The 134,290-nt window shown below is 42.5% G+C and overlaps 3 protein-coding genes across 5 annotated transcripts; 1 reads left to right on the top strand and 2 right to left on the bottom strand.

Moving 5' to 3' along the window:
* Positions 1–33,017: 33,017 nt before the first annotated feature.
* LNP1 (leukemia NUP98 fusion partner 1) lies at positions 33,018–68,442 on the bottom strand. 2 transcript variants are annotated; one of them, XM_050962000.1, is made up of 4 exons: positions 53,453–53,602; positions 42,548–42,793; positions 35,767–35,859; positions 33,018–33,340 (listed from the first exon to the last, which is right to left on the bottom strand). In XM_050962000.1, the coding sequence occupies exons 1-4, from the start codon at positions 53,600–53,602 to the stop codon at positions 33,242–33,244; spliced, it is 588 nt and encodes a 195-aa protein (XP_050817957.1). In that variant the 3' UTR covers positions 33,018–33,241. The 2 variants fall into 2 exon arrangements, with proteins under 2 accessions (XP_050817957.1, XP_050817948.1); XM_050961991.1 differs by lacking the exons at positions 33,018–33,340; positions 35,767–35,859; positions 53,453–53,602 and adding exons at positions 39,657–39,986; positions 68,123–68,442.
* On the top strand, positions 56,046–100,548 carry TOMM70 (translocase of outer mitochondrial membrane 70). 2 transcript variants are annotated; one of them, XM_050958563.1, is made up of 13 exons: positions 56,046–56,355; positions 65,110–65,484; positions 79,530–79,703; positions 81,076–81,202; positions 84,019–84,128; positions 86,065–86,213; positions 87,605–87,812; positions 91,119–91,253; positions 93,931–94,038; positions 94,774–94,890; positions 95,512–95,609; positions 96,256–96,378; positions 98,418–100,548. In XM_050958563.1, the coding sequence occupies exons 1-13, from the start codon at positions 56,275–56,277 to the stop codon at positions 98,569–98,571; spliced, it is 1,959 nt and encodes a 652-aa protein (XP_050814520.1). In that variant the 5' UTR covers positions 56,046–56,274; the 3' UTR covers positions 98,572–100,548. The 2 variants fall into 2 exon arrangements, with proteins under 2 accessions (XP_050814520.1, XP_050814530.1); XM_050958573.1 differs by lacking the exons at positions 56,046–56,355; positions 65,110–65,484 and adding an exon at positions 68,342–68,639.
* A 3,694-nt stretch (positions 100,549–104,242) lies between these two features.
* NIT2 (nitrilase family member 2) lies at positions 104,243–131,241 on the bottom strand. The gene is made up of 10 exons (XM_050961445.1): positions 131,175–131,241; positions 126,997–127,115; positions 116,233–116,353; positions 116,001–116,089; positions 113,016–113,109; positions 111,438–111,512; positions 110,564–110,642; positions 109,607–109,705; positions 107,139–107,194; positions 104,243–105,227 (listed from the first exon to the last, which is right to left on the bottom strand). The coding sequence occupies exons 1-10, from the start codon at positions 131,200–131,202 to the stop codon at positions 105,136–105,138; spliced, it is 852 nt and encodes a 283-aa protein (XP_050817402.1). The 5' UTR covers positions 131,203–131,241; the 3' UTR covers positions 104,243–105,135.
* Between the last annotated feature and the right edge of the window lie 3,049 nt (positions 131,242–134,290).

Genomic DNA, 134,290 nt, shown 5'->3' with positions numbered 1-134,290 from the left:
AGTCGGACACTAGTCCTGTATCTCTTTAATTTGTATTTTACTCATGTCCGCAGGGGGCTCAAAAAGGGGGCATAGCCAGGGCCACCCTCCAAGACATACCAGCGTTTTGGTGTCCCCCTTCAAACCACTCGCAGTGGTTTCCCCAGGAATTGAAATTGGGGGGGTGTTCGAATTTCTACAGGGGAGGGGGGTCAGGGCTGATGAGTGGTGAGACCGTGAAGATGAAGGTGGGCTGTATGGCACCATAGTAAAAACTGAAAAAATGTTTCATGATCATTTTAGTAGATTTAACTCATGTTTTAAAATCCTCACACAAATTAAAGTTGGCTACTCAAGCCTCCCCCTCTATGGAGCACTATATCTACATCCTTCTTGGTATCTTGTTATAATTTTGCAGGACTCTGTTAATGAACTTCCTGAATGCAATGCATTCATCTTTGGTGGCTTCTTGTGTGTCTGGTACTTCCATTCCTTCAACTGATACGCTCATTTAGTTCATTCATATGATCAGGCAGAAGGTGACTTCTTTCAGAACACACAATTCTATTCAATGAAAAAAAATAATACTCAGCTGTAGCTGTTGTGACTGGGAGCAGCAAGAAATGAATTCCTACGTCTTTCATCCCAGGAAAAAGCACAAAGATTGGGTCGAGCCACTAGTGATGATAAAAAAAAAAAAGTTGAAGTCAAATCTTCATTCATTCATTGTATGATATTCCACTCTGTATTCAAATTCTCTATTCTGTCCTGAGTGCATAGCAGCCTCATAGCTGGTAGTGCCTCACTCCATTCAACTGTCAGTGTTTTATAGGAAAGGGATCTGTAAAAGCTACGTAGAGGTTGAGCAGAATCTAGAAGTCGCTGCTGTAGATTTTTAAGAATCAAGTCTCTGTACTTTTTCAGTTGTCTTAACAAACACTTGTCCTCTTCACTTAAGGATTCAATATAAATGCCTTCATTAGTCAACTTCCGGACTGAAGTCTTTGCTTCTTCCAGTAAACTTGATTGATCCAAATGTGGCTTCCATTGCTGGACAAAGATCTACTAGTGTTGTAGCAGATGCCTGGATGGTATTGTTTAATGACCCAAGTGATTTCAACAGTAGACTTACAGGAGATAGAAAGGCAATAGTCTTCTCTGAACGTAGTAGCAAAATTAATCCACCAGCCTCACTACTTAGATCCATCCCATCATGGTAGATACTTTCCAAAGCCAGTAATAACATCTCGAGTAATTTTAAGACAACAGCCAAGGATCACTCATGAGAAAGTCAGAGGGTTTTCCCAGGTTGGACTAATTTGAACTTCAGTCCCAGTGTATCTTCTATATTTTCCAAGATATTCAGTCTTTTTGGACTCTTGCTGAAAAAAGAATATAATGAAGACATTAAATTTATATAAATTAATATTTTTTATATTTGCATAGCTGAAGTCGAAGTATTTTAGTTCGACTTACCTGGCCATCCTCACGGCAGTAAGTTGACTGCTGCAACTCCCCCGTCAACTCCGCTTACTCCTCCTGCCAAGGTGGAGTACGGGCATCGATTAGCAGATCGATTTATCGCATCCAGACAAGACGCAATAAATTGATCCCCGATACATCGAACACTACCTGCCCATTCGGCGGGTAGTATAGCCATACCCTTAGATAAGTTCATGAAGGCTAGATCATCAATGGCTATTAGCCAAGATGGTCAGGGATGCAACCCTATGCTGTGGATGTGCCTAAACAGCTAGTGGACAACGGGATGGATCACCTGATGATTATCTGTTCTGTTCATTCCCTCTGAAGCACTTGGCATTGGTCACTGTTGCCAGATACTGGGCTAGATGACCATTGGTCTGACCTAGTATCACCATTCTTTTGTTCCTATCCCCCCATTCACTCTGGTTAATTAGCTAGAAAAGTGACTTTGTTTATAATAGAAGTGCCTTTTCTAGATCATAAAGATCTTTACAAAAGTAGGCAAGGGTTATTGTGCCCATTTTACAGAGGTAGAAACTGAGACACAGAAAGATTAGGTGACTGAGACACAGAAAGATTAGGTGATTATCCAGAGTCACACAGAAAATCTATGGCAGAGCCAGGAATAGAACCCAGGAATTATTATAAACTGAAAAGACTGTTAACAGCATAATAATACATTACAATATAAAGGATACCTTACACTATTTGCACAATATCAGATGGCAGAGACTATCAACACAGTTCAAAAGCCTTAAACAGAGGGAGTTTCTCCTTGCAAGTGTTTACCAGGAAGTTCTGGTAAACAAGTGTTTTAAAAAGTTCATAGAATCATAAAATATCAGGGCTGGAAGGGATCTCAGGAGGTCATCTAGTCCAACCCTCTGCTTAGAGCAGGACCAATTCCCAACTAAATCATCCCAGCCAGGGCTTTGTCAGGCCTGACCTTAAAAACCTCTAAGGAAGGAGATTCCACTACCTCCCTAAGTAACCGATTCCAATGCTTCACCACTCTCCGAGTGAAAAAGTTTTTCCTAATATCCAACCTAAACCTCCCTCACTGCAACTTGAGACCATTACTCCTTGTTCTCTCATCTGCTGCTACTGAGAACAGTCTAGATCCATCCTTTTTGGAACCCCCTTTCAGGTAGTTGAAAGCAGCTATCAAATCCCCCCTCAGTCTTCTCTTCTTCAGACTAAACAATCCCAGTTCCCTCAGCCGCTCCTCATAAGTCATGTGCTCCAGCCCCCTAATCATTTTTGTTGCCCTCCGCTGGACTCTTTCCAATTTTTCCACATCCTTCTTGTAGTGTGGGGCCCAAAACTGGACACAGTATTCCAGATGAGGCCTCACCAATGTCGAATAGAAGGGAATGATCACATCCCTCGATCTGCTGGCAATGCCCCTACTTATACAGCCCAAAATGCCATTAGCCTTCTTGGCAACAAGGGCACACTGTTGACTCATATCCAGCTTCTCGTCCACTGTAACCCCTAGGTCCTTTTCTGCAGAACTGCTTCCTAGCCATTCAGTCTCTGGTCTGTAACAGTGAACGGGATTCTTCTGTCCTAAGTGCAGGACTCTGCATTTGTCTTTGTTGAACCTCATCAGGTTTCTTTTGGCCCAGTCCTCTAATTTGTCTAGGTTCCTCTGTATCCTATCCCTACCCTTCAGCGTATCTACCACTCCTCCCAGTTTAGTGTCATCTGCAAACTTGCTAAGAGTGCAGTCCACGCCATCCTCCAGATCATTAATGAAGATATTGAACAAAACCGGCCCCAGAACCGACCCTTGGGGCACTCCACTTGAAACCGGCTGCCAACTAGACATGGAGCCGTTGATCAACACCCGTTGAGCCCGACGATCTAGCCAGCTTTCTATCCACCTTATAGTCCAATCATCCAGCCCATACTTCTTTAACTTGCCGGCAAGAATACTGTGGAAGAACTTATCAAAAGGTTTGCTAAAGTGAAGGAATAACACATCCACTGCTTTCCACTCATCCACAGACCCAGTTATCTCCTCATAGAAGGCAATTAGGTTAGTCAGGCATGACTTGCCCTTGGTGAATCTATGCTGACTGTTCCTGATCACTTTCTTCTCCTCTAAGTGCTTCAGAATTGATTCCTCGAGGACCTGCTCCATGATTTTTCCAGGGACTGAGGTGAGGCTGACTGGCCTGTAGTTCCCCGGATCCTCCTTCTTCCCTTTTTTAAAGATGGGCACTACATTAGCCTTTTTCCAGTCATCTGGGACCTCCCCTGTTTGCCATGAGTTTTCAGAGATAATGGCCAATGGCTCTGCAGTCACATCTGCCAACCCCTTTAGCACCCTCAGATGCGGCAAACAGGGGCTGCTAACAGGGAGTTTTGCAAGTGAGTTCTCCAGGTGAAGGGGGAGCAAATACAGCATCTGTGGGGTAAGTGACTGTCTGTAGTGTGTGTGTGTGTGTGTGTGTGTGTGTGTTTGGGGGTTACTTGCTGTAGGCTGTGTGCTGTGTGCTGAGCTTGTGTTTGGCAGTCTGTTTGGTTGGTTGGTTTTTTGAAGGACCGTGTGCTGTGGCTGGCAGTTGGAGGCCGTGAGCTTCAAAGGAAGGTTTGAAAGCTTGAAGCCTCTGGTCATTGGCTGAGCCTTAATCAGTGGGCGGGGCATTAACTCAGGCCAGGACTTTATAAAGCTGCGCACAAGCGGCCAGGGAGCTTGCAAACAGGGGCTGCTAACAGGGAGTTTTGCAAGGGAGTTTGGAAGGGGAGTGGGAAGGGAGGGGGGGTCTCTTGTCAGTCCTACCTGTTCCCCTGTAGTCCCCTTAAAACCTATAATCCAAACCATATTCCAAAACCCTTTCTTTAAACCACCCTTCCATTAATTAGGAGACAATGCAGGCAGAAGCCCAGCAGCAGAGTGGGGGCTATCCAGTTTATTACACTGAATGTAGCATGTATGATTACCTGCCTTGTGGGCCGGTGGGGTATGTATGCAGTCAGTGCAAGGAGTTCCTGGCCCTCAGAGACCACGTACAGACTTTGGAGGCCAGGGTGGTGGAACTGGAGGAGCTAAGAGAGGCAGAGAGGTATGATGATGAGGCTTTCCGGGACACTGTAGATTTGTCCCACCTCCGCTCAGACAGCCTCTGTGCCGTTGAGGAGGAAGAAAGGCCCATGGAAGCAGAGTAGTCAATGGGAGCAGAGGGAAACCTTCCCATACTTGGGACCCTCCTTCCAGATGGTGCTGGGCTGCCTCTCGCACTGAGGTTACCTCTCCGGGGGAGGGAACTCCAGTTGCTAGGAAATGGCAGGTGTTAGTAATGGGAGATTCGATCATTAGAAATGTAGATAGCTGGGTTTGTGATGACCGGGAGAACTGTATGGTGACTTGCCTGCCTGGTGCAAAGGTTGCGGACCTCTCGAGGCATCTAGACAGACTTATGTGTAGTGCTGGGGACGAGCCGGTGGTCGTGGTACATGTAGGTACCAATGACATAGGGAAGGGTAGGAGAGATGTCCTGGAAGCCAAATTTAGGCTGCTAGGGAAGAGACTGAAATCCAAGACCTCTATGGTGGCATTCTCAGAAATGCTCCCAGTTCCACGCTCAGGGCCAGGTAGGCAGGCAGAGCTTCAGAGTCTCAATGCGTGGATGAGACGATGGTGTAGAGAGGAGGGGTTTATGTTCATTAGGAACTGGGGAAACTTTTGGATAGGGGAAGCCTATACAGGAGAGATGGGCTCCACCTAAACCAAAGTGGAACCAGACTGCTGGCACTAAACATTAAAAAGGTAGTAGAGCAGTTTTTAAACTAGGAGATGGGGGAAAGCCGACTGCTGCAGAGGAGCATGTGGATCGGACACAGACTTCTCTTAGGGGAGAGTCTGATCTGATGATAGGGAATCTCCAGGTTATAGTCAGGAACAGAGGACGGAAGAGGATAATGTAAGGGCCGGATCAGATGATAAACAGTCACATAAAAAAGAATCTAGCACATCAGAAAAGGGCAGACAAATAAACAGGGACAAGTTTTTAAAGTGCTTATACACAAATGCTAGAAGTCTAAATAATAAGATGGGTGAACTAGAGTGCCTTGTGATAAAGGAGGATATTGATATAATAGGCATCACAGAAACCTGGTGGACTGAGAGCAATCAATGGGGTACAAAATATATCGGAAGGACAGAACAGGTCGTGCAGGGGGAGGAGTGGCACTATATGTGAAAGAAAATGTAGATTCAAATGAAGTAAAAATTTTAAGCAAATCCAAATGTTCCATAGAATCGCTATGGATAGAAATTTCATGATCTAATAAAAATATAACATTAGGGATCTATTATTGACCACCTGACCAGGACAGTAATAGTGATGATGAAATTCTAAGGGAAATTAGAGAGGCTATCAAAATTAAGAACCCAATAATAGTGGGGAATTTCAATTATCCCCATATTGACAGGGAACATTTCACTTTAGGATGAAATGCAGAGATAAAATTTCTCGATACTTTAAATTACTGCTTCATGGAGCAGCTGGTACGGGAACCCACAAGCGGAGAAGCAACTCCAGATTTAATCCTGAGTGGAGCACAGGATCTTGTCCAAGAGGTAACTATAGCAGGACCGCTTGGAAATAGTGACCATAATACAATAGCATTCAACATCCCTGTGAGGGGAAGAACAGCTCAACAGCCCAACACTGTGACATTTAATTTCAAAAGACGGAACTATTCAAAAATAAGCGGGTTAGTTAAACAAAATTTAAAAGGTACAGTGACTAAAGTGAAATCTCTGCAAGTTGCATGGGCCCTTTTTAAAGACACCATAATAGAGGCTCAACTTCAATGTATACCCCAAATTAAGAAACACAGTAAAAGAACTAAAAAAGAGCCACCGTGGCTTAACAACCATGTAAAAAAACCAGTGAGAGATAAAAAGACTTCCTTTAAAAAGTGGAAGTCAAATCCTAGTGAGGCAAATAGAAAGGAGCACAAACACTGCCAGCTTAAGTGCAAGAGTGTAATAAGAAAAGCCAAAGAGGAGTTTGAAGAACGGCTAGCCAAAAACTCCAAAGGTAATAATAAAATGTTTTTTAAGTACATCAGAAACAGGAAGCCTGCTAAACAACCAGTGGGGCCCCTTGATGATCGAAATACAAAAGGAGCGCTTAAAGACGATAAAGTCATTGTGGAGAAACTAAATGGATTCTTTGCATCAGTCTTCATGGCTGAGGATGTTAGGGAGATTCCCAAACCTGAGCTGGCTTTTGTAGGTGACAAATCTGAGGAACTGTCACAGATTGAAGTGTCACTAGAGGAGATTTTGGAATTAATTGATAAACTCAACATTAACAAGTCACTGGGACCAGATGGCATTCACCTAAGACTTCTGAAAGAACTCAAATGTGAAGTTGCAGAACTATTAACTAAGGTTTGTAACCTGTCCTTTAAATCGGATTTGGTACCCAATGACTGGAAGTTAGCTAATGTAACGCCAATATTTAAAAAGGGCTCTAGAGGTGATCCCAGCAATTACAGACCGGTAAGTCTAATGTCGGTACTGGGCAAATTAGTCGAAACAATAGTTAAGAATAAAATCATCAGACACATAGAAAAACAGAAACTGTTGAACAATCGTCAACATGGTTTCTGTAAAGGGAAATCATGTCTTACTAATCTATTAGACTTCTTTGAAGGAGTCAACAAACATGTGGACAAGGGGGATCCAGTGGACATAGTATACTTAGATTTCCAGAAAGCCTTTGACAAGGTCCCTCACCAAAGGCTCTTATGTAAATTAAGCTGTCATGGGATAAAAGGGATTGAGAACTGGTTAAAAGACAGGGAATAAAGGGTAGGAATTAATGGTAAATTCTCAGAATGGAGAGGGGTAACTAGTGGTATTCCCCAAGGGTCAGTCCTAGGACCAAGCCTATTCAATTTATTCATAAATGATCTGGAGAAAGGGGTAAATAGTGAGGTGGCAAAGTTTGCAGATGATACTAAACTGCTCAAGATAGTTAAGACCAAAGCAGATTGTGAAGAACTTCAAAAAGATCTCACAAAACTAAGTGATTGGGCAACAAAATGGCAAATGAAATTGAATGTGAATAAATGTAAAGTAATGCACATTGGAAAAAATAACCCCAACTATACATACAATATGATGGGGGCTAATTTAGCTACAACGAGTCAGGAAAAAGATCTTGACGTCATCGTGGATAGTTCTCTGAAGATGTCCACGCAGTGCACAGAGGCAGTCAAAAAAGCAAACAGGATGTTAGGAATCATTAAAAAGGGGATAGAGAATAAGACTGAGAATATATTATTGCCCTTATATAAATCCATGGTACGCCCATATCTCGAATACTGTGTACAGATGTGGTCTCCTCACCTCAAAAAAGATATTCTAGCACTAGAAAAGGTTCAGAAACGGGCAACTAAAATGATTAGGGTTTTGGAGAGGATCCCATATGAGGAAAGATTAAAGAGGCTAGGCCTCTTCAGCTTGGAAAAGAGGAGACTAAGGGGGGATATGATAGAGGTATATAAAATCATGAGTGATGTGGAGAAAGTGGATAAGGAAAAGTTATTTACTTATTCCCATAATACAAGAACTAGGGGTCACCAAATGAAATTAATAGGTAGCAGGTTGAAAACAAATAAAAGGAAGTTCTTCTTCACACAGCGCACAGTCAACTTGTGGAACTCCTTACCTGAGGAGGTTGTGAAGGCTGGGACTATAACAATGTTTAAAAGGGAACTGGATAAATTCATGGTGGCTAAGTCCATAAACGGCTATTAGCCAGGAAGGGTAAAGAATGGTGTCCCTAGCCTTTGTTCATAAGAGGATGGAGATGGATGGCAGGAGAGAGATCACTTGATCATTTCCTGTTAGGTTCACTCCCTCTGGGGCACCTGGCATTGGCCACTGTCGGTAGACAGATACTGGGCTAGATGGACCTTTGGTCTGACCCGGTATGGCCGTTCTTATGTTCTTATGACTTGTGCTCGTCCAGTTTTTCTAAGTAGTCCTGAACCACTTCTTTCTCCACAGAGGGCTGGTCACCTTCTCCCCATACTGTGCTGCCCAGTGCAGCAGTCTGGGATCTGACCTTGTTTGTAAACACAGAGACAAAAAAATCATTGAGTACATTAGCTTTTTCCACATCCTCTGTCACTAGGTTGCCTCCCTCATTCAGTAAGGGGCCCACACTTTCCTTGACTTTCTTCTTGTTGCTAACATACCTGAAGAAACTCTTCTTGTTACTCTAAACATCTCTTGCTAGCTGCAACTCCAAGTGTGATTTGACCTTCCTGATTTCACTCCTGCATGCCTGAGCAATATTTTTATACTCTTCCCTGGTCATTTGTCCAATATTCCACTTCTTGTAAGCTTCTTTTTGGCATTTAAGATCAACAAGGACTTCACTGTTAAGCCAAGCTGGTTGCCTGCCATATTGACTATTCTTTCTACACATCAGGATGGTTTTTTTCCTGCAACCTCAATAAGGATTCTTTAAAATACAGTCAGCTCTCCTGGACTCCTTTCCCCCTCATGTTATTTTCCCAGGGGATCCTGCCCATCAGCTCCCTGAGGGAGTCAAAGTCTGCTTTTCTGAAGTCCAGGGTTTGTATTCTGCTGTTCTCCTTTCTTCCTTGTGTCAGGATCCTGAAACTCGACCATCTCATGGTCACTGCCTCCCAGGTTCCCATCTACTTTTGCTTCCCCTACTTACTCTTCTCCGTTTGTGAGCAGCAGGTCAAGAAGAGCTCTGTCCCTAGTTGGTTCCTCCAGCACTTGCGCCAAGAAATTGTCCCCTACACTTTCCAAAAACTTCCTGGATTGTCTGTGCACCGCTGTATTGCTCTCCCAGCAGATCCTCCTTACAGCCAGCGACACACAAGCTGGAGTGGCAGTCCCTCTCCTCCAAAGCTCCCAGAATAGCCTATGATGCTAATCTCACCACTTTTACTAAATAATCTGTTTTATGGGACTGTCTAGAATAAGTCCTTACACCCCTAAAACCGTGGTTGTCCCTGGATCCTTTTGAGAGGGCTAAATCCACACCCACATCTCTAGTATACTATTATGAATATGCTTGCTTACATATTGTATACGTAGTTGCTGAAGGTGCCTTTTATACAAATTTATATGGCAAGTGGAGTTGCCCTTCCAAACCGCATAGTGATATAAGCACTTACCAGAACTCCCACCTCACTCTAAGCAGAGTTCCAGGTTGTCCCCAGTTTCAGATGAGGGGCAAGTCTGCCATGCACAGTCAGAATTTAATAAAAGGTATTACCCTATAAGTGAGAATACAATGTTAATTTTCTTCCCCCAGGCCATCTAATCAAACCACAATATAAGTTGGCAAGTCTGTTGAGGGTACATGATAGCAGGATACAACATGGCATCCAGACCTGTTTTCTGGTCAGAAGGTACTTCTTTAGTGTTTATTTTAAAACTGACAGTAGAGTGCTTCTCATGTAATGATACCGTCTCTGCCTAATGGATATACTTCTGCTGCTGGGGAATTTTCAGGCAGACTAAACTACTTCAATCTGAGTGCACTTATGTCATCTGTTTACCAGTTGTCTGATGTGTTTGTGTTGGCAGCAGTGATCTCTGCCCTTCTGGGATTCAACATCTTCATCTTATATACACTCACCTCTTTTCCTTTTAAGCAAAGTGTTCCATCTGTGAGAATACTCTGACCAGCCAGGCAGCAAAGGAGTCTGCTCCCCTAAGACTCTTGTGGTATGCATTACTTTAAAAACCAAAAAGTAAACAAGAATATCCTGTAGTGTCTTTAGGGCAAGGGTAGACAATTATTTTTTGTCAAGGTTCAGATTTCTTGGTCAAGGCATAGTCAAGGTCCAAATACCAGGGAAAATGTAAAAAAAATAACAATAATGATAATATTAGGTAAATAATGGGTCCGTTCAAAAGCATCTGGCAATCTGGGTTTGGCCCATGGTCTACCTATTGACTACCCCTGCTTGAAGGTCTAAGGACTAGGAGACAACAGGGCTTCCCTTAGCCAAAGCAGGAACATGATTGTTTTAGCCACGTCCAAAGAAAGGTCTAAAGCACAACTAATTTCAACCAGGTTCAGGAGGCCCAACCCTTCTTAGCTCTCCTCTCGGTTACACCTAACCCCAGAACACAGGGTGCCCACATTCCTCTTATATCGCGTGATGGCAGGGAATTAATTCCCCACAGTGGCTAGTCCAACCTTTCTGCACCTCCCCCAACCCCAAAATCTTGTACTCACAGAAGACAACCATGTTTCCTTCTCTAGCAGAGGGGTAGGTAAGCTCATTTCTGCCAACCTCTGAATGGGTTATACACTCATCATGATCATATTTCGTTAAATGAAGCAACAAAAATTGTTTAACATTTTTCTCACTTAAAAGTAGACTCCAGGGTAACGTAAGTCATATTCTGTTAAATAATTACAAAGGACAAATTCCTTCAAGACAGTTTAAACATGTAAAAGCTACTATATAGGTGGAAAATACTTGTTAAGTTGTCTAGTCCAACTCCTACTTGTTCAAGATTATCGTCTACAATACAATAAAAAGTGTAAAAATATGTAACTGGTTATTAAGGCCATGTGACTAATTTGTAGGGAATAATTTAGTGGATGAATTTCACCTTTTTTTCTGCTTGCAGAATGTTCACAACATGATAATGAATCCCTCCAGTGAACTGGTTATTTAAACTTGTCTGACTTTTGTTTTGGTTTGGCTTTTTTGTGATTTTTAACTTCATGGTATGAAGAGTTCTGTGCAAGTATTCAGAATTTGAACTGCACAGATTAGGTCTGATTACAATAGCATATTATACTGTTTCTGTTCCCTCACTGGATGACTATGCAATCAGACTATGTGCCTTCTCCAGTATGGTAAATCCTAGTAATTCCATGTGATTCCAACTATCAGATTTCCATTTCTCAAGTGCCCTTAAAATAAAAAAGTATGGATTGTAAAATGGAAGAGCAAGTTATGCAGTCACTTCCCACTATAAAAATGTCCAGTTTGGTACTGATGAGACTTCAACTTAAAGGAGTGTTACCTGAACAGTGTACAAAAACATAAAAAGGAGGCAGAGTGCCTGTTCATGAGATTTTTCTCAGTGAAATGCCAATATAAATGCTGAAATTTAATGAAGGCAAATTGAACTTTATTTCTGTTTGCTGTAGCTTCTATTACACATGGGTCAGAAGCATACAAATTATTAGAAGTAGAAAAATTGTACAACATTGTGAAAATGGTGTGTTCGCTCGCTCTCTCTCTCATGCTTGTGGTTTGATTTAGATCCAAATTAAAAAGTTTAGTGATCTCCACACAACCTAGCCTCCCATGACAGTTTGCCAGCATCACAGCCTAGTCATACAGCCTTTATTTCACTGGATTTTTTGCTATAGTAACACAACCTAAACTGATATAATCCAGAATTAGGACGTTCTCTTCCCAACTGCTGCTCTGATGCTGGGCACCAGAACTGGGAGCAGGGAGATTCTCTCTCTTTAGTACCATCAAACCCCCTCCTGTTGGCACTCAGGCAGCATGGAGGAGACCAATGAAGCACATTGGTTCAAAAACATAAGGGTGAGGAGCAAGAGCTGGAGGGAGAAGGGGAATAGGGGACAGGAGAAGAGAGAAAAGAACAAGGGTAAATAACCACTGGAATACAGAACCTGGAATTTAACCCAGGAGTCGTGAATCTCAAAATCCCTCTGATATCAGCCAACAGCTGTGGCCACTTGCATAGTGGTTGGTCCACATTGACAATAATAGTCTATTACTGTTACTATTTATATTATATTAACTCAGATGGCAGTGGTTGTGCTGTGGATCTAAAGGTTCCAATCCTCCTGAAGTTTCCACACGTTAGAATTTTTTTTCTTCCTAGTTTGCTTTTTTAAAGACTTAGGAATCACATCCCAAAATAGCTACATGAAGAGAGAGTTAAGGTTGCAAAGTCCAGCACTTAAAAGTTAGGAAATGCCAGATTTACAGTTGCCTGTGCAACCTTAACTCAGCCCCCTTGTGTGTATGTGTTCTAATACAGTCTTTAGTTTCATAAATAATATACTTCCCCCTCTCCCCATGGAACCTCTGCCTCATTCAGTGCACAGGATTAACCTGCTCTGAAGAAGAATCAGGGTTGTGTAGTGAAAGGAGCTGTTGTATGTTGCCTCCCTCGCTTATTTATTGCAAAAATTGGAAGGTGTGTGGTGAGTGAAGCAGAGGATTCTAGCAAGAGACAGGATGGCCTCTTGGCTAAGGAAGTAGAATGCAACACAAAAGAATTAGATTCTATCCCTGTCTTAGACACAAGGTTCCTATGTAGTGGTAGGCAAGTCCCTTAAATCAAAACATTCACAGGTGGTCACTAATTGTGTGTTCTTGTTTTGAGTGCCCAATAAAAGACACCTGGGGGGTCAGATTTGCAGAAGTGATATGTACGCATGACTCCAATTGAAATCATTTGGAGCTATGCTTTCAGCCTTATAAAGTGATATAAAATGCAAAATACTCTTAAAAAAGTCTGGCCCTAGGTATATTCCAAAATATATGGGTAATTTTGATCTGAATTTCCGTGACTCAGTTCCTCCTCAGAAAAATGGAGATACCACCTTACTCCAAAGGTTTTGTGAAGATTAATTAATGTTTATGAAGCCCTCAGATACTACAGCTGAGAATACCATACCATGAAAAAAATAATATTTCTGTATTCAGAGTGGGATTTGGATGGAGTATGGCAAATAAGGCCTGAAGCCACACACTGAATCAAGAGACCCAATTTGTTCTCTAAGCACTGGAGACAGGGTGCTATGGGGGAAAAATAGGATGTGATCATGTAATTAAAGATGGTATTATAATACATATGAAGAGACCATGTTAAGGTTTGCAAGGAGATTTCAGTTTAGGCATTTCCTGACTTGGCAACCTTAATGTTATTTTAACCTTATTTTTGTGATGCAATTTCCTTTTCATCAATGTTTCTTCTAGCCAGCTTTACCTCTGACTCACTAGCTGGCACATACTTTTGGTGAGTCAGGAAAGCAGGCTGGCCAGCAGGGATATTGGGGTGGGTTCTAGAGACAATATGAGATGTATGTAAGCAGGGACTGTCATGGTATAATTCCCCAATCTGAACCTTAGAGTCCAAAAGATGGGGTACCAGCATGAATTCCTCTAAGCTTAATTACCAGCTTAGATCTGATAGGCTGCCACCACCCAAAAATATAGTGTTTTGGGGCACTCTGGTCCCCCCAAAAACCCTCTCTGGGGACCCCAAGACCCAAATTCCTTGAGTCTCACAACAAAGGGGAATAAACCATTTCCCCTCCCCCTCCTTTCTTCCTCCCAGATCTTTCCCGCACTGGGTACACTAGGAGATCACCGTGATTCAAACTCTTTGAATCACAACACAGAGAAATCAGGTTTTTTCTCCCCCTTCTCTCTCCCTCCCAGGCTTTCCCTCCCTGGGCTATCCTGGAGAGATAGACAGATTCAAGCTCCGTGAATCTAAAACACAGAGGAAATTCACCTTTCCTCCCCCATTCCTCCTTCCCTTCTCCCACCAATTCCCTAGTGAGTACAGACTCAGTTCCTCTGAGCCTTAACAAGAAAAAAAATATCAGGTCTTTTAAAAAGAAAAGATTTTAATAAAAGAAAGAAAAAAGTAAGAAATCTCTGTAAAATCAAGATGGAATATTACAGGGTCTTTCAGCTTATAAACACTAGAAAGAAGTCTCCCCCAAGCACAAATACCAATTAAAATCCGTCCAGCAAAATCACATTTGCAAATACAGAAAACAATCAAAAGACTATAATCGCCTTTTCTACTTAATACTCACTATTCTGAATATATAAGAGACTGTAGCAGGGAGATTGGCAAAAAACCTGGTTGCACGTCTGGTCCCTTTCAGGACCCAGAGAGAACAAAGCAAAACCCAAAAAACACAAACAAAGGCTTCCCTCCACCGAGATTTGAAAGTATCTTGTCTCCTGATTGGTCCTCTGGTCAGGTGTTTCAGGTTCACTGTTTGTTAACCCTTTACAGGTAAAAGAGACATTAACCCTTAACTATCTGTTTATGACAGGGACCCAGACAGAGAAAGCAGGATTTGGAGAACATCAGGGAGGTTCCATGTGTGTGTGTGTGTGTGTGTGTGTGTGTGTGTGTGTGTGTGTGAGAGAGAGAGAGAGAGAGTAAAAATACTTTTTGAGGAGGGCCAGAGTAGGATTGTAACTGTGCAGGCAGCCAAGGATGGATAGAGCGCTATGTCTATACATAGGTACAGCAAAGGCTTCTCATGGCACTGCCACTAGAGCTGAGCGAATAATGGATGGTTCAGTTCACTGGCGATTTAAATAAAATCTTGTGAGGTACACCTGAAAACAATGTATACAATTTTTTGATGAATCAAAAAGGGGAAAAAAATGTTTGGAGTCATTTTTTGGTTTTGACAAAATCAAAAATTTCAATTTCACCCGTTTTTAACTGTTTCTGATTGTTTAATATTATTAAACAAAGTTTTTAAATTAAAAATTATTTTGAGCTGCAAAATCAAAACATTTCTGAAGCATCAAAATGTTAGTTAATGTTGTGTTTGTTTGATGATGACAATTTGGCAAAGCCAAGATGAATTCACAGGTGGTGTCCTCTTTGTGGCCCAGGCAGAGACAGATACATCCTGGAGGTGAATGCCTGGCTGTGAGGATGGTGTCACCAGGAGGCCTTCAGCTTCCTTGACTATAGTTTCAGGAAGAAGGACTGCTAAGCAGAGATGGGGTCCACCTATCGAGGAAGGAAAAAGCATATTTGGATACAGACTGGCTAACCTAGTGAGAAGGGCTTTAAACTAGGTTTGAAGGGGACAGGTGACAAAAGCCCACAGGTAAGTCAAGAACATGGAGACGGTTTGGAATGTGGGCTGTTATAGCAGGGATAAAGGAGAGACAAGACAGAACTGGGGCGGGGGGAATCAAATCAGTATCTTAGATGGCTCTGTACTAATGCAAGAAGTACGGGGAATAATCGGAAAGAACCCGAAATGCTAATAAATAAACACAACTATGACATAGTTGGCATCACAGAGACTGGGTGTGATAATACGCATGACTGGAATATTGGTATAGAAGGGTACAGCTTGCTCAGGAAGGACAGACAGGGAAAAAAAGGAGGAGGTGTTGTCTTATATGTTAAAAATGTACACACTTGGGCTGAGGTTGAGATGAAAATAGGAGATAGACTTGTTGAAAGTCTTTGGGTAAACATAAAAGGGGTAAAAACCAAGGGGTAAAAGGGGTCTACTACAGACCACCTAACCTGGAAGAAGAGGTGGATGAGGCTTTTTTTAAACAGCAAAAAAAATCATCCAAAGCACAGCAGGACTCGGTGGTGATGGGGGACTTCAACTACTCAGACATCTGTTGGGAAAATAACACTGCAGGGCACAGATTATCTAACAAGTTCTTGGAATGTATTGGAGAAATTTTTTTACTTCAGAAGCTGGAGACAGTGACTAGAGGAGAGGCTGTTCTAGACGTGATTTTGACAAATAGAGAGGAACTGGTTCAGAATTTGAAAATGGAAGGCAACTTGGGTGAAAGTGATCACGAAATGATAGAGTCATGATCTACTGAATATATTCATGTGTCACTATTGTATTTGAAGTTATGAATATTGGCTGTATACATGTTTGATTTTAAATAGCCTTAGTAAGGCATTTGGTCAGCTTCTTTAGAAAGGAATTGGCAAGTTAAGTGCCCAATCAAGAAGCACTTACCAGACAATGGATCTTGGAAGGCTCCAATCCACATAAGAAGTCTACATGAGGATGTTCAAGGTAGCATGTGAACCATGGCTTCAGCTTGTAAGTTCTGAGTCATGCATGGATATGTGACTTGCCCATGTGACTCCAAAACTTCATCTTATAGCTGGAATTCTACACAGAGGGAGGGAGGGGTGTCCAGCCACAAGAGAAAGTCTATTTAAACCCCTGGGAGACCCCTCCATTTTGTCTTCAGCTGGCTCAAGAGATAGCCTCTCCACCCCCAAAGGATACCTGAAAGAAACTGGAACAAAGGACAGTAACCATGGGGGTGTGAGTGATTGCTGGACCCAGACTCTAAGGAGGCTAGTCTGTAAAAGAGGCTTATTGGAACATCTCTGAGGGTGAGATTTTATCTGTATTCAGTTTCTTACTGTATTAGGCATAGGCTTGCCTGTTTTACTGTATTTTGCTTGGTAATTCACTTTGTTCTGTCTGTTATTACTTGGAACCACTTAAATCCTACTTCTTGTATTTAATGAAATTAATTTTTATTTATTAATTAACACAGAGTATGTCTTACTACCTGGGGGTGGGGAGGGAACAGCTGTGCATATCTCTCTAGGTTTCAGGTTTCTCTCTAGGATTCATCATATTGTGGACATAGTCGCTCCCATTTCTGGCAATTTATGAGTTTACCCTGTGTAAGTTTTATACAGGGTAAAACAGATTTACTGGGGTTTGGACCCCACTGGGAGTTGGGCATCTGAGTGTTGGAGACAGGAACACTTCTTAGGCTGTTTTCAGTTAAGCCTTTAGTTTGGGGGGACGTTGTTCAGATCTGGGCCTGGGTTTTCAGCAGGCTAGAGTGCCTGGCTCAAACCAGGCAGTGTTCTGAAGTCCCAAGCTAGCAGGGGAAATGGCTCAGAAGTAGTCTCAACACATCAGTTGACAGTTCCCAAGGGATTTTCTGTGATCCAACCTGTCACAGTGGCGTAGTCGGCAGGATCTGCACAGCTCATTGCTTTCAGATATTGGTAGTGATTTTAAGTGAGTTTTGGGTGTGGTGTCTGAACAGAGAGCAGACAAAGTGGTTACTGGTTTGTTATTTTCTGTTTGCTTATTTCAGGGAAGGGAATAGAGGCAAGAAAATCAGAAACATGAGTGAGAGTGAGGCTTGGAAAAAACTGAACTGCACAGGTTGTAAATGGCTGAGAAAGAAAATGAACATAAAAGACTGATGGAATTGAAACAAATGGAAATTAATGCAGAGGCAGCCAGGGAGGAAGCTGCCCATAAAAGAGCCCTGGAGTTAAGAGACAAAGAAATACAGGCCCAGATTGAAGTCCAGAAGCATGAACTGGCTGTTATGGAGTGGAAGAGACAAAACTCTCCAGCTGCTGGCTCCACTTCCCCAAAAATCCAGAAATGGGAGCGACTATGTCCACAATATGATGAATCCAGCAATATTGCCAAATATTTCATCACCTTTGAGAGACTATGCACCCTCTATGCTATCCCTGAAGATCAAAATATGATCACATTGATAACGAAATTGACTGGAAGAGCTCTAGACATATTCAATAAGATGCCTATTGATGATGCTTCAAACAATGGTAAATTTAAGGAACTGGTTTTGAAACAGTTTCAGATTATACCTGAAACCTACAGGGTTAAATTCAGGAGTCTTAAGAGGGGATCTGGATTGAGTAATGTGGCTTTTGTAAATGAAATAAGAGATTTGGTAGATAAGTGGGTGAGGGGGAAAGGCATTACAAGCTTTGAAGGAATGTGTGATTTGGTTTCTCAGCCCACGTCCACACTACAACTTAAAATCGATATTATTAAAATCGATTTTATAATACAGGGTTTATAAAATCGATTTTACGCATCCACACTAGGGCACCTTACATCGGTGGTGTGCGTCCATGTTCCCTGGCGTCCATCGATTTCAGGAGCGTTGCACTCTGGGTACCTATCCCACAGTTCCTGCAGTGTTCCCTGACCCTTGGAATTATGGGTTACTACCCCAGTGCCTGATGGGGCAAAAATCACTGTCATGAGTGGTTCTGGGTACAGCCTCACCCCCTCCCTTCCGGAAAGCAGCGGACAGCCATTTTGCGCGTTTTTTACTGGGTGAAGTGAGCAAACGCCATTTTGCAGCAAGCATGGATCCTGATCAGATCATTACCTTGATCACGGATGTTGTAAACAGTTCACGCATTCTCCTGCTGTCTATGCTGAACCATGAGCCAGAAATGCAGGAGAGGATGCTGCAGCGCGACGACGAGAGTGATGAGGACTTGGAGAACGAGTTCTCCGAAACCGCGGGCCCCCGCGCTTTGGAGCTCCTGATGGTAATGGGGGAGGTTCTACCCGTTCCTCGCCAATTTTGGACCCGGGAAACAATCACAGACTGGTGGGACCGCATAGTCTTGCAGGTGTGGGAAGATTCGCAGTGGCTGCGGAACTTTCCCATGCGTAAGAGCACTTTCTTTGAACTTTGTGACTTGCCTTCCCCTGTCCTGAAACGCCATAATACCAGGATGAGAGCAGCCCTCACAGTGGAGAAGCGAGTGGCAATGGCCCTCTGGAAGCTTGCAACGCCAGACAGCTACCGGTCAGTCGGGAATCAATTTGGAGTGGGCAAATCTACTGTGACGGCTGCTGTGCTGGAAGTAGCCAAAGCAATCATTAAGCTGCTGCTACGAAAGTTGTGACTCTGGGAAACGTGCAGGTCATAGTGGATGGCTTTGCTGCAATGGGATTCCCTAACTGTGGGGGTGCCATTGATGGAACCCATATCCCTATCTTGGCACCGGAGCACCAGGGCACCCAGTATATAAACCGCAAGGGGTACTTTTCAATGGTGCTGCAAGCACTGGTGGATCACAAGGGACGTTTCACCAACATCCACGTGGGATGGCCAGGAAGGGTTCATGACGCTCGTGTCTTCAGAAGCACTACTCTGTTTAAACGGCTGCAGCAAGGGACTTACTTCCCAGACCAGAGAATTACAGTTGGAGATGTTGAAATGCCTACAGTTATCCTGGGGGACCCAGCCTACCCCTTGATGCCCTGGCTAATGAAGCCATACACAGGCAGCCTGGACAGTGGTCAGGAGTTGTTTAACTACAGGCTGAGCAAGTGCAGAATGGTGGTAGAATGTGCATTTGGCCGTTTGAAAGGGCGCTGGCGAACCTTACTTACTCGCTCAGACCTCAGCCAAACCAATATCCCCTTTGTTATTGCTGCTTGCTGTGTGCTCCACAATCTCTGTAAGAGTAAGGGAGAGACCTTTATAGCGGGGTGGGAGGCTGAGGCAAATCACCTGGCCGCTGATTATGCGCAGCCAGACACCAGGGCAATTAGAAGATCACACCAGGAAGCGGTACGCATCAGAGAAGCCCTGAAAACGAGTTTCATCATGGGCCAGGGTACGGTGTGACTGCTGTGTTTCTTTCCCCTTGATTAACCCCCCCCCATGTATTGACTCCTGCTGCTGCAAGCGAGCTTCCCTCCACCCTTCCAAAACAGCTTGTTTATGGAAAAAAAAGTTACTATCCGTAGAAAACATTGTATTCTTTATTAAAAGTCAGTCCCTGTAAGCAACCCACCCTCCCTCTTGCTTTTACAAGCATGTGATTAAAAATACATAAGTAGGGGTTTTGGGGGGAGGATAGTAGAGGGAGGGAGGGAGGAAGGGAAGACAAAGGCAATTAAGGAAGCCCTGAAAATGAGTTTCATCATGGGCCAGGGTACGGTGTGACTGCTGTGTTTCTTTCCCCTTGATTAACCCCCCCTCCCTTGTATTGACTCCACCCTTCCAGAACATCTTGCTTACAACCCACCCTCCCACTGCCTTTGAATAGCATGTCCTAAGAGTAAAAGAAATGAGAAGGTACCCCGGGAGTGGTTTGGGAGGAGTATAGGAGGGAAGAAAAATGCCATTAAGGGCATTTCAATGTAATGACAGCCTTTTGGTTGGACTGTCCACAGGGGTGGAGTGGGCAGGTGCAGAAAGCCATCCCCCACGCGTTCTTACACGCCTGTGTGTGGAAGATATGGGACATGGTGAGTACTGAGGGAGGTTAAACATGGGCTGGAGTGGCACTCTGTGACCCCGCAGCTCTTCCAGCAGACTTCGGAGGAGGTCAGTCTGATAGCGAAGAAGCTCCAGCGTTGCTGCCCGCCACCGCTGATCTTCCTGCCGCCACATGTCATTTCGAGCGTCCCTCCTGTCCTCACGTTCACTGGCAGCGTCCCTGTACTTTGCGACCACGTGTTTCCACTCCCCCAGATGAGCTCTTTCACTGCGGGTTACTGCCATTATTTCTGTGAACATCTCCTCCCGTGTCCTCTTCTTCCTCAGCCTCCTTATCTGACCTATCCTTCGGACAGGAGAAGGGAGGCTGGAGAAATGTGCAGCTGCATGTGTGGGGGAAAAGAGTGATAGAAGGATCATAAGAGATACATTTCACAGAACAATGGTTATACTCTTTCACAGTGAACTAGACTATTCACCGTACGTAGCACATGTCACTTCACTACAAGGTCGCCTTAGGATTCTTTTAGTATTTAGTGCTTGCGGCTGTGGAGTCAGAGATCAACACAGACGCAGGTCAGGGGATTACAAAAAAGCTTGCTGGAGGACATGGTAAGTCTAATGGCAGTGAACCGTGCAACCTCTTTTATTACCCTGTACCACCGGCTATTAACAGGTAGAATTCACACTTGGCAGCCAAACTGCTAAAAAGCAAAACTCTTGCTTCTTTTCTTATGCCATCAGAAAGGTTCAGCACTAGAGGAAAATTGTGAATGGCTTCCCCCCTCCTAATCTGCATCTCTGCTGTAATGGCAGGTCACTTTACCGCCTCCCCCCTCCACCCTCTGCCTTGGCAATTAGCAGCGATAATTCCTGCTGCCCAAATGCTAAAAAGCTCAGCGCCATTAGAGACACCTCCCCGTAGGAATTTGCAGGTTTTTACCATCCCCCACATGGCTAACTGCTAGGAAAGGTTTTTTATTAAAGGAGCAAGAAAGCAGAAACGAAGGAATGGTCATCTCTGTCCCCTTAATAAAGTACATTACTTTTTAACAGGTGACCATGAACGATATCACTCTCCTGAGGATAACAGAAAGAGAAAAAGAAATTATGCTTCTTGAATGCCAGCAATCCCCGGGGCCATTCGCAGCTAGGCTTTGTCATGCAATGATACCCGATTACGTGCTCCAGGCATGGCGTGGTAAAGTTTCGTACCATGGTGGACGGAATAAGGCTGCCCTGCCCAGAAACCTTCTGCAAAGGCTATTGGGGTACCTCCAGGAGTGCTTCATAGAGATGTCCATGGAGGATTTCCACTCCATCCCCAGACATGTTAACAGACTTTTCCAGTAACTTTAATGCCAGCTACTGCATGCAAGCCCTCATGGCAAATCAATCATTAAAAAACGGTTGCTTTTAAACTATGGTTTTTATTTAAAAAAGTACACTCACCAGAGGACGCTTCCACGGCTTCATTGTCTGTGCTACTGGCTTGAGAGGGCTGGGAGGGTACTTCTGTCAGGGTGAGGAAAAGATCCTGGCTGTTGGGGAGAATGGAGTGCTGTGTGGTCTCTGCCATCTCGTCCTCCTCCTGTTCCTCCTCCACATCTTCGCCATCCGCAGAATCATCAGCAGTGGCTGAGATTACTACCCCCACCTTTGAATCCACAGACAAGGGGGGGCTTGTCGTGGCGCAGTTACCTAAAATTGCGTGAAGCTCCGCGTAGAAGCGGCATGTTTTTGGGCCAGATCCGGATCTGCCATTTGCTGCTTTGGTCTTCTGGTACGCTTGTCTGAGCTCCTTCACTTTAACTCTGCACTGCACCGAGTCTCTGCTATGTCCTCTCTGCCTCATGGCATTAGAAATCTTTTCAAAAGTTTTCTCATTTCGTCTACTGGAACGCAGTTCTGATAGCACAGACTCTTCTCCCCATACAGCTATCAGATCCAATAACTCCTGTGTGTTCCACGCTGGAGCTCTTTTCCTATTCTCAGGAGACTGCATTGTTACCTGTGTGCTGAGAGCTCCACACTGGCCAAACAGGAAATGCAATTCAAAAGTTCCCGGGGCTTTTCCTGTGTACCTGGCCAGCAGTAGAGTTCCTTTACCTGTCTAGAGCGGCCACTGGTGCACTGTGGGATACCTCCCGAAGGCCATTAACTTCGATTTCCGTCCACACTAGCCCAAAATCGATTTTGTAAAATCGAGTTTAGGGTTACTCCTTTCGTTTAGATGGAGTACAGAAATCGATTTTAAGACCCCTTAAAATTGATTTTAAGTGCCTTGTAGTGTGGACGGTTACAGCGTTAAATCGATTTAACGCTGTTTAAATCGATTTAACGCTCTAGTGTGGACCTGGCCTCAGGAACAATTCCTGAATATGTGCAATGATGAGGTAAAACAGTATTTGTGGGACAAAAAGGTAAAGGCAGTGGGGGAATTAGCTGAGTTTGCAGATTCTTACAAGCAGTCACAAGGTGCAATTAAACATAAACCACTGGCAGAGGGGTACAGGGTTGGTGGAAAGCAGAATCATCATTTTACCCCTGGGAAAAAGGAGGCTGGGTGTGCACCTCTCCATTCCCTTGTTACTCACTTCAGGTCTCCTGGACAACCAGGGGATCCCAGAAGGTGCTTTCACTGCAATTCCCCAGGGCACCTGAAAAGCAGCTGTCCCAAATTAAAGGAGAGTAAACCTTCCTTGTCCTGTGATAGCTCAGTTGCACTTAGCCCTGAGGTCCCAGAGGGCACTCTACCTCTTACCAAACCAGATGGGTGGACATGGGGCCTAGTGAAGCCGACAGAGAACACATCAAGGTTATCAAGATTGATGGCATGGAGTGTCTGGGGTGGAGGGATACAGCAGCTCAGTTCTCTCTGATTCAACCAAGTGTGGTTCCAGACGCTAGCATTTTGATGGGGCAGACGACCCACATTAAGGGGGTGGGGCTGCAAAGGTTCCCTGTACCCCTTGCAAAGGTTCATATAGAGTAGAAAGGTATGGAAGGTGATTTACTGATGGGGATGCTCAAGGACATCCCCACAGACATGTTGCTGGAAAATAATTTTTTCAGCAAAACTAGCACTGTTAGTGTGGTAATTTGCAGCATGAAGAAAGGCTATGAGGGGCTCCCAGAGGGGGAGAAGAGAGAACTGCCTGTCTGTGGGGAGGCTGTTCCAGCTGATGAGCGTAGGTCTGATGCAGCTGAACAGCTAACACATCCTGCCCCAGGGAACACAGGGGTTTGGTGACTTGGAAGGAGTCTCCAGAAAAGGGGTGGGGACCTTGGAACCCACAAAGGAGGTGGGGGAGGGTCCCATTGACATGACAGTGCAGGAAGGTGGAGTGCTTCCAAGTATGGGAGAGGCAGAGCCAGGCCTCTGCCCAGCTGAAGACAACAGGCTCCCAGGGTTGGGGGCTAGAGAGATGCAGTCAGTGCCTAGAGACAGAGACACTATCTCAAGGATTGTTTGTCAGGAATTTGCAGCTATACAAAGGGCTGACCCCTCCCTTGTGAGTATAAGAAAGTGTATCTCAGAGGGAACTCCAGAAAGGGGAGGGGATTTTTTTTAAGAGGATGGGAAGCTGTATAGGGAGGTCCCTATAGGGAAAAACCAAGGCCCCAACCAACCCTATAAGCCAGTGGTACCCAACCTTTTTGGCTGGCGGGCGCCAGCCGAAGGACCACCGTGGGGGTGGAGCACCTGCCAAAATGCCGCTGAATTTTGGCGGCATTTCGGCAGCAACACCTCTCGATGACCTCACTTGCCGTTGACAAGCGATGTCATCGAAAGGCGTAGCTGCTGAAATTCGGGGGCGACACCTCTCAAGGACATCACTTGTCGGTGACAAGCGGCATCATCGAGAGGCATCCCTGCCAAAATGCCACTGAAATTCGGCAGCATTCCAGCGGGTGCTCTCCTGGGGCCCAGGACACAGGCACATTAAGAGGCCCCCACGGGCATCATGCCGCCCACGGGCACCACGTTGGAGACCACTGCTATAAGCAGTTGTTTGTGCCCAGCCAACACCAGGGGGAATTAGTGCTGGTAGAGCACGACAGTCCCTTTGCTGGTCACTTGGGGTACGGAGGACGTATGACAGGCTGAGGAGAAATTTCTATTAGCCAGGGATACAGAATGATGTGAGGGCTTATTGTAGGACTTGTGTGGTATGTCAGGAGAGAAAGAAACCGGGGGGACCCCAGAAGGCTCTGCTGCGTTCCTTGCCCATCATCCAGGAGGCATTCCTCAGGGTGTCTGTAGGCAAAAAGTAACTGCTGCACACTAGGTCCCAGTCATTGGACTGTTCATTGATGAATTTACATATCATGGCCCCCAAAGTTCCATTAAACCTTTCCACCAGGCCATTGGTTTGATGGTGGTACGGGGTGGCAACCAAGTGGTTCACCCCATGGGTTTACCACAGTTTTTTCATGGTCCCTGCCAGGAAATTAGATCCTGAATCTATAAGGATGTCGGAGGGCCAACCTATCCTGGCAAAAATGTCTGTTAGGGCCAGGCACACAGCTTTAGCTCTGGTGTTGCCTAGAGCTACTGCTTCCGGCCATCGGGTAGCAAAGTCCACAAAAGTCAGTATGTATTGCTTTCCTCTGGGTCTCTTTTTTGGGAAAGGACCAGAATATCCACAGCTACTCGCTGAAATGGGACCTCAATTATGGGGAGTGGCTGGAGAGGGGCCTTGACCTGGTCTTGGGGTTTTCCCACTCTTTGGCACACCTCACAAGACCGGACATACTTGGCAACGTCCTTGCCCATCCCCTCCCAGTGGAAGAACTTCCCCAACTGGTCCTTGGTTTTGTTCACCCCAGCATGGCCACTGGGATGAGCATGGGCTAAGCTTAAGAGCTTTTCCTGGTACTTAGTTGGAACCACCAACTGTTTTTGTGGATGCCAGTCTTCCTGGTGTCCACCAGAAAGAGTGTCCTTGTATAAAAGTCCTTGTTCTACAACAAACCGGGATCGATTAGAAGAGCTGAGAGGCAGTGGGGTGCTCCATGCCGCCTCCCAAGCTTTCTGAAGGCTGTCATCTGCTTCCTGCTCAGTCTGGAACTGTTCCCTTGAAGCTAGAGACACCAGTTCTTCCTTAGACTGTGGACTTGGGCTTGGTCCCTCTGGAAGTGATGTAGGTGATAGAGTTGTTTCCGTTGCTGGTGAACCACTCTCCGCTGGTGCACCAGGGGGTATTTCAGGCTCTGGCTGAGCCTCTTGGGTGTAGTTGTCTGCTGCTTCTGCCAGTTCAGGCTCACTGGCGCCCTCTGGCATTGCGGTTGAAGATGGATTTGCAAGCACTGTCGTCAGTGCTGGCACCGGTTCTGATGCTGGCTGCTTTTCCAGTTCCTGGTCTGGGACTGCAAGCACTGTGACTGTTTCCATTGTTGGCATGGGATCCGGGTCCACTACCTCTGTCTGGGTCTCTTGTAACACAGACGGGGCCTCTGTGGACGGCTCAGGAACAGGAATGGGTCTGGAAGCTTGCCTGGTTTGGCTACTTGTAACCATTCCCACTCTCTTGGCCCGCTTCACCTGGTTGGCCAAATCTTCCCCCAGTAGCATGGGGATGGAATAATTGTCATAGACTGCAAAAGTCCACATTCCTGACCAGCCTTTGTACTGGACAGGCAGTTCAGCTGCAGGCAAGTCTACAGCTTGTGACATGAAGGGGTAAATTGTCACTTGGGCCTTTGGGTTGACGAATTTGGGGTCGACGAAGGATTGGTGGATAGCTGATACTTGTGCCCCCGTGTCTCTCCACGCATTAACCTTCTTTCCGCCCACTCTCAAAGTTTCCCTTCGCTCCAAGGGTATTTGAGAGGCATCTGGGCCTGGGGATCTTTGGTGTGATGGTTGTGTAATGAACTGCACTCGGTTGGGGTTCTTTGGGCAGTTGGCCTTTATATGTCCCGGTTCATTACACTTAAAGCATCTTCCAGCTGACTGGTCACTGGGTCGAGGTGGGTTACTGGAGACTGGTGAGGTGGAAGAATAGGGCATCTGTGGCTTTCCTTGGGTTGTCAGTGGGGTTTTGTGCTTTCTTGGGTTGGGGTGCCCTCTGCTGGTTTACTGTCTGAATTACTGTTCCTCTGCTGCCTGCTCTGTTGCTAAGCAACAGAGTGTTTCTAACAAGCCTTCCCAAATAAAACTAGAACAAAAGGAAAACCTTCATTTGCATGTGTGTTCTGCTGGTGTAGTTGACTCACAGCTGGAGTTCTATTGTCTAACAAAAGACCCCTGTTAAACTTAATAGCCCTTGCCTGAGGCCATATCTATGCACAGCCAGACCGAAGCAAGGAAAAAAAAATTCCCTGGTTGCTGTTTAAAAAAATAAACCCCTTCCCTCTGCTTATAACCAGCTAGCAGAGAAGCAAATTAATAATCTTACTGGCTTTTGGATTCTTATCTTTCCCACACGCTGCCACCATGTCATAGTATAATTCCCAAATCTGGATCTTAGCGTCCAGAATATGGGTACTAGCATAAAGTCCTCTAAGCTTAATTACCAGCTTAGATTCTGTAGTGCTGCCACCAATTAGGAATTTTTAGGGCCTGATACCCTCTGGTCCCCCCAAAACCTTCCCAGGGGACCCCAAGACCCAGATTCCTTGAGTCTCACAACAAAGGGAAATAAACCATTCCCTCCCACCTCTTTACCTCCTCCCAGATCTTTTCTGCCTGGGTACACTAGGAGATACCGTGAATCAATTCCTTGAAACACAACACAGAGAGATCAAGCTTCTCTCTCCCCCTCACCCAGAGGCAATACAGATTCAAGCTGCCTGAAACTAACACAAAGAGGAAATTTACCTTTCCCTCCTTGCTTCCCACCAATTCCCTGGTATACACAGACTCAATTTTTTTGAGCCTTAATTAGGAGAGAAAAATCAACAGGTCTTACAAGCAAAACTTTTAATAAAAAAGAAAGAAAAAAAGTAAAAGGTTTATCTCTGCACTTTAGATGGTAAACAGTTACAGGGTCTTTCAACTTATAAACAATAAAAAGAAACTTTCTCCAGCAGAAACACAATTTAAGCTACTTCCAGCAAGTACACATATGCAAATGCAGAAAAATAAATTAAAAGACTATGACCGCCTTTTCTTACTTACAATTCTGAATAGATAAAAGACTGTAGCAGGGAGATTGGCAGAAACCTGGTTACACCTCTAGCCCCGTCCAGGACCCAGAGAGAACAAAGCCAAACCCAAAACCCACAAACAAAGGCTTCCCTCCATGAGATTTAAAAGTATCTTGTCTCCCGATTGGTCCTCTGGTCAGGTGTTTGCAGGTCACTGTTTGTTAACCCTTTATAGGTAAAAGAGACATTAACCCTTAGCTATCTGTTTATAACACCTCTTTAATAGGAGGTTCAGAATTCTAACTGACCATTCACCTTTGGTATGGCTTCACCAGACTAAGGGCACAAACTCCAGCTGCTACGCTGGAGCCTGGTCCTGCAGGAATTTGAAATGAAGATTACGCGTATTAAAGGAAAGGAGAACTGGGTAGCAGATGCTCTATCCAGAAAAGAGGAATTTTAGGTATACTGCCTCCACCGTGGACAGTGTCCAAACCTCTGGCAGTAAGTTCAGAAGGAGGGTGTGACATTGCACCCTATAATACTTTATGGAAATATGCTTATGCATATATATATGACATAACTGGGGTATGTTGTATGCTACATATGCCATGTAACATATCTCTGTAAAGGTTATAATCTACTAAATATACTCATACTATTTGTATGCATGTATCATTTTTGTATTCAAAGTTATGAATATTGGCTGTGTACTTGTTTGATTTTAAGTTACCTTAGTAAGGCATTTGGACAGCTTCTTTGACTCCAAAACTGCATCTTGTAGCTGCGATTCTACACAGGGGGAGGGAGGGGTGTCCACCCACCAGAGAAAGTCTATTTAAACCCCTGGGAGACCCCTCCATTTTGTCTTCAGCTGGCTCAAGAGATAGCCTCTCCACCCCCAAAGGATACCTGAAAGAAACGGGAACAAAGGACAGTAACCATGCGGGTGTGAGTGATTGCTGGACCCAGACTAGAAGGAGGCTAATCTGTAGAAGAGGTTTATTGGAACATCTCTGAGGGTGAGATTTTATCTGTATTCAGTTTCTTACTGTATTAAGCATAGGCTTGCCTGTTTTATTGTATTTTGCTTGGTAATTCACTTTGTTCTGTCTGTTATTACTTGGAACCACTTAAATCCTACTTCTTGTATTTAATGAAATTAATTTTTATTTATTAATTAACCCAGAGTATGTTTTACTACGGGGGAGGGGCGAGAGGGAGGAGGGAACAGCTGTGCATATCTCTCTATCAGTATTATAGAGGGTGGACAATTTATAAGTTTACCCTGTATAAGCTTTATACAGGGTAAAACAGATTTATTTGGGGTTTGGACCCCATTGGGAGTTGGGCATCTGAGTGTTGGAGACAGGAACACTTCTTAAGCTGTTTTCAGTTAAGCCTGTAATTTGGGGGGACGTTGTTCAGACCTGGGCCTGGGTTTGCAGCAGGCTACTGTGCCTGGCTCAAACCAGGCAATGTTCTGAAATCCCAAGCTGGCAGGGGAAACGGCTCAGAAGTAGTCTCAGCACATCAGTTGGCAGTTCCCAAGGGGTTTTCTGTGATCCAATCCATCACACCCACCACACTTCAAACAAGACTCCAGGGTCTTCAAGCCCTACCCAAAGTCATTCCTCAAAGATTCTTCTCTGTTCACACTAGACGCTACAGCCTCTCACATATTTACCTCTCCTTGATTCTGACCTCACTGCAATAATTTCCCACAGACAAGCCACCCTAAGATCTTGCGTTCCTCACAGGATCTCTCCGGCCAAGCCTGCTCCCCAGGCTGTCTCACTTCAACTTCCTCCCAACCAAAACAGAGGTGGTGTTTGCAACAGATTATCTCCTGAAAGCAGGCCAGTCTAGCCAAGTCTCAGTTTATTCTGCAACAGTAAGTCAGTGCTAACTCACTTAACTCTTTCTTTTCCAGAATTAAAGTCACTGCTGACACGGTGGGTATGTTAGGCACACTGCCAGCATATTACTGTCCATCCTCCACACAGTTCCTTCTCTCTACTATATACCCCCCTTTGCACATTTAATTGTTTCAGCATTTCCCTCTGTCTCTGTGTTAGCATGTATCAACACCAATTCATGTACACAGGGTTACATAGGAAAATATTGTATTCGGTAACCCAAATTCAGGGGTTTAAGCAGCAGTTTAATAATACAGTGTGGTAGGGAAATAGGGGGAATGGTAGGACCTATGGCGGGAGCATGTTTTGAAGTGAAATAATTAGGAAGATAAGGGAAGCAGGATTGTGCAGGGAAACATGGAGGCAATTGGAGTAGTAGTGCAAGTGTGGAGGGTCCCAGCAGGCAAAACAGAGAGGGGGCTTGAGAGATGTATGGGGTATCTAATCTAAACGTATTTATCTATCTATTTCAATATTGACAGCTGTTCCATATGAATAATTGTCAATGTAGATACTTATTAAGAAAATTGAGAAATCCCTGTCCCCCCCTAAAAAAACAAAACAAAACAAAAAACATTCATTAACTATAAGTTAATGTAACTAGGCTGCATATCCCACCAATGCTCACCATAAAAAGCAAGGACATAAGCAGTGTAGTTATTCACTTTGTCTACAGTCCACTCATACTTTGACTCTCTACTATAGATGGATGTACCTGCTCAGTGACACAACTTGGGTAAAAAATGACCATCTTTCTTTAAGGAAAGGGGATAGACCAACTTTTTGGGAACTACTGCTTCTGAAGTTGCATTTCTGCATCTAAGGACAAAATCAGGTTTTCTACATCTAACGATATAAAAGAAAGATATTTCTTTACTGGGAGAAAAATTTATATAGCCATACTACAGAGAAGAATGAACTTCATTGTCTTATGACATCACTAAAGATGAAACAATCCAGCCAATGCAACACCCTATGACCTTTATCACTGGTGCCATAACAGCTTAGTTGTGTCAGCATGTCTTCTGGTTAACAAAGTTTGGTGATGGAATTTTAAGCCTTGCAATGCCCTGGAATAACAGGTAATGACTAGTGGTCATTTCATAGATTGTCTAAACAGGCCCAGAGAGATTACATGACCAAACCAAAGTCATTCAGCTGGTCAGTGGCAGAGCTGGGAATAAAAGCCATGACTCCTGATGCTCAGTCCCTGCTCCAGGTAACACTCCTTCTGTAAACTATCTGAAATAAGTAAAGATTCACTATCAAATTTATTCCATCATTTTTGTTTTATTTTGATTTCCACTTTGCTAATTTCTTTTTAAAATTATGTCTTTTAAGAAAGTTCACTGTATTACATGCCCATTTGCTCCTATTCATTGCTGAAGAGATTTGTTACTTTATTTGACAGAAAAAAATATTAGCGTAGGCCCCAATCCCGCAAACAATTACTCACAGGAACTACTCAAGGTAGTAAAGTTAAGCATGTGTCCAAGAGTTTGCAGAATCAATGTTCTAATGAACAGTGTAACTTAATTTCCTGAGATTTTTGCTGAAATATATTAATGGTAACAGACTAAGCCAGGGAGTGGAAGTTCACTCTCATATTCCATAAATGGAGATGTTTTGAAATTTATGAAGAGCTTTTCTGATTTTCAACTATTGTATTTTTAGAGAACAACAACATCAACAACAAAAAATAGCCTGTTGTGTTTAGTTCTTAAGAGAGGATATTTTGACCAGAGAACATGAGCAATGAAGTTTTTCTGTGAATGATGGTGGAGTGAAATCAGAGATCCAAATGTCCATCTACCTGACTGATAAGACAAGAAGTACTGTGAGCCTCTCACACAAAACATGGATAGATCTACTAAGCAACAGATAGTCAACTTAGATCATCAGGTAGGAAAATGTTCTTCTGTCTTAAAGGTGTTGCTAAGGCAAATGGCTTTAAGAAACAACTGCTTCTGAAGATGTACAATAGATCCCCTATTTTACAAACAAATTGGGGACTGAAGAGTTCATAAAATCAAAAGGTTTATAAAACTGAACATCTCAAGATTACAAAAAGTATGGTGCATAAGCTGCAGTGTGGTGCATGCCTTGCTTTCTTCTTGTCCTTCAAACCATGGCAAAAGGATTTTTAATGCATTGAGGGCATGGGAACGTGAAGGGATGTTGACTTATTCTTCATCAACATAATTTTTGTTTTGCGAATTTTTTTTCCTGTCTGGAAAAATTGTTCATATAACTGTCCGTTCAAATGATTGGTATTCATAAAATTGAGGTTCTTCTGTATTTGTTGAAGAAAACCTATTATCTCAAAAAAGAAATATTCCCTATTCTCAATAAGATACCTCTAGGATCAGACACCATTTCTGCACCCTTTCAAAGATTCTTTCAGAGTAGGGACCAAATGTGCAATGACCCTGGGACAAGATGTAAACTATCAGTCTTGTTCTGCCCTGTGTCTAGAAACAATCTTCCCAAAAGGCCTCCTATAGAGAGTACATTAAACAACGTGAAAAATAGGGCTGATTCTTGGGGAATGCCATATTTCTAATCTATCAGTGGTGATATGGAAGAATTTGGTCTATGGGATTTGATGTACAGCTTGGGAATTGTGTCACATAATGATTTAGTGACTAGAGAATATAGATGGAGGGCAGTTCTAGACATACCAACAATATCCCCTACTGACCAACTCAATATATGCTGCAATCCCTAAGCAACAGGCCAAATTCTGCCCTGCAACACATGTGCCGCTCCCATCTACATCAGTGAGACTCCTGCATGCACAGTCAAGGGCATAATTTGACTTTATGGGATACATGAGATGAGAGTCAGCCTTAGATTTGAATTTCGTATGATTATAGTTGCAATCATTTTCTGCCCTTTCTCATTTTGTATCACTACATCTGCCATAATTTAACCACTGCTAGTGGAATTATGTTCTGTTGATATGTCTTCTTGAAGTGTCTTTTGCATAAGCAATTTTTTTTTTAAATTAGTCCTTCAACCGGCCCAGGGTGCTATGATCTGATCAACCAACTAGTCAACTGACTTTCGTAACAGGCATTGGAACCCCAAAAATGAATAGGATTAATCAGGAGCGGCGCCAGGCTTTTTGGTGCCCTAGGCGGGGCTCCTTCCGCTCTCCCGGTCATTGGCCGCAATTCTGCGGTGGAGGGGTCCTTCCGTGGCTCCCAGTCTTTGGGGCACTTTGGCGGCGGGTCCCGGAGCGAGTGAAGGACCCGCTGCAGAATTGCCGCCAAAGACCCGGAGCGCGGAAGGACCACCTGCCGCCGAATTGCCGCTGAGGATGGCAAAATGCCGCCCTCCCAAATCCTGGCACCCGGTCGCCTAAATGGAAGCGCCAGCCCTGGGATTAATACAATGAGATTAAAAAGAATAGCGTAGGGGACGTTTAGAGGAAAGGGGAAGATTACAGCATCACTACTCCAGCTTTCATTGTAATATCTGTCAATCCAGAGTCTCTCAGTGGCACTGTAATTGATTTTTAACTTCACGCCAGTGTGTCACTTAATTCTCTCGCTATGGATTAAAGAGTTTCCTCTATTGCAGAACCATATAATCCAGCCATTTAACAAAAACGAGTGAAATTCACCACTAAATTATTTTTTGCAGCAAATGTGATTTTTATTTACAGTTGTTTGTACAATTGTAAAAACAAATATTTTTTCACTCTGTTCCCACAAACATTGGCATGTTGCAGTGACATGCGCAGGCAGAATGTTAGTTGATTTTCATTTAAGTCATTTTTGATCTTTAAAGTTGATTTCTAACATTAAAAAAAGCTATACTTGTTATAACTACCTTGTACCCTGTGATCTAAGGAATGACAATCCTTTTTTGTTTTCTCTTCTCTAAGTGAAATGGAGCTTTGTAATGAGTCCTCTATGGAGTCCTTCTGAGCTCTCTTTTCATCCTGGTTGATGAATGTCTAAAATAGATTTTGACATGAGCACATGGTTGCGACAAGTTGGGCAGGTTGGTTTCTTTAGCAGCCACTTTTCAATACACTGTTGGAGGAAAAGAATATGGGAAAAAGAAAGTTAGCAATCCATACTTGTTGCACTGACAGTCAACTACCAGGATTTTTGAGAGGGATGATTGGTAAATTCCCATATATGACCAAAGCTTTGATCTAACCTTTTTAAAAATGCATCATAAAACCCCCATGTATTCAGTGAATCATAGAATGTAGGGCTGGATGGGACCTCAAGAGTTTATCAAGTCCAGCCTCTGCAATAAGGCAGGACCAACTAAACCTAGACCATCCCTGACAGGTGTTTGTCCAACCTGTTCTTAAAAACCTCCAGTGATGGGGATTCCACAGTCTCTTTCGGAAACCTATTCCAGAGCTTAACTATCCGTATAGTTAGAAAGATTTCCTAATATCTATCTCTTTTGCTGCAGATTAAGTCCTACCTTTAGTGGACCTGGAGAACAATTTAGCACTGTCCTCTTTACAACAGCATTTACATATTTGAAGACTGCTATCAGGATCCCCTCTTAGTTTTCTTTTCTCAAAACTAAACATGCCCAGTTTTTTTAACCTTCCCTCAGAAGTGAGGTTTTTTAAATCTTTTAACATTTTTCTTGCTCTCCACTGGATTCTCTTCAATTTATGCACATCTTTTCTGAAGTGTGACAGACAGACTTGGACACAATACTCCAGCTGAGGGCCCACCAGTGCCTAGTAGAATGAGACAATGATTTTCTATATCTTACATATGACACTCCTGTCAGTACACCCCAGAATGATATTAGCCTTTTTTGCAACTGCATCACATTGTTGACCCATGTTCAGTTTGACATCTGCTATAACCCCCAACAGCACTATCATCTATCCAGTTATTCCACATTTTGTAGTTGTGCATTTGATTTTTCCTTCCTAAGTGCAGTACTTTACACTTAACTTTGTTGAATTTTGTCTATGTGATTTGAGACCAATTCTCCAATTTCTCAAGATCATTTTGAATTCTAATCTTGCCCTCCAAAGTGCATGCAACTCCTCCCAACTTGATGTCATCTCTCACATTTTATAAGCATATTATCCACTCCATTATCCAAGTCATTCACAAAAATACTGAATAGCATTGGACCCAGGACTCACCCCTGCAGGACCCTACTAGATACATCCTCCCTGCTTGACCGTGAACCATCAATAACTACTTTTTGAGTATGGTCTTTCAACCAGTTGTTCACCCACCTTATAGTAATTTGATCTAGAGCACATATCCTAGTTTACTTACGAGAATGTCAGGTGGGATTATATCAAAAGCATTACGAAAATCAAGATATATTCTGGCTACCGCTTCCCCCCATCCACTAGGCCAGTAACCCTATCAAAGAAGGAAATTAGGTTTGTTTGGCATGATTTATTCTTGACAAATCCATGCTGGCTATCCCTTGCAACCATATTATCCTCTAGGTGTTTACAAATGGTTTGTTTAATAATTTTTTCCAGTATCTTTCCACGTATCGAAGTTATACTGACTGGTCTATAATTCCCCGGCTCCCCTTCTCTGGTCCTCCACGATCTCACCCATTCTCCGTGAGTTCCTCCATGAATGCTGTCATTGGACTCAATTCTGCTTTCATTGAAATGACTTCAATAGGATCAGGATCAGACCCAATTTTAATTTTTCAGGAGTCTAAGATCTCTCTCTCTCTCTCTCTTTAGTTAGTTAGTTAGTTAATTTAGTGCTAGATGGACAGTTCTTGAGACTAAGGTCCTGTGTTTATCCACAGAAGAGGTATAATATAAGCAGCAGTATCAAGCATCCCAACCATTATGCCTAAAGCATCACCTTGGGAGATCATTTCTAGGGACATGATACATTTTCTATGGCTAATTTGATCCTTGGTCACTTTACTGAGTGTACCAATAAGGGTGCCATTTATGCTACTGGTTGTTGCCATGTGATCAGCTGTCCACTGAAGATTGTACCAAACCCACCAACCTCATTCACACCAAGCATCCAACATTTATAACAATGCTTGGCCACTTCTGTCCTGGGTCAGATTTGAACTAGAGTGAGAAGTTAAACCGTCTTATCCCTATCCCGGTATCAATTCTGCAGAGACATCCAGATTCCATTCTTTTGCTATAACTATTTTTCAACCAATTGATATCAGGAACAAATACGCACTGGATACAGAGGTTCTGATCCGGCCCCGCATTAGAGCAGTTTTTGTTATTCTCCTGTAGTACAAAGCTGTCATGGAGGCAGCTTAGCTGGGCACTGAGGAATTCATCCCATGTAAGAGGAGCATCAAGAAGTGCAGCAGCTTCTATACCCCCACCCCCCATCTCAACCACCAGCATAATGAGCTCAGTCAAAGTCTAGCTGGAGTCATGGAAGGTCATATATGGAATCCTTCCTCTTCCAAGTAAACTGTAAGTGATGTGAAATAGGACCCCTCGAGTTTCTTGCAGTACCTCTTTGTGAAAGCTGTGCATGCAGTGAAGTTCTATTATACTGCCAGTCTCAAGATCATCATGACAAATAACACATGGATCCGAATCTTCATCCTTCAAAGGAACATAAATCACTGTCAGTCATAGGATGACTCCAACCCAGAACTACTTGTGGTTGAGTAACCAGATTGTATTGGATAAGTTAGCAGACCAAAGAGTGGCTTTACATCTGATGGTTACTTGACAACATAGCTTAGTGTGGACCCTGCGGTAAGTAAATCTAAGTACGTTGACTTCAGCTACTTTATGCATGTAGCTGAAGCTGTGTAACTTAGATCGATCTCCCCCCGTAGTGTAGACAAGACCACAGTGTTACAGAAAGGGAACTGATTCTCTGTGAAGGTTCCTTGACTCTGGAATTCATTTCTCAGCTTAGTCCACCCAACTCTGGATGTATATTCTTCTGGACATGCTACAAGGCCTTCCAGGGCTTTGGTGGATGATGAGATCATTGCATATCCTGTGATTATGACTGGTTTTCTTAGTGGATAATTTTAGGCAGTCTATATGAATATATCTAGAGACTGTATGCAATATGTGTGCATTGAGAGCACCCAAAGCCTGACATGGGCGTCCATCAGTATTATTTCATACATCTGAGAACAAATGCAAAATGTATTCATTTGTATGTTTGCATATTTACTATTAGCTTTTTCTTTTGCTGTGTTTATTTCATATTCTATTTTTATGTATATAGTGGCTCGGAGTTGTTTGGTTTTGAATTTCTGTTACAGATTTCCCCCTTTTTCTTAGAATGTTTTACTAGTATATAAATAAATGTATCAATGGTTTCATGCTGTCCTTGTCAACTGTTACATATACATATGTAGCTGAACTTTGATCCATCCTCAAAATCATGCTTTGATTAAACAATACGTCAGAAGCGTCACAGTATTTTTACTCTGCTGTGACGCTGAACATTCACAAACCTAAAAGCGTGGGTAGTGACACTGTAAGCTGTTTTGATAGTCCTCTTAGAAATCATCTTATTATGGATGGACCCTGCTATTGAGATGTCTATTCCAGAAGAATTTCTCTGTGTATCCCTGGATTCACTTCCCAGAGGAGAGTATACCAGTCAGTCTCAGGTGTCAGGAAACACAGCAGAGGAGATTATTTTAACAGAGCATTACCAATCCCCAGTCAGTCGGGGAGGTGTCAGGCTTTAAAATGTGCACAGACACGTGTGATGTCACCCTTCAGTGACTGCCCCAAAGAGAAGCTAAAATACCTACTCCTGCAGCTAGCTAGTTCTCCTTTAACTGAAGTGATAGAGACCTTTGCTTTAAAACTAGCTCAGTTCATCACTATCAGTTGTTTATGGGCATTATGAGGGAACACATGACCTGTTTTTTTCCAGATCAGCTTCCCACATCTACTTCAATTTGCAATTCATAATTAAGCTTTGGGACCTGACATATAGGCCTTTAACCTTTTTTCTGATTGCCATTTGCCTTTGGCCAAATAAACAATACATTGGTTTGGAAGAAGAAGCTGTTTTGAATAATTTCAATCAGTCACTGGTCTCATGCTCCTGGAGGGAATTTTCTTGCAAGCCCAACTAGAGCTGGCCTTGTCACATTAACATGGTTGGGAAACATGGGGGACTGCAACCCAGAGAACCAGTCTAAGAATGGCTGAACTGCAGATTTCCACCCTTGAGAGAGGTGAAACCTGCCACCTGAGGGGTACACTCAAGAGCAGGGGTTCTCAAACTGGGGGTCAGGACCCCTCAGGGGGTTGCAAGGTTATTACAGGGGAAGTCATGACATGTCAGCCTCCACCCCAAACCCCACTTTGCCTCCAGCATTTATAATGGTGTTAAGTATATAAAAAGTGTTTTAAATGTATAAGGGGGGGGTCGCACTCAGAGGCTTGCTATGTGAAAAGCATCACCGGTACAAAAGTTTGAGAACGACTTCTCAAGAGGGACTGCAAAGGGGTCCAAAGTGTAGCTCATCCAGTAGCTGTTACAGCTTCTAGCCTAAATTGTTGTGTAATGTAATTTTTAAATTTAGTTAAAGAAAATTGCATCAGCATGGCAGTTTTTAATGAAAGAAGGACTGTGTGAAATTCCAGTTTGAACCTGAAATGAACCAACTAATGACAACTGTAAATGAGCACATCTTTAGTTTTTTCATTTGTGTTTATTAATTTTATAACATTTGATACAAAGGAAAAACATTTAACAGACACTAACCACAGGTCAATCACCTTTTTTATACTCAGAAACAAACACGAAATTAAGATGGAGCTAAGTTTTTGAAAAGTTTTACAGACAACCTAAACTTTTAAAAGGTTGGAAATTCAAAATTAAGGCTCTACTTTGGTTTAAAGTGACAAAATTTTTGCTAATCATGGAAAATCACAGGACAACCAAAAAAAATTTGAGTCTTGCCGGTAGTGTTATTAGCCTTCCATCTTCCCTAATAGTGTTATACTGTCCCTATTTTCTATAGGCAAAGCCTAGGAAAGCCCTTCCCACAAAAGGGAGGGTTACATAAGAACAGCCATACTGGATCAGACCAAAGGTCCATCTAACCTTGTATCCTGTCTTCCGACAGTGGCCAATGCCAGGTGCCCCAGAAGAAATGAACAGAACACGTAACCATCAAGTGATTCATCCCTTGTTGCCCATTCCCAGCTTCTGGCAAACAGAGGCTAAGGACTCCAATCCCTGGCCATCCTGGCTAATAGCCATTGGTTGACCTATCCTTCAAGAACTTATCTAGTTCTTTTTTTCCTCTGCTGAGGTAAGTCCCATCACCTGGGCAGATTTTTCCTGTGCCCAGAAGAAAATCTGGCCCATATTTCTTGGGACTTTCCCCTGAGTACAGGGAAACTTCATTCTTTGGGAGATGGGGCTTCTCTAAGACCTACTTACAAAAGGCAGACCAGGAGCCCAGCTCCCTTCATTTGGCAAAGACCCTAATCATGGAAGTGGAACAAGTGGAAAAGGTAAAGGGCTGGCACACTTCCACTGAACATTCCTGCTTTGTTGGATTGTGGGAGCAATGTTCTCTCTTGGCAATCTCCCTGAAGAACACAGATTGATGAGGGTTAGTCTGGTTTCATTGGGGAAGTCTTTGGATTACAGAGGCATAAGAGAGATAAGGTCAGAAATGAGACAATGAGGGTTCACAGGAACTGTGGAGTGGATAAGTGAGACAATAAATGGAGTGGGGAGGACCAGCACAATAGAGATTGAAGTAGATGGTGAGTGAGGCATGGGGGTAGAAGTGTGAGGGTGCATTAGTTCACGGGTGGGGAAATTGACATTGGGGGCATGGTGGGGAGAGATGAGGTGAAGGGTAACATGGAGGGATAGTAAAGGGCAAGGAAACGTGGTGGGATGAAGCAATGAGGTATAGCAGGGACGGGTGGGGCAGCAGCAAGATCTTGGATTTAAACAGAGCCAATGATATATTCAGTGAAAGCTGTGTATTCCCTTTTGTTTTATTGCTTCAATAAATGTTTGGAGGGTGGTTAAAATAAGAAAATTTTAATTTACAGACAAACCAAACCAACTGCCAGAGCTGTGCAGCACTTGGCAGTTTGTGTGACGTTTTTCTTTCTCAAACCTCTTGATAGGTCTGGGCTGTATTTCCAGTTTTTAACAATAATTTAAATGAAGTGGGTTACATGTGATTTTGCAAGGGTCTGCAACCTGTGTGCATTCTTCTCTTAAATGAGCATGTCCACCGCTGTGCGAAATCTAAATCTGACTGAAATCCAGATTAAAATGATGCAGGGCTCACTTAAACCTTGATCCAATTAGGCACACACTCTCCTTAGAGCAAGTGTCATGCTTCTAATGGAGAAAGTAAAAAGAGAACAATAGAAACACAGCCTCAAAGGTATCACTGCAATAATTTTATTTTAAATATTAGGGTTTACTTTACTTTAGCTAACTGGCCTCTTCCATCTAATCAAAACAAAACTCACTTTACTCTTTCAGTAAATGGCTCCAATACACTGTAACCTTTAATATATAAATCTCTCTTTTTAATGCCTACTTAGGATGGAAGCTATTAGCTTTGTTTTCCAGCAGAAATCTCTGGTCTTTCTTCTTCCTTCTGCTCTGTCTTTGGCTCCCTCTTCCCTCCCTCTTTCTTGTGAGATCTGCTCTTGGACATGCACATTCTTGCTCGCTCTCTCCTCTCCTTCATGCCCTCAGGTTGCTGAAAAGAAAACAGAATGGAGAAAATTAGAAATAAATCCCCAAAAGAGTGACAAAAAGTCATAATTTATTTCATCAAACAGATATTATAAAAATGATGGTCACCTACCTGTGCCAAATCAGCATTAACACGACTGTCTCAAACTCATGGCCCCAGAGTAGACACCCTAAAACCCAGCAGGATGCAACATGTGTTCCCCTATAACCTTGATATGCTGCACACCTACAGGTGGGATCACCCACCTGAAAAGCCATGAGGGAGGAGGAACCCTGGGATTTCAGACCAGCCTCTGTCTTGCTACTCTCTCACTTGATCCAGATTGTAATGAAGCCGCCACGTGCCTTGATAATGTTCTCTGTTGGTTCTGAAGACCTCCCCAAACACAGGTGCTGAAGGTTGTTAGCTGTCATCAATGCAACTTTCAAGAGGAAAGCGATACACTAAGAATGAGGTTGAATAGGATTGCCTCTTCCCCATGTATCTTTCCTGTGTTGCAGTGTAAGGGATGCATTGAATGCCACCTCAAGGACTTTTATAGTGTTCAAAGAAATAGGAATTCTCATGGCTAAATTTGAAATCCAAGTTCAAGTGCACTCTCAAATTCTCTCTCATATTTTTGACAGCTAACGTCCAATACTGGAAGGTGCTGAACTCCTTCAACTTGCACTGGCTTCAAGGGGCTTTGAACGTACACAGCACCTTGAAGGATCAGGCTGCTTGAAAGCTGAACCAAAGTATACTCCAGTTATACCCCATGGAAACACTACTGTTATGTACACACATTCTGGTTTCCTTCCAAAGTACAGTCAGAAGTGAGAACTTTTTGTATTATATAAAGTACATTTATCCAAACCGTATCGTGCACTTACAGACTATCTAGCCATAGACAACTCTTACAAACAATAAATAAACCAGAATAGTTATGTGGAGAAAAGCAAAAGGGACAGTGCAAGGTCCTAAATGAAATAAATTCTGAGCTCAGCAGTCCCTAAAGGGGAAAAAGAGGTTAGAAAGGTGCGCATAAAGTTATAACAATAGTCTTATACACTGTAATTATCATCCTCATGATAATTGTCATCTTTGTGAGCCTAGAGCAGTCCTTGTGTTCAGGGAGCTGAAGGACTGTGATTTTGTGGCTGGTTCCTGCCCGGGAGCACAAGCAAAGTGAAGGACATTTATGACATATCTCTCCTCTCTGTCCCACCACTCAAAGCCAGTCAGAATCTGTTCCCAACTGCCAGCCCTTTCTTCTCCATGTACCATACTCCACTTTATATTAAATCATCAAATTAAAGGATATTTTACAAATTTTTAAAACTACAGAGCAGCTGATGTAAACCAGCGTGGTCAAATTTACTTTAAATTTATGCCAGATGAGGATCTGACCCTAAGAGTTCACAACTTGAAAATGTAATCAGTGCTTTTAAAATAGCTTTTGTCTACTAAAGAGATGGGGTAGCCAGTCTCGTCTCTTTGGGGCTGAATTCAGCAACTTATATAAGGTGCCTAACCCTGAAGTATGTGAGTGGGCCCACTGAATGTAATGGATGAGAGTAGTCCTATTGAAGTCTCATGCTTGAGACACTTGCTTAAAGGCTGGACCAGAATCAACTTGAAATCTAGCAAAACAAAAAATAACGAGAGTTAAAAGTCATTTCAGGTTTTGGATCTGCTCCAGAGTCCATCTACTGATTTTTTTGTGGTTTTACAATCACATCTCCTTTTTGTAAAGAAGATTTTCTCTCCCATGCTGCTGTATGAAAGACTCGCACAGATAGCTGAAAATGACTACACACAAAGTATTGTTAAATGCAAAGAAAACAAATTGGAAAATGAGGGAGAAATATTTCCCCCTCTGTTTATTCAGTTCTAGTAATCTTAAGTTTCACTTGCAACAATAAGTAAAACCTTTTCAGGCAGCATGATTCGAGTTGACTGTGTTCCTGTTATGAAAGGCCTTGAAATAAAAATATGCTAAAATGTATTATTCTCTCTCCATTTTTATGAATAGTTAAGGCGGGAGAATGTGTGTTAAATCCTAGGAAACTGAACTACAAAAGACGGAAACTATTGTAACTGGCTGTGTCATCAAGGCAAATAGAAAATATAGTAAAATGCCTATGCTTCAGGGGTCATCTTACGAGCAACACTTTATATGATTAAACAGGTCAGCAGCAATGGGAAAGAGGGCAGAGTTTCATAGCTAAGGTGAGCAGCTACCTGTCCAGCTATAAAAAGCAGCAGGATTTAAATATTGTAACACTTCATTGGCACAGCTGGAGAATCCATTTAAAACATCTTACCACCATGGTCAGTCCAGGCCAGCTAGTTGCCATATTTTGGAATCCCACCAGCAACTGGTATAGAGAATTGCACTACATTAAGGGTGTTCAGGCTAATAATATATTACCAAACTAAATCTGTTTGTGCTACTGTACAAACTGCCTCATTTAAGAGACTAATCCAAATGCATCCTTGGTATATCCCCATTGAAGTCAATGGGATGAATTTGGCTCATTGTTTCTTATGTGGAATAAGCATCCATAATGGTGGTTACCTACCAAAGAAACTGAGCGCTTGATTTTGAAATGCAGTTGCTTCTCAAAGGATTCTGAAAATTCCTGGATCGCGTTTGATCTACTTGTTGATCCCAAGCCATCTGGTGAGGATATTTTGCATGCCTTTGTGTGACAATGGCATTTAACATCTTGGCCCTCTTGAAATTCCTTGCAGCCCCTCAAGTGGCCTGAAGATGGGGTTTTGGTAGATGCATGAAGTCTTGTCATATGGATGGACGAAAGCTTGGCCTGCAATAGAAAAGGTCAATGTTCAATACTACATATAAAAGCAGAGCAGCCTTTATGTACATTAAGCAGTGCTACAGAATGAATGAAAGACGCTGTATTGCCTCTTGTAGCCTGCCCATCCTGTGCCATGAACCACCCTGCCAAGAGACCCTCCACAGAGACCAAAGCAGAATTTGCCCCTTAGTCCAATTTTTCAATTGTGGATACCTAACCTTAAGCATTCAAATTAGTAGCCTAATTATTAGAGGTGCTGAGCACTCTCCGCTTCCATGGATTCCAGCTGCAATTGTGGCTGCTCAGCACCTCTAAAAATTAGGGCACTGTGGCTACATTTATCCGTGAGCTAGGGAAGTGATTCCCAGCTCGTGCAGGCAACTCATGCGAGCTCTCATTGTGCTAGCACGCTAAAAACAATAGTATAGCCATGGTAGCACGGGCAGTGAGGGTGGCATAGGCTGGCTGCCATGTGCACAAACCTGCCTGAACCTGTGCTACCGCGGCTACACTAGTATTTTTAGTTCGCCAACTTGATGGGAGCTTGCGCGAGTATGTCTGTGTGAACTGGGAATCAAACTACTAGCTTGTAGTCTTAGTTCAGATGCCTTACCTTTAGGCACCCAAGTTTGAAAAATTTGGACTCTCTGTAGCTCAGTTTCCTCAGCTGTCCAAAGAAGATAACATTTACTGATCTGCCTCACAAGGATGTTGTGAGGATTAATTCAGTGTTTGTAAAGGAGATTGAAGTGATACATAAGTACTAAGTATTATATAGCCTTCGAAATAGTCAACAGTGTCTTTCTGAAGTTGGAGCCAGATCCTCAGCTGCTGTAAATCAGAGTAGCTCCATTGATTTCAAGGAAGCTACACCTGAGAGCAACAAAAACAATTAAAGGTCTTGCAAACATGACCTACAAGGAAAAAATTGAGTTTGTTTACTCTGGAAAAGACTGAAGGGAGACATAAGAGTCTTCAAATATGTAAAATGTTACAAATTGGAAGAAGATAAATTGTTTTCCTTACTCACTAAGAACAGGACAAGAAGTAATAGGCTTAAATTGGAGCAAGGGAAATTTAGGTTAAAACTTCGTAAGTGTAAGGGTAGTTGAGCACTGGAACAAATTACCTAGGGAGGGTGTGGAATCTCTGTCATGGGAGGTTTTTAAGAAAGTCCTGCCTCACTGCAGGGAACTGGACTAGATGACTAGACTAGATGATCTATCAAGGTCCCTTCCAGTCCTACATTTCTATAATTCTATACCAGCTGAGGATCTGTCCCACAGTCTAGAAATATATTCTAAGAAAAGATGGGAAAGAGCATTAAATATGAGGTATATTTTCTGAATGGGGCTTATGCATTAGCCACAGGCTTAATGCACAGTCTTCCTTTCCCACACAGTGATCCCACGCAGCACCTAGCAAGGAGGGGACACCAGTGAGGCTGGAAGCACTGTCTGCCCCAGAGGAGGCATGACTGAGGCTTTGGCCATAGCCTGATTTTCCCACTCCTCTGTGTGCTTGTAAGCAGCTGCAGAGCTATGGTCTAGCAAGGGCCACTGTGGAGCTCACTCTCCCCTATTCCCCATATACACAAAGGCATTCGGAGCCTGATTTTCTTATACGCTGAGCACCTGCAGCTCCCATTGACTACATCTGGTGTTCTGAGTATTCTGCACCTTTTAAAATTAGGCCCTACATCTGATGTCTGCTGCCTCTGGCTAATACTACTCCAGTGATTTATCTCCTTCTACTGTCTGTAACATGACTCTAGCTCTTGGAGTCATGATGGAACCTATGAGCCTCACTTCTCTGATTTCTTACACCCACTCAATTTTTGAATTGTGCATTCTGGGTCTGATGCACTAATAATGGTACTGTTATTTGCAAAGGTCTTCAGGTCTCTCTTATTAGCAGTAGTAGCACGAAGCTAAACCTACTGGGAGCAGCCACACTGACATCCAATACAAAAATGGTCCCAAACATGAGACCCAGAAAATATCCATAAAACCCACAAATATTGGTGTAGTCTATCAGAACACAGGAAGAGTCTGTGAAAAGCCAAACTATAATGCCCTGTATCCTAGACAAATAGCACACCTTACTACAGAAATCCCATTGCACATTATGGCTGTTCTTGGGAGCAGTAACTGTCTGCCTGCAGAAATCAGTGTATCAGCATGACATGGAACAGTTTCAGTGGATTTTTAACAATACAGGGAGTGGGTGGACTTGGCTCAGACTCCAAGGGACTAAAAATAAATAAATAAATAAATAATCTCACTGACATTCACATTTGTGCAGGCCCAGATACTGCCATATTTGCAGCAAGACAGAGCTATGCATTTTTCATCAAGATATGACAGTCCCATATACGTGGATTTTGACTTTTTAATTGGTTGTTTTGATTTACATGCACTGGCAGTAATTATAATCCCATGCTGCAGCCCAGGCGTAATTAGTATAGTCAGTGTATCAAACTCAAAAGGGCTGAGACCTTAAAAATTGGAGAGTAACAGACCGTGAATCCCAGTGATGATAGAACCTGGTGATATTCTCAACCATGTGTAGTTCTTTCCATAGTTTCACACTGACTCAAAACACATTTTAGGCTTCAGTGTGATGTTTGGGGTTATTGTGTGTGCTGATCGTGTTGCTGTGCAGGGAAAGTTGTGTAGATTTGTGCAGGTGGCAAATGAGGTGTATATGCTGCAGTGAGGGGCTGTGTGTGTTTGGGGTTATTGTGTATGCTGGTTGTGTCGTGTGAGTGATTGCATTGATTTGTGTCTGGCAGAAGGTTGTGTGGGGAGATTTGTGTTGGACTGTGCGCATGGCAGTTGGACACAGAGGTGTGGCTTTCAGACCATGTAATCCACCATCTGTGCAGTCTCCCTCATACAACCAATGAAACTGTTGCATGCAAATTAACTGTAGAGGAAGGATGGTGATTGGTTGAGTTACCTCTGATATCACAATGGTCTAAGACTCTTGGCATGTCATAGATTCATGCCTACCTGGAGCTGTACACCACAAGGGTGTAATTTGTTAAGTCAAAATGGCTGAGAACTTGAAAATTTGATGCTAACAGACCATGAATCCTGGTGATGATTGAACCTGGTGATATTGTGAACAAAAATGCTGGTAGCTGCTTCCATCATTTCACACTGACTTGATAGACATAACAGGTTTCAGAGCGACACACAGAGTGACATTCTTGGAATCTTGTTATGTAGATTTTTCTTGTGACTTTATGTCCTGATAATTGTTAATTTGTACATCCCACTTTTGCAGTAGAATTCTGCAAATCTTTACCTTTTCCACACATTTTTACTACAGATGGAACCACCTTGCTCCCAGGGCTGTTCATCTTGTACTGTATTCTCTCAGTTCTCATTTCCAAACACAACTTCCTTCAGTAAGCGCCAGTACAATCACTTTTGAGAAAAGCTGTAATGATTCTGGTCAAACTATTTTTACTTTGAAGCATAACTGTTTCAAACTGGTCAATACGGCTGTATTTACTGTTAAGTCATATTGTATTATGGTTTAAAAGTACATCAAAGCAATCAATTACATTTTGGGGGAAAGTAACCATACTATGTTAAACTGAACAAAACTATAGCTTTCAAGTCTATTTCCCGGGGTCAATATGTGCATCAATTACTGGAAAAATCTCTTAGAGTCTATTCTTCGGAGATTTGGGCAAAAACAGGAGAACTTTTGAGATCCAGGATTATATTCTATCATTCTTTCTGTGTAGTATTTGAAAATATTCTATTCTAACACATTTTTTAAATTTGCATTCACAGTGTGGAATTATAGAACAAGGTCTGAAGTAAAAGCCAGACTGAAAAGCACATTCTAGACATGACAATTGCTCCAGCTAAGGAATAGGTCTTCCTCAAAAATCCTAAGAGCAAATCACTGAATAAGCCACATTAAAGATCACTGAGTAGGCCTAGGTGCAGATCACTGAGACAAGGCCATATTAAATACCAATCTGTATAATCATATTGCTGTGACTCCAGGGTCAATTGCATCCCAAACAAAGAGAAGACAGATTGACACCAGGCATGGAGGTGGTATGGGGGAAAGAGTACAGATGTAGCAACTAAAGGTCTGACCGCCTATCCATTAGGTGATGCCTCCAGTGAGCTCCAGCCATCACAAGCAGGATTTATGCTGACTGCATAGCTCAGAATATAAAATGTTTTCCCTTTTATAAGCCACAGATTTTTGTTGAAGAAAACTATTCATGCTCTGAAGCATTAAGCTCCCTCAGCTCCCATAGACAGAGTTGCTCTTCACTGTACCAATGTTACTGTTGATTGTTTGTTGGAGCCTACTCAAGAATCACAGTAGATTTGGAGCATGTAGGCCCCAGCACATTAGACATTCAGAATCCAAAACTATCTGTCCATTCCTTTCTTTCCCTTGAAGAACCTCATAACCAAGGATTCTGTGCCTGAAAATGGTTTGAACCTAGAATCAGGTTTGTCTTCTTTAATAGAGTAGTGATAGGCAAACCTTCATTCTAACTTGGTTTTGCTTCTCCATAGATCAGTGGTTCTCAGCCTATTTTCCATTATGGGCTGCATATGTAGCTCTCCATGTGTTATGTGGGCCGCATCCACACACTATTTATACTACCTGTGTGGCCCTGAGGATGTCATATGGGCCACAACTATGTGGTGACTGGAGTGCAAGTGGCCCACAGCCTGCAGGCTGAGAACCACTGCCATAGATAGTGTCAGTAATATCAATAGCAGCAACCCAGAAAACCTGACCTGTAAGAAAATGTTAAATAAACTGGACATGTTTAATCTTGAGAAAACAAGACCCACTTGATAACATCTTCAAATATATGTTAAGGGCTGTTATAAAAAAAGATGATGATCCATTGTTCTCTGTGTCCACTGAAGATAGGACAAGAAATAATTGGCTTAATCTGCAGCAAGGCAATTTTTGTTAAATACTAGAAAAAAATGTCTAGCTACAATAATAGTTAAGTACTGGAATAACCTTCTAAGGTAGGTTGTGAGTGTCCACCATTGGAGGATTTTAAGAATAGGGTATGATCAGGGATGGTCTAGAATTACTTGGTCCTGCCTTGGTGCAGGGATGTGGAGTTGTCATAAATATAACGGGAAGGGTAACGACCTTTCTGTATACAGTACTATAAAATCCCTCCTGGCCAGAGGCACAAAATCCTTTTACTTGTAAAGGGGTAAGATGCTCAGGTGACCTAGTTGGCACCTGACCAAAAGGACCAATAAGGGAACAAGATACTTTCAAATCTGGGGAGGGGGAAAAGGCTTTGTTTTGTCTGTTCTTGGTCTGTCTGTTCTGTGTGCTTGCCGGAGACAGCTCAAGAAGGCAAGCAATCCAACTCAATTAGAATTAGTAAGTAATAATAAGTGAATGCGTTAGCTTACTTTTATTTTGGCTTGTGACTTTCCTTGTCTAGAGGGAAGTTTATCCCTGGATTTGTAACTTTAAGGTTTTGCCTAGAGGGGAGATCCTCTGTGTTCTTGAGTCTTTTGTTATTCTGTAAAGTACTTACCATCTCGATTTTACAGAGGTGATTCTTTTACCCTTTCTTTAATTAAAATTCTTCTTTTAAGAACCTGATTGTTTTTTCATCATTTTAAGATCCAAGGGTTTGGGTCTGTGTTCACCTGTACCAATTTGTGAGGATATTATTCTCAAGCCTCCCCAGGAAAGGGGATGTAGGAGCTTGGGGGGATATTTGGGGAAGGAAGGGCTCCAAATGGCCCTCCCTAAATGTTTGTTTAAATCATTTGGTGGTGGCAGTGTTACCTAATCCAAGGTACAAGGAAGGATTTGTGCCTTGGGGAGTTTTTAACCTAAGCTGGCAGAAATAAGCTTAAGGGGTCTTTCATGCAGGTCCCCACATCTGTATCCTAGAGTTCAGAGTGGGGAGGGAACCCTGACAGGAGTGGATGACCTCTTGAAGGCCTTTTCAGCCCTACATTTCTGTGATTTCTACCGTTACATTTATGTTGCTTGCTTATCAAATTCATCACTGAGAGTAACAATGTCTATTGGAAAGTGGAGATGTTTAGATAGAAATAAACTCTCTTTCCTATTCTGCCTTCCACCTAACTCAATTTTCCACTCAGAGAACCTGAGGAGATAAAGTTTTATAATTTTCAAATGCCCAGAACAGGGAACATGTCTCATTTGTGTTTGGCACTGAGGGGACTAATTCTCTTTGCATATGTGACACACATGCATAAAATGCTTTGGCAAAAAGAATTTGGCCTGAGCTGGATTATATTTAATGATGGATGATAAATGATGGCAAAATGTATAAAAAAAGATCGCAGCTGCAGATTTCAGGAACTTCAGCAAGGCATTATAAGTCACAGTATGTAAAGTTTGCAGTGGTCACTGAGTTAAGCAAAGGATTTGAAACAGATCTCTAGAATTTCCAATGTCAGTTCTCATGTATACCACTGTCTCATGTGTACAGGCAAGAGTGTGCCATGGTATCCAACTACGATTTTTTGAGAAGGAGTAGCAGCATAGATTTTAGTCAGATAGTAATGCCTAATAGTTAGAGCAGGGCGTGGGAGCCAGGATTCCTGAGTTCTGTTCCCAGATCTGCTAATAACCCACTGAGTGACACCGAATACTTAAGCCCTATGTGCTCATAAGAACATAAGAATGGCCATACTGGGTCAGACCAAAGGTCCATCTAGCCTTGTATCCTGTCTTCCAACAGTGGCCAATGCCAGGTGCCCCAGAGGGAATGAACAGAACAGGTAATCATCAAGTGATCCATCCCCTGTTGCCCATTCCCAGCTTCTAGCATACAGAGGCTAGGGACACCATCCTGACCATCCTGGCTAATAGCCATTGATGGAGCTATCCTTCATGAATTTATCTAGATCTTTTTTGAACCCTATTATAGTCTTGGCCTTCACAGCATCCTCTGGCAAGGAGTTCTGCAGTTTAACTGTGCGTTGTGTGAAAAAATACTTCTTTTTGCTTGTTTTAAATCTGCTGACTATTAATTTCATTTGGTGACCCCTAGTTCTTGTGCCATGAGGTGTAAATAACACTTCCTATTACTTTCTCCACACCAGTCATTTTATAGATCTCTATCATATCCCTGCTTAGTCGTCTCTTATCCAAGCTGAAAAGTCCCAGTCTTATTAATCTCTCCTCATACAGAAACTGTTCCATACTCCTAATAATTTTTGTTGCCTTTTTCTGGAACTTTTCCAATTCCAATATATCTTTTTTGAGATGTGGCAGTCACATCTGCAGTGCAATATTCAAGACCCCATCATTTTATAAGTATAGTTGGGATTATGTTTTCCAATGTGCATTACTTTGCATTTATCAACATTGAATTTCATCTGCCATTTTGTTGCCCAGTAACCCAGTTCTGAGAGATCTTTTTGTAGCTCTTCGCAGTCTGCCTGGGACTTAACTATCTTGAGTAGTTTTGTATCATCTGCAAATTTTGCCACCTCACTGTTTAGCCCTTTTTCCAGATCATTTATGAATATATTGAATAGACTGGTCCCAGTACAGACCCCTGGGGGACACCACTATTTATCTCTCTCCATTCTGAAAACTGACCATTTATTCCTACCCTTTGTTTCCTATCTTTTAACCAGTTACCAGTCCATGAGAGGACCTTCCCTCTTATCCCATGCCTCAACTTCCTCGCTGCAAAATGGGAATGATAATACATCAGAGACATGTTGTGAGGTTCATCTCATTAATGTCTATAAATTATACTAGGATCCTGAAATTAAAAGTGAAAATTATTATTAATTTTCTTATAGCAGTTAGCAGGGGGAGTTGTTTTACAAATCTCTGTCCATACATGGCTAGACCTAGATATATTGTATTGCCCATTGCATAAGTGACCATGCGCATGTAACAGCAGGTCTGCCATGGGAGATTATGGCACATGGTGAATGCATGAAATGGCTAACGGAGAGGATTCTAAGAAACCACAAGTGCCACTGTTTGGATCATTTTTAGAAACAGCTCAGAGGCTTCATTTTTCAACCCAGTTCATTGCAAATTGGTCAGGTTTCTAGGTCAGAAATTTCTGGTCTCAAATTATGTGTGTGTATATATATATACATTGTCCTGAGACTGAGAAACAAAACAGGTGAAATGTATCCCTGGTGTAACTCCACAGAAGTAAAATGAATTTGTCCAAGGACACTAATAAAAGTGGCTACTCCTAGTCCCATTGAAGTTAACAGCAAAACTCTCATTGATTAGTTACAGTGGCCTCTGGGGAAAACCCCAGTCTTCCCTCTCTTTACTGCAAAAGCACAGAGATCTAGAAAAAACTCCAGGCACCTCTGATTCAGGAAACCATCTCTATTCAGCAAAGTACTTAAGGACATGTTTAACTCTAAGTATGATGTGTGACTCCTATGCCCAAATAAATTTGTTAGTCTCTAAGGTGCCATAAGGACTCCTCATTGTTTTTGCTGATACAGACCAACATAGCTACCACTCTGAAACCTGTTCTGAGAAAGACATTACCCACAGTCAGCAAAACTGATGAACTTTTTTATGTACTAGGAAAGGGTGTGTTAAACCTATGGCTCTATAAATACATCCTGGGTCACACCCTAAGGTGAAGAAGTCACTCAGCATAGATCCATCCCAGGATCTGGCCCAAGAATGAACTTAACTGGACAGTTCAAAACCAGTGAATCTGGGAGCCTGATGCGGAATTGCAACCTGTCTCCTGAACTTGACTAAAGTACCAAGGTAGAATGTTTTTAAAAAAGAAACCTATTCTAACAATGAAAAAACCCACAGCATAATATATGTCAGAGAAAAGGAACCAAGGGTTCAGTATGGGTAGATTAAATATGGTCTCCACAAGGAGTAAATGCAGAAAATTTCTTGCAAAAATAGCTGGATCTCCACAATACAATAGCAAGCTTAGTTATATATAGCATCTTTCATTACAATGATTCATAGATTTTAAGACCAGAAGGTACTATTATGATCATCTAGTCTGACCTCAAGGAGAAGTTATGCATGTGGTGCCAAGGACAGCCTGCTCAGATTTGTCTGATTCAGAATAGTTACAGAATTAGACCCTGATCCTGCAAAGACATAGGCACCTATATCACTTTACATATGAGAGTAGTCTCTTTGAATTCAATGGGACGGTTAATGTGTGCAAAGTTACTCCGGTGCTTAAGGCTTTGCAGGATCAGGGCCTTAAATTGAGAACACATTTTACATAATTATACTACAGATTTGTGTACCACGTAATTATGCTGGCTCACCCTTATAAAAAGGTGTGTCAGCCTCCACTAGTGATACTACAGTGGTTTAGGAGATTACTGTCTTCTTTTTTTTTTTTTTTTTTTGTAAACACAATTCTGCAAGACTCCCATTGAAGTCAGTAGGAGTTTTGCCCAAGCAAGGAGCGCAGGTTTGGTCCCTACAAGAAGAAGAACGTGAGATGGCTAAGCAAAAGCAGTGAAGTAGGGAGTCCTGGACAGAAATGTTTCTGGAATACTCCTTCCACGTGGGCTTAATCCTTGGCTGCGTTCCTGTCATGCATTTTCTAACAATTAGTCATTTTATTTCTACATAAAAAGTTACATTAAAAATAACTCTTCAACAACAAAGGATCTATACAATAGCTCACTCACCGAAGCTGGAGCAGAATCTGAGATAACCTAAAAACAACGAGGAATCCTTGTGGCACCTTAGAGACTTCAACAAAAACTGCAGAACTGGAATTAATTTGAAAACTTGACACTATCAAATTAGGCCTGAATAAAGACTGGGAGTGGCTGGGTCATTACAAAAAGTAATTTTCCCTCTGCTGATACTCACCCCTTCTTGTCAACTGTTGGGAATGGGCGACATCCAACCTGATTGAATTGGGTGCGTTAGCACTACACAAAGTAATTTTTCCTCTGCTGATATTCACCCCTTTTTGTCAACTGTTGGGAACAGGCCACTTCCACCTTGATTGAATTGGCCTCGTTAGCACTGAGCCCCCACTTGGTAAGGCAACTCCCATCTTTTCATGTGCTGTAATATATATACCTCCATGCATCTGATGAAGTGGGTTCTAGCCCATGAAAATTTAAGTCCAAATAAATTTGTTAGTCTCTGAAGTGTCACAAGGACTCCTCGTTGTTTTTGCTGATACAGACTAACACCGCTACTCCTCTGAAACCTGAGATAACCAAATCCTTCCTTCCAGATCCAAACCTGTCAGGGAATAACCCTAAACCCCTCTCACTCTCCCTTCATCGTCTTTTACAGAACTCATCCTCATTCAATAAATAATTAAAGCACATCCATTCCCTTACGCTGTGAGCACAGCCCATATACACCTCCTAACTTCCCGTATGGCTTAAACTCTTAAGGAGTGAAAACATTTTGCTCATCCAGTTGAGATACCTCAATTATTTTTCTGGCATGGAACTGACTTTCTTTTTTTCATTATAAAAGTACCAGGAACCTGATGCTGAGAGATATTGACCACTCACACCTCCCAATGTAGCCAACAGGAATTGCATTTACTCAGTAATGTGTATCACACTCATCACCACAGTATCTCAAGATCAGACCCTTGATGAAGCAATTATCCCCACCCTCCCCCCAACACACACACACACTTCTTACTGGAAGGGAGGCTCTCCTTTCACTAAAGGCTCGTGTCTGGCGTTTCCTGTAGCCTCTACCCTCTTTCTCATTCTCGTCAATCAAGCTGTGACCCCAGAAACTGCTCATCCATTTTGCAAAGGAAATGTCATCATCCTCTTCATATTCCATGTACAGACACTCCAAACTGGGGGGGAGCGCCCAACAAGACAGGACAGATGTACGTTAAAGCAGACTGTCAAGCAGATAGTCCTACAGTGATCTGTCAACAAGAGGCAAAAGGGGCTGTAGTTTCAAACATTCCCTGCCAAATTAACAAAAAAAAAACAAAAAACAATACAACCCAATGCAGCCCTAGGCACTGCTTATATATAAGCCAATCCTTAGTAATCTATTTTAAATGAGGTTTCTTTTAATCTTTCCATTACAGAGATGCCCAATGTCACACAGCCTGGAGGGAGGCAAGGAAAATGTGTGTCCTAATTCATATTCATTGCTGCGGAGTGCATCAACTGTCAATAACAATGGAGAGTTGCCCACAAAAACATGCCTGGAAGGTGCACGCTCTGATATGAAACAGGCTTGTAATTTAGAGAAGGAGAATGGATATATTGACAGTGGTCAGAAACTGGCACAGCTGTTTACTGAGGCTTAACTGACTTTATGAAATAACTTTTGGCTCTGTTCTTCCAGCTGGTATTAAAAAATATGCCCTGCCTGGCAGGAAGCAGGGTCCTCCTGAGAAATCTTTTTATCATTTGTTGTGGGTGAGCAACGTCAGACAACATGGAGTGATATTGGTTCACAGAATCTTAGCATCTAAGGCCAGATCACTTGTCTTTCACCAAGGTCACTTCATCTCCCACAATCAGGGCTAGACTGGGCCTAGCATAGCTCCAGTGCACAAAGAAATGAAGGGCAAGGGCACAAAGAGCATAAAGCTGGGGGGAAGGATAGCTCAGTGGTTTGAGCATTAGCCTGCTAAACCAAGGGTTGTGAGTTCCCTCCTCGAGGGGGTCGCTTAGGGATCTGGGGCAAAATCAGCACTCAGTCCTGTTAGTGAAGGCAGGGAGCTGGACTTGATGACCTTTCAGGGTCCCTTCCAGTTTTATGGTACATCTCCATATATATTATATTATAACCTGCCCACTTGAGCCCTGGGCCAAGCACAGTCCTGATGTTCATTGCACACCTGGCAAGCAGGGACTGAGCCTACTGAGCACAAACAGTAGCCCTGCATCCTCCATTCTAAATGGCTCCTGCTCAAGTGGTGCAAGGACCATGTGTGGTCCTTCTGCTCTGGGGTGAGTTTCTCCTTCTATGAAGAGATCAGCCCAAAACCAGAGTCTCACTCTACCTTGGAGTGTAGCAAGCTGTCTTCAACTACTGAGTACCAGTCACTGGCGGACATGTTTGCTGTAGGCAAATCTGCCATGGGATGCCGTTGTCCTAGAGGAATAAAGGAATTGCAAGGAGCTCTGAGGCAACAGAACTGTCTGAAGGCCAAAACTGCCTCCCCACATAGGGCAGAACAATTGCTGGGCCCTGTGGGCATGATTCTGTGTTGGCCTGGGCCTTGTGTAGTCATTTACAGAAGTTCAAACTGAGCACAAGGTGGGTTTAAAACACAAGCTACCATTCTGATTTGGTAGCATTTTATACTCCCTTTGCACTGTGTAAAAGGCTGCACAAGATGCAGGACAATGGAGAATCAGGCCCTAGAGACTCCCTGTGGAATTGTCCAATGGGAATTAGGGGCAGAGACTGCTGTGGGACTCTGAGTCAGAGTGGCTAGATGGTCCACTGCTTAGGGCATTAGCCTAGGACTTGGGAGACCTAGATTTGATTCACTGTTCCATCACAGACATCCTGTGTGACCTTGCACAAGTTACTCATCCTGTCTGTGTCTCATTTCCCTGTATGTACAAGGGGGATAATTGCACTTCCCTACCTCATGGGAGTGTTGTGAGGATGAATACATTAAAGAGGTGCTCAGATACTTTGGTGATGGGGGCCTTAGATAGAAAGACAAGGCACTGTATTTTGAGATACAATTTGAAGGAACAGAGGAGTTAATGTATATGCAACATCTGTGCCTTTCCACCTACATGTGGGTTATAGATTACACTGGTTCATTGCGTGGATGCAAAGCCTTCCAAAGGCATCACAAGTGTGAGTGATGGCAACCAAGAGCTGGCTGTGGTGCCTTTTGGCCTATTATTGATGGGGCCTATGGGTTACTGGAAAATAAATATCAAGCTACCTCAAACCTCCTGAATTGGACTTTTAGTGTGAGTCGTTCAAACTCAAGAGCTATATACCATCAGCGTATTTATTCGCCTACTTGGATCTCCCAGCAGACATGTCAAGTCTCATTCATTAGCATGCTATCTCAATCTCACATCCATCCCTAAGCTTATCTCACTCATTTTGAGTAAATATATAAAGATTTAAAATATTTTTACTCAGGCACTGAAAGAGATAACAATACATCCGGGGCCTCAGGCACAGAGTTTAGTGCTTGGAAAGCCGCTTTCCAAGCTTGTGTACTGTGGTAACCATGGAGACTACTGGCCTTTGTTCTACCGGAGAGGAGGCTATACAGAGAGGTGGCAGGGTTGTGTGTGTGAATACTTGACAGTCAAAAAAATATGAGTTCACTCAAAAAACAAGCAGAACTTAATCGAAAGTTTTCAGGTTCTCAAAATACAGTTCAAAATTTAAACCACAATGACGAATTCATGGCCCTTCATTGTCCCAGTTCTTTTTAAATGTGCGCTGTGTCACCCCAGAGCTGTCCTGTGGCCATCAAGGAGAAAAAGATGTAACTCATCATCTGGAAAATGAAATACGCAAATAGCAGAGCAATGTCTCCACAACCACAAATTCCTTTTGTACCTGTGGCGAATCCCCTCATTGTAAAAGTAAGTCAAATATGTTTAATAATTATGATTTGCTGTTATTAATTATTTCAATTTATTATTAATTATTGTTCTTGTTATTATTAATCATAATAATCCTCTTCAGGGCACTTGGGTTCCCCAGAAGTAATTTGCTTGCTGATGGGGCGGGGGCTGGTGGTAGTACAGTAGTTTATTCCTAGTACTTTGTCAGAAACTCTGTTTGCAATGTTCTTTCAGAAAGATTTGATTGTTTTTATGAATTAATTTTTATTGAGTCCAAGATTTTTGGTTTTCTGTACAGTTTTCAATGTGTTCTGATGAGGGTTAAATATTCATTAATTCATTGAGCCGCTGCCTTTATCCAAGGCAACAGGATTATTAAAATACTGTATGTTACACAGACACAAACTTGCAATCTTTATATCACATAAAAAGTCCACTCACTATGTGTATCATATTATTAACATATGTGCTTGTGAAAATCTGGTTATACTGTTTAGATGTATTTAGTCTATTAATTTCCCATTTTTTTATTTAACTTTGGTAAAATATTCAATTATTTTTTTATTACACCTTGTTTATGTACGAAATAGAAATGTTTTTTCCCTAGGTGATGTGCAAAAATGAAAGTTACAACTCTGTTTGTGTAGCACAATATTCCTTTCGCAACTGCAGCCAACCTGAGCCCACTGTTTAAAGATATCTTCTCTGACAGTCAGATTGCCCAATATTATGCATCTGTAAGACCAGAGTCAACATGTATGTTGAATGGTGCCATTACTCCCTATTTCCAAGTGTCTTGTGAGGCAAATAAAGACTGAAGCCTTTTCTCTTTCTGTTGATGGCTCTAATATGACACAAGCTTAGAAAAAATGAATCCACTGACAGAGATCCAGAAACACCTTGTGACAACACAGTTACTTGACTTACACGTCACTACTGGCATTCATACAGTCACTGCAAAAGAAATCTTTTCCAAAATTGATGGGAGAATGACATTGCACAAGATACTATGGGATAACTGTGTTGGGTTTTCTGTAGGCAATGCCAGTGTAAACCTGGGTATGAATAATTCAGTTAAGACACTGCTTCAAAGTAAGAATGCATGTGTGTATTTCATGGGATGTCCATGCCACATCATCCACAATAACGCTGTGCTGATGCTACACAGTTTTCTAAAGTGTTAGAATTTGATGTTAAAGATGTATGTATTGATTGCTACTATTCCTTTGACAAAAGAACAAAATGAAAGTCATTCTTGGAGGAGTTCTGTCACTTCTGTGATGTTGAAAACAGTGTCTGAAGCATGTTCAGAGTCAATGGCTTAACCTGGAATTAGCTAGTAACGGATGGTTACAGCAGTGTGCAGCTCTCAAAAGCTACTTTTTGTCTGTTGATGATAGCTGTGCAAGGTTCAAGAGATTTAAGTTTTGCTTTCAGGCAGGGGCAGCGAGCTATATGGGCTCGTAGTGCCTGGGCTCCAGCAAATTCAGGGCCCGGGGGGCCTGGCTCCACCAATGTTCAGGGCCAGGTCTCTCCCGTGAGCCGCCCCCGGAGCGCCCCCATCCCCACGTGTCACCCCCGCACACCTCCCCTGAGTGTCCATGCCTGCCCTGGGCAGCAAGCAGCTGCACCCTGCAGCTCTGCGCTGTGCTCCCTCACCAGCTGCTGCTGGCTACAAGGGAGCGGTGCTAGGGACAGACTGAGATGGCTGCTGCGTCTGTGGAGGGAGGAAGGGAGTAGGCGCATGGCAGCCACCCTCCTGGCAGGCAACTCCGAGTCAACTCTGAGGTATGGGGGAGGGGGCTTTTCCTGGCTAGACCTCCTGAGCAACAGCCTGGGGATGGGGGGGCGGGCAGGGAGCTTAGGTGAGTGTCGTGCCAGGAGGGCCGGGGAAGCTCACTGCTGACAGTGGGGAGAGGGCTGGGGAGAGTCTTCCTCTCTGGCCCCAGCCCCGGGCAGCCTGTCTGCTGCATCCGAAACTCCTCATCCCCAGCCCAGCCCCATGCCCCACACTCCCTCCCACACTGCAACCCCATGTCCCAACCCAGAGCCCACACCCAGCACCCAATCCCCTTCCCAGAGCCCGCACCTATCCCGCATCCAAACTCCCTCCCAGAACCCACACCCCCTATTCCCTCCCGCACCCAAACTCCCTGACCCAGCCCAGAGCCTGCATCTAGCACCCAAACTCTCTCCCAGAGCCCGCATCCAGCACCCCAAACCGCCTCTTGAACCCCAACCCCCTGCTCCAGCCCAGAGCCTGCACCCAGCACCCAAACTCTGTCCCAGAGCCCGCATCCCTCCTGCACCCAAACTTCCTCCCAGAGCCTGCACCCCCTCCCACACCAAAACTTGCTCCCAGAGCCTTAGGCAGGTGTGTGTGTGGGAGCAGGACTTGGACCCATTCTGGGCACTGTGACGGGTTCGGTCACAGAGACCCCCTTGGGACTGTCACCTGACATGGAATTACCTCTGAGCCCGTTTTCCCTGCTAGCTTGGGACTCCAGAACCCTGCCTTGTTGAGCCAGACACGCTAGCCTGCTGCAACACAGACCTAGGTTTGGTCCACGCCCCCAAAGCTGCAGACTTTAACCAAAAAGCTGCTCAACCTGTCACCTCTCTGCAGCACTCAGACCCACCCAGCTCCAAATGGGATCCAAACCCCAAATAAATCAGTTTTACTCTGTATAAAGCTTATACAGAGTAAACTCATAAATTGTCCACCCTCTATAACACTGATAGAAAGATATGCACAGCTATTTGCTCCCCAGGTATTAATCACTTACTCTGGGTTTAATAATAAACAAAAGTGATTTTATTAAGTATAAAAAGTAGGATTTAAGTGATTTCAAGTAAGACAGAAAAAAGTAATTCACCAAGCAAAATAAGGCAAAAACACGCAAGTCTAAGCCCAATACATTAAGAAACTGTTTACACGTAAAATCTCCCCCTCAGAGATATTCCAATAAGCTTCTTTCACAGACTAGACTCCTTCCTAGTCTGAAACCAATTCTTTCCCCTGGTACAGTCATTGTTAGTTCCAGCTCAGGTGATAACTAGGGGATTTCTCATGACTGGCAGCCCCCTTTGTTCTTTTCCACACCTTTTTATATCTTTGGCACAAGGCAGGAATCTTTTGTCTCTCTCTGGGTCCCCACTCTTCTTTCTAAATGGAAAAGCACCTGTTTTAAGATGGATTCCAGTATAATGTGGCATGGTTATGTGTCCTATGAGACCCCAGCCTCCATTCTTCCAGGGCTGGCCTACACGTCCCCAGGAAGGTTTGTAAGTAAACAGAGCCATTCACAACCAATTGTCCTAGTCAATAGGAGCCATCAAGATTCCAAGCCACCATTAAAGGTCCACACTTCGCATAATTACAATAGGACTTCAGAGTAATACTTCATATTTCTAGCTTCAAATACAAGAATGATACATTCATACAAATAGGTTGAACACACTCAGTAGATTATAAACTTTGTAATGATACCTTACAAAGACCTTTTGCATAAAGCATATTCCAATTACATTATATTCACAGTCATAAGAATATTTCCATAAACATATGGAGTGCAACATCACAGGCACCACCAAAAATTATACAAACCTGCCATCCCTGCTTTCAGGTATCCTATGACAGAGGTTTATTTGTTGTTTTCCCAGGGTTCTACCGTCCTCCAAGTGTTTAGCACCACTAACAAGTTTCTGCAGAGGGAAAATCCTTGTATATACATGGTAGATGGGGTGCTTTCTACTTCTGTGAGAAAACTTCTAAGAAAGCTTATTCAGGCACAAGTAGTCAAAAATTCTGCCTCATTTATAGATGCAGGCTTTGCTAATTCTGACAATCAGCTTCCAGACACATGTCTGTTTGTAGGTTTGGTCACAAAACAGAAGTTGGAAGATAGTAGTCCTCTTGCAAACAGGGGTGCCATTTGCGGGGCAGGAGAGGCTCTAGCCCCCCACCCGAGTTTTGTACTTGAGTTCTGCTCACAGCGCACACCCTAGCCCCAGACGGCACTCGTAACTGCAACACAGCTTGAGTGTGATAAGTGATGAGTTCTGTGCTGCTCCCAGCTTCCATCTTTGGGGCAGGGAATTTGTTTATAAACAGAGGCCAGGTGATTAAGATAACAAAAGGCTTGTCATTAAATTAAATTAAGGATCCTTAGATGATCCTGAAAGCATTGCCAGGCACTCCAGTTAAAAGATAGGAAATGAAGGGTAGGAATAAATTATGAGAGTGGAGAGATGTAAATAGTGGTGTCCATCTGGGGTCTGTACTGGGAACAGTGCTGTCCAACATATTCATAAATGATCTGAGAAAAGCGGTAAAAAGTAAGGTGGCAAAATTTGAAGATGATACAAAATTACTCAAGACAGTTAAGTCCAAAGCAGACTGTGAAAAGTTACAAAGGTATCTCACGAAAGTGCGAGACTAGCCAAAAAATGGCAGATGAAATTCAATGCTGATAAATACAAAATAATGCACATGGCAAAACATAATTCCAACTACACAAACAAAATGATGGGGTCTAAATTAGCTGTTACACGTCAAGAAAGAGATCTTGGAATCACTGTGGATAGTTCTCTGAAAACATCTGCTCAATGTGCAGCGGCAGTCAAAAAGCTAACAGACTGTTGGGAATCATTAAGAAAGGTTAGATAATAAGACAGAAAATATCATATTGCCTCTATATAAATCCATGGTACACCCACATCCTGAATACTGCATGCAGATCTGGTAGCCCCTGCTCAAAAAAGATATATTGGACTTGGAAAAGGTACAGAGAAGGCCACAGAAATGATTAAGGGTATGGAACACCTTCTGTATGAGGAGAGATTAGAAAGACTGGGACTTTGGAAAAAAGACAACTAAGGGGTGATATGGTTGAGGTCTATAAAATCATGATTGGTGTGGAGAAAGTAAATAAAAAAACATAACACAAGAGTTAGGGGCAACCCAATGAAATTAATAGGCAGCAGATTTAAAACAAATAAAAGAAAGTATTTCTTCACAGTCAACCTGTGAGAGTCTTTGCCAGGGGATGTTGTGAAAGCCAAAAATATAACAAGGTTCCAATAAGAACTATATAAGTTCATTGAGGATAGGTCTATCAATTACTATTAACTAGGGTGAGCAGGGATCCAACAACATGTCCCTAGCCTCTGTTTGCCAGAAGCTGGGAATGGGCAACAAGGGATGAATCACTTGATGATTACCTGTTCTGTTCATTCCCTGTGAAGCACCTGGTATTGGCCACTGTTGGAAGAAAGGATACTGGGCCAGTATGGACATTCTGATGTTCTTATATAGAACCTAGCTGTATCTTCCCTCCTACTGTACCCCACTAGACCCCACTCCCCTCCCAGAGCTGGGATAGAACCCAGGAGTCCTGACGGGGTCTCTCTCTCTGCAGAATTAGTAACAAAGTAAGAAAATACATTAAAATTTTAAACCAAACCAGTGTCCCTTAAGTGACTTACCACAAGATGTCAGAACATGTTAGTATTAGAGCTGAGTGGGTCTAATATTTATTTAATTTTCTTTCTTGTATATAGGAATTAGATACAATGTTCCTGTCAGCTAATTGCTAAGTTATATGCCAAAAATATAGAGTTTTCAAGTGTCTAAGTAGCCTCACGAATCACAAAGTTGTGCCCCCCTCAATCTGAAATGGCACCCCTGATTGCAAAACAGAAGTTCTTTTGTGCAGCCAGAGCATTCTGAGCCTGTGCCAAGTATGCACGGGAGAAGCTATTTTGAATGATGAAATGTTAAACATGGTAGCATTTCTGAACTTTGGTATGAAGGAAAACTGCACTTCTAAATACGTTGAGCACTTTGTTGGCAGATATCAGCACATGTTCAATCTCTCTCTGCCTGAGATAGAGAAGTTATAACAGGAGTTTCTTGATTACCAGTTACTGCAGAAATCAGATATCCCTTAGCTTGTATGGCAGTGACCATCAGCTGGTAGATTGCGATCAACTGGTTCATCCTGGAGCCTCTTCCAGTTGATCCTAATCTCTGGCTGCTAAAAGTCCAGCGGTGCAGTGGGGCTATGGCAGGCTCCCTGCCTGCCCTGGCCCCATGCTGCTCCCAGAAGTGGCTGGCATGTCTTTGTGGCCTGGGGGGGGAGGGGGAGGTGGCTGCACACGCTGCTGCTGCCCCTCTTCCCCCCGACTTCGAAACTCCCTTTGTTCCAGGAACTGTGGCCAATGCGGGGGCAGCACTTGTGGTCCCCAGGGGGAGGTCTCCATGTTTGCAGCCCTGGGGAAAGGTCTCCGCGCGCTGCCCATGCCCACAAGTGCTGCCCCCTCACCTCCCATTGGCCACAGTTCCCAGCCAATGGGAGCTGCAGAGTAGGTGCTGGTGGGAGAGGCAAGGGGCCAGGGCAGGCAGGGCGCCTGCCATAGCCCCGCTGCACCACCACCCAGGAGTTGCCTGTGGTAAGTGCCTCCCAGCCGGAGCCTACACCTCACATCCTCTCCTGCACCCCAGTCCAGAGCCCCTCCTGCACCCAAACTCCCTCCCAGAGCCCACACCCCAATCCCCTGCCCCAGCCTGGAGCCCCCTCCTGCACCCAAACTCCCTCCCAGAGCCCACACCCTCACCTCCTCCCACACCCCAATCCCTTGTCCCAGCTCGGAGCCCCCTCCTGCACCCAAACTCCTTCCCAGAGCCTGCACCCTTCCTGCACCCCTGCCCCAGGCTCAGCCCGGACCCCCTTTCCATACTCTGAACCCTTTGGCCTCAGCCCAGAGCCTGCACTCCTCCCACACCCCAACTCCCTGCCCTAGCCCGGTGAAAGTGTGTGAGGGTGGGGGAAAGTGAGCAACAGAGGGAGCAGGGAATGGAGTTAGCGGGGCAGGTCCTTGGGGAAGGGACAGGGTAGATCCTGGGTTGATCTTAAATTCAAAAAGTGATCTTATGCATAAGATCATAAGATGGGATGAGGCAGAACTCCAGACTGACCCAGATAACACTACTGTGCAATACAGGATGGACACTGTATGGGCATATCTTAGAAATGTCAAAAACACTACTGATCTTCTCAATTTCCCAATATTGTCCAGGGTTGCTAGACATCTTAATTTTACCCCACTCAAATGCGGGAGTGGGGAATGTGTTCAGTGTTGTTCAAAAGAATAAGTTTCAGAGTAGCGGCCGTGTTATCTGCAAAAAGAACAGGAGTACTTGCGGCACCACGAAAGCTTATGCTCAAATAAATGTGTTAGTTTCTAAGGTGCAAATCCTGAGCCATGTTTCAAGTTTGAGCTACCAAAAGAAGTTATGCAAATAGCAAAGGAGGCCACATGCAATATAACAAAGCACATGAATAAAACGCAAAACCAAATTAGATATTAAAAGAAATGTGGAATTTTTTGATGGTTTGTTAGCTTCAAATTAATTAAATTCAATTTAATTGTTTTATTTATTTTTACATTAATTTAATGTATTGTTTGGTCATGTTTTATTTTAATTAATTTATTTTGGAATCTAATTATTTGAGTTTCCTATGGTTATAATATGAGCAATAGTATATAAACCAAATAATATTTATACTGTAAAGTGTTTTCCAAATGGATGATCACTAAGACAAGGTGATATGCAAAATAATGTTTGCTTTTTTGTTAGGTTTATATAAAAACAGTTAATTTTTTAATATCTCTCTTGTTCTGTCCACTGACTTTGTGCCTAAACCAGAGCTTATTAATTCTGGTCCGCAGGGATCTCCAACCATCCAGGTTTTTGCTCCAACCAGCAAATAATTGTTTTTACTAAAATCCACTGGTTTGCATTGAATTCTCACGTGCTCTAGACTAATATGAACTAGGATATTTAAGTGTTTTATATGCAATATTAAGCAGTGTACATTTTAAAACAAACTATTAAGTGCTGGTTGGATTAAAAACCTGGACTATTGGATGTCACCAAGGACCAAAGATGAGAGTCCCTGTCTTAAGCAATGACCTAACACACCACCTGGAAAGTCCCAGTCTTTGGCCTTGAATCTCACTCTTTGGGGCTGTAAATCTCTCTCATAAGGACAGCCAACCCTTGGCATCTCTGTCTCAGGCATATGCTTTTCTCATTATGAGGAGGGAGAAATCAGTCTAAATTCTTCTCTGCCTACCACAGGGATGTCTCTGCATGTACTGGGAAGTGGGGAGGTAAGGGGCGAATTCTGTGCTGCTCAAGCACGCCATGAGTTGGCAACTAGTATTGTTTTTATGTCTATATGCCAGTGCATACTTGGTTCCAGGTGTTTAGTGCCAGCTTCTAATGAGGAACCTACTCCTTTTCAGTGAGAGTCCAGCCAGTTTTCTTGTCTATAGAATCACTAAGGGAAAGACAACGCATGAGTATGTTGGCCAATGTTTTGGTAGGAAAGAAAAGAATGGAGAAGAAAAGAAACAGTGGTTAATGCCTGGTCAGGGAAAAATGGAGAGGGGTAATACCCTATCATGGTGATCATAAAGCAATAAGTGTCATAAAGCATCAGCACATGGGGGAAGAATAACGGTTGTATGTGCAACCTTCATTTTGGTATCACCAGACTTTCAAGTGTTTCACTTTGCAACCTTAACATTCTTTGATCTTTGTAATCGTTGGCACTTTTATTTGGAATAATGATCAAAGTTCTTTAAATATCTCATTTCTTTCCCACCTATAAAGAAAGCCAACAAGTTACCTGCGGGGTGCAAAATGCTTAGTACAGCTGAGCAAAAAATAATAACAGACCAAACTTTCCTATTTGCCCTTAGGTGAGTGTTCCAGGTGAGCAAACAGAGGCAGCAATGGCAAACTCTCCACTCCCACCAGTCAGACCTCCAAGCAGGCAAGTACCATCATCATCCATGACTAATGGTCACATCCCACCCCTGAGAGAGTCAAGCAAGCAATCACCAGTTTCATTATCATCTATGGCATCTGCTCCCCTCCCACCATTAAGAACTCCAGACAAGGAAACTTCTTTCTCCTTTTCCTCGTCCTCCTCAACCACAAAGGTTTTTCTTCCTCCACTGAATGTTTTAGACAAGAAAGAAGCAGTAACAATCAAACCCCCTTTTCTCCCTCGACTGAGTTCTTTCATCGAACATGCAGAATCAACAGCATCAGCAGCAAACTTTTCTTTTCAGGTGAGTGCTCCTTTCAAGTCAGTGACCGCACCAATGGCACCTTTCTCAGGGGAAGGTGTGACATGCCCCGGAGTACAATTCAGACTGTAGAACCCGTGTCCCCTTTAACTCTCCTGCCCAGACTGTCTCTTACACTGCTATGCGAGTGAACTGCAAACCCCTCCAGGCTCTGTTCACTCAGCCATCAGCGTGCAGAGGCACACCCAGCTAAACTGCATGAAGGCTCTCCCAAGCCACATAAACTGTATACAGGGAGACACCAGCAAATTCCCCAACCCCACCCAGCCTTACACCCCAGAAATGTGCATCTTGATCAATGTAAGCCCATTTATTAGTTTGCCACTCCTTCAAGGGTACTGGACATGCCCTAGCCTCTGTAATCTGGGCAGAGCCTCCAAATACTTTAAACCACTGATTCTCAAACTTCTGTACTGGTGACCCCTTTCACATAGCAAGCCTTTTAGTGTGACCCCCCCCTTATAAATTAAAACACCTTTTTATATATTTAACACCATTATAAATACTGGAGGCAAAGTAGGCTTTGGGGTGGAGGCTGACAGCTCGCAAACCCCCACATGATAACCTCATGACCCCCTCAGGAGTCCCGACCCCCAGTTTGAGAACCCCTGCTTTAAACCAACTCGCTAGTTTAGATTAAACCTCAAAATAAGTTTATTAACTAAATAAAGATAGATGTTAAGCGATTATAAGTGGTAGGCATAAAGGTCAGACTTGGTTACATAAGAAATAAAAAATAAACATGCATTCTAAATCCTAAACTTTATCAGGCTAAGCAAGATTTCAATCAAACAATTTTTCTCTGGATGTTGCAGGCAGTTTTCAGTTCACCGTTCATATTAACTAGAGACAGCTTTCTAGTTAGGTTTATCCCTTCCCCCCAGTTCAAGGAGACTTCTCTTTGTCTTCCAAACAATCTTACTTCCAGGTGTAGAGATGAGGGACGAGAAAGCAGCTCTGTGGTGATATCACTGTGCCTCATTTATACTTTTCTCCAGGTGCTAGAAAAATCTATTCTGTGTCATGGGATTAGGCCACCCTGATAGTGTACATGCTCGAGCAACTGTCTTGTTTAAACTCCCCTGCTCAAAAATAGCTGGTGATGGTCGCTTAACACCTAGTTGCGTGCTGGTCACTCTTTTGTTATCTCTGAGTTGCTAATCTGTGGGCATTTCCCAGACTCTCAACCTATTTCAGTAACCAAAATATACAGCAAAATCTCATAACTTCATATATGAAGAGGATACATGCATTTCAACAGGATAGTAATGCTCAACAGATTATAACTTTCCAAATGATACCTCACAAGGCATATTTTGTACAAAATGTATCATAATCATATAACAGTGTTGAATAGGTGGGTACAGAGGGTAACATGGCGTACAGTATGTCACAGAAGGTGCCATGCAAAAAAATAGCTGCAGCGATTAATTTTCCTTCTCTTTCTGTTGTTTGAAGATAGGAAATAGTTGAGGGAGGGGCTGCTGAAAAGCTAGGAACAATTTTTGTAAGTGATTTCTCTGAGCACTGGCCATCTTCTCCAGTTTGCTTAAATGTCTTAGTGCTAGGTAAGCAGTGCAAAGTTGCCATAAAATGGCTGGCAAAGCCAGTGGAGAATTCCCTTATGAACCAGGGAACTCTCTGCTATTGTAAAGCTGGTGGAGATGCCAAAACTGTCTCCTATGTCAGCCATGGCCTAGCCATAAGAAGGAGGGATGTGGCAGGGCTGGTTGTAATTGGGGCTGGGGAGAGGGCATGGCAGAGTAGAGCTCTCAGACATTTGATCCTTCAGTGGTGTCTGGCCCCTGATGGACCTCACACCAGTGACGTAAATTAGGGATGAACCTCAGAGTTATATAATATTATATAAATACAGGAGAATCACAGCTTTTATTTAAGGAAAAGCTCAGTTTCCATGCTCCACAGTTGTAGAGAATAGTTTGAAAATGCGATCAGAGTGTACTTCAAGGCTCAAAAGCCAGAAGGCAAATAACATCCTCCCCCCGCACACCCCAATTTATTGTTGTTTAAGACAATTCTATAATTTTGATGACTGAAGCATTATTTTTTAAATATTTGGGGTTACCTCATATGCTTAACTTTTATCATTTAAACAGCCCCTTTGATCTCATATGAATTAAAATTAAAGATGTGAAAAATGCCCCCTTTGACTTCAATAGGAGTGGGAATCGCTCAGCACCTTTCAGGATCTATCTCAATACAACTGAAGTCTCATTGCACAAGGTTGCCAATTTTTGTGATTTTATCACACATCTTGTGCTATTTGGGATTTGCCTGAAAGCCCCAGCTCCTGGTGTCATGTGATTTAAAGAGACCCTCTGCTTTCATTTATAAACAACAATGCAGTACATTTCTAGTGTTCAGGGTTGCGCAGAGTAGCTTGAAAAGGCTCACAAGACAGAAGGCAAATAAACAGGACCCAGCACCCTTTGTTTTTAAGGAAACCTCCTGAGCTTGGAAGCCAGACTCCGATTGTTGAACGCTTGGGGCTGGCACACTGCGTTAGCATCCACGCCCTGCAGGACGCACTCATGCTAGTAGCAGGCGGGTGCCCCCTGCTCTCCCCGCTTAGCTCCTAGGAAGGAACCACTGCACTTACCTCTCTCCGCCGGCAGGTGGCGCCGCCGCTTCTGTGGCTGAGCCCCAGGGGAGGGGCTGGCACTGCACTTACGCAGCTCCGCCGGCAGGTGGCGCCGCCGCCCCTTGTCTGCGACGAGCCCGGCCGCGCGGCGCATGGAAGTGCTTCCCCTTGACCCCTTCCCGGCATGCGGCGGGTTTCCGGTGACCCCTCTCTCGCTCCCTCCGCCCTGCCCCCGGCTGGCGCTGCGAGCGGAGCGGGGATCATGGCCGCCTCGAAGCCCGTGGAGGCCGCTGCTGCGGCGGGGGGAGGCGGCGGCGGCTCCGGCTCCGGCTCGGGGCTGCCGCGCTGGCAGGTGGCCCTGTTGCTGGGGGCGCCGCTGCTGCTCGGGGCCGGCGCGCTCTACCTGTGGGCCCGGCGGCGGCGCCCGGCGCGCGGGAAGGGGCCGAGCGAGAGGAAGACGCCGGAGGGAAGGGCCAGCCCGGGCCCCGCCGCCCCCGGGGGCAGCCAGCCCGACGGGCCCGGGCACGAGGAGATGGTGAGGGGGCGGGGCGTGCCTCGGGTCATCGGGGCCGGGACGGGGTCGCAGCCCCGGTTCCCCCTCCCCCAGCCCCGTGCTGAGTCCCGCTCTCCGCCGGGCAGCCCGGCCGGGGCGAGGAGCCGCCCTGGGAGTTGGCCACACTCCCGGGACCGGTTTTTGCGCTCGTGGTTTTTGGCAGGGCAAAGCGCGTGGCCCGAGGGGGCGAATGGACGAGTCCTCGTGTCTGTCAGTAGCTGCCCAGCCTGACACCTGCCCCGGGGTGGGGGAGCGACTTTGCTCTGCAGCAGCGCTTAAGGTGAAGGCCTCTGAGCTCAGGAGCCTTGCCATCGGTTTAGACCTTGTCTTCAGCAAGGGTTACTTCGGTATAATTTACGTGGCTCAGGGGTGTGAATAATCCACACCCCTGAGTGATGTAAGGCCTTGTTCTCTCTTACCGATGCATTGGCGGTCAATTTAGCGGGTCTAAGGAAGACCCACTAAATCAACCGCTGATTGTTCTCCCCTCGACTCCTGTTTTCCGCCTGAAGTGCAAGGGGAGTCGAGGGGAGAGCGTCCCTAGTCAACATCACATAATGTGGACCTCATGGTAAGTAGATATAAGTATGTCGACTTCAGCTACATTATTCATATAGCTGAAATTGTGTAACTTAGATCAATCTCCCCTTCCCCCCTGTAGCATAGACATGGCCTAAGTTACATGACCTAAGTGATGGTGTAGATAGACAGCACTATAGCTATCGCAGAGGCAGGTGTTATTAAGCCCTCTGCCATCCGCTCTTAGAGCATCTCCACAAGTGTTACAGTGTCACAGCTGAATCAGGCAGCTGTGCTGCTATAAGTGCTGCAGTGTACATGTAGCCACAGTAATTCCCGCCCCTGTGAGAGGCGGTAGTTTTGTCGGTGGGAGAAGCTCTCTCACTGACAAAGCACTGTCCACACTGGCTCTTAGGGCAGTATAATTCACATTGCTCGGGGCTGTGGATTATTCACAATCTTTAGTGACGTAATTAATACTGAAGTAATTTGTAGTGTGGACTTAGTCTCGCTCCTGCTGATGTCAGTGTGGAGTAGCACGCTGAAAGCGGTGGGTTTACACTGGTATGAGAAGAGAATCAGCACCTTATTATGGGGATTTGGCAGTCTTTATGTTCTTGGTGGTGGGGGGGGAGAGTGTGAGTGTCTGCATCATCCTGCCTTAACTTGGCAGTGTTACCTAGTATTAGTGTACAGCTAGCTTTCATGTTTAGATTATTAACTTAAACGGTCAACTTTTAGTTTTCAGGACTCCTTTGCTTGTTTAGTTCATGTTTCCTTTATTTATTTTGTCTTTTGAGTGGCTTGTTATGAAACACTAATTTGGCTGCCTCCCAGTGCTAATAAATCAGTTTTGAGAAGGAATATGAGTGTGATTGAGAGAATCCCATCATGCAGTATGAATTATCTACAAGTATTTGGATCTGGAAATACATTATTGCTCCGTAAACGTATCTTGTTTCTAAAACAATAGATATGTACATGCAAATTGCTTCTGAGACTAAAATGCAAAGGGAAATTGTAGCTGTTGGCTCTGGTTTGGGGACACATCTTATTCTGAAGTACTGGGTAGAATAGAATAGAAATGAGCATAGGATCAGGAGCAAAATCTTAGTTTCTTTAAATATGAAGCCAGCATATCTGATCCATAGTCAGTTATTGAGATTTGCATTCAAAGCAAAGATTAAATCTATATGTATGAGTAGGTAGGATCTCCAAACTTACACTGACTGTATGCAGAATAAACACTGGGAATTTTCAAGTAAATCAGTCGGTTGGTTGGTTGTGAAATTTTTTTCCCTAGCAAATTCCTGAATTTTGACATTTGAAAATTGACTTCTAAATTATAGCAAAATGTAAGATGTGGACTACTTTGTAAGTTTCTTAGTGTTAAATTTTGATTTATTTACATTAACTGTAACTGTTTTTGTTTACTTTGTGATAGTTGTAGAATATTTTCATCATCAAAAGGACTCTCCAGCATCCGAAAATAGATCTGCACTAGAAAGCTTTGCCATGATAGCTATGTTGGGTGATAATGTGGGATTTTCTCCAACATAGTTATGCTGGTAAAAGCACTAGTATAGATGCAGTTATATCGGTATAAAAGTTCCCCTAGTGTAGATCTTAAGCATGCATTTAAAAATAAACTCTTTCTAGCTTGTTGTTATGAAAAAAAATATATAGATGTTCAAACCGACACTATTGCTCTCCCAAGTGTGCAGACAGTGGAAAAACACTTTTGAGTTGTCCCATTATCTCAATGGGTGGTTTAGATTTTAGTTAAATGGCAACTATTTCACTGATGACCACTTTAGGAGAAATGTCAATCTAATTGACAAATGCATTTGGTGCAGTGTTTGTCATAGATCCTTTTGATTACTGATCTAATGATATAATTGACAAATATATTTAGTCATTTAAAGTCTTAGATGTCAAAACTTTAAGTGGCAAACCCACTTGTTGATGAACGCAGATAACATGAATCCAAGGATTAAACAAAGACTGTGAATGGCTAGCCAACTACAAAAGCAGTTTCTCCTCCCTTGGTGTTCACACCTCTACTGCTAGAAAAGTGCCTCACCCTTCCTGATTGAACTAACCTAGTTATCTCTAGCCTGATTCTTGCCTGCATATTTATAGCTGCCTCTGGAAATTTCCACTACATGCATCCGACGAAGTGGGTATTCACCCATGAAAGCTCATGCTCCAATACGTCTGTTAGTCTGTAACATGCCACAGGACTCTTTGGTGCTTTTACAGATCCAGACTAACACGGCTACCCCTCTGATACATGAATCTAAGTGTTGATGTCTAAAACTGTTTTCAAATCCACTTGTTATCTTAATATAGAGGGCCTACAATGGCTCTGCAGCTATTGTTGTGTTGACTCTTTTACTTGAAGTAGGAGTTAAATCTTTTATATATGGAAAACGTGGGGATTATGGGTGTTAGACTAGATGACCCTTGTGGTGTCTTCTAACCCTATGATGATTCTATGAAAATACTGAGCATCTCCCAATTTGCAACTGTTAGATTCTCTTTAGAATCTCAGACTTTTTTTCAGATACCTCTGCTAAAGAAATTTCTTACTGTTAGAGCTGTACACGCTTTATTATGTAAGTTTTGATCAGCTACATGATCCAGAGTTCCTTGAAGGGTGTCCTTGCAAAGTAATGGGAAAAGATTCTGAAACTGAAACCATTTGGTAAATTTGCAGAAGAGGTAGAGCAAAAGTAATCAGATTTGCCCTACCCAGGTACGTGCATAGTCCATCAACACATAACATGGTGCCAGCAGTAGACTGGCCGTACTGCTGCTTTTCTGGAATTTCTTCTGAGATCCTGGTGGAAAAATAGCTTATGACGCATAAGATTTTGCTACACTTAACCTGACAGCTATACATATTTTTGTCATAAAATTAACAATATCACTTTTACCTGCAATCACCACAGTATTTTACTAACTAGCTTCTTGCAGCATTGAATTGTACAGGTTGACTATCACCCATGTGAAGTAGCATAACCTTTTACAAAGCTTTAAATGTACAAGCCTTTAATTTCACTGAAAAATTAGTGATTATTGGAATTACTGTAATGCAGGGGTTCTCAAACGGGGAGTTGGGACCCCTCAGAGGGTCACGAGGTTATTACGTGAGGGGTCACGAGCTGTCAGCTGCCGCCCCAAATCCCGCTTTGCCTCCAGCATTTATGATGGAGTTAAATATATTAAAAAGTGTTTTTAATTTATTAGGGAGGGTCACACTCAGAGGCTTGCTATGTGAAAGGGATCATGAGTACAAAAGTTTGAGAACCACTGCTGTAATGCCTTGTTCTTGTATCATAGATTTGTCTTTGAAATCAGTCCAGATTTAATCCCAAATGTACAAATTAGAATCTGTAGTATATTTATACAGTCGAAATGGGCAATGTATGTTTATGGGTGGCAGAAGCTTGTTATGTGACTTTGTGTAATCTAGATCAGTGGTTCTCAACCAGTCCAGACTACTGTACCCCATTCAAGAGTCTGATTCATCTTGCGTACCCTAAATTTCACCTTTCTTAAAAACTACTTGCTTACAAAATCAGACATAAAAATAGAAGTGTGTCACAGCACACTATTACTGAGAAATTGCTTATTTTATAATTATATGGTAAAAATATAATCATAAAATAAATCAATTGGAATAAAAAATTGTACTCTCATTTCAGTGTATAGTATATAGAGCAGTATAAACAAGTCATTGTATGAAATTTTAGTTGGTACTGACTTCGCTAGTGCTTTTTCTGTAGCCTGTTGTAAAACTAGGCAAATCATAGAATATCAGGGTTGGAAGGGACCTCAGGAGGTCATCTAGTCCAACCCCCTGCTCAGAGCAGGACCAATTCCCAACCAGGGCTTTGTCAAGCCTGACCATAAACCTCTAAGGAAGGGGATTCCACCACCTCCCTAGGTAACGCATTCCAGTGTTTCACCACTCTCTGAGTGAAAAAGCTTTTCCTAATATCCAACCTAAGCCTCCCCCACTGCAACTTGAGACCATTACTCCTTGCCCTGTCATCTGGTACCACTGAGAACAGTCTAGATCCATTCTCTTTGGAACCCCCTTTCAGGTAGTTGAAAGCAGCTATCAAATCCCCCCATCCCCTTTCTTCTCTTCTTCAGACTAAATAATCCCAGTTCCCTCAGCCTCTCCTCATAAATCATGTGCTCCAGCCCCCTAATCATTTTTGTTGCCCTCCTAGATGAGTTCATGTACCACCTCTGCATCTTGAGAACCACTGATCTAGATCTCATACATTCTTGCGTGTTGCATTCTTCTATATTGCTTTTTTGTTCATTTGAAAACCCAGTTATTTTCTGAAGTGCCATCTCATTTTCTTGTAAACCCCTTTACAAGGGCCTGGTGTCTGCCCTGTTTTAGGGTAGGTGTACCCTGGGACTTAAATTGGCGTAGGTACAGTTCTCAGGGGTGTGAAAAATCCACCCCCGAGAGACATAGCTATGGTGACCTCTGGCATACACAGTGCTAGGTCGATGGAAGAATTCTTCAGTCAACCTAGCTACCGCCTCCCAGCGAGGTGGAATACCTACGCCGAGAGAATCCCTCTTGTCAGAATAGGTAGAGTCTACACTAAAGTGCTACAGCAGTGCAGCTGCAGTGGTTGATGTATCCTTATTTAAGCTTAATACTCTTTTGACTTCAGTACAAGCCTTTTTAGGGCTTGTCCACACTTAAAACTGCAGCTGCACCATAGTAGTGCTTCAGTGAGGACGCTACCTACACAGACAGGAGGGTTCTCCTGCTGGTGTATGTAAATCCACCTTCCTGAGAGGCAGTAGCTAGGTTGGCAGGAGGATTTTTCACACCCCTGAGCGACATAGTTATACCAGCTTAATTTCCTAGCATAGACCAGGTTTAGTCTGCCCTGCTGCTTGGCAGTTCCCATTTCTCCTCGGACACGTTACTTTGAAGATCAGCTAGTTAAGGCTCATACATGAGGAGTTCCGTGTACTATTGCAGTTGTCATTATTTCTCTTTTAGAATCTGTGGTAAATTGGGATGCAGATTAATCAGTAACATAATTGGTCACAGAGTTCAAGATTGCTTTGATTTGGTGCATATTTGGACCATAACGTTGAAATACTTAAATTATTTTGTTGCATCAGAACAGCTTAATTCTAGATTCAGTTCTTCTGTTGAACCAGTAGTAACTCCAGTCCGTTTGGCCCACCACAGCTGGGGTCCCTCTGACTGGCCAACCCAACATGGCCGGGGCTGTTCCAGCCGGCTAGCTGCTGGGGTTAACAGTTAAGGTCCAGTTAACAGTAAGCCTAATGCTAACCGGTTAACCGTTTACATCCCTAGTCTGCACTCTGTCAGTGTGTTGAAAATAATCCTATAGTTCAAACAACCCTCCTGAATATTTTTGTTGTGAAGGTGGTGCTATGCTGTGATGCCAGTGCTTGGCTCAAGAATCTTCCTTTTTTATTACTGTTAATACCCAATAAGTATTTTACATATGTACTGCCTTTTCATATTCAGGCAGTGTAACTATTTTTTGCTTTAGGTTTGTAGAGACCTCTAGACAAGCTGATCATAATGCTAATTGGGTTGGGGGAAGGGAGAGGAAGGCTTAGTAGTAAGAAGCAACTGTAAAACTAATCTTTCTAGTGGGACAGCAGGTAAAACTAATTTCTGTTTAAACGTAGCGTAAATTATTGTGTTCCACAAAGTTATTCATCAGTGGGAGTGTAATAGCACAGATCACTCATGGTTCTCTTGCAGCGTTTATGTGCTCTGCTAAACCTATCCATGGACAAGTAAACCAAATGAAAACTAAAAATAAAAAGAATTAGGTAAACTATTTAAACAATAACAACAAAACCCTAAATTACACTCTGCAAAAATCAGATCTTTGAAATATCTAGTTCTTCATGCAAGGAAAGCGGTTATTTGCCAAAATGAAAGAACACCCTTTAAAGATGTTTAAAGAAGCTGTGATGCACTTTAAGTTTTGAATTTTGGGATTTTACATCTGTTTCCCTTCCTTCACCTGCAAATTACTGCATAAAAGTTTATGGCATAGTACAGACACTGGATCTTTCTATAACATATGTTGGTAGTACATGGATTATGAACTTCATTTAGTCTTGTTATAACGGCAGCCTAGCTGCTCCATAGTTAAGGTTGTGTTAAGATATGCACATAAAGCAGAGAATAAAAATCTTTGCCATATGTAAATAACAATGTATCCTTCAACTTACTGCACTTAGTTTATGAGTAAAGAATTAATTTTCAAGTAAATCTGTGTCACAAATTGAGTTGCTAAAATTTTAAAACAAGTCCTCAGAGCAATTTTTCATTTAATAGACCCTGTCTTGGCTTCCTATATGGAATACATGCATCATAGATTTTATCCCGGCTTTAAGTGCATATGTTCTTGTTTGTTGTCATGTCTGTTTATTACATTTGCTGGATGTACTTATATCTCAGTATGAACTATTTCACCAGTCATTTCAATTGACTTCTTTAAGTTTCAGAGTTAACACCCATGTGGGCCAGTTCACATTTCTGAGAAGAAAAATTGTCTCTTCTGGCACTATTGATTTTACTTCTGAATTCCTAGTTATATTCTTCTTGCCTACCCAGTCCCAGCCTCCTCTCAGGTTTCCCATCTCAGTCTCCTTGTACAGCCAGTCCAAGTCTCTCTCCTTCCCACAGTTCCACATTCTAGTCTCCTTGTTCAACCAGTTTCAGCCTCCCCGTCTCCCTTTAGTTCCCAATCTCTCTCCCCTCTGAAGTCCCAGGCTCACCATATGCCACGTCCCAATCTATTCCTTTCTCTTCCCCATGGTCTGCCTCGAGTCCCCTCTACATTCAAATCAGGTGGCTGAACTGTTTTGGCTGAAATTTCAAAATTTAATCCTGAAGCAGACACCTGAAATGTAAAATAGATAGTTATAAGCAACTGAAAACAGGGTTTTTATAATAGGAGATGGGCAACCTGAATAGGAAGGCAGTGTATCGTAGTAGCTAGAGCACCGGCCTGGGACTTGGGAGACCTGGTTTCTGTTTCCAGCTCAGCCACTGGCCTGTTGGATAACCTTGAGCAAGTCATTTCACCTCCCAGTACCTCAGTTTCTCTATCTGTAAAATGGGAGTAATAATACTGACTTCATTTGTTAAAGCACTTTAAGATTTACTGATCAAAAGCACTGTATGAGTTAGGTAGGATTATTATAGGCAATACTACCAGCCATGCACATAGCATAGGAAGGATTTGGAGATGAAATACTATTAATGTGTAAGCTATCCTTCCGGTAGTATATGCACATAATTCATTAAAATATGCACTTCTTGGCAAATGTTTCAAATGTTAAGTTGTAACAATCTAGCTTATGTTTACTTTGTTATAAATTTGTAAATTCAGTAGACAAATGTAAAGGTGCTCTTAAAGTAGGTTTTTGTCCTAGTAGTTCTGTTGACCCATTTTTATCGACTTTATCTCTATAACCTTTTGAGTTTTGCAGCATGTGTGTGTGTCAAGGAGGACTGCATGCAGAATAAAGTGCAATTTTTAATATTTCTCTTTAGTTTCCCAAAAGCACTTTCCAAAAGTATACAATAGATTTTATGGTTAAAATTTACAAAACAATTCCTATCACAATTTGTAATAGTAGTACAAAGAGGTATTTTGGACCCTTTACTATTTGTATTGTAGGAGAAATTGTCCACATGCCAGAGTTTGGCTCAGAGTCAATTTTTATGGGAGTTATAAACGATATGGAAATAAAAGTTTGTAACAGGTGCTGTCACAAGTCCATGTTACCTCAAATGTTACTTCTATAATTATGAAGAAAATGGAGTTCTGCTTTTTCAAACAGTTATTTAGGAATCCCTGCGAACGTAAAACATCAGACAAGTCATTATTTGGGATCCAGAGATATAACACTGGCATTTTACAGAGTGCAGGCCAAATGACTGTTTAGTCCAATGTATTGTATGTCTACTATCACCAAAGAGTTTGAACAGTGTCTGCTCTTTTTATTTTCAAGTTTAAAATAGATTGGTATCTTCTTTTGAATTTAATTTTAATAAAATATAAGCTGTGCAGAATGGGAAGGCTGTCAAGGTGATTGAATAACGCTGCCTGTTTTACTGGAAATAACTCATTGGGGAGAAAAAAAAATCTTCTGTAGAACTGCAGACTTTTTCTTTATATAATATCAAATATATCATGGCAATTGGAGAGACTTAATCAGAAATCAATACAGAAATGTCCTACACATTGTTAATGGATTTAAGAGAGAAATGATGATCTCTGCAGAGACTAAGTGAATTACATTGTTCTGTTTTTGTTACTTTCTTAAGTTTTCTGTGTACTTACAGTAATATTTTTCTATGCCTGTCAGTATGAACCATGGTAAAACCTAAGAACAGTTAGTGGGAGTTGCATCTGAAAGGAAGTTCACACTTATATATCAGTAAAAGATTAGTCTGAGGTTCAGTTTAACTTTCAAACTAATCAAACGTGATCATTTTGATATGATGAGATAGAACTAGTTTTTTTACTCTAGCAGAAACATGCTTACATGTATGCATGTGCCTATAATTAAATATTTACAAAGGTACATCAAAACAGGATTATGCTGAGACATAAATCTTACTTTCAAAAACAAAATCAGGAAATTCAAAGTGCTCTTCCTTGCGGTATGAAGGTAAATTAAGGTGACTTGTCAAAGGATCTCAAACCTCGTATATCTACCCGAAAGGATAGGTTTTAAATAAATCGTGATAGTCTTTGTGTCTTAACTTGTGTTTTTGATTTCACTTATTAATCATTGTGCTCTATCAGTTTGAGATCTAGTCAATTTAAAAAAAAGTTTAGAGTAGCATCAGGTGCTACAGTTACCCCAAGGCCTCCGTGCCAATTTTTGCAGTTTTACAAATATTTTTTTCCATTACTAAAAATATTTTCATATTGTTGTGAAAGATGCACACAAACAACAAGGGGAACTGACTAGCTTAGAGTGTTGCCATGCATTAAAATGGAAGACGTTTTTCATTTTAGCCTATTAAAGTTGTCTAAGGCCATGTCTACACTGTGGGTGCTATAGCAGCATAGCGAAGCTGCTGTAACCCTGTATGGTTGACACAGACTATAGCAACGGAAGAGGTTTTTCTGCTGTTGTAGGAACTCCACCGCCACATGCAACAGTAGTTAGGTTGAGAGAAGCATTCTTCCATCAACCTAGCTGTGTCTACTCCAGGGGTTAGGTTGGCCTAGCTAGGTGCTCAGGGTTGTCAGTTTTTCACACCCTTTAATGCTGTAACTGTCAACTTAAATTTAAGTGTAGACCAGATCTAAGTATTAATTGTAACAACAGTAGTAGGACGGGAAAGTCAGCAGTATGAGTTGTTGATTCTGTCCTTCTAACTGTTTCTGTCTGGCATATGGGATCTGAGACTGAAAACAAAGACTGGCCTCCAGCTCAGGCTCCTTATGAACATAGAATGGCAGGGACACCTTATTCTGTATTTTGGAGAGATCACATACCTAACTGGCCATGTGGAGTTCTCTCAAAATATGTGTGATGCAACTGGCAGAGCAGAGCCAAAGGGGGAATATAGTGAGGAAGCAGGCCATCTTGGGAAGGCCATGTCTCTTTCTTCTGCCATAAACAACAGAGGGTGGTAGGCCAGTTCTCATTTTCAGCCTGAGGTTAGATGAACAGGTCACTTAAAGCTCTCAAGAGTTAACAGCTTGTCCGGTGTATAAAGCGATTAAACTTTGCTTTCCTAAACAGGTTTTGCTTCTCCTGATTAATAGGACTTTTCACAGCATATTCTTTGTCAACGTGTGTTTCACATAGCACTGATTCAGCACAGGTGAATGAAATGTATGCACTTTAGTAAGGGACAGATTTCCTTCTTCAGCTATTCTGTTTTTTACACATTGATGCTATCATTTAAACTATAGAAATAGCTTTTACAAACCAGTCTCCTTGTTTTTCTGTAGCTCATAAGTCATGTGACCTAAACCCCTTCTCCCTCCCCCCCCCACCCAAAAAACAAACTCACTCACCAACCTGTCTAGCTTTATAAAGAAGAAACATGCTGTTTGTTGATACTATGTCAGGAAGTCCATTTAGAAGCTCTTCTGCCATGTTATGTAACTTGCAAAAGGTGGCTGCATTATGTCTTGCCTGAAAACCACAAAGAAGGATGTTCAGAGAGACAATTGGGAGTCAGCTCCCTACATTTATTTATTACTCACTCTGTAGCTCTTCTTCTTTGTACTTTGCAGGCTAAGTATGGCTGACCAGTCACTTGTTTTTTTTCTTTTTCAGAGCCCTCTTGATAGAGCCCAAGCAGCAAAGAACAAAGGCAACAAGTATTTTAAAGCAGGAAAATATGAGCAAGCCATTCAGTGCTACACAGAGGCCATCAGTTTATGCCCCCCCGAGAAAAACATTGACCTTTCTACTTTCTACCAGAACAGAGCTGCTGCACATGAACAACTGGTATGACGCTTGAACTTTAAAATGTGTTTGTACTCCGAAAAGTTCTGTGTCTTCTTCCTCTAGCCTCACCAACTCCAGCACATGCCAGAATAGTGCTGCCTTCCTTCTTGCATGTAGAAAGCAGAATCCCATCACCTGTACCTTCAATATTCACTAGCCCCTGACTCATAGACTCTAAGGTCAGAAGGGACCACTGTGATCATCTAGTCTGACCTCCTGCACATTGCAGGCCACAGAACCTCACCCACCCCCTCCTGTAAGAGAGTCATAACCTCTAGCTGAGATAGTGAAGTTCTCAAATCATGATTTAAAGACTTCAAGTTAAAGAGAATCCACCATTTACTTTAAACCAGCAAGTGACCCGTGCCGCATGCTGCAGAGGAAGACACACAAAAAACTCAACCTAAAAACAACAAATCTAGGGTCTTAGGCAATCTGACCTGAGGGGAAATTCCTTCCCGACTCCAAATATTCAAGATCTGATTAAAAGTTAATTTCTATTGACTTGTTTTAGTCTGTCTTGTGGGCCTTGGGAGAGGAAGACAAACACAAGTCCTGCTGCTTAAACACTGGCTTTCTGTATGTGGATGTCAGCTTTGTGTTTTAAAGTACCAGGTAGAGACTTGGGCTCTGGCAGTTATAAAAGTCTCGTGTTGAAAACTGAGTGAGTTTGGTGTGAAAGCTAGCAAAGGAATAAATATGGGTTTTTTTCTTAACACCACTTGTTTGACTCTGTAATTATAAAGCAGTTTCATTTGAGAAACATTTTTATTAACCGTTCTACCCCAGTGACTGGTTATGGTTGAGTTTCCTCTTTTCTGATTATTTTAAAGCACCAGTCTTGGTTTAATACTGATTTTACAGGTGGTAAAGAATGAGATCTCATTTGGGGATTCTCATTTTTTATAGTGTAGACCATACCTTAATAGAGATTCTTGAGGACCACCTCTACTCCTGTGTGCTATTGCATAACATCCCTGTGAAGTAACTCCTTCAAAAAGTTAATCTCATGGTTTGCTTTTGCTCGTGATTTCATCTTTCCGTCTCATCTGTTGTGTCCCTGTGTTCTAGTCCTCTGCTCCTTTGCACATGCTTTCCTGCCATTTCACTGTCTTCTCCTACATGTGCTGCCTAACTGCCTGGTTCCCTGGAAATTCCTTTCCCATCTCCTTTGTCCTCTTCTATTAGTGGCTCCCACAGCTTCTGATCCTACGTGACTAACTGAAAAACATGCAGGAGGAGAAACCAGTGTCATAAGAATTACAGCTATAATCACTTTGCTGGGGCTCTGAAATTGAGATAAATTAGCTATTATTATAATGTCCTTTGAATGAGTAGTACCTTTTTAACTAGGCTGTTCTTATACCTGCAGCAAAAATGGAAAGAAGTGGCACAAGATTGCACAAAGGCAGTTGAGCTTAATCCTAAATATGTGAAAGCTCTCTTCAGACGTGCAAAGGCGTATGAGAAACTAGATAATAAGAAGGAATGTTTAGAAGGTGGGTACTTTTCTGTGTATGTACTTGAAATTAAGTTAAGTTAATATTTAAGGGAGTGAAACTTTGGAGCACATGATAGAACTCTTTGTTCTATTTCTGCAAATGTGGTAGAATACACAGTAATGCCTTAAACTATTAAATCAAAGCTACTATATGTAATTTTTTTCTTCAGTTAAATTTCTCTAACCTTAGGTGCATCTTTCAATCTGTGAGCAATTAATTTAGATCTGAGAAATTAGTTGCTCTTACTGTAGCTGTTTGTTATGCTCATGTTTCAGTAAACACCCTATGCTTTAAAGAAAGATCCAGCTAAATAAGGGAATATTTATGCTCTGTTAATTAAGATGTTAGTCATTCTAATTTCATGCCCTAACAAAGAAATGTTCCTTCCTGTCCATTCTGGAGGAGCAGAATTAGTCTAGAAACCTATATTCTTTTTGCGGGGTGGGAGACAAGTGCATTATAATGGTAGGGAAAACATCCCCAAAATAGCTATTAAATTCCCTTAAATCTTATGGTCTATTGTTCAAAGGGACACCAACTTAAGAAACCAGAACTCTTACAAAACTTTGTCTACCATTACCTATAACAACTAAGATGACAAGAAAAGGAAGATAGGAAAGTTTGTTTTTCATTCAAGGTCTCTGCCTCAAAACCCTATTGAGAACCCCAACCCTTCCTATTGGGGGTATGTTTAAGACATTGGAAGAGGAAAAGGTTAACTATACACATTCACCCTGAATCTAGCAGACATTGTATTACATACTTGCGTTGATTTTGTATCTTTGCTTATCCCTGCATCCCTCTGAAAGGACTATATTTGCACCCGCCTCTTTGGTACACTCCTGAAAATATGCTTGCATATATAAAGTTGTATAAGTAATTGCAGCAAGTGCCCTTTGTACAAGTTTATTTGGCAAGTGGAGTCACCCTTCCAAACTGGATGGTGTTATGAGCATTTTCCAGAACTCTCACCTTACTCTAAGCAGAGATTCAAATTGTCTTAAGTTTCAAATGAGGGGCAAGTCCGCTATCATCTTTTAATGAGAATACAGTGTTAATTGTCTTCCTCCATGCCATTTAATCAAACCACAATATAAGTTGGCAAGTCTGTTGAAATGTATTTCCTGAAACTATCTTTTCACTAACTGACAATATTTCAAGTTGTCCCTTTAACACCATTGCTTAGGTCATATCTGCACTTCATTCCTACTGATGTGTGTTCATGAAAAATGAAATTGTTCTCAATCTTACTGATGTTCATCCCCAAAGAGGGGATGAAAAACAATGCTATAAATTACTTGGTGGGTGTAGTAAGGAAATCATCAGTTGGTTTCATTAGAGGGTCTAATGAGGGTCAACTGAGGAAAAAAGGACCGTTAGTTGTTTGTTGCTTTCTTTACTGAGTGAGATGCCTTTCTATTACTTAGGAATAACTATACAAATAATGGGTTAGTGGAGGACACTTTCCTTGTAACCATGCAGGATTACAGAAACTGCAGTAGACTGGTGCTGTGACAATTGATGCAGCAGGTGTCGATTAAGTGGGTCTTCTCTGCTAAATCGATCGCAGAGCACTCTCTGGTCGACTCCATTAACGGGTACCACTACGAGAAGAGTAATGGAAGTCGACAGGAGAGCGCAGCGTGGTGTAGACATGTAACTGGAGTAGCGTAACTTAGGTTGACTTACACAATAGTATAGACAAGCCCTGAGAAAGGCAAGGATGGAAAGCTTGGTTTTTACTGGGAGTCAAATTGACCCCTACTTTTGAAATAGAAGTCCCATTCATTTCAAATTTAATAACTTTGCATGCTGAGTCAGTGGGAATTATATTCCAGACTTGTGCTGGTTTGTGGTAGGCATCTTTCCAATATTTCACCGTCTCCCTTCCTCCTCATCTCCCCCCACCCCCAATATATCTATTTGCATGAGGAAGCACTTGAGTAGAAGTATATGGGAAAACCTGTGTCATTATTGCATGCGTATATTGAGGTGTGTGTTTGTTTGTTTTTAATTAGCCCCTCAATTTGTCTCCCATTTCTTGAGGAACTGTGGGAAAAGATTCTTTTACATCCAGTTAGTCCTTGTGACTGTATGGGTCCATGCAGGTGTATTAACCTGTCTGCAGGGCAGCATTAGAACAACTGTTCTCTTGTCACACAGCTCGTAGTGTTGTGGAAGCATCATGCATGGGTGGAAATGGATATAACCTCGACTTAACGCTGGCAAGGAGGTAGCACAGTGTTGGGATTTCCTTTTAAACTTGTCCTCTTCCCCAGGCATAGATGAAGGCTGTGCAGTTTGAGTTGGAGCTTGTAAAGAACACTGATCAGATGAGAAGATGCAGGATACAGGGCAAGAAAGGATAGGAACATGAATAGGTAGAAAATTAGAGATCTTAGAGAGCAATAAGAGACCTAGTCACTAAACAGGAGTTCCACATTAGCACACTTGTTTCCATGATCATAGCGGATTACTCTTCCAGGTATGTTTCAAAGTGTTCATACAAACAATGAAAGTTCAGACCTCTAGATACATTGGTTTGAGCCTGTTTGACTGTAGATACCACAAAATTATTTACATCCATCTTCTTCATTAAAGTTCTTTGCAACAAGAAGACATAGCCTCATGTCTTTTAAAAACAACTTGATATTCTGGAGAACGTAGCAAACTTCATGTGAAGACTTTCAGCCTGTGAATGGGTGATTTTGTTTCCTTGGTAATGATTCATTACGTTAGCTGTTTGTGTAGTACTTTAAAGACCACTGCTTTGGTAATTACTAACAATCCTGCCTTTGTGTTGTTCTTCCCAGATGTCACTGCGGTCTGTATTTTAGAAGGTTTCCAAAACCAGCAAAGCATGTTGTTAGCTGATAAAGTTCTTAAACTTCTTGGAAAAGAAAAGGCCAAAGAGAAATATAAGGTATGACTGTAATACAAATTTAAAGATTCTGCTTCCATCTGATACGTTGCTTGGATTACAAAAGCACTGATGATAGTTCAGATTCTTTGTCAATGATTATTAATTAGCTACTGTTTTAACCAGCTAAAATTGATATAAGCACTCTGTCATCCTGAGCTGCGGTTTTACTGATGCTGTTCTCCCCTGAGCTCTGTTACAGCCTTTTATTAAAAAAACAAAACAACAACCTGGAAGAAATGGGGAATGGATGCTTTTTAACTTTTTGGATTTGAGGAAAACAGTTTGGTGGTTTCATCTCAGACAGTAACCCATACAATTCAGCCTAATTTATTATTATGCACAGGCGACACCTCTGACTAAGCTGGTGTGCAGTCTTAATCAGGGCTTTACTAGAATTAAGGTATAATGGGAACTACTTTAGGGGCTGTCAGTAAGTGTCACCAAAGGCTATTTCTCTGCTGCTGTTCTATCAACCAAATGTGCAGTTAAATGGCAGGCTATCGGTTTAATTATGGTGCTTGTCAAGTTAGGCAAGGCAGTCAACGGTAATTGGAAAGATGAAGAGTGGTTGTGATCAATTGTTCTGTTCTTGATGTAATAATGGACTTAAAATGTAAAAGGACATTGGCAAGGTGTTTTGTATGTTCTTGGGGTTTTTTTTTGTTTTTTAAACAAACATGAAAAGATAGAAACTGAAATCTTTCCATATTGCTAGGGCAAAATAAGCAGAAGGAGATGGATTAGGGAAGAGTTTTTGGTTTTAAAGTATAAAGAAATGATAGTTTGTTTAAAAACTGAGGAGCAGCAGCATGAGGAAAAGGGATGCAGCAGGAAGTATGGCTTTATTTTTAAGGTTCTGGACTCTGTGTCAGGAGATCTGGGATTGGTTCTCAGCTCTATCGCAGATTACTTGCATCACCTTGGGCTAGTCTGTCACTTATCCTTGGCTTCTCTTCCCCATCTGTAAATGGGGGGTGGTAATATCTCAGAAGGGGATTGTGAGTATCATTGTATTCATTATTATAGTAATGATTGTGAGATGTTTAGATACAAACTGTGATTGTGGAACCATGCCTGTAGCCCGGAGCAAGGGAGTCTGGGAGATGGGGTAGAGGCCCTAGGTAGAGGAGCGAAGAGACACATCTAAGTCAGATTGCATATTTTGTGGTGTGTTTCAGTGTTGAACACTGGATGAAAGACATATATGTCTACAATTTATTTTGGTTAAAGGTTCAGATTTTCCATGAGTTTCTGTAACTGGGAAGCCAGTAAGTGAATAATCTTGAGCAGGGTTATCAGTCTTAGTTCAGAGCTGTTTGAAATGGACAAAACTATCTTGGAAGCTAATTAGGACTTGGGAAATTAAGACGAGTGCATTGGAATTGTTATATCAGAAAGGAGTAAATTGTAACCCTTATGTATTACCCTCACTTTGAACAAGATACTATATATTGACATACAAAGGAGCTCATCCCTGGTAATTGTCAGATCAAAGGTGAAATGAGCCATGTCTGAGCAGAGCGCTAGGCAGAGTGAATATGTTCTCTAGCAAGAGAGAGCCTCCATAGGGATCAACAAACTTCTCTTGTGGGAGGGACAAGGAGGAGATGTATGTCTACCCAAATGTGTTAAGAGCAAGCAGGATTAAAGGGATTCCCCATTTCCTACCTTATGTTTCTTCCTTCATTTAATTTTGCTTTCATTTTCCCTTTTGATGGGCAAATGCCTCTGCCTTTTTAAGGCAGAGTGTTCTAGTATGTGAGTACTGATCCAGGCTTACAGGAAATACTGAGTGCAAAATATATATTCTTTCACCCTTAAAAGGAATGGAATAGTCAAGAATGGATTTTTTTCACTAGTAACTGATCCACGTCTTCATTTACCACCTGCTCTCAGTATTTAATACATGAACGTTACATTTTCTGTCCCATTTCAGAACCGTGAACCTTTGATGCCCTCTCCACAGTTCATCAAATCTTACTTCAGCTCTTTCACAGATGACATCATCTCCCAACCTCTGCTTAAGGGTGAGAAATCTGATGAAGATAAGGACAAGGAGGGGGAAGCTTCAGAAGTTAAAGAAAAGTGAGTATGGGGATTGTTGGTAAAACTTGTTGCAGCCTCAGATACCCTACACTGTTTTATTTTATATGTATATTATATACATTATATAATACAGTGTCAGAGTAGGGAATTTTAGAATAATAAATGTACCTACTAAATAAGAACTTTTTAAAAGAAAAATAAAATTTTAATTAGATCTGACATATTAGTTCCAGACTTAGAGTAGCTTTGACTCTGTCCTAAATACTAGCGCTCTTAGCATTGTATTTCCATAGGGAACAGCAGTAATGTGTGGGTAGCTGGTACATCAGCAGTGCTGCAGTAAGTTTGGTGGATGGGAGGAAGTGGATAGCTGCAACAATGCTGTTGGAGAAAGGGAGACTGGATTGGAGGAGTGTTTTCCTTCCTTCCTTTGGTGCTGTCTGTAATAATGGTGGGGGGAGGAGATGGGGAAGAGTGTGCTGTACAAACTAGCACCTTTCATAGCAGCAGCTTTGAACTAAAGGAGTGGAGGCCGAAAACCCTAAAGTTTTTAACAAGATAATAAACACCATCTGATATTGTACAGAATGGTAATATCTAAAATGTACCTAAATGAAATGCTTGTTTACCAAGAAAGACAAATGCTGGACACTCATATTTTTGCATATTGAATGTAATGAGGGGTGCTTGCTTACTTTACTGTTTTGCATTAGAGTTATTGTTGGATCACATCTTCACCCTCAGTTAGGAAACTATTGCAAGTAGCATTATTAGCTTTCTAGAGCAAGTTGGGGGAAACTGGTTAATGGTTTTTTTTTAGTTCTCTGAAAATGTTTTGATTCAGAGGCACACAGTTGAGCAGACACCACTGCTTAAAGTATGATTTTTTTTCCCACCAAATCCTCTTCAAAATATAAAAATTGATATGTTAATTTAACTGAGGTTATAAAAATGTTAAAGTTAAAAAGCACTACTGTTAATATTTTATTTTCTGATCTATATCCCCTGCCTACTCGCTCAGGTTTCAAGCAGAGGTTATGATTGCCTGATGATGCAAGCAGAAGACTTCATAATAGCAGTAGGGCCAAACAGTGTCCTGGTGTAAGGACAGTTGTTCCTTGACCAAAGATCATTCCCTGACAAACTTACATTTCTAAAGAAGTGGATTTTGAGGGCTGGAGTGAATTCTCTTTCCCCCACAGATGTAACTTGTGCATTTTCCTCCAAACTAATTTGTTTACAATGGCCCTCCTCCAGGAAACCTTTTAAGCATGTTTGTAACTTTACGCATGGTGCCAATATCTCTAATTGTTAGAAGTGATAGTGTAGCAAACTTGCTATCTGTTGTGATCAAGAAATCTGAATTCCTAGTGAAACATTCACATTGATTTTTTTTTATGTATTTTAACTGTTCTACACTTCATTTGCAGATCTGGCTATTTAAAGGCAAAGCAGTATATGGAAGAAGAAAACTATGATAAAATCATCAGCGAGAGCACAAAAGAAATTGACGTTAAAGGCAAATATATGGCAGAAGCTTTGCTGCTGCGAGCCACTTTCTATCTGCTTATTGGCAATGCAAATGCTGCCAAACCTGATCTAGATCAGGTCATTAGTATGGAAGATGCTAATGTAAAGGTAACAAATGTTAACAGTCAGATTTTACTTTCCATAGATTCTACTGAAAAAGTGTGAATGCTTGCAAAACAGTTCAGTATTTTCAAATTCTTGGCAATGTGTAATGGAAGATGTTTTAGCTTTTTTCTAGGGCTGTCAATTAATCGCAGTTAAATCATGCAGTTAACTCAAAAAATTAATCACGATTTTAAAAAAAATCGTGATTAATCGCAGTTTTAATTGCATTGTTAAACAATAGAATACCAATTGAAATGTATTAAATATTTTTGGCTGTTTTCCTACATTTTAAAATATATTGATTTCAATTACAACAGAATATAAAGTGTACAATGTTCACTGTATATTATTTTTATTACAAATATTTGCACTGTAAAAATAATAAACAAAAGAAATAGTATTTTTCAATTTACCTCATAGAAAGAAAGACTATAGTGCAAACTCTTTTTTGTGAAAGTGCAATTTATAAATGTAGATTTTTTTTTGATTTTTTTTTTTTTTTTGGGCTATATAACTGCACTCAGAAACAAAATGGTTTAAAACTTGCAAGCCTGCAAGTTGACTCAGTTCTACTTCTTTTTCAGCCAATTGCTAAGACAGACAAGTTTGTTTACATTTATGGGAGATAATGGTACACGCTTCTTATTTACAGTGTCACCTGAAAGTGAGAACAGGCATTTGCATGGCACTTTTGTAGCTGGCATTGCAAGGTAATTACATGCCAGATATGCTAAGCATTCGTATGCCCCTTTATACTTCAGCTGCTGTTCTAGAGGACATGCTTTCGTGCTATTAACACTCATTAAAAAATGTGTTAATTACATTTGTGACTGGACTCGTTGGGAGAGAGTTGTATGTCTCCTGCTCTGTGTTTTACCCACATTCTGCCATATATTTCATGTTATAGCAGTCTCAGATGATGACCCATCAAATGTTGTTCGTTTTAAGAACACTTTCACTGCAGATTTGACAAAACACAAAGAAAGTACCAGTGTGAGATTTCTAAAGATAGCTGCAGTACTCGACCCAAGGTTTAAGAATCTGAAGTTCCTTCCAAAATCTGAGAGGGACGAGGTGTGGAGCATGCTTTCAGAATTCTTAAAAGAGCAACACTCCCATGCGGAAACAGTAGAATCCAAACCACTAAAAAAGAAAATCAGCCTTCTGCATTTTTGTCATCTGAGTCAGATGCCACAGCAGAAGGCTGATTTTCTTTTTTAGTGGTTTGGATTCTGTTGTTTCTGCATGGGAGTGTTGTTGGTCTGTACTGCTTTGGATAGTTATTGAGTAGAACCCATCATCGGTATGGATGTATGTCTCCTGGAATGGTGGTTGAAGCATGAAGGGACATACGAATCTTTAGCTCATGTGACACATAAATACCTTGCAGCACCGGCTGCAACAGTGTCATGCAAACACTTGTTCTCACTTTCATTGTAAACAAGAAGCGGGCAGATTATCTCCTCCACATGTAAACAAACTTATTTGTCTGAGCAATTGGCTGAACAAGTAGTAGGACTGATTGGACTTGTAGGCTCTAAAATTTTACATTGTTTTGGTTTTGAATACAGTTATTTTTTGTGAATAATTATACACTTGTTAAGTTCAACTTTCATGATAAAGAGATTGTACTACAGTATTTTTATGAGGTGAATTTGAAAAATTGTTTTTTGTTTTTTACTGTGCAAATATTCGTAAAAAAAAAATACAAAATGAGCACTGTGCACTTTGTATTCTGTGTTGTAATTGAAATCAATACATTTGAAAATGTGGAAAACATCCAAAAATATTTAAATATATTATTGTTTAACAGCACGATTCATTGCTATTAATATTTTAAATGGTGCAATGAATTGCTTTTTTCTTTTTAAATCACTTGACAGCCCTACTTTTTTCACCACTTTGCCTAATTATTTGTAGTGTGCTTATTATCAATGGTTGGATATTTTCCTTGCAATGTGATTGGTATGCTTAAGGGTATGTCCACACTGCACACTTTTTTCAGCAGTTTGTAGATTAATATTCGGGTAGCCTCCCAAGCACAGGTATAAACAGCAGTGTTCAAAGTGAGGCCTGGCTTAGGCAAGTAGAGTAAAGACATGGCTGAAGGGTGTGGGGCTATACCAGACTACATACTCTTACACAGCTCTCTACTCGCCCAAGCCGGGCCTCCCTGTCTGCCCTGTATCGTCCCGCTGCTGAATCCCTTCCCCACTGCAGGTAAAGACTCTGGCAGCGGAGAAAGGCGCTGCATGCTCCCCGTTGCTGGAGCCCTTCTCTATCGCTGTGAAAGGCTCTAGCAGTGGAGAGCTGCTGAAGCCTTTTGCCATTGCCTCCCCTCTGCCAGAACCTTTCAGTGACATGTAGCTACACATCACCGTATGGATGCAGCTTGCTTTTCACTGCAGCATGTAGCTCCAGGTACACTACTTGCCACTGCCAGTGGTGTGGAGTGAAGACGTTACCCGAGAAAGCTAAGTATCAGCTAGCTTTACAGCAGTTTGGAAAGGTCTTTTTCGTCACATGTGTACCATGTATTAATACCACAGGTGGAATAACTTATGAAATAGTCATGCTGGGCTCTCTAACTAAAAGCAGATCATGGGATCATGTTCACTGCCACATCTTATTTGTATTTGTGGTTATCTTAGTTTCTTTGTAAACTGTAGGAAACATTAAAATATAAATACAGAAAAATAATTGACACGATTATTAAATCACCTCCTAATTGTCGACCTGTTTACATATGAGAAGAAAAAAAAGTGACCTTAGAATAGGAAGCTGAGATTGGTAAATTCCTAATACCCTATGCAGAACGACTAAGGGACAGAATCTCCATTTAGAAAATAAAGAGGAAACAAGAAGGGTTTGCCTGGGCTGAATGATGAAAATTAGAGAACAGATAGGATTTGAAGTAAGTGAGGTAAGGTACTTGTTAGGTGTGAACAACTTAATTCATAAGTAAGACAGTAGCTCAGCTGGTTTTTGCACACTAAACTGCTGTGAAAATGGCTGCTGATTTTGGTGGATATGTCCCTTACACTTTCAAGACATATATCAAGTAAATTAAGTCAAGGAGGAAGCATGGGTTGACTTGGTATGAAATGACCCTTGCACGTAATTGTATTAATGCTTTTAAACTTTATGTACCACAATTTACTACTGCTTAGAATGAATGAGAAACCAATTTCTGTTATGTCATGGGAGTGACCGATTAAATGAAAAGTTGTCCATTAACATCATTGTAACTAAAAATCTTAAGACCAGCATCTGATATTTAAAAATAAAAATGTTTGACCTTTTTTATAGCTCCGTGCTAATGCCTTGATCAAACGAGGTAGTATGTATATGCAGCAGCAACAGCCTATGCTGTCCACTCAAGATTTTAATATGGCTGCTGATATTGATCCTCAGAATGCAGATGTTTACCACCACAGAGGACAGGTAAGAGCTGTATTGCAGAGTTTTACTTAATTTTTTAAGTTTAAATATCTGATTAGATTGAACTAAAGGAAAAATACAGAACAAAGATTAATAAATTGTTATACACACCTGATATAGTGCATGGCAAAAACTGTGAATTCTGACAATAATAAGGTTATATCATAACATTAAATCCACTAGAATAGAAGGGAGTAAGTGCATACGTATATGGTAATAGTTAAATACATAAGCAAAACTCCTCCCAGCTATCTTCGAGACACCACTAACTTCCTGAGGAAACTACAATCCATCAGTGATTTTCCAGAAAACACCATCCTGGCCACTATGGATGTAGAAGCCCTCTGCACCTACATTCCACACAAAGATGGACTACAAGTCGTCAGGAACAGTATTCCCGATAATATCACAGCTAACCTGGTGGCTGATCTTTGTGACTTTGTCCTCACCCACAACTATTTCACATTTGTGGACGATATATACCTTCAAGTCAGCGGCACTGCTATGGGTACCCACATGGCCCCACAGTATGCCAACATCTTTATGGGCTGACTTAGAACAGCGCTTCCTTAGCTCTTGTCCCCCAACACCCCTACTCTACTTGTGCTACATTGATGACATCTTCATCATCTGGACCCATGGAAAAGAAGCCCTCGAGGAATTCCACTATGATTTTAACAGTTCCCATCCCTCAACCTCAGCCTAGACCAATCCACACAAGCAGTCCATTTCCTAGACACTACTGTGCTAATAAGCGATGGTCACATAAACACCACCCTGTACCGGAAACCCACTGACCGCTATACTTACCTACATGCCTCTAGCTTCCATCCAGGACACACCACACGATCCATTGTCTACAGCCAAGCTCTAAGATACAACCACATTTGCTCCAATCCCTCAGACAGAGATAAACACCTACAAGATCTTTATCAAGCATTCTTAAAACTACAGTACCCACCGGCTGAAGTGAAAAAACTGATTGACAGAGCCAGAAGAGTACCCAGAAGCCACCTACTACAGGACAGGCCCAACAAAGAAAATAACAGAACGCCACTAGCTGTCACCTTCAGCCCCCAACTAAAACCTCTCCAGCGCATCATCTAAGATCTGCAACCTATCCTGAAAGATGATCCCTCACTCTCACAGATCTTGAGAGACAGGCCAGTCCTTGCTTACAGATAGCCTCCCAACCTGAAGCAAATACTGCCCAGAAACCGCACACCATACAACATAAACGCTAACCCAGGAACCTATCCTTGCAACAAAGCCCGATGCCCGCTCTGTCCACATATCTATTCAAGTGACACCATCATAGGACCTAATCACATCAGCCACGCCATCAGGGGCTTGTTCACCTGCACATCTACCAACGTGATATATGCCATCATGTGCCAGCAATGCCCCTCTGACACGTACATTGGCCTAACCGGACAGTTTCTATGCAAAAGAATAAATGGACACACATCTGACATCATGAATCATAACATTCACAAACCAGTGGGAGAACACTTCAACCTCTCTAACCACTCAGTGACAGACTTGAAGGTGGCAATTTTGCAACAAAAAAACTTCAGAAACAGACTCCAAAGAGAAACTGCTGAACTCGAATTAATATGCAAATTAGATACAATTAACTTAGGTTTAAACAGAGACTGGGAATGATTGGGTCATTACACTGATTGAATCTGTTTCCCCATGTTAAGTTCTCACACCTTCTATGGGTCATCTCGATTATCACTTCAAAGGTTTTTTTTTCCTGCTGATGATAGCTCATATCAATTGATTGGCCTCTGACAGTTGGTATGGGTACTTCCACCTTTTCATGTTTTCTGTATAAATATCTTCTGTCTGTGTGTTCCATTCTATGCATCTGAAGAAGTGAGCTGTAGCTCACGAAAGCTCATGCTGAAATAAATTTGTTAATCTCTAAGGTGCCACAAGTACTCCTGTTCTTTTTGTGGATACAGACTAACACAGCTGTTACTCTGAAACCTGAAATAAGACTAAATGATTCTGTTCACGAGTTAGATCTTATTTTGTTTGTTTAATACAGAATGTGGATCTGCACTGTTGAAATAATTTAGCACTGCTTACCTTGATCATGCTAAACAAGAAACCCAGCTCTTTATTATTTATGAGAGGAGTGAAACTTCTGCGCAACTTAACTTAGGAAATATAAAATAAATGCCTGGAGTGAATGAAAAGGAAGAATTTGAACTTGGTTAATTTTGTGTTAGAAGATATTTTAAAACACAAGTTTTAGAGAACTAAGATTATATTGTTAACCTCCAGATAATCCATTAGTATCAAATGAAGTGAAGTCAAGTGATTTTGGAAGACAAAGCAGAGAGCATGTGCAACATGAAAACCCACAAAATCTGTGCTAAAGGATTAATGCAGATAACCAGCATCAGAAATAAGAAAAAGGAGGTGCAGACCTATAGGTTGTATGCTTATATTTGAACAGTTGTGAATGAAGCCAAAGTTCAATTCTTTGACAGCTGTTTGTTACATTCAGTGCCAGGGACTTTCCTGAAGATCATGTCGGGTTTACGCTACAATTGTAAGACTGAACAAACAACCTCCTCATATCACTAACTAGTACAACATAGAAATCCTGTTTAAGCATATAAAACACAGATTAAACACAGAATTAGGATTTATTCTCTCTCTTTAGCTGAAAATCCTTCTCGACCAAGTTGAAGAGGCTGTGGAAGACTTTGATGAATGTATTCGATTACGACCAGATTCTGCCTTGGCACAAGCACAGAAATGTTTTGCACTGGTAAGTGCAGTCCTATAATTTTTGTCTGTGTTTTTGCTGTTTTCACTGAACTTATACAGGTTTATTTTGATGTTTCAGTTTCCTGTTTTCATTGTACATTAATTGAAAAAACATGCATCAATATATCTTGCAATCCTTTGACATCAAATTCAAGAACTAATACAGAAAACATTTTAGTCAGCCTGGGAGTATTTGTTCGGCCAGTTTTTATCAATTTTTCTGTATTTGGGCAAGTACTTCATATCATATCACTATTTTTAAAAGTATCCATTTATTAACATTCTGTAATAAAGCAATACAATTGTTTTTTCATTAATCACATCAAATACAGCTGTTCTTTACTAATGCAACTGGAAAAAACAAGACAGTCTGCTAGAAGGGGAAAGTATCTATTTCAAGCAAGTGGATATTCCACCCATATTTGAGATTTTGCCGGGGAGAGCTGGCATAATGGGAATAGGAAGGGATCCAAACCTTCTGGAGAGAGGGAGGCTGCTGGTGACTACCATGCCTCCCCATCTTACGCAAGGTCCTTGCCACTGGATGGTTGGAAGTGTGGCCAACTCCTACAGACACTGAGTTAGCCAAATGCAGGCATGCATACCACTTTGTGTAATTTGTTTGTAATGGTATTAGATTTAATTTAACACACACTCTCTGTCTCTCTCAGGAGGCTGTTTTCCTGTCCTGGCTATTTATTTTGTTTTCTTATGTTTTTACTCTGTTCTTTAATAGTATCGCCAAGCCTATACCGGAAATAATCCTTTACAAGTTCAGGCAGCCATGAAAGGCTTTGAGGATGTCATTAAAATATTTCCAAGGTGTGCTGAAGGTTATGCACTCTATGCTCAGGTCTGTTATAAACTAATTCTGTTTTACTCATATAAAAATAACGTGCACTAAGCAAATAGAATTTGGCACAGTTGCGTTAAGTACACTTGTTTATGTGGTTTCCACTGTAAGAAAGTATGACTGGAATGAATAGTCAGTTGGCTTTGAGTTATCTGAATGCATTCACTGGTACTCTGACTCCAGATGGGTAATGCAGGTAGGGACCAGAATAGAGTTCCTATTATGTTTGTGTGTTTTCAGCAGCAGAAGTTACTGAGGACAAGAATTCTTAAGGATGGGGTACAGCTCACCACCTGAGACTTGTGCTCCCTGGTTTATTGTTCCTCACTCGCAGTATAATTAGAACAGGTCATTGTGGACCTGCCATTATGCACATTCTGATCACTAATCTGTGCAGTTAAAGCTCTATGGCATGTTTCTGAAAGAGCTGATGAACACTAAGACCAAAAATAATGATTTTTTGGAAATTAACAATGGTGATTAACTTGTGCATGTGCCTGCCCATACCCGTAATGAGACATCCAAGTTGGGAGGGAATGGCACAGACACAGTTTTAAGTAGTTCTAGATTCGCTCAGTGTGTTGGTTGTTCATTTTTTTAAAAGTATCTCTTCTCATGCAGGCATTAACAGATCAGCAGCAATTTGGTAAGGCTGATGAAATGTACGATAAATGTATTGACCTTGAGCCAGACAATGCTACTACCTATGTTCATAAAGGGTATGTATTATTGAGTCACTGTTCTCTGTTACAGTTAAGGGACTGTCTGCATTTCTGAATAAGTCACTGTTTTCAGGCCTCATCACCTGATTACGTATATTTGCCTTAAAAGTTCAACCCAAGACTAGTAGCTCTTCCCCTGAAAATACTTGAGTAATTTCAAAGTTGGAAAAATAGTGTTATAATTTGCTTTTTTTCAACTAAAATGTAAATTGAACAGAAATTTTAGTATGTTTTCCATTAACATGCATTCCGAAAGGCACATCTACTTGATATCAGTGTAAGAATGTTAGTTTACAAATCTTAAAACTTCTTTACGCAGTCAATAACCATTCTAAATTGGAGCTTTATGCTCCAAATTTTCATATCGACAAAAACAATTTGTGGTTGATCCTCCTAATGGAAAGAGTTATGTACACATGAAGAGATAATTTCTCTTTGTTGTCCTTAAACTGCTGATAGTCTGTTATTTAAATGACTTTTGAAAGTGTCTTCATTTCATATATGAAGTGAAAATTATTGCCCACTCTGCATAAGGAATTTAACTATGTTTTTTATATGGGATATTCACTTTCCCTAAGATAGGCAAGACTATGTATGGAATATATAGAAATAAGTCTGGTCTGTAATTGTTGTCTTTTTGCAGTTTACTTCAACTTCAGTGGAAGCAGGATCTAGACAAAGGCTTGGAGCTCATAAGCAAGGCCATCGAAATTGATAACAAATGTGATTTTGCATATGAAACTATGGGAACGATTGAAGTGCAACGGTAACTTTTTAAAATATAACACTTTCATTTGAAGACACTAAAGCTGTCAAGTTACCTTTGGAATTATAGAAAACCAGTAGGTTTCTCTACCACTCTTGAAAATTTCTTTGTATTGGAGAGTAGCTCTGAACAATGGGAAGCCATGGGGCAGGACCCAGGAGTCCTGACTTGCCTAGTGTAACGTTTAGGGAAAATCTGCCTTTCTCCCTGGCATTTCACCATCCAGTGGCCCCATAAACTCCCCCAGTTCACAAGGAGTTTGTGCTAATGAGATAAGAATAGTGTCTGGAGTAACCCCTTTTCTGTAATTGGCATAGTGCAGGTTTCACACACTGCATTCAAGGAATTGCTTTCCAGTCACAATTGAGCCATTAACACTTACATACCGAGTGTGGGAGGAGTTAAATACAAGGGCCATCTTTTATATAATTTTTGGTGGGCAGCTAGATCAGCCGAAGTTCAAGTGATAGGATTGTGTCAATTAGGGTGTAGTAATGTGGTGATGAAAGTTGTTTCTTAAAAATAACCTCTCCACACCCAAGCCTATGAAAAGTAAAAAAGACTGCTCTGGTTAGTGAACTAAATACCCATCTACATGTCCCTTCTTGCTTTTTAAAACTCATTTCACATCTATGACTAATAGGCATTCCCTGTATTTCTGTTAAACCATAGTTCTGCAAGTAGTATCTCTTGATGGGAGAGGACTCCTTAATCCATGCCCTTTTCCGTGAGACGTTTGAGCACACTAGGCTCCAGACACCCTGGCCCCAACTAACTCTTCTTAGAGGTTGAGGTTTGTTTCACCTCTGTGGGACTATTTGCATGAAATTCCAAAATAGTCTGTCTAAAAACTGAGCACACAAATTGAAACCACTTGCAGAATATCTAGTCATAAACTTGGCAGCTAAGCTAGATACTCATGGCTTTGGCTGAGTTTCAGTAAAGAGTCCTTGTCTCCCCTCTGACCAAGCCTATCAGTCTCATCCTCTGCCGTTTTTTTTCTGTCTTCCCTTTTAAGCCTTGTCTAAGAATCAGTGTGTCTTAGTGGTAAGGGCATTTTACTGAGAGTCAGGAGATCCATGTTCTAGTCTCAGCTGATCTATTGGCCTGCTGGGTGACACTGGCAAGTCACACTGGGTGACCGTGCTTCCGTTTCCCCCATCTGTAAAATGGGGATAATGATACTGACCTCCTCTGTAGTACTTTGAGATGTACTGATAGAAAGTGCTCTATAACAACTAGTATTACAACTGTGAAAATTCATTATGCTGGAAAAATGTGAAACAGTTTTGCTCATAGTATGGACAAGGACAGTTAGCTGGCAACTGGCTAGGATCTCTTACTGTATTTTACCTGTTATCCCTTCCTCCAGCTATTTGAGTCTGTATCCCCTTTGCAGTTCTTCCAAGTTCACAAACTGACTTGGTAAAGACAAAAGAATAGCATGTTGGAGTAAGTGTTTTAAGCAGTGTATGTTCTGACAAAGTCCCTGATATACCTGGCATCAAAAAAGCAGACAGTTGTATTTTTTTGCAGGGAATAATTCGCGAGCAATTTTGTTCAGAACAATTAATCTGCATTACTTGAGCTGCCATCTTGACTAGAAGGCCACTACTAGGCTACTTCAAGATCAGTACATTTGCTTTTATGGGCAACAGAGCCCATTTCCTCAAGAACATGTATTGAAAATTTCTCCCTGGCATCCCCCTGTTGCCTGTGTAATCTCTGAACTTCCCCCTTTTTGGCATGTCATAGAGTCCACTGAAAGCTGTTCCTCCAGATGATGTAGTTGAGTGATAACAAAGCTAGTTAAATCAGTGCTCTCTTGCATCAGTCATGGAAAGTTCTTATCTGAAAACTTCAAACTGTGACCTGTAAGACAAGTGTTTCCCTCCCCTGTGTTGCCTTTGGTTACCAAACTTGCTGCTGCGTTTCACTGGTGCAATACCTATGGGTTGGTAAACTCTCTGGGAATAAAGGTTCTATAGAAATGTAAAATGTTACTTAGTGTCTTAATTTGATGATCTGGTTTATTTCAGAGGCAATCTGGATAAAGCCATTGAAATGTTCAACAAAGCTATTAACCTGGCCAAATCTGAAATGGAGATGGCCCACCTCTACTCACTCTGTGATGCTGCTTATGCCCAGACAGAAGTTGCAAAGAAATATGGACTGAAACCGCCAACATTGTAAAGAAACAATGAGGGGGAGGGAGAGAATGACCTTTTAAAAGTAAAGTTGCCCACCTCAACCTAGCCTTGAAGACACTGTTGCAAAAGATGTTGAATGGTGGAACTTAGTTTTTTCCCGTTCATGGTGTTGTCATTTGTTACATCTGTTAAATGTTTAGGTGTTGTGGGAGTGGCTGTTGAAGGAAGTATGCTGTGCTGCGACTTGTTCCCTATGCAGGAAACCTTACCAGCTGTTAAGGGAAATAAAACAAAGTTGCAAGGGAACAAAGGATATTTTGGCCATGCAAATAAAAACTTTAATTTTTGGGTGATGATGATGTGGATGATTTTTGCTTTATCAAAATAGAATTTTACAGCATGTTTTCCTGTTGATTTTGTAGTTAATAGTGCTGTAAAATAGGTTTCTTTCATATGCAGTTAATTTCTATGGGTTGACTTTAGTTTTGCAAAAACAAAACTTAATTTACTAAACTATTTAATTGTAGGGATTTTTTAAAAGCCAATAGATGTGAAGACAAACCCTGTAAATACATCCAAGCATGCACAATCTTCCCTTACCTCTTCCACCCTCTGCATAACTACTTAAAAATGGTCCTGTGGCAGCTGTTAAGAGGTTCCTTTGGTAGTCATTTTTCCTCTCCCCAAAAAGCACTTGTGTACTATATTTGAGAGCTATTTAAAAAAGCTTTCGTTATGCTAAAAAGGAAAATGCCCTTTCCTTCTACAGTTGTCCTCACTCTAACGCCAGCAGAAATTCTTAAAGCTTCCCAGTGCTTCTGAGAATTTTTTAAGAAACTGAATGTTGTGCTGAGACGAATTGCCAAGGTATGGTTGTGCCTGAGTTCAAACTTGGGACAGTTGAGAGTTTTGGCCTAGATGTAACAGATAATATGGTGTTTACATTTAAACTCAAGAAATGCATAGATCCTTGTTCTAGCCAAGTGTTTGTAAATTCCCATGAGAGGATTGGATGAGAAAATGAACAAAGCTGTCTGAACTGCCCAGTAATGGATTTAGAATCTTAATTTTCTTGTTACTTAGAGCCCATATTTGCTAAAATTACAAATGTTCAGTAGAAATAACACAGTTGTTCAGTGAACAGCACGTTCCTTCTGATTGACTTTTTCTTAGAACACTAGTATAAACGAAATCTTCCTAGGGCTAGGAACTGTAAAGGGCACTGTAGATGCTGCTCATTACTCTTTGGAACCAAAGTCAGTCCATGCTTGCCTCCCACTAGCTTCATGGGAGGTAGGGAGCTCTTCTTACCTTGCATCTCATCAAATTGCATACCCTTAATTTTGGGTCTTATCTCCACCCCCAAACTATATGCAAATCTATGGTGACTTTCTAATCTATGTCACTTAAAGGAATGAGCTAAGCAAGTGCAAAACGAACTGCTAGCTCTGGCATCTAATGGGGCAAGCTGTTTTTTTTTTTTTTGTTTTTTTTTTACCTCAGCCTCCCTGTCTTTCCCCTTCCCTCCCAGCAATTGCTCTGAATAATGGGGTGGAGGAGGACCTGGAGACATATTGGCTTAATCCTTCCATTTACACGATTCAGGAACCAGTGGTATTGGTGTGGAATGAAAAATGATTGAAGACACAAGCAGGCTCAAAGGACACTTCATTAAAGAAGAGCATGGGGCTGCTTATGAAATTTTCAACCTGTTTCTATTAATTGAAAACAGAAACATGCCAAATCCTCAGAAACTACTTATAAGCTTCACTGTATCCTATTCTTCAGCAGGGTTTTTATTTGCATGGCCTTATCTACAACGGACAGTTATTTTTCCTCCTCCTCCTCCAAAAGATTAAGGGAAAAAAAGCATGTGCTGCCTAATACTAGCATTCCACATCACGGACTGTTGCCTGCTCTTCAGATAGTTGAAATTGCACTGAAAGATGCATTTGTCTGTAATTTTTTTTTGTAAATGACTTATCACCTGTAAAGTCACCAAATAAATATTACATTCAGATTTCTCTCTTTTACATAAGGCCAGGTTTTGGTGGGAAATTACTTACCTGCTAAGTGGAAGTTGTACCAATCTAGAATTGTGTTTTGTGTAAACAAGGTTTCTGTGAATCTAGGAGGAACTGATTCTAACTAATGAATATTCAAAACTGCCTTTCGTTTTCTCCCTCAAAAAAGAGTGGGATGAATAAAAAACCAGTGGAAGAACACTTCAACCTCTCTAACCATTCAGTGACAGACTTGAAGGTGGCAATTTTGCAACAAAAAATCTTCAAAAACAGACTTGAAGAGAGACTGCTGAACTCGAATTAATATGCAAATTAGATACAATAACTCAGGCCTAAACAGAGACCGGGAATGGTTGGGTCATTACACTAACTGAATCTATTTCCCTATATTAAGTTCTCACACCTTCCATGGGTCATCTTAATTATCACTTCAAAAGTTTTTTTTCTTCCTGCTGATGATAGCTCATCTCAATTGATTAGACTTCCTGTTGGTATGCGTACTTCCACCTTTTCATGTTCTCTGTATCTATAAATATCTCCTGTGTGTTCCATTCTATGCATCCGAAGAAGTGACCTGTAGCTCATGAAAGCTCATGCTGAAATAAATTTGTTAGTCTCTTAAGGTGCCACAAGTACTCCTGTTCTTTTAACCTAAGCTGTGACTCCTGCCCTTTGCTCAGGCACAGTGTTAAGAAATTAACATGAGGAAAGGCCATCCAATCTGTAGTGAGGAAACAGCAGTCTGCATTCCACTTACATGTATGCAGTCACATCCTTCACTGTGCAGTTTCTGCTCAGAGTCCCAGTAATAGCATGCTGTAGGGATGGCCATTAAGGATTGCCTTCAAGCCAGGAATGTAAACCAGCTTTTAAAAATTCCTGTGTTTTCCATAGTTTAGTTAAAAACAATCTAGGGAAAGTGAGCCACGGATACAGCAGACTTGGTGCACCAGGCACTGTGAGAAGCAGCTTCCCCACGCTTCTGCCACCTAGCTTAATCCTAATCTTGTAAAATCCCTGGTATTCTAGTTCTTGCACAAAGAGTCTTAGAGAGGCATGCCAGATAGTTCACAAGGTGCATAAACGGAGATTAGGAAGAGATCATGCTTCATTTGGGATTTAAATCATTTGGGATTTGAACCCAGATTCCAAAGATGAAAAACTAAGGCAGGCTTCCAAAACTAACTTGTAACTATCAACAACTGGTCTATATAGTCTATTAGACTGGGGAGTGAGAGCAGCTGAATCAGTAAGGATAGCTCAGCCCAGATCTCCCAACAGCGCTCATACCAGCTTTCCTGCCTTCTGTCTAAATGCAAGCTATTGCCCTCTTTTCTGTCATTCCTAAAACCTGGCAGCTGAACTTTGGGGAATATGCTGATACTGGTGCAGTGCTGGTGATATTCTATATTTATAGAATTCTGATGCATATGTATATAATACAGTGCCTTAATAAAGTATCTGTCTTTCATCAGCACAAAAAACATTAGTGACTGTTTTAACTATTAAATAGTGTAAGAATGGTTTGGGAAGCTTTTTTTTTTTTTTTTTTGATTGTATGAAAAAACAAAAATCCCCAAACCTGGCAATGCACCCATTTCAAAAGGATATCAATGAGCCACATCAAGAGCTGATGTAAGGTTGCCACCTGCTCATAACAGTGCTATATATGTGAGCCTCAGCTGTGACCATTTTCTGACCTCTTCTCAAACTGAGAAATGTTATTCCAGTTTGGCTCTCTAGGAAAATTGTCCCTGTCTAGATGTGAATTTTCTCTTTATCCTACCACCAGATGTAGACTGCAGTTTACATTTGCAAAACTAAGAATCAGGCGATGTAGAATCCTGCTTTTTTTTTAAATCCTCCAAACATGAAAAATAAACTTTAATTTACATTCTGCTGCACAGGAAACAAAAACAAGAAAACCCAAACCGTATCCTTCTATCAGACACTAGTTTAAAAATGAAACAAATAGCTGATGTTTTTATAAGTCATATATGCTGACCTGGCTTATCGTGCTGAGGGTGGCAGACAGGAGGGGCTCGGGATGGCTCCTTGCAGAAATTTATATTAAACTAGACTCAAAATGGTACATTGTTTGCTAAATCTTTTATATTTTTCAACTAATAAATCTTCATTTTATAGTCTGGTTTGGGAAATTCTTATGCAGTGTGTCTATTTAATGAAAACAAGGTGCTGAAACTATTTTTGTATTTGAGAAGCAAGCTTCTGAGATTAGAAGGGCCTTGTAAAGTGCAGCTACTGTTTGGTGCTTTTTTTGAGAGGCTACTGTAAACCCTGGAAATTGGAAAACAATGTCTCTTAGGCTCAGAGTTGGAGGCAGAAAAGACATTGTTTTATTGCAAAGGTATTTTAGCCACTTAAATTGCCAGTTTGTCATGATGAAGCATGTTACCAAAATTTGTCCCTCATTTCAGTGAGAGGAACAGTGAAGAAATGAAGGATCCTCTACAGCTGATAGGCCTCATCTCTACCCAGATGGCTAGTACAGCAAACACCTGTGCAGTAATCGTCAGTGGGAGCTATAGGTGTTCAGTATGTCTCAGATGTAGGCCCACATTGCTCAAGAGTAGTAATTCCCCTCTCCCCCCCCACTCCTTCTTTAGAAAACAAATTCCAGCAATAGGCCTGTTTCCAAAAGCTCCTCAGCAAAAGGTACCTTTCTAACCACCTCTTCTGCTTGCAAATTATTCAGTTCAAAATAGCAGGAGGCATAATTAACAATTAGAAAAAGCCACTTTAGGTAGTACTGTACCTCAAAGTCTGTGTACATAGAGTCCTGACACACAAAGAAAAGGAATTCCACATCACTAAACTTGCAGCACCAGCTGCCAAAGCCAGGAATTGCACCATAATTAGCTTAGACTCTACATGCAAGACATAATGGTCTAAAACCTTTCTAGCACTACTCTCCCTCTGGAATTATTCCATTGCAGATAGTCTAGCTGTTCCAGGGCAGAATTTGGCCCCTCACTTTTAATATGTTTACACAGGCTGGAGTCTGGCTTGAATCAGAAATTAAACGGAATGACTGGTGTAAATGCTAAGAGTGAGTTAAATGTTTACAGCAGTGAGAGGAAGAGTCGCTTGTTAGATGAGCTAATGGTGACAAACTATTGATCTACATTTTAAAAAACTTTTACATAAAAGAGTTTGGGCACTTGCTTACAAACTTGAGAATTAGCCATTAAAGTGACAAGGGAATGAGTCTAGATTGTCCAGAGAACTCCAGAAGTGAGGGAGATACAAGGGGGAATGTGTGTGATGGCCTCCTCTCTCGGCCTTGGTATCCCACATTCTTGAGAGGAGTTATTACAGATTTTCCACTAACTAGCTTTACCAGAATTGCTACCGTGACACTTGTTTACACAGTAGTTTTGCTTTAAGGATCTGCAATTTAAAATAAGCCCAATCATCCCCTCCATGAGAGGGGGAATTCCACACCCAGATGGGTGGCAGGATCACAGCCTTTATTAGGGCCAGTGATTGGTGCTTTATTTGTACATTGCAAGGTGGCAAAATATTCCAGGAGCTATCTCAAGCCACAGTCTTGTTTAACTGGATTTTCTTATAGCCTGTCAAAAGGATGCTGTACCACCACCACTAGGTTAGAGCTTGCAGAAGAATCCATGCCAGCTCCTCTTGTTGCATTAAACATAAGCACCAAACTAAGAATAATAGTGTGTTTAATATAAAGAACAGTGTAAAAATTAACTTGGTAGATACTGATGCTGAACACAGTTGCAAGGATCTTGCATAAAATGGCAGCCTTAGCCCAGTGTCCCCTCCTCCGCAGCCAGTTAAGGGTTGACAGCAATAGGCTCCAGAGGGAACCTGAAGCAGGAAGACAGGCAAGTGCTAGAGAACTGCGAGCAGCAGCAAACGGGAGTAGGAATTCATCCTCTATGCCCAGGCTGGGATGCATAGGGCAGAAAGGCAGGAGAAGAAAAGTCATCATTAATTTGATGCCTAGATATGACAGTGACAGGCACAGTAGAAAGACCTTTGATTTTACATCACTGCATACAGAAAATATAACTTCGGTGTATGTCAGTGGGCTGGTGTTAGCCGTACCTCTGGACCCACAGCAGTGGGTTCAAGCCTCACGGCAGGGCTCACTCTATCCAATACAGTCGAGATACTAGACCTTCAATAATCGTTTGGGTATAAACTACAAAGTCTCATGGCACTTTTCAGAAAGTGCAGGGTCCTGGCCAGCATTCCTCCTCAGCTAGACAAGGTTCAGTGTTCAAAAGCTGCAGGCAAAACTCTACCCCAGCACTTAAGTCATGGCTTTGTAAAGTGCCATGAAATAGCTAAAGTATGAAAGGAGATAAAAGCCAGCTCACAAGCCGCCTCTACTCAGCTTCACTTAATGCTGGTATAATTCTGAAATGAACCCTGTGCTCTTGTGCTTAACTGTATGGTTATCGAATGCAAGGTCAGCAATAGCTTGTGAATGATTATTTTACTGTCTTTTTCTGTCTGATGATACAAGCAAATGTCAAAAGAGCGGCTCTTGATCTGAGTTTTGAAGAGCATGGAGCTGTACGCATGAAGCCTCACTCTCTCTTTGCCTCTATGCTGTAAAGATCTGAGCGCTTTTGAGTCAGAATGGGGATTTGTTGGCGGACGTCTGCAAGCTTCTTCAGGTCTGTAAAAAGTGAAAAGTTAAATAGTTAGACAAACTCCAGCTGATGCTTGGAAAAAAGCATGTGCACCACTTTGTATGCAAAGATCCATGAGAAAGACACTGTACAGAGCTGGAGAAACTGAAAAAGGATTAGTGAGATTTGCAAACCTGCACACATTTGTACGTACCTGACTTGCATGCATGAACGCAGAGCCTGATGCTTATGCAAGGCAGGAGATATGTACGTGATCTGACTTGTACAAGTCATGTGAAGAGGAACTTGTCTTGAATGGGTTTGACCAATCTGGGCCTGTGCATTTCTGTGGCTGGTCAATGGCTAGATCACAAAAACTATTGCCACAAGTGACGTTGTGACCCAAAAATCTCTTGGTGCCAACTGGCAGATGGCACAGGATACAGAGAGTTTCACAGGGGTCCCCCGATCAGATATATGCAGCATAATTCACTAAGGTTTTCACTCAGAGCCAGTAGCCATCATAATCATTGCAAAAGGCATGGACAGATGATAATTTTTAATATAGACACAACTCCTTAAGTATGTTCAGAAGGCAGGTAACCAGGTGGTGGGTAACAAATGCTTGTTCCTCTTGCTGGTGAAGTATGTATTGAGCAACATATGTCTCTCACTGGATGCCTGTTTGCATACTGAGCCAAATGCTAATCACGAGACTGAAATCTTCAAGGGAGGAAATTTACAAAATAGGTCGGGGGGAGGGAATCCAATTTAACAGTAAGGGCAATGATATATCTGGGGTGCAAACAGACATGCTGGATCCTTCTCCGAGGCAGCAAATGGACAGCGTGATTTCTATCACGAATGGAAGATCACAACCAACCCAGGTTGTAAAATGCTGGAAGGACTTTGGGTGAGCTTTGCTCTCTCAAAGACAGGAAAGTCTCCAGTTAAGTAAGTCTAGGTTCTAGAATCTGTGTTATTTTTTATGCAGCCATTTGTTTCCAATACTTTTAACTTGCTGCCACTTGAACCACAGTGCTCCACACTATACTTCGTTAAATAAACTTTTACTTGTTTTCACTATAAACACAAGTGCTGTGTGTTCAGCAGAGCGGTGAGCAGAGGCATAACTGATAAGTTGGGGTGCACTGCTTCTTTGGAAGTAGCAAAGCTGAATACTGCGAGTGTCCAGTGGAATAGGGCTGGACACTCCAGGGAGACAGTCAGATGGCCTGAGGGTGCCTATCCCCAACTTGCAGGAAAATAGCAGGGCCTACTCAGGCCTAGTGGGGAATGCTTGTATTGCTTGTCGAGTTGCGGAGCTGGCATAGAGAAGGCTAGGCACCATAGGTGGCGGTGTTGGCAGAGAGGCTAAGGACTGAATGGTTCACGGAGACTGAACTCCCTATGCCCATAGAGGTGAGCCTTCCAGGTCGGTGTGGCAGATCCGCAGGGTCTGGCATTGCTGCTACCCGTGTTATACTGGTTTCTGTGAATGACTAGAAGCCTTCAGTTTCTGAAGCTGAGGGCTGGCCATGAGGCTCTCACCTTTCACTAGAATGTCTTTAAAAACAGGAAAATAAAACTTGCCCAGCTTACAGAGGGTTTTGGTCTGCTTAGCCCAATGGTCCCCAGACTTTTTACCTCATGTCTCCCATGTCCACACACACTCCTGCATTCTGTGGGCCACTGCTCTGAGGGCGGGGGGATGCAGACAGGAGTAAGAGGGCTGAGGCTGGGATCCTGGGTGCAGAGTCAGCAGCAGGGGTGAGGAGCTGAGCAAGGTGGCACTCCCTCCCTGCCCCCCATGGCGGCTGGCCCGGGCCCCCTAGTGCCCCCCTAGGGGGCACACCCCACTGTTTGGGGACCTGTGGTTTAGCCTCACTGACTCCAGTTTCTCTTTTTTTGGTGGGAAAGAAAGAACAAAACAAAGAAACAAAAAACTACTAGCTTACCTATATCTGTGTAGATAATGGTTTCCTCAGTGCCAGCTTTGGCTATGACTTCCCCCCTGCAAAATGAAACAATATTTGTTTAGTATTTGTACTGCAGGAGCACCTAGGAGCCTGCCGGGGACTCAGACCCCATTGTGCTGGGTGTTGTACAAACACAGAACAAAAAGATGGTCGCTGCCCCCACTAATATACAATCTAACAGTTAATCTAAGCGCAAGGTCATGGTCACACCCACAAGTTCTCTTGGGACTGAGGGAGCCTGAAAAGTAGAACGTTTCCCATAGCGTATGGCAGTTTCAGATTCGAGCATACCACGGGCACTTGGTTTTAACAGAGAAACGTGTAAAATGAATCTAAGTAATAAGATTGAGAAATTGAATCAAAAGATTTGTTTAAAAATCAGCAAGCATAATACACACATTGGAAGTCATTCTGGAATTGCACTGCTTTATGAAGATTACACCTCATTAGATTCCCCTCCATAATTGTATCAGCATTTTGGTGATTAACACTTGCCCTGAGTAGGTCTCAGCACTCCTGCATTCCTCACTATGTCATTCACCATTACAGTGCCAGAGCAGACAGCAGGTTTTTTATCTCCCTCTCCCAGAAGCCTCCTGGACATGGCACAATACCCTAAGCAATCTCCCACAATCAGGGGCGGCTCTAGGCATTTTGCCGCCCCAAGCACAGCAGGCAGGCTGCCTTCGGCCGCTTGCCTGCGGAGGGTCCGCTGGTCCCGCGGCTTCGGCAGACCTCCCGCAGGCATATAGTTCTTGTTAAGAAGTGATCCTCTGTAGACAAACCAGCATTGAATCTATAAATCTAAAAGTACTTTATGTGGAGAAAAAATGTCTTTGTGGCACAGGCAAAGTTTATCTGTAGGATCAGTTTAGCATCAGATACTCTCCAGCATACAGCCCATCCTGGGGGTTGACTAGCTAGTAAGTCCTTCCCATCTCAGATTCTACTCTTGTGTTATTTCAAGGAACCAGACAGGCATAGAGGGGTCTATTTTAAAGTCAGGATTAACAAACAAACATTATTGAGCCTGCACACTTCTTTTTCACCATCTCTGTTGTTCGCTGCAACGGCATTACTATTTGCTAAGTGAAAGGGCTAAGGGACCAACAATCAGATAAACAGGTCTGAGCTTTACACGAGAACTTTGAACGCAGTTTTCTAGCTGATGAGTAACATGAATGGAGCTAATTATTCGGAAGAAAAAAGGTAATTATTGCCTAGAAAGGTTCTTGGTTACATATTTTTCCTGATTTATCCAAAGCTACTCAGGCTCATCGATGAAAATTACTGCTGCTCATGGAATACACTGACCTATTTGGTCCATGCCCCGCTAATTCTGTCTCAAAGATCAAGTTAATTTTATTCTTCGATTATGATGCCAAAGCCTGTAAAGCTCTAGCAGACAGCTCCCAAGGTGATTCAGCTTTGCAATTAACCACATAATACACTGACTTTTCTGAATGGTGGTTTGGTTTTTAATACTCTCTCTCATGCAGATAATTCTGGTAAGTGTCATGCAAATGACTAGATATCTTGCAGAATGTGATGAGATACTCAGCATGAATATATTGTTTTATCCATCCCAAGACTATAGTGTATACTCAATTGTTTTTTAATTCGATCTTTATCTCTGATCTTTAAACAAAATGAAAAATATCAAGCTAGAGAGTGTACAATGCAGAGTTCAATATACTGGGATTAGTTTTTAATCCAGGTAAAAAGCTTTCAAATTGTCAACTTGAACTCCAATTATATTCAGAGAAAAACTTTAAACCGATTTGTTATTTGGATATTGATCATTCACCCAAACCCAGTTAGTTTGGTCCAAGCAGCCCTGACCACATTGCAGTAAAGGTTTGCTTCTCTTTAGCTTTAAATATTTCTACCAAGCAGTAATTTTTTTTCAGTCTTTTTGTTGAACTTTAACTGACAGCCAAGTAATATTTGCCCTTTGTTAGAAAGGGGATGCACAAGCCCACAGGAACGTATTCTTACGTTCCTCCTTTAATGGCTATTTCACAATTCTGCTGGGTATTAGCTTAAGGAACTAAGCTAATGACAGGAGATTTTCTTAGATGGACACTATAACAACTTGAAATCCAGCCTTTTTTTTTTTTTAAGTAGTGAAGTAATCCCAGTTGTTACACTTACCTCTGAATTCTTCAGACAATTTCTGTGTCTTTAGAACCACATTTTATGTAAAGTTTTCTGTTTCTTTTTGCTATGTGAAAAACCCACAAAAAGAACAAAGTGGCTATACATAAGGTGCTGTCAGATGCATAAAGTTAATTGTAAAAATCGAGTAGAGAACTGTATGTCATTTTCAGTTAAAGGAATCTTAGGTGATACTTTTAAGAGTAGGTAGAAATGTTTTCAGACAGAAGTGTGATAGTGTCCCTTGAAGTTTGGTTAGCAGAAAAATTCAGTTATTCTTCTCCATTTACCATGGGTTTACTACAGTGCTGTGTGCCCAGGCAACATAAGACGCTTTCTCGTCCCTAGCAGGAGATGCAGTAGCCACATAGACTTGGTTATCAACCGCTCTGTATTCAAAGAAGGACAAGAAAAAAATTATCGTCCACATCTTTGTCCACCACAGATTAGCTGCATTTGAGAAAAACAACAAACAGAAGGGAAGGAAAAATTATGTCAAAGAGGTGATCTGGATTTTCCATCTTGCTGTATTTTAGGAGATTCAAAATAGCCAAAACCATAAATAATGTGAAGGTCAGCAAGGCAAAAATCCAGAGACTCAGGAAAGGAGAAATCTCTATATGCCAAGTGGACCAGATTTAATGGTCCAAAGCATTTAAGCTCCCATTAATGCCAAGTTAAGTCCTTTGCTCAATAGGGATGACTGGTTGAATCACTCTCAGTCTGACTCCCAACCACTGCCTACATTTCAGGATCTAGACAGTAACACAGGAGCCAACATGCCAACTAAGTGACTAAGCAGTGCCGGGATTCAGGAGATCTGGGTTCTGTTCTTGACTTTCACTGACTCAGCTTGATCTTGGGAAAAATCACAGCGAGGAACTCTTAGAATTAACTCCCTTCTCCCTCTCAGTGCCTCAAGCTTCCCCATCTGTGTTACCTCTCTGCGTAAAGCACCCGAAGGTGTACAGATGAAAAGTGCTTTCTCGGAGCTTGGGATCAGAGAGATTGGCACAAAGGTGTTTATATCACGACTGAAGTATTAGAGTTTTCCTATTGATAGTGGGAATTATTTGGTGTTGTGTATGGCCTATAACATATAATGGAGTTACATGATTCTTTCTATTCTGACACCAAAGCCCAGTTGTTTATTAAATAATACAGTTTAAAAACAAAATTCTGAGTCAGTTCAACAAGCTAAAATCCCTATCAGGGGGAGGAGGGAAAGGCTGTTGCTTAGTTCTTACCGTCCCCTTTGCAGCAGTTCCCAGTGGGCTGGTCCAGTTGTCATATTAAAAGCCCCTGGATACACTAGCAGCTGGCAACCTTGGTTAAAAAAGAAATGCCTCGGTATTATAAGATAACAAAAGAAGTTGTCATGGGGGAAGCATGGTTATCGCAGTTCAGAGCTGCAGTATCCCTGTACTGCTGAATACACCCAGTCAATCAGGTAGGTTGTGTCAAAGAGCGTGGTGGCTTTAGGAGACAGCCCGCACAGGCTACCTGAACACTTTGATCACCACGAAGCTGACTTGTACTTAGCTGCTAAAACTTGGCCCACCCTCCAATAAAAGAGGGCAGCTGGTGTTTAGACACTGAAAACCAATGCTGCTCAGTGCCTGGGAATCAATCCTGGCACAGAGCCGGGGGGGAAAACTGTGTGGCTGGGATTAAGGGAAGGGGGGGAGAGGAAGTTCCTTTGAATGTATTTACTTAAAGACATCAGTATCCATAACTGGTTAGAATATGCAGAACCTCCACAAAGGGTATGTATACACACTTCTGCCAAGTAAACCACAGGAAATACTTTTGTGCACTGGCTCACAGGAACAGGTGCATGCATCAGTCTTTGATATTCTGATGTAGTCATGTAGGACCAGCACCTCAATGAGAGGTGCTGCTTCTTTGACTAGCCAAGCAGATAGCTGTATTTTTGGACCAGAAGCTCATGAGCTCTATTCCTGATGCTATCTATGCAGTCTGTGGATAATCATGGGGTCTGACCACATGTTTGCAGCCGTGGATTGAAAAGCAAGAAGCCCTTTTTCTGAAGCAGTTCCGTATGGATGGGTCACCTCTCAATTAATGTCTGCACAAGTTTACTTAGCAACACATCCTCACCTTTCTGTGTGTAGATTTGAGCAAGCTCAGCAAATCGGATGTCATAGCAGATCCCCAGTCCCACTTTACAGTATGCTGTTCCCAAAACAGAAGAGACACAAAGCAGAAGTCACTGTCATGCTGAATGCAGGAAGGGAATCTCAAGTCTCCATCCACCAATCGAGAAAGCTCTTGTACAATACTTTCCACCACAAGAAACAAGCACTGATTTTAGACATGTGCTTTCTTATCTGCAACCACTGTGCCTGCAGTGAATTTCAGCAAGCATTACCCAAGAAAGTGCACCAGTCTGAGAATTTTCTTTTTTTAAATGTGGATATTGTTAGTTATTTTATGGAGCAGAAAGAGGTCCCTGTCACAACTGCCTTATCAAGCAGCTATGTCCTCTAAAAGCTTGTCATGTTATGTCTTTGGTTTTATACGTATCTTCTCAAAAATTATTGATCGACTTCTCAATGAAGCACACAGATGGGAAAGAAAAACCACAAACTACATGCACTGAGATAATAGTGGTTGCTAAGAGATTTCTCCCGTACACAACCATTGTGTTGCAAGAAGGAGATGACCGCAGCCCAACGGATATTTGATAATTTGGAGAGAGCTCAGTTCACGGGACATGGAAATTTTGGTGGGGATTATAGCAAGTGCAAGCGTCACTTAAGGGAGCAAGTCGTCTAGGGAGTGGATATAAAACAAATCACATAGGACATTCTCCTATGTTAGCTGAAAATCTGAAATCTCCTCTACCATACCATCCTAATAGGATATAATTTGTCAGGTTTAGTTCAACACTTTGTTCATTCTTTTCCAAGCCAACTTTCAGGTGTAAGGAGGCCCACATAAATGACCTAAATAAAATGATTCCATTGTTCAAATGAATTTTGTAAACTGCCAGTATGTGCTATGGGAATACTGAACCCTCACAAAAAAGCTGCTTCAATAATTGCTTTCCCCATTCTTTCCATTCTAGTTTGAGAGGAAACTCAAACTAGGCACAATCTGAACAGGCAACTGGGAATTCTGGAACCAGAACTCCAAACCACAAGACCAAAGCCAGGGCTCCACAAAATCAACAGCACTCCTGCAAGATAACACTGCTATTTATAAATACAGATCATGGAATGTGTAACACTCCAAACCAGGCCCTATAAAAATAGAATTCATCCTTTTATTCGACTAAAGTATAAGACTCCTAGTTATACAAACTTACAACCATCATCTTAATGAATGGAACCAACATGATACATGTCTATCACTGCCCAGACCATTTTGTTTGGACGTTGCATCTCTTTCCACCACCCTCTGTCTTTGTCTTTTCAAATCACAGATTTGACTATGGGTAAACTTTTCAAGAAGCATATGGGAGATTTAGGAGTCATTGACTCCCAGTGAGATAGGCTCCTTCACTTGATAACAGGACTTTTGAAAAATGCACTCTCTAACTTCCTCCGTTTGTCAAATGCGTAGCACACTTTGACATAAATACTACTACTATCGTGGAAAAAACAATGTCAAGATGGCGGTTGCTGTCATTTTATTAGAGCTCATTAGAAATGTAACTGATTCTCTTATACTCACGAGTATCAAAGATGGAGAAACTGTCCCCTGGGCTCAGAGTTTCTGACTCCTGAAACCGGATTTTCCCAGGAACATTAATGTCAAATAAATGAATCTGTTTAAAAAATAACCCAAGACATTCCTTACAAATTATTCAGCACAATGATATTAACAAGGATTTCTCCCTACTGTGTATAAGCCTATGTTAAACTTATGGATCCTCTAGCCCAGTAGCTCTCAAACTTTCCAGACGACTGTACCCCTTTCAGGATTCTGATTTCTCCTGTGTACTCCCATGCTTCACCTCCCTTAAAATCTACTTGCTTACAGAAGTGTCATAGCACTCTGTTACTGAAAAATGCTTATTTTCTCATGTTTACCATATAATTATAAAATAAATCAATTGGAATATAAATATTATACTTACATTTCAGCATATAGTGTAAACAAGTCATTGTGTGAAGTTGTAGTTTGTACTGACTTTGCTAGTGCTTTTTATGTAGCCTGTTGTAAAAATAGGCAAATATCTAGAGGAGTTGAAGTATTCCCTGGAAGACCTCTGTGTACTTCTAGGGGTACACGTACCCCTGGTTGAGAACCACTGCTCTGGCCTATTTTATTATCCTAAACCAGTGCCTTATCAGAATCACAATCAAATATTCTTTTAGATGTAATTACTATTTGGGAACTGTGGCAAGATTTTTTAGCTCAAAAGCCTGTCTTGGATTTGTGTATAAGTTTCCTAAACTATTTGAAAAAATGTCTGTGCCTTTTAAATAATGTGCACCAGTTAATCCATATGCTCATTTTTTATACTGCTTACTAGATAAAATGAAAAGTCTTTGGTGTGATGCAGTAATAGAAACTATGTAAAACTAGCTAAAGACGTAATGAATAATAAAGAACTCTCTAACTTGTTCATGAAAAGAGTCAGTCAGAAATAGCATGAGGATTTTAAATACTCTGTTCATCATAGAAATGCAGGGCTAAAAGGGCCATCAACGGGCCATCCAGTCTATCCCTCCATGCTGAGGCAGGATTAATTATACTTAGGCCAGAGGTTCTCAAACTTCATTGCACCATGACCTCCTTCTCACAACAAAAATTACTACACGAACCCAGGAGCCCCATTGCCACGGGTGCGGAGTGGGGAGGGAAGCCTGAGCCCCACCGCTCCAGACACGGGGGCCAAAGCTGAAACTCAAGGGCTTCAGCCCCAAGCCGAGGGCCTGCAATCTGAGCCCCACCACCCAGGGCTTTGGCTTTGGCCCTGGGCAGTGGGGCTCAGGCTTCAGCCCTGGACCCCAGCAAGTCTAAGCCAGTCCTGGTGATCTCATTCAAAGGGGGTCGGGACCCACTTTGGGGTCCCGACCCACAGTTTGAGAACCGCTGACCTAGGCCATCCCTGACAAGTGTATGTCTAACTTATTCTTAAAAATCTTCAAAGATGGGGATTCCATCACCTCCCTAGGCAACTTGTTCCTCTATTTAACTATTCTTACTAGTTTCTGTCCTCACTCATTTTTACTAGATTAGATTAGATGAGCTACCTTCCAGAGGAATATGTACATATTAAGAGACACTTAAATTACCCTGACATTAAAGTTGTAAGTAAAATCGGAGACTTTAGTTCAATGAGAAGGATAATTTTCTTTCTAATAACATGGTGTTAACTCCAATCCTGCAAAACTTACCCAGGCAAGTAACTTTCCACAGTCAAGAAGTTTCACCGAATACTCATTCTGACTAGTCACATGCACAAGTGATTGCAGGACTGGGGATTCTGCCCCAAAAAACTTAGATTGGCTCTGCCTCTACCTAGCAAAAGTAGGGGTGGTCCAACCTTGAAGTGGGCCTCTTGGTGCTATGCTACACAAGTATTAAAAAATAAAAAAAAAAAATGGCCCAGTACAAGCTTCAACTCCCAGTACAAATCCAACTGTACAAACATTCTCAACACCTGCAAAAAATAATGACGATAAGAAAATAACTTTAAAGTGACTTCATCTAACAGGGTAGCCCAAGTGCAGCAGTTATGTTGTACTGGGTTACAAAACAGGTGAGCAGCTGAACACTAGACCTAGCTGAATAGTGCCTAATTCAATCAAGTTCTGAATTACTGTTCAGTGTGACAACGTTTGTGTGCCTCGTTATTCACTATTCACAAGAAAATAATATTCTTCACACAAGTGTTTGGTCAATGGGTGTTTTTCAGACAAACACGTGTATTCTCATGGGAGCTGGGGTGTCTGTGTGCAAGCAAGGGGATCTATTATTTGCTATTGTCCTGTATAGAAAGTTTCTACCATCCAGTCAGGGAGCAGACAATACACAAGTATGACTTGGATAACCCATCGCTCACCACAGACAGCAGAGAGCGGAAACAAATAGCTTGTGAACAACCTAGCAGATCAAATTTGTTGATTTGTAATTGTTCACCAAATAGTGAATAAGAACATAAAAATCCAAACATCTATGAACACAAAAAAGCAAAATTAATCAAAAAATGTATTTATAACAAATTGTTATAACAACAGCAAAAATAGTAACAACATGGGTTTGTAGACAGAGCAATGGAATGAGAGGCAGGAGACATAGGGTAAAATCCTGACCCAGTTGAAATCAATGGAAATTTTGCCACTGACTTCAGTGTGAACTCCAGTTCTAACACTGATTTGCCATGGCACACTGGGCAAGCTAATTAACCTTTCTGCCCCTCACCTACCTCATCTGTAAAACAAATATATTACATCCCTCCTTTAAAGTTCTTTTAGGTCCTACATTATATATAACAACGAAACTATAGCACAACATAGTCTCATAACTACCACCTCTTTTGTTCCTCATATTCAATGTTGAAGTCTGTGGATGTTGGGTTCCTATTAGAAACCTAGATGTAGACTTAAAAAGAAAGCAGCTATCACTTCTGCACAACACAGCCAAATATCAGTCACAGCCACATCAAGAGAAACCCATGGATAACAAAATGCCTCTATCTTTTCTCACCTTTCTGTGCTTAGCCAACGTAGCACCATCAGGTCCAAAAACAGTACACGTGTTATACAACTTCCCAGCATCCTCTTCTGGAATGGATCCTTTATCAGGAAGAGAAGATAGATTTCCAACAATTACATACAGTGATGATCCAGCTACACAAATAAGGAAACAATGCTTGTGCTGCTCTCAAACTAAGACCTGAATTTAAACTCAGAAGACAAACACTAACAAAAAAAGCTACCTCCAATGAGATAGATGCCACACTCTTTTGCAACTTCTGAGAGCTTCTGTGTGGATTCTCCAGGGATTTTCTCTGCATATTCACGAAAATATTTAGTACCATAGGGAGAGTTAAAGCATTCCTAGAAGTGGAAAACAAAGAAACAAAATTAAAATCTGAAAGCACTACTGGACGGTGTGGTCTTTGAAACCTCTCTATCTAGGTACTTAAATGGCCCTCACCAACATAATATCAGAGAATCTACGAGGTTACTCATAAGCTAATAGACAGGCCAGAGGAAGACTAACAATTGGCACCAACTCTGACAGTCGTTTAATGTGAAGAATTTTGCACTGGAAACTGAGGAGATACCACCTGCTCATTTAACAAAGGCCAAACAGATGGTAACAATTTCTGCTTATTTATCAATCTGGTAACAATTTGAATCAGCAACCTTGAGTTGAAATATCCATCTCCTATTACTGTTACTCTGAGTTATCTGGTCCCCCCAAAAGCTGGTTTGAAAAGTTATGGTTGAAGACCCCATCAGCACTGTGGAATTTGTGGCTATGCATTGCCCATGATCGAAAGAGTGCTTTTTCAAACACAAGTTATTTTCTAAGGTGTTTTTCCTTCCTCTAGGCCTTCCAAAGCAATCTGTTAAATATTATTTGCTCAGCAAGCTGTGTCTTCCATCCCTAGTCCATCGCTAAGATTTACTGTCAACCAGAGGGAGAGAGGTATGTACCCTTTGGTTAGCTGGATCAAGTTTCTGCTCTCCTTTGACCTCCAATGACTGGAAATTGAAATTAGAAAAATTCAAATTGGAAACAAGTACAAATTCTTAACACTTAGGGTAAACTAATCACTGGCAAAGCTTCCCAAGGATCGAGCTAAATTCTCTAGCACTTGAGTTTTTCAAGTCAAGACTGGAATGTCCTTCTAAAATTTTGTCACTTATATGAATGCTGAAGTCACCAGCCTAGAAAATCCACACATTACATAGCTTGAGGCAGGAATCACTGTGTGAAGTTCTATGTCTACGTCAGTGGTCAGACTAGATGAAGATAATGGTCTCTTCTGGCCTTAACAATCCGTCACTCTAGTGATTAACTTTTTTTTAAAAAAGCTAAGACAGTGGAGAACAATTCAAATGTTTGTTCATGCTCCACTCCTGATCGGTGTTTCCCAAATTGGGTGACTAGATGATCACAGTGGTCACTTCCAGCCGTATAACCCATGAGTCAACACTGGACTAATTGTTGTACAACCTAACTCCTTTTTTCCTCATTGCCGACTCCTCTTTGGATAGCAGGTCTTTTCTATTATATTAATATCATCAACCCAACTAGCGTTGCTAGGGCAACAAGAATCAAAGCACCAGCATGAGGAGCTGAGTTAACAGGAACAACATACCACTGAGAATGGGAAAAATTATACCAAGCACTATGGCATAGGTTTATGGAGTTAAACAATAAATCAATGCAGTAACAAAACTGCAACAGCTGCAGCTGTATTTAATTTTTTATTATTTATTTACAAATGTTATTACTTGATTTTGGCCTTGACATTTCTCCGTTCAGGACTGAAAGGGAAAAAAGTTAACAAGTAGTAAATGTGTAATGAGAACAGTGTCCCTCTCCCCTCAAAGTCAAACATTGTATGCCATGGCAAACACCCCAATGCAGCACTAAAGTCCACTAGAAGGGGTGTAGGACGGATGAAAGTGGTCTTTGTGTGTAAGCACGAGCCTGGGAGTCAGCAATCAGTTCCCTGCCCAGCTCTGCACAGAATTACTATGTGAACCTGAGACAGTCCCTTCAGCTCTCTGTGTACCAGTTTCCCCATTTGTTTAAAAAAAAAATAAATGGTGAGCGAGTAATACATCTTGCCTACTTCCCAGTGGTACAGTGAGGCTTAATTCAATTACATTAGTACAGTGCTTTGAGGTGTCAGACACAACCGATGAGCAATTAAGACCAGGTCTACACTACAGATCTATATCGGTATAACTATGTTGCTCAGGAGTGTAAAAAATCCACATTCTTGAGCGACAGAGGGTACGTCTACACTATAAGATTATTCCGATTTTACATAAACCGGTTTTATAAAACAGATTGTATAAAGTCGAGTGCACGCAGCCACACAAAGCACAATAATTCGGTGGTGTGCGTCCATGTGCCGAGGCTAGCATCGATTTCTGGAGCGTTGCACTGTGGGTAGCTATCCCGTAGCTATCCCATAGTTCCCGCAGTCGCTCCCGCCCATTGGAATTCTGGGTTGAGATCCCAATGCCTGATGGTGCAAAAACAGTGTCGCGGGTGATACTGGGTAAATGCTGTCACGCATTCCTTCCTCCGTGAAAGCAAAGGCAGACAATCATTTCGTGCCCTTTTTCCCTGGATTGCACTGGCAGACGCCATAGCATGGCAACCATGGAGCCCATTTTGCCTTTTGTCACTGTCACCATATGTGTACTGGATGCCGCTGACAGAGGCGGTACTGCAGTGCTACACAGCAGCATTCATTTGCCTTTGCAAGGTAGCAGAGACGGTTACCAGTCGTTCAGTACCGTCTACTGTGCCATTGTAAATTGGCGATGAGATGACGGTTATCAGTCGTTCTGTACCGTCTGCTGCTGTCATGGGTGCTCCTGGCTGACCTCCGCTGAGGTCGGCCGGGGGCGCAAAGACAAAAATGGGAATGACTCTTCAGGTCATTCCCTCCTTTATGTTGTATCTAAAAATAGAGTCAGTCCTGTCTAGAATATGGGGCAAGTGTACTAGAGAGCCAGTGTATCAGAGAACCAGAGAGCACAGCTGTTCCGTGTCAGATCCCACAGAAATGATGAGCTGCATGCCATTCTAGGGGGTGTTCCTGCAACAACCCCACCCATTGCTTCCCTCCTCCCCCAACCCTTCTGGGCTACCGTTGCAGGGTCCCCCCATTTGTGTGATGAAGTAATAAAGAATTCAGGAATAAGAAACACTGACTTTTTAGTGAGATAAAATGAGGGGGAGGCAGCCTCCAGCTGCTATGATAGTCCAGGCAGTACAGAATCTTTTCTTTAGAGATGAAAGGGGGAGGGGGGGAACTGATGGAGCTCAGCCCCCAGTTGCTATGATGAGGACGGTTACCAGCCGTTCTGTACCATCTGCCGGGAATAACCGGGAGTCATTCCTATTTTTACCCAGGCGCCCCCGGCCGACCTCACCTGAGGCCAGCCAGGAGCACTCATGGGATGATGACAAGGACAGCTACCAGTCCTACTGCACTATACCGTCTGCCACTGGGGAAGGGAGAGGAGAGGATGCTGCTGTTCATTGCCCCAGCACTGTGTCTACCAGCAGCATGCAGTAGACATACGGTGACAGTGAAAAAAGTCAAGAAACGATTTTTTTCCCTTTTCTTTCACAGGGGGCGGAGGGGGAGTAAATTGATGAGACATACCCTGAACCACCCCGGACAATGTGTTTGACCCTACAGGCATTGGGAGCTCAGCCACGGATTCAAATGCTTTTCGGAGACTGCGGGGACTGTGGGATAGCTGGAGTCCTCAGTCCCCACTCCCTTCCTCCATGAGCGTCCATTTGATTCTTTGGCTTTCCGTTACACTTGTCACACAGCACTGTGCTGTGGACTTTGTATCATAGCCTGGAGATTTTTTTCAAATGCTTTGGCATTTCGTCTTCTGTAACAGAGCTCTGATAGAACAGATTTGTCTCCCCATACTGCGATCAGATCCAGTATCTCCCGTACAATCCATGCTGGAGCTCTTTTTGGATTTGGGACTGCATCGCCACCCGTGTTGATCAGAGCTCCACGCTGGGCAAACAGGAAATGAAATTCAAATGTTCGTGGGGCTTTTCCTGTTTACCTGGCCAGTGTATCCGAGTTCAGATTGCTGTCCAGAGCGGTCACAATGGTGCACTGTGGGATACCGCCCAGAGGCCAATATAGTCGATTTGTGGCCACACTAACTCTAATCCGATATGGTAATACAGATTTCAGCGCTATTCCTCTCGTCAGGGAGGAGTACAGAAACCGGTTTAAAGAGCCCTTTATATCGATATAAAGGGCCTCGTTGTGTGGACGGGTGCAGCATTAAATCAGTTTAACGCTGCTAAAATCGGTATAAACGTGTAGTGTAGACCAGGCCATAGTGATATTGACCTAACCCCCGCCCAGAGACAGCGGTATGTGGACAGGAGAGCTTCTCCCATCAACACAGCTACTGCCTTTCGGGGAGGTGGATTAACTATGTTGATAGAAGATGCTCTCCCGTCGACATAGTAGCATTTTCACATACAGTGCTACAGCAGTTCAGCTGTACCAATGCAGCTACACTGCTACAGCGCTGTACGGGAAGACAAGCCCACAGAGATCTATGGTCTCTTACATATTCATTTTAAAGAAGTTCGTCTGGTGGTCCTGGTATTTGCACATATGTAGGAGGTCAAATACAGCAAAATCAAAGGTCATATTTGTTAAGAGACAGCTGCTTTGGCACAACGGAGCAGGGAAGTTTGCCTGTAACACTTACTCTCCCAATAATTAAAAAGTTAGATTTAGAGTCCACTCTGCCAAGAACTTGGTACTGTTGACTCATGCATTGCACAGCAGAGGATTAACAAATAGGCCTTGTAAGAAAAAAAAAGCTCATAGATGCATTACAAAAGTCACCTCTGCAAGTGCAGTCACTTAGGCTATATCCATACTACAGCCTACGTGGGCATAACTTATGTCGATCAGGGGTGGGAATAAACCACCCCCTCGAGCAACCTAAGTTACACTGATGTAACATTTGGGCAAACAGCGCTATGTCAACAGGAGAGCTTCTCCTACTGACATAGCTTCCACCGCTCAAAGAGATGGGTTTTTTTATGCCGACAGAAGAGCCCTCCCCCATTGGCACCGAGCATCTTCACCAGACGTGCTGCAGCTGCGCAGCTGTACACATACAGCGCTGAACATATAGACATGATCTTAGGAGGAGAACAAAAGAACAGGTAAGAAGATACAAATTAGAAAGATCAGAAGCCATTACATCAATAAGAAAAAAAAAAGTTCAAGCATAGGAAGGTGAAACATCTGGATCAGAACACATTTCACTAGCTAGATGCAAGTCTCAAAACCTATTTTCAACTGTATATTCTTCCTGGGAGCAAACACAGCTTTCATGTTTTAAAAGGCATTTTTTGTACAAATGTTAGGGCCAGGAAATTCTGCAAGCAAGGAACCACAGGAAAGATCTGAATCCATTTGGTTTCAGTTCTTCATTCTGAGCGTGCACCAGGAGAAGTAAGAGTGACAAAAAGAAAAACAGAACAGAAAAAGGACAATAAGGCCCAGGTTCTCATCTTGACTACACCATTATTCATCCATAGAAAACTGATTTAAGGGTTTGGCTACACTTGCAGCTGTACAGCGCTGGGAGTTACAGCTGTCTTCGTACAGCTGTGTAGGGAAAGCGCTGCAGTGTGGCCACATTGACAGCTACCAGCGCTGCAGAGTGGCCACATTTGCAGCAGTGTTGGGAGCGGTGCATTATGGGCAGCTATCCCAGCGCTTAAGTGGCTGCAACGTGCTTTTCAAAAGAGGGGGATGGGGTGGAGTGTGACAGGGAGTGTGGAGGAGAGAGAGAGTGTAGATTTTTGGAGCTGACACTGTGTCAGTTCCCTGCCTTGCAAATTCCGACCACTTCCCTCACCCCTCTCTCATTCACTCTTAAATGCAAATAGCCTTCAGACCAGATAAGCAGCTGCTCCAACTGACTCCATCCCCACCCCTGCCATGCTGTTTCTCTCCTCAAGCAAACACTAGCTGTGGACATTCCCTGCCTGCCTCTGCTCGAGCAAACAATTGCTGTGCTTGTTTTTCAGATAAGCCACTCCGGGAGCCCCAAGTTCACAACAAAACAAAGAGAGTTCTTTAGTTAAAATCATTACGGGAAAATTCCAGAGGTCAGTTACAGTGTAGTAAGATTGATCACTGTTTACACTGGCACTCCAGCGCTGCAGCATCAGCCCTGTTCTCTTTATTCCTCTCGTCCATTTGGAGTATAACCAGCGCTGTAGCCAGGGAGATACAGCGCGGTATGTGCCTTGCCAGTGTGGACGGGGAGTAAGTTACAGCGCTGTAAAGCCACCACCAGCGCTGTAACTCTCAAGTGTAGCCAAGCCCTAAGTTAATGGAGTCACTCTGGATTTAAATCAGTTTAAGAGAGATCAGAATCTGGCCCCATGTAAAGAAGACCTGCTAGTTCCAGCCAACTCTCGTTGTATGCTTTAGGGTACGGCTACACTGGAGAGTTGCAGCGCTGGTGGTGGGTTTACAGCGCTGCAACTTACTCACCCTCCACACTTGCAAGGCACATACAGCGCTGCAGCTCCCTGGCTGCAGCACTGGCTGTACTCCTGCTCTGCCTGGGGAGTAACGATTGCAGCGCTGGTGATGCAGCGCTGCTTCGCCAGTGTGACCACCAAAAGCGCTGTAATTGGCCTCCAGAGTATTCAGAGGTATCCCAGAATGCCTGTTCAGCCACTCTGCTCATCAGTTCGCACTCTACAGCCCTGGCCTCAGGTGACCCGCCCTTTAAATGCGCCGGGAATTTTAAAAATCCCCTTCCTGTTTGCTCAGCCAGGTGTGGAGTGCAATCAGAATCTTTGCAGGTGACCATGCCTCCACGCGCCAAACGAGCCCCAGCATGGAGCAATGGCGAGTTGCTGGACCTCACCAGTGTTTGGGGTGAGGAAGCTGTGCAGTCCCAGCTACACTCCAGAGGTAGGAATTACGATACCTATAGGCAGATCTCAAGGGCCATGCTGGAAAGGGGCCATGACCGGGACGCACTGCAGTGCAGGGTTAAAGTGAAGGAGCTGCGGAGTGCCCATTGCAAAGCCCGTGAGGGAAACTGCCGCTCCAGTGCTGTCCCCACGACCTGCCATTTTTACAAGGAGCTGGACGCGATACTTGGGGGTGACCCCACTGCCAATCTGATGACCACAATAGACACCTCAGAGCGGAGGGGGGAGGGAGGGTGCGTAGGGGGAGGAGGGAGAGGAAACCGAGAGTGAGGGTACTGGGGTGGAGGGAGACACCCTGGAGTCCCAGGAGGCATGCAGCCAGGAGCTCTTCTCAAGCCAGGAGGAAGGTAGCCAGTCGCAGCAGCTGGTACTTGGTGAAGGACAAGCAGAGGAGCGGGTTCCCGATAAGCGGCTTTTATTTTCAGGATGGAAATGTTTCAGGAGAGGAGGGGGGTTAGGGCTGCATGCATGCATGCCTAGATGTGGAATAGCCCATTGATGTGGTCTATCACGTCGCGGTAATCAGCCTCGGTAATCTCTTCAAAAGTTTCAGCCAGAGCGTGGGCAATGCGCTTGCGCAAGTTTATAGGGAGAGCCACTGTGGTCCATGTCCCAGTCAGGCTAATGCGTCAGCACCACTGTGCCACGAGGGGTGGGGGGACCATCGCTGCACACAGGTAAGCTGCATAGGGGCCAGGGCGGAATCCGCATTGCTGTAGAAGACCCTCCCGCTCTTCCCAGGTGACCCGCAGCAGCAAGATATCTTCCAGGATTAACTCCTGTGGAAAATGTTGGGAGACTCTTCAGTGTAGATGCCACCTGAAGCAGTTTGCTTTCCCCAACGCACAGAAACCCCTGCACATCCCTGAAGCAATCATTCCCCCTTCTCAGGTGACCTGCAGCAGCGAGATATCTTCCAGGATTAACTCCTGTGGAAAATGTTGGGAGACTGTTTAGTGTAGATGCCCCCTGAAACAGTTTGCTTTCTCCAGCGCACAGAAACCCCTGCACATCCCTGAAGCAATCAGTCCCCCTTACTCACCATTTCGTGGCTCCTGTGGGTTACGTGCGCTCTGTTTGGTATGGGAAAAGTATGCTAAAGTGAAGACTGTAAACTCCTTCACTGTGTGGGAATAACTGTCTGGGTGAGATTATAAACAATGCAGCCTCTGTTAACGGTTGCCATTTTTGCCTTTCGAAAAGCGTCCTTCACTACTCAACTGTCCGTATCATCCACTGCTCAGAGGCTACAAAACCTCAGGAAGAAGCCGCGAGAAAGCAAAGACGGCATGCTGAAAGCAGTTATGGATCACTCTCCCAGAGAGAGTAAAAAACTGCAGGACTGGAGGGAAAGGGAAAGCAGGATCTGCCAGAGAAACGCAGCAGCTAAGAAGAAAAGCACAAAGCAGCTGATAAGCATCCTGGCGCACCAAGCGGACTCTATCCAGTCACTCGTAGCCATGCAGGCAGAGCACTATCGTGCCAGCCCCCCACCATCTCAAAGCTCTCTCTCTTGTGCCCCCCATGTCAGCTCCAAACCCCCTTCCCCAGCATCCAGGTTCTTATCACCACCAGCTGCCCCCAACACCTGTACGTTCACCAACCAGCCCTGAGAACTACGACCCTTACCTTCTGCACTCAATCCCCATCATCATGCAGTATTTTCATCCTGAAGTGCAGCAGTCATTGCACAGCACTCCAGACAGGACATATTCAAACCTGTAACGGTACAGTTCGCCACTCCACCCCACCCCCCTGCCCTTTTAGGTTCCCAAAATGTTGTGTGTCTGTCAAGAATGTTATTTTCTTTTCAGTAATGAATTCTTGGCTTTGAAAACAGTCTTTATTTTTGCAGAAAGTGAAAGATACCATAGCCCAGGAAAGAAACATGCACTGCAAATCATTTCAGGAAAAACAGATTCCTACTAACATTGTAACCACTGCACTTCACTCCCGTGCAAAGCACCAAACATTACTGTTGGTTTTCAGCCTCAAATTCCTCCCTCAAGGCATCCCTAATCCTTGTAGCCCTGTGCTGTGCCTCTCTAGTAGCCCTGCTCTCTGGCTGTGCAAATTCAGCCTCCAGGTGTTGAACCTCTGAGGTCCATTCCTGACTGAATGTTTCACCCTTCCCTTCACAAATATTATGGAGGGTACAGCACGCGGATATAACTGCAGGGATGCTGCTTTCCCCCAAGTCTAGCTTCCCATACAGAAATCGCCAGCGCCCTTTTAAATGGCCAAAAGCACACTTCACAGTCATTCAGCACCGGCTCAGCCTGTAGTTGAACCGGTCCTTGCTGCTGTCAAGCTTCCCTGTATAGGGTTTCATGAGCCAAGGCATGAATGGGTAAGCGCGGTCTCCAAGGATCACAATGGGCATTTCGACATCCCCTACTGTGATCTTCCGGTCTGGGAAAAAAGTCCTGGCCTACATCTTCCTGAACAGGCCACTGTTCTGAAAGACGCGTGCATCATGCACCTTTCCAGGCCAGCCTGTGTTAGTGTCAATGAAACGCCCACGGTGATCCACAAGCACCTGGAGAACCATAGAATAATACCCCTTCTGATTAATGTACTTGGATGCTAGGTGGGGTGGTGCCAGAACAGGAATATGCGTCCCATCTATCGCCCCTCCACAGTTAGGGAAACCCATTGTGCAAAGCCATCCAGAACGTTCCTCAGAGTCACGATTCTTCTTAGCAGGATGCAATTAATGGCCCTGCAAACTTGCATTAACACGATTCCAATGGTTGACTTTCCCACTCCAAACTGGTTCGCAACCGATCGGTAGCTGTCTGGAGTTGCCAGCTTCCAGATTGCACTAGCCACCCGCTTCTCCACGGACAGGGCAGCTCTCAATCTCGTCTCCTTGCACCGCAGGGTGGGGGCGAGCTCAGCACACAATCCCATGAAAGTGGCTTTTCTCATCCGAAAGTTCTGCAGCCACTGCTCGTCATCCCAGACTTCCATGACAATGTGATCCCACCACTCAGTGCTTGTTTCCCGAGCCCAAAAGCGGTGTTCCACGGTGCTGAGCATTTCCGTGAATGCCACAAGCAATTTAGTGTCATACACGTCAGGCGACTCGATATCATCGTCGGACTCCTCACTGTCACTTCGGAGCTGAAGGAATAGCTCAACTGCCAAACGTGATGTGCTGGTGACAGTCATCAGCAAAGTCCTCAGCAGCTCGGGCTCCATTTCCCACAGAAATGGCGCTGCACAGAAACCGTTGGGAGACTCACAATGGCGCCAAACGTGGATGGAAAAACAGTGACTGCTGGGATGTGAAGCGATGCATCACGAGGCGTTGGGACAGGAAGCAGAATGACCTGCACCCTTCCATTCCCTTCCCACAACCCACGGCGCCAAAATGGGATGAGGTGCTCTGTGGGATAGCTGCCCACAATGCACCACTCCCAACAGCACTGCAAATGCGGCCACACTGCAGCGCTGATAGCCGTCAGTGTGGCCACACTGCAGGGCTTTCCCTACACAGCTGTACAAAGACAGCTGTAACTCCCAGCGCTGCACAGCTGTAAGTGTAGCCATACCCTAAGTTCCTTACAAGTGACATTAACCCCTAACAAGGCTCATTATTATTTAACTCTATTATGTCAGAGAACCTTAGCATAGCAGAAATGAGATAGAAATTAGTACTTGACCAATACAAGGCTATGTTTACACTTAAACCACTGCAGCTGCACCACTATAGTGCTTAAGTGTGGACACTACAGTGACAGGAGGGGTTCCCCTATTGCTGAAGTTAATCCATCTCCCCGACAGGCTGCAGCTACAATGATGGGAGAATTCTTCAGTCTACACTGGGGATTAGGTCACCTTAACTACGTTGCTCAAAGGGGCAGATTTTTCACATCCCATAGCAACATAGGTGGGTGCAGGGTTGGCCCAAGAAAAACAGATTTCTGTGGGTGTGTGCCGCATAGTAGTTTGAGGAGATTTGGTCAATACTCACAGGCAGAGCCACAACTTTTGCTCCTTGTGCTGTTGCTTTTCTTATCAATCCACAAGCTTTGTTCAGATTATCTGACTTGACAGCAGATACATGAAGCTGGATTAGTGCTAGACGGAAGTCTAAAGACAGAGAAGACAAATAATTAGTCAATGCAGCTTTGCTAAAAAACTTCTAAATTAGAGCTTTTTAAAAGGAGTTGAACAAATAATAAAATTTGCACCTATCCTGATGTACTTAATTACTACACAGACCACTACCAAATAAGTGCAGGGAGGATCCTGCAGCTGCCTCTGGAGAACCACTGTACCAAGAGGAGTACATGCATGTGAGTGATAGCCAACTCTTCCAATAGGTAGGAGCTGCACAGCACCAAGACTTCTGTCAGTTTAACAACCATAAACTCAAATGCTAATTCAAAGTGGACAGACCTGTAGGAAAGAAACCCACTCAACACTGTATCACTCTCTGTCCAAGTTCTCAAGCAAAATCCTGTATAAGGAATGGGGAGCTTTTAACTGCATGAGTCCAAAAATGACAGTTTAATAGTGTTTGCGGTGTTGCTATAGCTGGGTCAGTCCCAGGATGAGAGACACAAGGTGGGTGAGGAAATATCTTTTATTGGACCAACTTCTGCTGGTGAAAGAGACAAGCTTTCAAGCTCCACAGCGCTCTTCTTCAGGAACAGTAAAGTTACACACATCGCAATAAATCATTCAGAATGAAATGGGCAATTGTTTCTTAAAACATGTGTTAACTCCTCATGTGTAACAATCTGTTCCCACCTTGTATTTAGCTCTGACACACGGAGTACCTTTCCCAGACCTGAAGAAAAGCTCAGTGGAGTCTGAAACCTTGTCTCTCTCACCAATAGAAGTTGGTCCAATAAAAGATATCACCTCATCTGCTTTGTCTATTTCAATTTAACAGTGGCCAGACAGCAATCCTAATGGTGTTTTTCTTGTCTTTTCTATCCATTTCACAATCATTGGTCTCTTCTGAGTTTGCTTCTTCCCCCTCAACCTACCTCCTTACCTTCTCTGCTTAAGAATTACCTTTTGGGAACACATCAGCTAAACTGGCATTGCATACCACAGGACAGTGATAGTGAACCACTGTTTTGGGCTAAACACAAAGTCTTACACAAAATTAATAGCTCTCTTTCCCCCTCTCATCTCTGGCAAAATTAATGCAAACATATCTAACAGTAAAGATAACACATTTACAATTCAGTTATACCCCTATCAAGCCAGACGATTGATCCAGGAGTTACAAGCAATGTGTAGCGAGCAAGCAGTACTGTGCTTGTTTGAACTCCTATAGATGATTCAGAGGACTCTGCCAAGGTATTATGTGAGCTAATAGACTTTACTGTGCTTTTTTCTAGTCCAGCAGACACTCTGCAAAGCCAGTCTGTAATCACGTGTTATGCAGAGTTCATTAGATTCCTTTAGAACTCCTTCCACCATTAGCTTGAGTGTCAGAACAACCCAGGCTTCAGAAAAACGTTTGTCCAGCCTACCAACAATAAAAATGCTCACAAACATTGCAAGGAAACAGACCTGAACCAAGAGAAGAAAAATACTCCCTCTATAGTGGAAGAATGTCCCCAACCTCCTCCATAGTGGGAGATAAGTACAGGGTCAGGAAAGAGCAATGATAAACCTCACTTCACAAAGGTGAGAGAGAGAGAGAGCGAGCGCGCGCAAAAACTGGTCCCAGAGAAGAGAAGACTGGGCCAAGGAGAGTCAGGCCTGGTCTACACCTAAAACTTAGGTCACCCTTGCTACGTTGCTCAGAAGTGCGAAAAATTCACACCCCTGAAAGACACAGTTAAGCTGATCTGAACCCTGGTATAAATACTGGCCTGGTCTACACCTAAAACTTAGGCTGACCTAGCTAAAACACTCTGGTCCCTGTGCCACATAGGCCATGTCTACACGAGCGCTTATGTCAGCAAAACTTTTGTCGCTCAGGGGTGAAAAACACTCCCATAAGTGACATAAGTTTTGCAAGAATAAGCATGTGTGCACAGTGCTATGTTGGCGGGAGACACTCTCGTTGAGCTGGTGTTATGTCATGTCAATGGGAGAGCTCTCTCTCATCAGCATAACATGGCTACTTAAGTGCTCTTACCACGGCACAGCTATAACGGTACGCTGTAAGCGTAGACATGGCCTTACTTAGAATCACAGAATATCTGGGTTGGAAGGGACCTCAGGAGGTCATCTAGTCCAACCCCCTGCTCAAAGCAGGACCAATCCCCAAATAAATCTTAGGTCAAACAAATCACCACTGTAGATGCAGCGAGGCTGACCAAAGAACTCTTCCATTGACCTAATTGCTGTCTCTTGGAGAGCGGGATTTGTTACAGCAACGGAAAAGCCTCTTTTGTTGCTATATTAAGTGTCTATGCTACCGTGGCAGAGCTCAGACAGTGCTGCTGCTGAAGCGCTTGTAGTATAGACATACCCACTCACTGACCTCAATACCAGTTCTTCAGGGGGTGGATTTACTACAGCAACAGAAAAAACACATCATTGCAGAAAGTGTCTATGCTACCATGGCAAAGCTGCAGCTGTGCTGCTTGGAATTTAACATACTTTCAGTCAAAGACCTTCTTCCACCTTTAGTCACCCATTAGTAGACAAGCTCATGAGTGCTAAAGGTCAAGCAAATGATAAAATCCTCACAATGCCACAGTCACTCTGGAGACTGTTTTAATATTTGGTTTATTGAGTAAATAAAACTTCACTGAAATTTTAAACGGACATGAAAGCATCCGATCTCAGTCTGTTTAACAATGGCAAGAACTTGTGGTGTTCTAAACTCTCCCTTCCTCTGAAAATTCAGAGAACAATTTTAGAAAATGTGCTCACTGAAATAAAAACAGACTTTATACCTGAACATAATCTCAATTATTCAGACAGAATAACAGAGAGAGCAAGAGCACGCAAGAGAGAGTGCGCACAGTGCAGAATTGAGTAGCCTGGCATGGTGTTTAAATGCCAAACTGTGAAATGGGGATAATAAAGCTTACCCACATCACTAAGAGTTATGAGACTTAATAAATTAATGTTCTTAAACATACTAATATCTTTAGATGGTAAACTAATAGAAGGACAGAGAATTATATTAATTTTCTAGGTCTGCTTTTAGTATGTCCTGGCATTTACAGAAAATACACCGCAAGAAATCATTACAGATGGATTCACGTCTCCCGGCATGCAGACTGCTCAGCTGATGGCAAAAGCCAATACTGCTTCATCTTTGCATCACTACAAAGCATCCTTGAGCTTTATGAAAGATCAGAAGCTAAACAAATTTGAGATCAAGTCTTTGAAAACACGTCATGTTCACAACTACCAATATATAGCCCAATAACCTTCTACCGCTGTGGCTAAGTGCAGAATCCACAAGCCTGCTTAATCCTGTGTGCCTTTAATATTTCACAAACCTTAGTTTAACAGTCTGTGAAATGGTTTGAAGGCTTAAAATTATCAACATCTAACACACCTGATCAGATTATCAGACGATTTAGGTCAGGATCCTGCCTTTTGCAGCATCCAACATCCCATACAACTGAAAGTAAAGTATAAGAACTTGGTGTGAAAAGAAGAGAACACAATAAGCCTCAGGTAGACTATAGACTCACAGACCCATTTTTCCCCTTCCCACCACATAGCTGACTGTGGTCTACCAGGAGAGAGGAGAGGAAAAAGTACCAAAGATGGCAAGCTGGAGACAGAGGGGGCAGCTGCTGGAGTAGGAAAACAGGAGCCCCATGGCCGCGGGGGGGGGAAGGGGAAGAAGGGGGAGAAATTAGGTTGGGGGCAGCAGGCTACGGGTGGGGAGTGCTGTGGCAGGAGCAGGAAGCCAGGAGCCCCATGGGGAGAAGGAGGTTGGGGGGCAGCAGGCTGGGGGGGTAGGTGCTGTGGCAGGAGCAGGAAGCCAGGAGCCCCATGGGGGGAAGAAGGTTGGGGGGCAGCAGGCAGATTTACATGCACCCCCCTCCAGAGGCAGCCCAGCCCCTGGGGCGTGGGGGGAAGGGCAGTGGATATTACAGGCACACGCTGGAAGCTCCAGGATAGGAGCTGCTCTGGAAGACCCCTTCTCCCCGCGCACGCGCACTCAAGTGCGGCGCACCCCGCTCCCAGGCCGCACGAGGCAGAGTCACTCACTGGCCATGACTCCTCGCGCGGGCAGCATCCCAGTCCTAGGCCAACGCGGCCTCAGCTGATAGACCCACGGGGGAAGGGCAGGACGCATGCGCAATGGAAGCGACCGCACATGGGCCTGCTGGGAGTTGTAGTTCTGTTGAGCGCAGCCACACGCTCTGCTCTGGAGACGAGGAGTTGCGGGCGAAGAAGTGGGGTGTGAGGCTGCCCTGTTATGTGCGCCTCATAGGGATGGGAGTTGGTGCAGGGCAGGACACCTGTGAGCGCAGGCACATCCTTTCGTGAGGGCAAGGACAACAGCAACATGCTCTTCCACAACCCGCTGACCTCCTGGAAGCTACCTCACTTCACACCCCTAGCCTGCAACCAGCCTGGACTGCTGCCCACTCCCACCTTCAAATATGAAATCGACCACATGGGAAGTAGCCATAGAAGAGGCACTGTAGAGTAACAAGCACTTTGAAACGTTCCAGACAAGAGTGTAGAGAACTGTCCCAGCCCACTTGGGACTAAGGCAGAGAGAGATTAGTTCAGACCCTCAGAGCACTGCTATGATAGAGCCAAGCATGGGAAAACCGTGGTAGGGTGACCAGCCGTCCTGATAAAATCAGGACTGTCCCGATATTAAGCAGTTTGTCTTGCGTCCCGATCAAAGCACGGTCAGGATGCCATTTGTTCTGATATTTTGTTTCAGGCACAGCGGCCTGTTTTTATTTTTTCTGCTTAGGTAGCAGAGAGAGGCAGGGGAGCGCCTTTTCAATGGTTACACTCACCTGGCACGTCCATGCCGTCGGCAGGCGGGTCCTTCAGTCACTGATGGTCTTCAGCTGCATTTCGGCAGTGGGTACTTCTTTCTTTGGCAGCAAGATTTATTATCCACTGCCGAAATGCTGCCGAAGACCCAGACACAGTGAGTATAACAATTGAAAAGGCGCTCCCCTGCAGCGTTCCCGCTATTTTGAAGTTATCATCTGGTCACCGTAAAACTGAGAAAACAGCACCAGCCACCACCAGGGTGTCTATGTGACCATCTCTGATATTTTAAGCTTTCCATTCTCTTAAGTACTATTTTCTTATATAATGCAGTTTGGCTTTCAGTTTATTTTAATATAATTTAACAAATGTGCACCTAAACGATTAAACTCCTTGATTTACTTGTTCTTCGTATTTAAAATACATCAATCAGGCAGATGAGGATCTGAGAAAACAACTCAGGCCAAAGTCACCTCACACATGGTAGCTGTGAATCTGGGCCCTTAGCTCTCTGCTGTGAAAGTCTGTGTATTGTGACTTTACATTTGCAGCTCCAGGTATCCACCATGGAATGCTTAAGGCTCAAGGCTTATTCACTGGAGATCAGGTTTTATATAGCCAGGTTCTCGTGAACAGTGATGGCTAGTGATGTCCATAAACATCACCATATCCCATTCTTCCTTTACAAAGGAGGACTTCCCCTAAATATAGTTTTCGAATGATCTGGTTCTACAGACTGCCAACTAGATTACTTTTGGTTGACCTTAACACTCAGAGTTCTACTTTGCATGTCTAATGCCCCTTCACCTTCATTTCCTATTCTTAATATTTTTTAGAAGTTTTTCTTCCATCTGGATAATTTCAGTCAAGGTTCCAATTATAGCGAACTGTTAAAAGGATGGTGTCTGTTACCCACCATTTCTTTAACGAACAAACTATTAGGGACACATGGAGCACTGTTCTGTGCAATAAGCTTGGGCTACACCAAATAAGAAGTATGCAACACCCTTGTTTAGATATTTAGACGCACTACAGTTATTTTGCATAAATAATGAATTACTTAACTCTCGTACTTATCACTTTCTCTAAAAACTACAAACCTACTAAAGATGCATTTGAACAGGGGGCATGTATGGTGCAGTATGTTAAAGTACAAATGCCTTTAACTCCTGCTAACCTAGACATGGTGTAAATGGAAAAGATGCTTGATTTTCATCCTAATGACATTTATTCAGCTCACAAAAGCACCTCATAATTCAGCACAGTTGACAACCTGATATGAAACAGAGATGGTGCCACAGCTCAGACTTGAAGTAGAAATATTGGGGAGACAGCCTTAGCAAAGAGAAGTGGGAGGCTCAGTGGCATGGGAAACATACCTGTTAGGAACACTCCTAGAAAAACACTAAAAATAGTCAAATCTATAGATCAAAAATTCAGTAAGTTTTGGACGTTATAGTTTTGTAATATTGCAATGCCAGAAAAACTGAAAATAGTCTCTTAAAAGTTGAACTCACAAGGCTTGAAGGCTGTTTTTTGGGTACTGTTTTCCACAACAGCACAAGTTAGTCGTACACAGAAGGTATATTTTTAAAGGGCAAATTCTCTATGCAATTTAATAGAATCTCTATACTAAAACAGGTAAGTTACATGTGTGTCTCAGTACTTCGGAAAATAAATTTTAAAATCATATTTGGTAAAAATCAATACTGTTGAGGAGCAGGTTACAGTAGTGGAATGGTATTTGCTTATAACAGAAGCTAAACTGAAAGAGCAGGAAATAACTTATTAAATCTAAAGAGGACAATGCAATTAAGAAGGTATTATCTCCACAGATATTAGAAATAAGAATTAGCAATAAAGGCCCTCTGCAAATACTTATGAACATGCTTCAATTTACATATAATTATTCGCATTGGTTTATTAATTAAGAAATGGAAACGTGCTTACAATGTCTACTCTACAACTGAAATCCCACAGCTGGCCCATGTCAGTTGACTCTGGCTCATGGGGCTTGGGATAAGAGGCTATTTAACTGCAGTGTAGACATTCAGGATTGGACTGGAGACCTTAGACCATTATCCAAAGAGAGTTAAATGAAAAAGAATTCCTCAAAAATGGCAGTAGCAGCTTCCATTTTACATCCAGAAACGCTGAGGACAACACACAAACATTTTTCCAGTAATTCAGGATCCTGCAACCTTCTAGTGAATAATAAAAAGAAATAAGAGGAAGATAGAGAGGGAAGATAAAATGGGTAACATGCTGAATCTTCTAATATATCCTTCCTATTTATATTACACTCTACATTGTAATTGGATTAGTTGTTTAGCAAAAAACTGCTGTGTAGCTACTTTATATTAAAA

The sequence above is a fragment of the Gopherus flavomarginatus genome, chromosome 1 (assembly GCF_025201925.1).
Source record: "Gopherus flavomarginatus isolate rGopFla2 chromosome 1, rGopFla2.mat.asm, whole genome shotgun sequence".
NCBI lineage: Eukaryota > Metazoa > Chordata > Testudines > Testudinidae > Gopherus > Gopherus flavomarginatus.
This window is presented reverse-complemented; position numbering and strand designations above follow the sequence as displayed.

What these genes read in the sequence shown, in the direction of transcription:
- TOMM70 (XM_050958563.1), top strand. Translation starts at nt 56,275, where the DNA reads ATGAAATACGCAAATAGCAGAGCAATGTCTCCACAACCACAAATTCCT. An exon ending in TTTACCACCACAGAGGACAG is followed by an intron (nt 91,254 to 93,930) that starts GTAAGAGCTGTA and finishes CTCTCTCTTTAG; the next exon opens with CTGAAAATCCTTCTCGACCA. An exon ending in GGAACGATTGAAGTGCAACG is followed by an intron (nt 96,379 to 98,417) that starts GTAACTTTTTAA and finishes GGTTTATTTCAG; the next exon opens with AGGCAATCTGGATAAAGCCA.
- LNP1 (XM_050961991.1), bottom strand. Translation starts at nt 68,368, where the DNA reads ATGATCCCCGCTCCGCTCGCAGCGCCAGCCGGGGGCAGGGCGGAGGGA. An exon ending in CCACCTGCCGGCGGAGAGAG is followed by an intron (nt 42,794 to 68,122) that starts GTAAGTGCAGTG and finishes TTTCTATTGCAG; the next exon opens with GCCAAGCTTTCGTCCATCCA. An exon ending in TCAAGCGCTCAGTTTCTTTG is followed by an intron (nt 39,987 to 42,547) that starts GTAGGTAACCAC and finishes TTTTCTTTTCAG; the next exon opens with CAACCTGAGGGCATGAAGGA.
- NIT2 (XM_050961445.1), bottom strand. Translation starts at nt 131,202, where the DNA reads ATGCTGCCCGCGCGAGGAGTCATGGCCA. An exon ending in CAAAAGTTGTGGCTCTGCCT is followed by an intron (nt 116,354 to 126,996) that starts GTGAGTATTGAC and finishes TTCCACTTCTAG; the next exon opens with GAATGCTTTAACTCTCCCTA. An exon ending in TGGCATCTATCTCATTGGAG is followed by an intron (nt 116,090 to 116,232) that starts GTAGCTTTTTTT and finishes TTCCTGATAAAG; the next exon opens with GATCCATTCCAGAAGAGGAT.